Source organism: Fundulus heteroclitus, chromosome 9 (assembly GCF_011125445.2).
Source record: "Fundulus heteroclitus isolate FHET01 chromosome 9, MU-UCD_Fhet_4.1, whole genome shotgun sequence".
NCBI lineage: Eukaryota > Metazoa > Chordata > Actinopteri > Cyprinodontiformes > Fundulidae > Fundulus > Fundulus heteroclitus.
This window is the reverse complement of record NC_046369.1, coordinates 30532884-30635879: the sequence shown is the minus strand read 5'-3', so window position 1 is coordinate 30635879 and position 102996 is coordinate 30532884. Positions and strand designations below refer to the sequence as shown.

General features: G+C 40.6%; 13 protein-coding genes and 1 long non-coding RNA gene across 16 annotated transcripts in view; 8 read left to right on the top strand and 6 right to left on the bottom strand.

The window, feature by feature from the left end:
- Positions 1 to 18623: 18623 nt before the first annotated feature.
- Positions 18624 to 22966, bottom strand: cts12 (cathepsin 12). The gene is made up of 8 exons (XM_012866362.3): positions 22869 to 22966; positions 22415 to 22560; positions 22189 to 22311; positions 21607 to 21771; positions 21305 to 21526; positions 21049 to 21217; positions 19006 to 19111; positions 18624 to 18914 (listed from the first exon to the last, which is right to left on the bottom strand). The coding sequence occupies exons 1-8, from the start codon at positions 22897 to 22899 to the stop codon at positions 18815 to 18817; spliced, it is 1062 nt and encodes a 353-aa protein (XP_012721816.2). The 5' UTR covers positions 22900 to 22966; the 3' UTR covers positions 18624 to 18814.
- A 2000-nt stretch (positions 22967 to 24966) lies between these two features.
- ankrd29 (ankyrin repeat domain 29) lies at positions 24967 to 32706 on the top strand. Its single transcript, XM_036141462.1, is given in 11 exon segments — positions 24967 to 25147; positions 25150 to 25166; positions 27026 to 27136; positions 29070 to 29168; positions 29564 to 29662; positions 29834 to 29932; positions 30238 to 30336; positions 30719 to 30817; positions 31774 to 31869; positions 32015 to 32113; positions 32209 to 32706. Coding segments are annotated over 11 exon segments (948 nt in total). The 5' UTR covers positions 24967 to 25101; the 3' UTR covers positions 32293 to 32706.
- Positions 32707 to 34246: 1540 nt separating this feature from the next.
- Positions 34247 to 41726, top strand: LOC105928844 (vacuolar protein sorting-associated protein 4B). The gene is made up of 11 exons (XM_012866360.3): positions 34247 to 34464; positions 35173 to 35284; positions 35399 to 35543; positions 35799 to 35863; positions 35960 to 36079; positions 36162 to 36318; positions 36415 to 36563; positions 37871 to 37952; positions 38103 to 38322; positions 40761 to 40901; positions 40990 to 41726. The coding sequence occupies exons 1-11, from the start codon at positions 34444 to 34446 to the stop codon at positions 41089 to 41091; spliced, it is 1314 nt and encodes a 437-aa protein (XP_012721814.2). The 5' UTR covers positions 34247 to 34443; the 3' UTR covers positions 41092 to 41726.
- LOC118564195 lies at positions 38341 to 39744 on the top strand. Its single transcript, XR_004931710.1, has 2 exons — positions 38341 to 38556; positions 39131 to 39744. It is a non-coding gene; the product is annotated as an uncharacterized LOC118564195 (long non-coding RNA).
- A 12-nt stretch (positions 41727 to 41738) lies between the features above and the next one.
- On the bottom strand, positions 41739 to 46085 carry plekhb2 (pleckstrin homology domain containing, family B (evectins) member 2). 2 transcript variants are annotated; one of them, XM_021318407.2, is made up of 9 exons: positions 45896 to 46085; positions 45197 to 45246; positions 44915 to 45067; positions 44694 to 44796; positions 44151 to 44190; positions 43455 to 43538; positions 43034 to 43148; positions 42803 to 42942; positions 41739 to 42389 (listed from the first exon to the last, which is right to left on the bottom strand). In XM_021318407.2, the coding sequence occupies exons 2-8, from the start codon at positions 45231 to 45233 to the stop codon at positions 42806 to 42808; spliced, it is 669 nt and encodes a 222-aa protein (XP_021174082.2). In that variant the 5' UTR covers positions 45234 to 45246; positions 45896 to 46085; the 3' UTR covers positions 41739 to 42389; positions 42803 to 42805. The 2 variants fall into 2 exon arrangements, with proteins under 2 accessions (XP_021174082.2, XP_012721831.2); XM_012866377.3 differs by having other exon boundaries at positions 41739 to 42942; positions 45896 to 46081.
- A 2772-nt stretch (positions 46086 to 48857) lies between these two features.
- Positions 48858 to 53970, top strand: ing5a (inhibitor of growth family, member 5a). Its single transcript, XM_012866376.3, has 8 exons — positions 48858 to 48998; positions 51491 to 51562; positions 51703 to 51869; positions 52047 to 52158; positions 52239 to 52335; positions 52414 to 52549; positions 52661 to 52722; positions 52842 to 53970. Exons 1-8 carry the CDS (start codon positions 48962 to 48964, stop codon positions 52879 to 52881), a joined length of 723 nt encoding a protein of 240 aa, XP_012721830.1. The 5' UTR covers positions 48858 to 48961; the 3' UTR covers positions 52882 to 53970.
- A 246-nt stretch (positions 53971 to 54216) lies between these two features.
- On the bottom strand, positions 54217 to 55773 carry cep19 (centrosomal protein 19). Its single transcript, XM_012866382.3, has 2 exons — positions 55483 to 55773; positions 54217 to 54925 (listed from the first exon to the last, which is right to left on the bottom strand). The coding sequence occupies exons 1-2, from the start codon at positions 55610 to 55612 to the stop codon at positions 54579 to 54581; spliced, it is 477 nt and encodes a 158-aa protein (XP_012721836.1). The 5' UTR covers positions 55613 to 55773; the 3' UTR covers positions 54217 to 54578.
- A 218-nt stretch (positions 55774 to 55991) lies between these two features.
- Positions 55992 to 59839, top strand: pigx (phosphatidylinositol glycan anchor biosynthesis, class X). 2 transcript variants are annotated; one of them, XM_021318394.2, is made up of 6 exons: positions 55992 to 56162; positions 56442 to 56526; positions 58376 to 58511; positions 58614 to 58827; positions 59341 to 59441; positions 59520 to 59632. In XM_021318394.2, the coding sequence occupies exons 1-6, from the start codon at positions 56099 to 56101 to the stop codon at positions 59535 to 59537; spliced, it is 618 nt and encodes a 205-aa protein (XP_021174069.2). In that variant the 5' UTR covers positions 55992 to 56098; the 3' UTR covers positions 59538 to 59632. The 2 variants fall into 2 exon arrangements, with proteins under 2 accessions (XP_021174069.2, XP_012721829.2); XM_012866375.3 differs by having other exon boundaries at positions 55994 to 56162; positions 59538 to 59839.
- Positions 59840 to 60963: 1124 nt separating this feature from the next.
- Positions 60964 to 71139, top strand: pak2b (p21 protein (Cdc42/Rac)-activated kinase 2b). Its single transcript, XM_012866356.3, has 15 exons — positions 60964 to 61276; positions 62509 to 62847; positions 62968 to 63071; positions 63959 to 64109; positions 64645 to 64676; positions 64766 to 64879; positions 65039 to 65171; positions 65278 to 65341; positions 67421 to 67469; positions 67752 to 67864; positions 67977 to 68094; positions 68207 to 68306; positions 68400 to 68596; positions 69799 to 69936; positions 70072 to 71139. Exons 2-15 carry the CDS (start codon positions 62670 to 62672, stop codon positions 70156 to 70158), a joined length of 1578 nt encoding a protein of 525 aa, XP_012721810.1. The 5' UTR covers positions 60964 to 61276; positions 62509 to 62669; the 3' UTR covers positions 70159 to 71139.
- An 846-nt stretch (positions 71140 to 71985) lies between these two features.
- Positions 71986 to 74889, top strand: rpp21 (ribonuclease P 21 subunit). Its single transcript, XM_012866383.3, has 5 exons — positions 71986 to 72147; positions 72242 to 72342; positions 74075 to 74157; positions 74305 to 74439; positions 74542 to 74889. Exons 1-5 carry the CDS (start codon positions 72091 to 72093, stop codon positions 74637 to 74639), a joined length of 474 nt encoding a protein of 157 aa, XP_012721837.2. The 5' UTR covers positions 71986 to 72090; the 3' UTR covers positions 74640 to 74889.
- A 3-nt stretch (positions 74890 to 74892) lies between these two features.
- On the bottom strand, positions 74893 to 76092 carry aqp12 (aquaporin 12). Its single transcript, XM_012866365.3, has 3 exons — positions 75328 to 76092; positions 75137 to 75253; positions 74893 to 75061 (listed from the first exon to the last, which is right to left on the bottom strand). The coding sequence occupies exons 1-3, from the start codon at positions 75920 to 75922 to the stop codon at positions 74934 to 74936; spliced, it is 840 nt and encodes a 279-aa protein (XP_012721819.3). The 5' UTR covers positions 75923 to 76092; the 3' UTR covers positions 74893 to 74933.
- A 7072-nt stretch (positions 76093 to 83164) lies between these two features.
- On the top strand, positions 83165 to 89462 carry LOC105928848 (UDP-N-acetylglucosamine/UDP-glucose/GDP-mannose transporter). Its single transcript, XM_012866366.3, has 12 exons — positions 83165 to 83385; positions 83647 to 83680; positions 83786 to 83872; positions 84004 to 84071; positions 84149 to 84220; positions 84387 to 84455; positions 84660 to 84762; positions 85384 to 85476; positions 86129 to 86196; positions 86420 to 86498; positions 86585 to 86667; positions 88677 to 89462. The coding sequence occupies exons 1-12, from the start codon at positions 83276 to 83278 to the stop codon at positions 88780 to 88782; spliced, it is 972 nt and encodes a 323-aa protein (XP_012721820.2). The 5' UTR covers positions 83165 to 83275; the 3' UTR covers positions 88783 to 89462.
- A 3371-nt stretch (positions 89463 to 92833) lies between these two features.
- si:ch211-121a2.4 (transmembrane protein 205) lies at positions 92834 to 96598 on the bottom strand. The gene is made up of 4 exons (XM_012866379.3): positions 96465 to 96598; positions 95550 to 95669; positions 93481 to 93644; positions 92834 to 93309 (listed from the first exon to the last, which is right to left on the bottom strand). Exons 2-4 carry the CDS (start codon positions 95647 to 95649, stop codon positions 93007 to 93009), a joined length of 567 nt encoding a protein of 188 aa, XP_012721833.1. The 5' UTR covers positions 95650 to 95669; positions 96465 to 96598; the 3' UTR covers positions 92834 to 93006.
- Positions 96599 to 97580: 982 nt separating this feature from the next.
- dhcr24 (24-dehydrocholesterol reductase) overlaps positions 97581 to 102996 on the bottom strand; it is a 19773-nt gene continuing 14357 nt past the window's right edge. The window contains exons 6-9 of the mRNA XM_036141460.1: positions 102712 to 102855; positions 98561 to 98758; positions 98283 to 98461; positions 97581 to 98189 (exon numbers count right to left, since the gene is read on the bottom strand). Of these exons, the coding sequence (XP_035997353.1) occupies positions 98036 to 98189; positions 98283 to 98461; positions 98561 to 98758; positions 102712 to 102855 (675 nt within the window). The 3' untranslated portion in view covers positions 97581 to 98035. The remainder of the gene's footprint in view (positions 98190 to 98282; positions 98462 to 98560; positions 98759 to 102711; positions 102856 to 102996) is intronic.

Here is a 102996-nt window from a genome sequence, read left to right as displayed (position 1 = left end):
TCTGCTTTGAGCCATATCTCACAACAAATCCGTCCGCAATCATAACTGCAAACTGCTTGTCCTAAGACAGCTGAAGAATACAGAATGAGGCACAGTGTGCGCTGATGTTCCTAATTCTGGGCTTTTTCGAATGCACGGCCCAAATCTTTGAAAATCTCAAACAGAGGTAGTTGAGCTGAACTCTGATTTCTGAGCTCTCGACCTGCTTGTTGACCTTCAAGCGCCAGGACGTCTCTTTTGACAAAAGCACAGAAAAAGGACTCCTGGTTAATAAAAAAAGACATCGGTTGTCTATCAGTTCAGATCGCTGAGACTTACAGCCACAAACATCACTGTGTCTATTGGTATTTAATGTGACGGACCAGCACAACGTGAAGTGGAAGAAACATGATTGATCCAGACATCTGGATCAGAATCATAATCTTTGCAGGATTGTGGGGGGAGCCTGTGCCTATTCCCTGCAGTCACTGGGCAAAAAACATTGCCAGTCCACACAAGGCAACACAGAGACACACAGGACATTTCAAAATGTTCTCCTCTACCTCACAACATAATCAGGAACCCTTGCAAACATTGACACCACAGCAAATTAGAGGGACCAACCTAGAGTCTCAGTCCTACACTGAAGTTTGTGGTTGCAACGTGACAAGCCGTGAAAAAGGAGTGTGAATGATTTGGCAAGGTGGTAAATATATAGCTGTAACTAATGAGTGTTTGTCTTTAGTTAGTTTCAGTTAGTAGTAAAGACCTACTTTATTCCCCAGAATAATGCAGAATAAAAGGGCATTCGTCTCTTGGCTGTCAATGTTACATTTAAAAACATTTTCTTCAGCTCCTGTATGAGGTAACCTGCCCGATCAGAACCGCACACCTCTGTCAGGGGAGTTCTATAGAGATGAAATGTATCTCAATGATGATTTTTTTTTTTTACTTTGTTCATACAGCCATTTCTTTATATGTATCAGTCTTACATAACAGTAGACAGCCTTGCCTCCATAATGACAGCCCGTTTGTAGCTGAAAAGGTTTACAGAACGGTCGTTGACGTTGAAAAGGTTCATTGTTCCTTTCTACTCAGAGTACCAAAGCTCCTCTGGAGGCTGAAAAAAGAGAGAGAACTCGGGAAAAGGCCTGAAAAGATTAGACACAGGCTTTGCCACGTAAATGATAAGTTGAAGACATTTCAAGCCTCTCGAGCAAAATCCCTCTCCTAAGAGGAATTTCTCCATTAACCTTTTTTTGCCCAAAGAATCTGAGACCTGGACAGTACTCAAACTGTCAGCTCTTAATTTCAGCCCCTCGCCACGGCCGTCATATCGGGTCAGATTTATGTGGAACCCCAGTTCTGCCGGGGAAAATGACTACGGTGATAGTAGAAAGACAAAAAATAAGTAAGAATATGGTATTCACAGATATAATGCAGTGAAATATTCACAAATAATTGTAGGAAACACATTATTAGGAAGAGGCTTGAGAGGATGCTGGAAGATAATAACATGCAGGAAGTCTGGAATTGTATGAATACCATTACTGGCTGTAGCAGCAGGGGCACGGTGGGCTGCGTGGACCCTCAGAGAGCTGAGGAGCTTTAAATCTGTTCAGTTCCCCCATTACCACCTGCTCACCCGCTGACCATCAGCCTCCTTCTCCTCCCCCATGTGCCTCTCTCTCACTCTAGAAGGTGCCCATCCCTCCCCCCTCGACTCCTCCGTCCATTACAGTGGACCAGGTGACCAAGGAGCTGTGACTTCTCCATCCTAGCAAGGTTGCAGGTACAGACAAGGGCTATAGTCTCCTGAGGGCCTGTGCTGCTTGGCTGGGAAATCGCCTGAGTCTGAGGCTGGGGAGTGTTCCTTCACCTTCTCTGGTGCTTTTTGACACAATCCATCCCTGCCTTCTCCAGGAGAAACTTATCATGGCTGTGGATCCCCACCTCGTGAGCTGGATTTTGAACTATTTGACTAACTGGCCCCAGTCTATAATTCTTCTTATTATTATTATAGAAGAGAGCACTCTGTATCGATTCAAACTGATCCGTTTTCCCCTTTGATATAAAAAATAAATACCACGTTTTAATCCTGACATATAATTGGTGTTTTTTGGGGTTTTTTTTGCAACTTTTTCAACTTTTAAATTTGGTTCTTGATAAAATCTACTGTGACTTCCATATTTGTTGGCTCATCTGGTAAATATCTGTAGAAAGCCTGTAAATTACATCATTTATGATTGCTGTATCATCTCACAGTCGCTGCAGTTCCTCATCATTGGGCTTTGTAAACTTTTGCTCCACCCTGGGATGGACTGGGGACCTGTCCAGGGTTTACTCCCGCCTCTCGCCCACAGACTACTGAAGATAGATGGATTCCCAAAACTGAGCCTGTTTCTGACTTCCCAAACTGGTATTGTAGGATGTAGTTTATAGAAAGCCACCTTCAGCTGCAGAAGATTCTTATGAAACAAAGCTATCATAAAAAGATTAAAACCATTTTTTTTTTTATTTAGAAAAATCCATAGTTAAGTTATGTAAAGTTCAAAGTTGTAAGTTCATCCTGTAATAAAATTCTGAAAGTGAAACAAATACATATAAAAATGAAGATGTACATGTAATGTGTAATTTGTGTTACTTGTTGTGATGTTTATCATCTGCCTATTAGTTACTCAGTCTCAGCGGCAGATTTATTTATTTATTTATTTGGGCCTTAAGGGCAGACGCACAGGGTTACTCTAATTTTAGAACAACAAGGAAAAGCTTCTGTATTTCAATTAAAGGTGTAAAGTTATGGAATAAGTTACATGAAGATTTAAAACAAAGCAATAGTTTAACACAATTCAAAAGAAAGTACAAAGAGGTAATTTTCAATAGATACACACATGGGGACAGAAAGCAATAAGGTGTGTATTGAAGATAATAACTTGGTGTAAGGGTTTAGAAAGATAAACCAGCATAAAATGGGAAAATGTATAGGGAAATATTAGTAACTGTTACTTCTAACTGCCACTTTGATTTAGATTTTTTTTCTTTAATGACAGTAGGACTCTAAAGTCTCAAGTGTTTAGGGGTAGAAGTTTATAAGTTCTCACTTCTTCCTACCCCATTTTGAGCATGATATGTTAACTGAAACAAAAAAAAAGTCTGTATTTTCTCTTCTTTCTTATGCACTTCTTGTTACTGTGCACTATTTTATTTTTATATTTGTATCATGTTCGAATAAAATTTCATTTCATTTCATTTCATTTCATTTCAATCCAGGGGAAAGCATGAGCACCAGACTAGAAAATATAACTTATCTGTCAAATGCGCCTCGAACCAGGTTTTATTACATTTAGTCATGTGTAGTCAATGCATAGTTGACCCCCCCCCCCAAACTTGTGTAAGTTTGCTATATTTCAGATTCTTTACTAACATGTAGACACTGATCTGCATCAGATATGACTTATATTTTCCATATTGTTCTTTTCAGAAAACATAAGTTAAAACATTTAAAAGTTGTTTAAAGGCAATTGTTTAAATATATTATGAAGGTTAATAATCCATCTTTAGATAGAAATTGATTTTATTAAAAAGCTAAGGCTGATCTTGTTTTCTGATAAACAGTGAGACATAATTTGTTAATAGAAACTAAGGTTGTTACATTACAACTCCTAATGAGTGCCAATGAATGTAAAAGGTACTTTTTGGTCCATAGAGAACATTTGGTGTGATTTCTGTCGTGGAAACTAAAAGTATGGAGAAATAGTGAAAATACTGCACTAACTGCAGACAGTGAACCCCTCAGGATAGCCTCCCACATAGAAAAGAGCACGGTGTGGATCAAGGCTCAGCATGCCGGCCCTCAGGGTGGCCAGATTCTGTTTAAGATGCAGGCTGACTGGTTTCTGTGACTTGAGGTTTTCTGAGATGCGGACCAAGCATCTTATAAATAAAATCAGTATGGGAGTTTTACTCTACAAACCATCTTGCGATCAATTCACATTCCCCTTTTCTAATCTTCTGCCTTATGCAGAGAAGACAATCCTGTTGGAATAAGAATTTATGTAATTTGGCTGGTTTCTGTCAACTCCAAACAGCTTATAGACACAAGTAGTCTCCAAAAACCAGGACATTTCCCTAAAATGCGTAAACAACTATGTGTGTAATAATAATGCCTACAGCACTCATTAGTATTTTTGCCGCGAAAAGTGAGGACTCACATCTTTATTACCCAGATATAGAAGAAAAAAAGCTGTTTTCATCTCTGTGTTTGTGCTGCCGTCCCTTTTTGCCCACTTGATCCTATCGGCTCAGCGAGGTGGAGATTGTGGAGCAGATCCACAGCTGTAAGTGCCTTCATTACCCCAAGGTTTATCGGTCGGCTGATCTTAATGGGGCTCTTCCCATTCAACGTCGTGGCGAGAGAGCTGTGAAAAGATTTTTAAAAATCTGAAAATATTCTTTGTAAGCACTTGAAATTGGGCTGTCGAACTATGGTTCTCTGGTTTATTCATCTCAATCAGGACTCTGATCATAGAGTCGCACACAGACACCCCTCTTTTAAGGACCTATGATGGAGGTGTTAAATTTAAAAGAAAAAAAATAATAAAGAATTGCATCTTTACAGCCTAAATGTATCAACTGACTTTAGCATTTTTCCCACTTAAAGGGACAGTGTGGGATTTTTGGAGGGATTTTGAAAAGTTAAAGGCAGTTAAAACATGCAGTAGATAACTTAGAACGTCTCATCTAGTTCAGATCCAGATTAGGTGGCCTAAGGCTTTTTTTTTTCTCAGGGGATAAGAATAAAGCCAAGTTTAAATAAATTAAAATTCCAATTTCCCCCTTTGAGTGCACCATTGTTGAATTTTACAATGTGCAAAAAAAATTAAAACCTCCGACTTCTGAGCAATAAATGAGACACCAGTAATTAAAAATTGTAATCACAGAGGAGCGCTTCAGGCCGACGACAAGGATAAAGTTTTCAATAAATGTGTCATGTTTTTTTTTTTCTCTTTCGTGACAACTCTTTAGTGTGAAAGCAAAAATGAAATATAATTAGTAGTAATAAGGGACAAAAGTTTTCAGCGAAGCGTTTGGAAAAATGTGTATTCTCTGTGAGTCCCAAGAAATGGTTACTAAGAGCAACAGCATTCCTATCACAAACATCCAATTATTTCAGAAGCTAATTTAAGATGCTCACTTTCAACAGCTTAGTGTTTTTCTTTTTTACTTTTTTACACCATCGCTCTGAGCGTTGAAACCCTAGGAAACCACTGCGCAAAAGAAGCAGAAAAGATTGGAATTTCTGCACATTCAAACAGAGATGATAAGCTATGTATGCAGTAAATAGTCTTCTTTAAAACCTTTCGAAGGACTGCAGAGTGTTGTTGGCTTCTGCATGTAAATCAGCTGATTTGTCTTCCATCTCCTCAGCGCGGCTGATCGGACCTCCCTCCTTCACGTCCTAATTTATCATTTCAGAGTCCCGTTAATGCTACTGATGAACGTTGTGCATTACTGATTGTCCTTAAGTTAACCTGAAGGCCTGATCAGCAGACGATCTGAACAGATTTGCTGCAACGCTGTCATAAACCCCAAATCCTGAGCAGCTCGCTGCTGTTGTTCACATTATGAAGCTCTCTGCAGGACCATTTAGTATGTAGTATTGACGTTAAAAGTACATTGCAGAAACTATTTATACCCCCTCCTTTTTTTAAACACATTTTGCCACATTACAACACCAAACTACAATTTATTTTGTTAGGGCTTCATGTGACAGACCAGCATGAAGCAGTACATAGTTATGAAGGGGACATTTATTGCAACTGGAAATTAGATAAAGTGGATTCGTATACCTCATTCTGCTGATACTGCTAAATAAATGTAAGTGCAACCAGTTGCCTTAAGAAGTCATCTAACAGGTAAATAGAGTTCACCTGTGTGTGCTCCAGCTGTTCTGTGAAGGCCTCAGAGGTTTGTTAGAGAACACTAGTGAACAACTGGCCTCATGGAGACCAAGGGACACTGCAGACAGGTCAGGGGTACATTTACTGAGAGGTTTAAAGAATGATTAAATCACATTCCCAAACGTTTAGCATTTCACAGAGCATTGTTCAATCCATCATCAGAAAATAGATAAAAACAATACAAGTGGCCAAAATGAGCTTCCTCCGTTAGAGATGGTGAGCAGCTTGGTCATCTGGCTGGAGCTGGAAGAGCAGCAGTTTCTCTTTATCAAAAGAAGTCTGTTGTGGTGGTTCGGTCAAATCTGATCTGGATGCCCCCTTGCTCCTCCCTATGGAGGTTTTCGGAGCACATCGCACTGGGATCCAGATCTCCCTGGAACAATTATGTATCCACTCTGGCCTGGGAACGCTTTGGATCCCCCCGAATAAGCTGGAGGATGTCGCTGGGGAGAGGGATGTCTGTGTTCCCACCTAGACCTGTTGCCCCTTCAACCAGACTGATAAGGTGTAGCACTCTCCGTTCTGCCCATTATTAGTCTGGGCCTGCTCCCATCACATCTGATCAGGAAAAGGAGAGACATTCGGCATAACTTTTTAAGCTGATTGGGCGAAACGACACCTAGTGCCCGCCTGCCAAAGGTGGATTTAGCCAATCTTCGTGCTTAACTGGGGAACTCATCTGCGGCTTCTGGTCAAGTCTTCTGTCCTGGTCTGGTCTGGATCTGCCTGCAACCCCACCTGCACCTTGCCCATTCCTGCCTCATCTGCCACTTTCATCTGTTTTTTAAAAAAAATAAACTTCTTAAAAGCTACTCTGTGTTGGCTGAATATCAGGTTCACCAAGCACATTAGTCTGGGCAACAAGCTTTTCCTGCTCCTGAAATGTGTTAAAAATGAACAGAACTTCCCCAAAAATCTTACACTTTGAGCTTTTAGTTCTGCCATGTGAAAAGATGTGTTCCCGTCTTTATTTTTTCAGACGTAAAAATGGAATCGGTAGTTTTCTCCATTGTATTGTCAATCCTCTCCATCAGAGGAGACAGCATCTATTGCTGTCTGTCTGTGCAACCGAGCCAGGGCAGTCTGGAAAATAATGAACAGAGAGCAGAAAATTGCCTCACTTCAGACTGCAAATCTATGCAACTCGATGTCAGAGATATGTGACCCTTGCATCTCTCTTACCTGCAGGTTTTGGAGAACAGTGAAACCTTTTTGGTTGAAACTCAGTGTTTTCTGCACTGTCTCCTGCACATATAACAACTTCTCTGCCACTTCCGTCACAGACATGTTTGAGAGCCATTAGTCTGGTTCAGAACACCCTGGATGGCTTCTGCATGGTCGACACTGTTGGCTCTGATGTGCACCAACATGCACAAAATCATTAAAGTGATCCAATTAAACTGATGTGCATTTTCTAACAATCTGACGCCATGTAATAGATGTCTGTCAACAAACAGTTAACAACAGTATTAATAGCCAAAGTGTAGTATGTCTGACAAAAGAGCTGATTTGTTGCTGTCAGCATGTTTGTGTACCCGGTGATATGTGAGGTAATATAATGAGCCCTGGATATAAAGATGAGTGCTTTAAATATGATCCTTGGTATCTATAATTACCCTTGCTGGTGACGATTCTCAGTCATCCGGGTCATGGTCATTCCAAAAAAGTAAAATAAATAAATAAATGAATAACTGGACTTTTTTTCTGAAATTTAAACCGAAACCGAAACTGGAGCCCAGTTTTGGTTTAATTTGCAGGCCAACAAGGACCTTAACGACTCCCCATTACTAATGGGGTGGATGTTATCTAAGCCATCTGCATGTTATCTAAGCCATAAGGAGGCCTTTGTTGGGCAGTACTATAAAGCTTGATGCTCCACACTACTCCACACATTTTGAATTGAGAAAGCTTTCTGGAGAGGAAGCCAAACGTCTTAAAATTTCGGAAAAAAAGTCCAGTTGTTTTGTGTGGTTTTTTTTTACTTTTTTGGAATATAATTACGCTTATTTATGAAGCAAGAGCGGAAGTAGTTCTTACATTGGTGTGTGGGTTGTTGTTTTTTTTTTTTTTTTACTTGATGGGCTGAAAAGTCTTTGAAGAGACGTTCGCCAGTTAGAAAAAGGAAGGGGTAAAAATGTGGCCGACAAGATACCAATGGTTAGTAAGCACCGTGAGAACAGCTAGAGTGACCATTCCCTGCTAACGACGCCACGTGCTTCAGAGCTGTGTTCAAAATCTGAGCTAGTTCAGCTGATCATTCCTGATCTAGATAGTTCTACACTGAACAGATATTCTTTGAAACACAGCCTGAGATTTATGACACTTGCTTTTGTGAATGCACAAAAGGGACCATCCTCAACGCCAATATTTATTGGCATTAGGAAAAACTTAGAATTATGTGCACTAATCACACCTGAATTATTTGACACCGATTATTGTGTGTTATCTATTCTTGTGAGCTGGATGCACTGTTACACCCCTACTATATCTACAGATTTGTTAAATAAATGCATTGTCTGTACTCGAGCTCTGACTTTTCTAGAAATGCCTCATTTTTGCAGCTACGTTACCTCGTTACTGTCGGTTCAGTACAAGCCTTGGTCATATTATCAGATTCTTCTTCCACATTGGGAGTGGTTGTGGCCCACAAGTAGAGAACATAATCTTGTTTGCATTCAGCCTGGACAGCAAGAATCCACCACAACGATGAAGCACGCGCATGAAGACCAACCAGGACACAAACCAAGCTCCTGTTTTCCAGTCTCACCGCTGTAACTCCCACTCTCCACCTAACTGTCTCTGTTAAATAGTTACCAATAAACAGATAATAATCTGTCACATCTGCAGACTCCTTCCTGCTCGATGTCTGCTCTGGCCCCGTGAGTGGTGCACTGTCTGTCTTTGATTTCCGACCATGGTTTGCTCAGCTCCCTCCATCGTCTCCTTTTTTTTTATGATTTTCAGAAAGAGAATTTGAATCATCAGGATTCAGTGGAGTTTGCTGCGTTGGAAAATCTTTCATACCATAAAAACAGAGGAAACGCTGCAAATTAGTAAATATGTGGAAAATGTTCACCTTGACTAAACATTTTTCCCTGTCACAAAATATCAAGCACTGGAAATATTTGAACCTTTTGCTGCCTGGATGAACGGCAGCTTCAAGGAGAAGGCCTTGGACATTAACTTTGGTTCCATTTAAGTTATTTAAGGCCGTCTCCAGATCCAAGGCCATGTCGGGCATCTGCAAAGTTTTGCAGAAAAATGATTGAGACGATATTGATTTTTGCTTTTTCCATGATCACAGACAGTGTGTGATGTTCAAAACACTGGCTACAGCCTCTTTTAATAACATCTTTAGAAAAATACCTAACATAATGTTGGAGGACGAACAGTTAGAATTAAAACTGCAGATACATTTAAGAAAGGGAGAATCAAAAGTGGTTGTTGAAGATTTTATAAAGAACTTTTAGAATTTATTGATAGTTTAGCCTTAGACCAATCTCAGATGCTCAAGAACAAACTTTGCCCAATGTTTGACTCGTCACCAAGCATTTTGACACTTTTGTGTTGACTTATGGGTGTTATCAGCAAATCCAGACTTGCTAAAAGCACCCAACAGTAAGGTAAAAAAAATGTTTAAATAAATACATAAATAATATGTTTAAATAAAAACCCTGTTCCTTGTCCTCCTCATTTGTTGGAATATCCATAAACCTGTTTTATTTCGGTCTAAATGTGAAGAAATAACATGCATTACATGAACAATTTAATGCATGTAATTATCTCCCCCATTGTGGGATAATAAAGGATTTCTTATTTTATATATATATATATATAGAATAAGATATACAGAATATATATAAAAAAAATCTACTTTTTTCAAACTTTTTTCTTACTTGTATTTACCATTTAATAATTATTACATCTGGTTAGCATCAAAATATTAACTAACATGTTTTCAACACTAATATATGTCCCCACAGAATAATAACATTGATGATAAGAACAGAACAAAATAAATCAAATTTCTCTCAAATGTGTGTGTAGTGTGAGGGCTGGGCTTAAATATACCATACGTGTATGTGTGTAGCTATGCATATGTATGTTTATATAGATATGTGTACACATTTATAAAGAGTATTTCCTCTCCCATGGCAATACGTTCTGCAAAACACAAATCTGGAATAATGCATGTGTAAATATCTGTCAAGTTGTTTTTCCTCTGCAAATAGATGTATTATTCTCATCTATTCTTCTATTATTCCTATGCAACTTGAATTTGTTTTATTCCCTACTATATATTTCTACATTTACTCACGTCAGCTGCATGTTTGTCTATGTGTAGCACCTTGTCACCAAAGCATGTTCCTCATACGTGTAATATACTACATGGCAATAAAGCTCATTCTGATTTTGATTCTAAATGTGCCACACACACGTCATAGTCCAAGAGTAAATGTGTTTTAGGTTTTGTTTTGAGTACCTTTAAAGTTGAATAGCCAGACTCACACAAGTGCGTTGTTATAAAAGGGAGAAGTCATTGCAGTGCCCTGTCGGGATAATTTCTTACATTGTTAGACAAAGGAAGAGCTTCAAATTTCAGTTTTAAATCCCCTGAGTATGTCATCTTAATATGATGTACTAATAAAAGGTATAGTTTATGATAATTATTTTTAAAATAATCAAATATTTTTTTATGATAATGAATTTGAATTATTATTATATTATTTTATTTTCCCTCCAGCTTTTAACGTTGGGCAAAGTTTCTTCTTCACCATCTTGGGCGTGAAGTTCAATGATCACAGACAAATAGTACCCCCATGTGGTCTAATAAATATTAGCTAAATTATTTTTAGTGTTAGGCTCCTCAGCTGTTGGTGCTATTTTAAGTATTTGCCATCTCAAATAATAGTAATCATCTTTACTTGTCAATGCAACCAACCATCACACCTGAATTTCCCCATTGAGGTACAACAAAGGAATTCTTATCTTCATACACTGCAGTGAGATTTGTCCTCCGCATTCAACCCATCCTTTTTTTAGGGAGCAGTTTTTAGGGATCTGTTCAGGGATCCAAAGCAGCAGTCTGTGGGATGTGAACCGGGAAAGTTCCAGCCTTCCAAGGATCCAAGCGCTCTGCTCTAACCACTGGGTCACCACTCCCCACCAGGTTGAGTGAATGTTAGTGGGCCAGTGGGCCAGATGTCATGCCACTAGCCGCCTCTTCCTGGTCCACCAGCAGAGCAAGAGCACGGCCATCACGTTCTGCCAGCAAGAACGAGGCAGACATAAAAACTGTAAAATGAACTTTCACAACATTACCTTACCATGGCAGTGATCGCCACATCTGCCATTACCCCGCGTGGAGCACTCTGTCAGAAGTAAAAGATGTCACACCGGCTGGAATCACACTCATGCCAATTGAAATCTCAATAGAAACACAGCAAATCAGATTTAAAAGAAAAACCTGATGGCATAATCTTTATAATCTTGTAAAAATAAGCGTTAGAAATAATTTATATGTAAAGTGTCTATTACAAAGCTCCACATGCTTTCTTCCTCTCTCTATTCTTCAGCTCACCCCACAGGCTTTCTACATAATTATGGTCTGAGGAGGACTGAGATGGGCAGGGAAGAAGGTCAGTTTGTCTACTGAGCCTTTTCTGTGTTCATCTGGCTTCATGTTTCTATTTGAATAGATCTTTATTTGTTGGTTATTTCTTTAATTGCCTGGTGTTTCAGAGACGTCATAATGCAAGGCAATCCATCAGGGTTCCCAGGAAGAGACAAAGGCCCACGGCATCACGGATCCTCCTGTCGCGATCCGCTGCTGTTGTGTTTTTTATCTTCATCTCTGTTTTCATTTTGATAATCTTCCTGTTAGCTCATGCCTGATTCAGTTCTCTTTTGCATTCATTATAGTTAGTTTGGTATTGCCTTTCTGTTCTACGTTCTTTTAGAATATCTCTGTCGCTGCTCTCTCTCTCTGTCACCCTGCTCTCCCTGCTCCATCTCTCTGATTGCGCTGCCTTCTCTGCTTCAGCTGTAACCTATTCCCTCTCATTGGGTGCTTTGGTTTGCTTGTCATTTCTCTGCCCTGCCTCTTTATATTTAGTGCGTTCCATTTGTCCTCGGTAGTCATGATTCTCGACCTCCGGGTCGGAAAATTTAACTGGAACAGCCTCTGAAGTCGGTATTACGAGTCGGAAAGTGGGTGCAACAGGGCGCGTTCCTTTTGCCTCGGAGGTCGGGACAAACGAGTCGTCAATTATGTCATCTCTGCTTTTTGTGTTCCAGTTTCCCTTGTCGGACTGTTGGAAAAAAAATGGACACTCGCAATGTTGTTAAAACAGTAACAATGACGCTGTTCTAAGCGGTATTTTCTGTATATAAACAGAGCTGAAACACCCCTTCTGATGAACACTGAGAGGTAGCAGCTGTACGACTGACTAATAAATAAAAAGTAGGAGGTTTTATTCAATGTTGCTGCGAGTAGCGGCCATGATGAATGCAGAACTCGGGTACTATCCTGTTGCACCGACTTTCCGGCTCGTATTACCGACTTTAGAGGTCATTCCAATTAAATGATCCGGCCCAGGGGGTCGAAAATTTCAACCGCCGAGGACAAATGGAAAAGGCGGGGATGGCATAATCTGCCACTCGTTAGTCCCGACCTCCGAGGCAAAAGTAACACCTCATCATTCCCACGGGTTTATTTGTTCCTTCAGTTGACTACCATCCGCTGTGGATATGTTTTTTTTTTCTCGTTATGTAAGTTTTATTTATTCATTTAACTTCTCATCATTTTTACGCTCTGCACTTGAGTCCTCCTCAAATCACAACGTGACACCTCCGTCATAATTCAGCCCCGTTTTCGGGTTGTCTCACTCTCAGTCTCGTTCAACCAAAGCACGTGTTTTAAAGTCCCAGCAGCATTTAGAGAATTTCTTGGAATGCCATCCAAATAACCTGTTGGCCTGTAGGTAGATAGCATGTAATGTTTTGGAGACTTCTCTAACAGTGAGCCTGGAAGGCAAGTCAGTGCACACAACTTCAATGTAATAAAAAAAAAAGGTTTGGTTGTTCCAGACTTTTAAGTGTAAATGAAGCTATAGCAAAGAAATACTGTATGTATATAGAGAGAGAATTGACAGGGCAGCCTGTTCATGAGTGAACAAGGCATGGTTGCATCTTATGCACTTAAACACATTTTTGAAGTCATGCCCACACTGAAGCTTGTTTTATAGTTAAAACTTTGCAAAAAAAAAAAAAATGAAAACTCACCTCTGGTCTGAGAATCAGCTGTTTAAGCTGTTTTCTGTTCAGTTGCAGAGTTTGCAGAAGCCTCCATGAACCACTGGATTACCATAAAAGCCAAATGCATACCTTTAAATTGAAATGTTTGCATAAACAGATGATTATAACACTCCGATGATTATTGTTATGGACTGTATATAAATATTGAGTTTGTGCCTCACTTCTCACAGCTTGCTCCACTGTACCTTCTTTTACGCAGACATTCGACATCTCCTGGGTGTGATAGTTTTAGTTCTTTGTCTTAGTTTTAGTCTTAGTTTGGGTTTCTATCTTAGGTTTGGTCTTTGTGGTTATTTATGTTTTGGGTCGGTTTAGTTTCTGTCCTCTTCCACTTATTTTCTGTCAGATTGTTTCCTCCTTCAGCCACTTCCCTTCAACTGATTACCTCCGCCTGTTTCTGGCTAATTAGCTCACCTTTATTCTCCTGCCTATTGTGGACCCGTGTGCCTATTGTGTGCCTATTGTGGACCCGTGTACCTGACCACTGCCTGCCTGTAAGTCACCGAGCCTGCTAACCCTTGTCTGTGTTTGAGTTGCCAGTCACTCGGATCTGGTGTGGACTAAAGTCTGTGTCCCCGGTCTGGACTGCCACTCGTGCACGGTTTCCCGTTTGGATTATTTCCCCAGCTCTGTGTCTGATCCCTGCAGCTCACCTTGCCTGTTTCCCCTCTGGACTTTTCCCGAAGACTGTTTTTTGTTTTTCACCTCAACCTTCACTTGTTCCTTTAATAAACTTCCTGATTGTTTCTCCTGTGTCTGGCTGAATATCGGGTTCAGCTTCATAATCATCACACTGGGCTGATGTGGAGGCAGGCTACAGCAACTTCAGGAGGAAAAAGAAGGTACATTAAAAACCTTTATATACATGCTGGGTCAGATCTAGCTGGTATTGTAGTTTATGAGTTCATCCACCTTGACAAAGTCTCTAAATCTGAAGTGAAGGAGCCCCAGAGCACCATCCTTCACCCCCATGTTTTATTGTAAGTGTGCTGTTCTTTTGGTGATAATCAGTGTACTGTATTTGTGCCCGACAAATATTCTAGAAATTACTTACAAATCTAGCCTTTGGTTTCCACAGATCATAACGCAACCTCCTAAAATCTTAGAGATTTCAGCTAATCATGGATGTCTTCCTTGGAGGAAAGACACTTTTGTTTTTCAACCCTCAGGATCCTTTATCACCTTCCGTCTCATCTCTTCATCGTTTAAGGGCTCAATCCATTTTTCACAATATCACTTATCTCACATTTTATCTAGCTATCGGTGCCTTACAGGATTTATGTAACGCGACTAAATGTTCTGAACTCCTCTCCTCACTGCCACCCTCCTACGGTGAGACCCTTTTGATCCTATGTCAGCTCCCTGCTAACTGTGGCTTCAGCTAAAAGTTGTGAGCATGCATGAGTCGAAAAAGATCCTACTCTAACAGCTGAACCTTACTTGGCTTTCATCAGATCCCCTTTAACTAATGGCAGGTGAGAACTTTGGAAGAATGACTGCTGAAATAAAAGGTGCATTAATAAAATGTTTTGGTCTGCTACATTTTTCTAACAGACTTATTTGACTTGAATGGTACAGGCTACGTGTAGCATAAACGGTGGAAAATGTTTCATCTTTTCAGTTTCATCTTTTCACGTCACAAACCTCAAATTTTAACAAAGCTGTGTATATTTGGGAGAGCCAGCGTGACCAATAGAAGCCATTAGATGTTTATTTGCGTCAGAAGGGAATGGGCGGGCTCGGCAGGTTCGTAGGACATTCATTAGCTCAAAATGATTATTTCCATCCCCTCGAAAGATTTGTGTTTTGTCATAAAATACATTTCGTACCACCTGTGATACTGTGAGAGAGACATTTATAGGGGGGCTGGCTAAGCCCAATAAGATTCATACAAATTTAGGTTTAAAGTCATATTTTAATCTCGCCATGTTTCTTCCAACTGGAAAGCCTGCTTTAGAGTCCTGACTCGGATCTGATACAGAACCTGTTTCGGGAGCTAAAGATTAGGGTGATGGGAAAGAGGCCATCTGAGCTCAAACACTTGAAACTCATCAAACAAACAAAAAATGAATAGTCAGAATTCCAGTGGCAGCATGCAGAAAGCTGCTCAGGAATTATAAGAACCGCTTGATTATTCGATTGTTTCATTAGGAAGGCTGAAAAGAATTTTTGACATGACATCTTTTGATGTGAATAAGGACAGATAAGTCAGAATAGAATAAAATACCTTTATTGTCTTACTGGGGAAATTCCAGCAATGGCAAAAACACTTAGAGTTGTGTAATAGTTTAAGTATTATGAACAGAAAAGGTAAGTTAAAGTTAACTTGATTAATTGATAATACAGCATATTACAAGAAATTAGTTTCTTGTTACATTGTTTGGTTTTCTTTTGAGATGTCTGTTTCATTTCCTACCAGGATCAATCTTTATCATTAAATAAAAATAATTTTAAATCTAAAAATGCCATTTGAGTGATTAATTTGGGATTTTTTTTTTAGATATAGGGTTAGATTAATATAATTTTTGGCACAAAAGGCTGTTACAAATACTGTTCAATCACATTCTCTAAGGACTTAGTCCGAAGCAGGTCCTTTATCTTCACATTAAAAGAAAATCAAATCATATATACTTTATTTTTCACCTCAGCATGCTTTGTATTTTCAGAGCAAAACCTAAATTGCCGTCTAGCAGAGGGACAGCTGTCTGGTTGCTGACAGAGGGATCACAGAACTTTTTTGAGACGCTTTTCTTCAAAAGCTTGAGTGTTGCTGTCATGCCAGCTCTTTGAAAATTTCTGAGCAGAACAGCAAATTGGAGCAAAAGAGAAAAGCAACCACACTACAAAGCGAAGCAAAGTCGCTGGCTGCTTCATTATGCGTCTTTCAGCTCGCCTCATTAGTGAGACTGTGGGAAAAATCCTTCCTCTAAGATTGTGACTTCTTTTTCTGCAAGGCAAATGCTGCAAAGGGTGAATGTTGGCGTCCTTCAGGGTGAAAATAAGTTTAGGTTCCAAGTTCACTGAGGTTTGGTCACACTTTACTGTACTTTTTTCAAGAAGCATTAGATAATGAAGCAATTAAATGAAGTATTATGAAAGCAAGGAAGACAGTGGGGTTAAAAAAAAAGAGTGGTTCATCATTAGGTGGTCAGCAGGTGGAATTATTTTACTCAGTAAAACCACTAAAAAAATAAAATAAAACAAAAGTTCATAGATGTGAAACCTTTATTTAAAGTTACAAGAATTTGCAGTTTTAAAAGGTTATTTTTCTCACACTCATGCCCCCAGTTGTAATCTTCAAACATGGTCACAATAAAATGCTTACCTTTGTCCCTCCATTTATACCATTAGTTTGCAGTGCAGTTATAGGAGAAAACAGAAAATTGCAATCATGAGACAATACAGATTTATCTGTAAATCACCAGGTGCAGACACACATGAGAACCTCTACATACACCTTTTTTTAATTTTGTTTTAAAAAAGTATGATGTTTCTATTGATGCATATTACAACAAGAACTCAAAATGTGCATGTATACATATGGTTGATCCGCAGGTCCAGTAAAAAAAAAAAAAAGAAAAACGAATGCCTCAGTAGCTTGGGAGCTAATTTGTTAAATAGCACATTTCTCGATTTCTTTATACTATGAGTAGTGTTTTTTGAGTTTTCCAAAAGGTTTTAGAGTAGAATTCTTTTGTAAAGACTGAACCTTCAAAATAAAAAACCTCTAAATGGCAACAAAATCAAGACTAAGAAGGACAGTAACAAAACAGAGGTGTGCTGGGTACCTCTATATGTCCAGCATGTTGGGTCACTCAGGTCTTCTCCTTCAACTTTGTTTAGCAAAATGCACCTTTCAACATATATAGATGTTTTTACAAAAGCACATTAAAATCAAATAGTCAAAGGTGCATGCCTAAATGAATCCATGGGTCCTAAAATAAGAACAGGGGGAAAAGAAGAAAACGTTGGAAGCTAATGTATTAACATGCTAATTAGCTTATTTTCCCTTCGCTTATTCTCTGACTTTTATTATAGGAAGAGAATTCCTTTATGGTCCCACAATGGGGAAATTCAAGCATGTCAGTGGCAAAGACCCAGACAATTACACACAATTAATAGCAATGAGAAAATAAAGTAATCTAATTTAAAGTTAGTTTTAAAGCAAGAGGATGAGCTTTATCAGAAACGCTTAAAACAAAAGTAAAAAACAAATACCAGAGTTATTTACATAATTACGATAATGATTCTTGATTTGTTCAGATAACTTGGTGCACACATTAAAACGTTGTTTTGGCTTGATCGTTTAAATACGGTTGTTTGAATTCCAAAAGGTGCAAGTCTAAATTAATCCTCAGGCTTTTGTAGACAGTGAGCAGGGTTACTAATTTGAGTTTTTCTGATTTCTTCATGCTGTATTTTTAATGTTAATAGAAAAATAATAATCAGGACAATGGCTATCAGCTTATTGTGATATACAATGTACATCAAGTCACTTGTCGTTTTGATAGTTTTTTTGTTTTTTGTTTTTACAAAGTTTGATAAGTTTTGAGAGCTTTTGTGTTTGATAAACTGAATTCATAAATACATTTGCTGACAAAATAAAAACTAAGTGAGACTATCTCATCTTATACCAGCTATAGTTATATATTCAGCACTGATGTCAGGATGTCTCTTCCCTGGAAATATATTTTACTAGAAAATGAATGTGGGGTAACTAAATGATGCAAGAACGAGAAAGGAACCCTGGAAAGTGAAATCATTTTTACCACTTATGCTACTATAACCATGCAAAGGCCAGCAGACAACTTTTCTTGGCTAATTTGGGTTGGTTAGTTATCATAATCGTTTAAGCCAGGGAGAGTTGTTTACAACTGCACATTTTCAGCCAATATGGGCCGCCCAGATGTTAAAAGCAACAATTTTAAATGTCAGGCTTGGTTTGAGGGTAGATCGTGGCCCCACAGCATTTTGCTCAGTTGTTGGTTTGTTCAATGGATTTCCCAGCACCTGCTGAGAGTAAAGATGGCATCTATTTTTAATATGTTTTCCCTTAAAGTTTGCTGTTCTCCCATGGGTGCTTTCTGTGCTATTTTAACAGCTTGCAGGGTTGTTTAGGTTTAAAGAAACTACAGATAAAAACAAGCATCTACTGGATTCAGGGCTTAATGCGCTGCACCGGGAAAATGTGTCAAAAATCAGCTTGTCCACCAAGGTTGTCTCTGCATTCATCCGACCCAGTGATTAATGATGGCTAGACATTTCCCCATTGAGGATAAGAGCCAGCTGTTAGCGGCTTTTTATTTTTTTTACCACGTGTATAAAAGGACTCCAATGAAAGACTGCGCCGCTGTCCAAGGTTAAATATTCCAATTTTATTTCAAATTTTATTTTCAATACGTTTTACAAACACAGAAATATCTGAATAGTTGAAAATCTAGCTTCGAATAATAATTTCTTCTACGTCCCTGAGAGAAGCAAACTGTCTATCTTAAGAATACAAAATTGAAACGTGCTGTTTGAGTTCAGAGCGACGTTTTTTTCTAGAGTTGCCAGAATCATAGAATCGGGTACAATGCATAACTTGCGACGCCACAAGTGTTCCTGCCGTTCCGGACCATCCGCATGTATCCCCCTTCACCCCAGCTGCTCCCCCAGCTGAAAAGAAGAGAACGCGGTAATCCGTCAAGTTGTATCATCACTGCAGTGACCCATTTCATTCTGTATATATAGAACGTGTTGAACAGACCTGTTCTTGAGGATCCAGTAGTCCTGACCATCCTCAGAGCCGTAGCCCACCAGGAGCACTGCGTGGCTCAGGTGATCGGGGTTACAGCTGGGCTCGTCGTAAATTCCTACAGAGAAATTCAAAAGGCGAGACCCTGTGAGAACTGGGGATCCCACTGAACACACCCTGACCCGGTTTGCTCTCCCGTCAGAGTTGGAGTCAACACGCGTGATTAGATTTACGTCACTAGTGTTACACAGTCATGTGTTACACACTCATCTGTTACCTTTGCGGTATTTTTACACGCTCCTAAACAAAGCAACATTCCAGTGATATAGGTGCATATTAGTAAAGTAAAGTATGGTCCAAAACTGTATTATTTCAGCAGTTCTATTCTAAAAGTAAAACGCATCCAGAATGATGCATAGTTTTATTTTGGACTCTGGGCGGACGTCAAAGTACCTGTAGAGAAAACAAGGACACATAGGAGAATATGCAAACTCCCTAGCACCAGCCTAGATTTTAACCCACAACCTTCTTGCTGCAAGGCAGCATTGCTAACAATGTAGCTTTGATTCTGGGGGTTTAATTTACAAAAGAAATGCTAAATTTACACCAATCTGTAAAAGAGAACTTCATCCCAGGTAAGGTGGTTCTGATGTTGACTTGGGCTCAGTAGTAGCTGTAGTCCGTGCCCTGATATATCTGAGTGTGGTGGTGGCTCCTAAGATTCTCACTCCAAATGTAGCCTATGCCTTTCCTCAAAACTCTTGATGCTTAACAATGATCTCATTGCTGCGGTTATCACTGCTAATCTCATTTTTCTTTCCACTTATCCTTCCATTAATATGCTTGGATATAGGACCCTGAACAGCCAGCTGTTTTATTTTTTAGCAGTGGCCTTTTGTTGCTCACCCTAGATGGAGTCAATGACTGTCTGTTGGACCGCTGTCAAGCCAGTCAGTGAAGGCAGCTTTCCCCAGGACTGTGTAGGCCATAATATAACTGTCACATTTTCCTGTGTTTCTTTGTCTATTTATACATCAACCCAGGGGCGCCTATCCCTTGTCAGTTAGTCTTTGTCCCTTCTGTCAAGTGGTCAAGCCTTTATCCTGTCTTTATGTGATTTCGGACCCTGCTTGTGTGTTTGGGCTTGCTTCTTATTCTGTTTCTTATGCGTCTGCTTGAATTGGATTTTTGTTTTCTGACCTTCGCTAGTGAAGGATGGTTGAATTTATGCCTCTGTGTTGGGCTTTGCATTTGAGTCCGCTATTCCTCTGCCTTATGACTATGACATTTCTACATAAAAAATGATTTCGCAATTTGTCTTATGTTATATTCTAATAGCCTGATAGCCTGAATTTGCACTTTGATATTCAAAATTAACAGAAATAAACACTATACCGCTCTGTGTGTGATGAATCTGTACATGTCTTCCTTTTTGAACCGAATTATTGAAATAAAATCACTTTTTGGTGGCTTCTAATCTTTTAATAAAATGCATCTTTTTTATTGTTCCCTCATAATTTCTAAACCTTGAATGTGACAGAAGATTTTAGAGAGGCAAACAAACCTAACCTTTTACTAGTAGACTGGGCTCTAAACGTGCCAATTTGCATAAATATGCACTGGTTTCCATTCAACAAGGAAATGCAGTACAATCAAACACCATCATGTTGATTTTGGACTGAACTCTAATTGTTTTTTTTTAATCAGATCAGAAAACTCACACATAGAAGCGGCGCAAAAATTACTTTTGCGGTTTGAATTAAATTTCGGTCTTAACCGACAAATGGGGAGAAATATCTGGCCCTGTATCAGCACTTTGTTTATCTGCTGCTGCTCCTGCTGCTGCTGCTGCTGCTGCTGCTGTTAGGCGAGTGCAATGCCCACGGGGATTTATTAAAGTTGGTCTGTCTGCCAACTGCTGTAGCTGGAAACTGATGCTAGGAAGATAGTTATGCTGTTTAAAATTCAAGGACGGGAAAGTTTAGCGTAAGTTGATCAAATCCGGTAACAAATTACATAAAGGCTCATTCATATTGAAAGAGAACAGATATTAACCTGAGCTGTAGAAGAGGAAGCTGGCATGATCAGCATCGACAGCCACTGTAATTGGCCCAATGGTCGCCACGGCATCAGCCAGTGCCTGCTCGTCTCCTCTGGGAATGAACCTGTAGTCTCGGATGTGAGCCACTGCAAGCCTGCTGTCGTAGAAACAAGGCTGCGTGTCCTGTTGAGACAAAGGAACGTCACGGGATACCGGAACCGTTCTCGGTTTGCCACAGCAGAGCCCGGAAGCTTAAGACGGAGCCTTTACCACGGAGGTGTACGGGTAGGTGTCTGTCGCCTGCAGGCCGTTGCTGATCACGTAGTCGTAGGCGTTGGCCATCCAGGCGCCGCTGCACCCGCTGGTGCCATACGGTTTGGAGCAGTCCACCAGGTTCTGCTCGCTCAGAGACACCAGCTGACCCGTGTTCTTGTAGAGTTGACCTTCTATCGCCCCTGTGGTGCTGAAAGCCCAGCAAGAGCCACAGTAACCCTGACAAAGCAGATAGTAGCTCTAATTGTAACTCAGTCTGGACAAGATGCGTTGACTGTACTGTACAGAAGTTGCCTCACCTGGTCTTTAACCTCGGTGACATAGCCCATGTTCCTGTAGTCAACAAACCGAGTCTCTCGTTTCTTGGCGTTGTAGCGCAGTCTTCGAGCCGAAACCTCCCTCCCTCTGGCAGCGAACCGGGCATTGATCATGGCTCCTTGCAGATTTTGGTATTCCTGCCTTGTCTATGGGTGGAAATCACCAGAAAAAGGATGCAAGCTTGGACTCGGGGGGGGAAAAAAAGCTAAACAAGACCACTTAGGACATAGCTGGCATATTTTGAAACAAGGTTCTGTGACGTTATCAGAAATAGCTCGCCTACCTGAAGCTAACAGATATTATTTTGAAGTGAGTTTGTAGAAAAGAAAAGAAAGTAACTGGTTTCTCAGTGAACTTTACCAAACACTACCTTAAAAATAGTCAGACTATCCCTTTAAAAGCCTTTTTGAACAACATGTTCTAAGTAGAGATGGGTACATTATTAAGACTAATTGCTAAATAATAGGTTTACTCATTAGTCTGTAGCCATCTGCAAATTAGGTCATGTGAGGACAAAGACTAGAAACTTCTGAGTGCTTTTTTCTTTGTTTCTTTATCCTTACAAGGTCTCCATATTTATTCATGGCCATGGTGAAGGACCTCCTCCCCATAAGAAAGCCTTGGTTGTGGTCTTCAATATTCCTCTTGTTGTCCTCCCAGATGGCCCTCCGCTGCATGTCGTCCTGCTATCAAATCAAAGAGGAAAAAGCTCAAGAGAAACAAAAGGACACGCGTTCTTGATTGTGCTGATGTGCTGTCGGAGGGTTTCAGCTGCGTATTCGGTCTCACCAATTCATCGTAGTTAATGCCGTGGCTTCTTTTCCAGATCTGCCACTCAGTCAGGACCGCCTCATCCGATTCTGACAGCACCGTCTGCGGGCTGCACAGCAGGACGGAGAGCAGGGCTGCCCTCAGCAGAAAACTGACCTGCCCAGCTAGAACAAACAGAAAATAAGGAGTCGCAACCTCTCATTGCGTGGGGATTTTTATTTTTTTTTTGCATTATATTACAGAGGTGGTGGCAGGAGTTCATTGACCCAAAAACCTGCATCAAAACAACACTCTCAACACTCAGACTCTTCTTTCAAGCCCTGATTTTCACATATTCAAAGCACACAGATGCTAAACTCAAAGCTTGCCCCATCAGGTAAAGCCACATCCATCTTGAAACACAAAACAAGCACTGGTAGGAGTACAGTTGGTTTCTCAAATCAAATAAAACTAAGAATCCTGGGTTGCCTACCTGCACACGTTTGAGTCTGTTTCGTCCCCATGTTCCAAGAGCAACTCCAACAGCGTGCAGACTCCAGCAATCAGCCCGCTATATAAAGCTTTCTGGTAACTACATGTTCCTGCTGTACTTTTTACTCAATCCCTAAATGAACGCCTGCGCCAGCACCTGACAGTAGCATTAGTCAACAGAAAATAAGTCGCCATCCCGGCTCTCACTCGGCACTCTCCTGTAGTTATCATTTAGAAATAGCTAAAGCTGCAGTATTGGTAATCCCTCAAATGCATGTTTATAACCGAGCACAACACCCGACACAGGGAAAAAAGGGACAATGCACCTAAAATGATTAAAGTTTGCACTGATGTGACATCAAAAATCTCAATGCGAATGACTACATTTGAATAAAAGCAGAGTTAAACAGCTGATTACAGGACGCTTGATTCTGATGCGTTGGTATGTAAGGAACATCTCACTGAGATCAACAATCAACTTTTGTAGACGCAAACCTCTGGTAGAGTGACATAAGAGTCCCTGGAATAATAGGGGAAAACATCAAAGCTTCAACTGAAAAGATTGTTTTAATTCACTTTATTGATTCTGAGTTTTGATATAAAAGGTTTCAAAAGAAATAACCACAAAAGACATTTTAAATTCCATTCATTCAGATTTTTTTTTTGTTTAAAAATGTTACATATGTTTTACATTAAACCATCAACATAAATATATTTATTTAAAATGTAGAACTTAAATCTTTTACCAATACTCAAACAGGCCTCAAAACACAGCGCTTTGCTAAGGTGTTCATACTTCTAGGACTTTTTCTCGAGTTGCAGTCAGAACCTTACAGATCAGCGTAGTTTGGGGGGATTTTGTGTGACAGCAGAGCCTGACTGTGAAGAGGAAAGAAAATAACGCATGGTGGCGCACATCTGCATTCACCCAGGCAGGGAGGGCTTTAATCAGAGGCCTATGGTAACTCAGCTCAGGTGGGAGAAATGACAGGAAACAGCTGATAGTCTTGAGAGCTGTGCATGGTCAGAGCAAACATGGGGAACAAGGTGTCCTAACCGATAAGACCAAAATTTAACTTTGGGTCCTAAACAAAACCTCCATGTGTGGCAGAAAGCGAACACTGCATATCACTTTATATACACCATGCCCAGCCTGGAACTTGATGCTTTTGGCATCGTGCCGTTGGACTGCTTTTCTTTAACCTGGATACGGCAGCATTTAGTGTTGATCATGGAGCTGCATGCAGGTCAGTCCTGGAAAGGAAACTTGTTAGAGGCTAACAAAAGGACGACCCTAAACATATAGGCAGAGCTACAACGGAATGGCCTAGTCAAAGCCCAGGCCTAAATCCAACTGAAAATCTGTGGCAAAACCTGATGATTTCTGGCCACAGATGCTTTCCATCCAGTCTGACTGAGCTTGAGCCATTTTGACATAAAAAAAAAATATGGTTATAGATTTTTGTCTTCAGACGAGCAAAGATGGTAAAGATATCCCCCAAAAGACTTGCAGCTATCGTCGAAACAAGAGGTGGTTCTACAAAGTGGTGGCAGATTCCCATAATTGTCACATTTTTATTCAGAAAACACAATTTTAAAAACCACACATCATTTTTCTACCAGATCACAATTATGCAGTACTTTGCATTGGCATATCCTATAAAATATGTATGAAATATAAGGAGGTATGTCGTTATAATGTGACAAATGTCAAAAGGTTGAGGGGTCTGACGACTTCAGAAAGCGACTGTAACTTGTATTCTGTGTTGAAGTAGAATAAAATTGCAGCCATTCTAAACATTCTCACCCTAATCTTTAATCCCATTATTATAGTTGATAATTTTTCAGTGTAAGACTTCCGATTGATGTTTTAAAATTCTTCTCTAACGTTAAAGGATTTCTATTTTGAAGCAACATCCTCTCAATGGTGTATAATATTATATTACTATATAAAAGTGCCTATAGGTCCACATTAAACTTTGTCATAAATACTTGGGCAAAAGTAATTTTCAGTTACTTGAACTCAAACCTTGGTACTTGTTACATTTTATTCTATTATTTATGTCCACATAGTGAACAGCGCCCCCTGGCGGCGTTGCGGCCTCCTTGCAGGACCCACTGCAGAGGCTGAGCTCCGCTGAATCGCTCCGCTGTTATTATGATGATGTCGGCGACGGGGCGACACCCAGACATTGTGCGGCAAAACAGGCAAATTACGCGCAGCGTCGCGGCTAATGAGTGAGTGCGCATCGAGGGAGCATCATGAGTCACGACTGAGGTCGGCAGGATGTCTTTCAAGGTAAAACCAGCTTTCTCCATCCGTCTCAGTCCGGGCCTGCATCATGAGAGGACCGATCGCAGCTGCTTAGTGCTAAAGTGCAGGCTGCTGTGCTTTGAGAACTGATTGGATGAGGTGATGTGTGAAAGTATAAGGCGCAGAAAAGAAAACAGAGGTTGCGTTTGATTAGACGGATTTTAATCATACGGCGCAGTTCTGCAGTTCCATGCCTGCGCACAATGCGTCCATAATAAAGTGGCTTACGATTCATTGGCAAATGAATCTTTCTGATGGAGTATGTGTGCACACTCCTGGCTTTTCAGACCAGATTGGACAGTAAACACGCAGAAATGCACCATTGTGCAAAACATTTAAGTCATTCTGCGCCTCGTGAACTGAAAAAGGGGTAAAAAAAAAAAAAAAAAAAAAAAAAAAAAAAGCTTTCATTTTCTCTGCCAGCTCTGCTTGCGGATTGTTCTCCAATCTGAGAACAGAAAGTCTCAGAACTGGCTTCTCCGAAAGGCTTGTGCTCTGTTTTAAAAAACTGACAACAGAAATCCCCTGTTTTAAATCTTACATTGTTAAAATGTTCAGATTATTATTGTATCTATATCCACTGTATTCTAATTTTTGCTCATTATTTGGCAAGAAACCCGTCAGTTTTGTCTTTTGCTCGACCTTGATTTATACATTAGAAACATTTATGAATGAGTTAGAAAGTGTTTGCAGACTAATATATGACATATCTATAAACTGCTTAGCCATCTAAGCAGTTTATAGATAATAAGGAGCCTTATTGTAAAGCGTTACTGAAATGCGTTGTTGTTGTTTAAACAGACATAATTCACTTATGTAAAGCTAATTTACTTAAATATGCTGCTTGTTTCTGAGCTGAAAGAAAATCTGGCACATTTTAACTCTCTATTTAAATAATTAATTAATTAAGTATTTAATCTAGAGAGAAGTAACCCTGGAGCATGACTCTTCCACCTCCATGTTTCACAGTAGGTATAATGCTCCTTTTAGAGATGTCCTAGTTTTTATAAACCTGGAATTTTATAACAGGGGTGTGCACAATTTTGAGAATTACTGTTCTACAGCGTAAAACAACGCATTTACTCTGAGTTAAACACCTTGATTGAGGCTTTAAATCAGTTGCCTTAAACAATCCTTTTCAGCTCACAAATTCCGATTAAATGTTAATTTGGCTTAATATTCTGGAAATCATTATACAAATGTTATGTTTTTCTCCATCCACTTTAATTTGAAGTAAAGACAAACCAATCCATGTCAACAATTGAAAATAAAAATAACCAGACCCCAAAATTGCTTGTATCTATTGCTTACTTCAAGATTAACCTCTTGAGACCACCCACGGGATACCAAATTAGCTAAAAAGTTAACCAAAGTTAACTTACAGTAATGAACCTAGAAAAAAAAAAGAAGAAAAAAACTGTAAGATTCAATTCCTCCCCCAGTACTGGGGGCTGCTGTGCCGGCAGGGGTACTTAGCTGGAGGTTGGCCCGGCTGGAAAATTCATCTCAGGGCCTTCGCTGCACCTCAGCCCTGCTTCATACATAATTAAAGCTGTGAGGGTAAATATCTGGTGTACAGACTGTGTGTTCCTGTTCCAGTTGTACGTTGAAGAGTTAGGATGACCCAAAGTAAATGAAGTGTCCGGTTGCCTTTGGACCGCTGAGCTTTCTTCACGGGTCACCAACCTCTCAGTCACACGCAGACCCAGCACCTCGCGTTGCATCTACCCTTAGTGGTGACACGTGGACACACACACTACGGTGGCCATTGTCTACTTTCAGACTGCGTGATGCTATAATGGTGGTGTCAGTGTCAGCGGTTGTTGTGCGTGTCGCCCCTGCAGAAGGAAACACCCCTGGCTAACGCCGTGTTCTGGGCAGCGAGGAAGGGAAACCTGGCCCTGCTGCAGCTGCTGCTCAACAGCGGGAGAGTGGACGCCGACTGCCGAGACAGCGTACGGACGCTGCATGGCCCGCCTGCTAAACTGCACGCTTTACCCATAATCCACCTGTGGTAGGGGCACAGAGAGCTTTACCACTGTGGAGCATTTGTGCATCCGCGTTTTAAGTTTGCATGTTGCGTATATATATCTGCACGTCACCAGTGCCGTTCTCTTGCCGCCGAGGTTCTCTTTGTCGCTTTTAAGTTAATTTGCATCATTTTTTGGGATACTCCCTCTTTGCATCCAACTCATGATTTACTGTTTTATTTTCTTTGTTTTTCTTTTGTCTTGTCCTAGTAAGAAAAACATGAGTAAGATTTTATTTATATACTACGTTAAAGACAAAGGTTAGAAAGTACTTTACATACATTGTAAGCAGGGGGTCAATCTGTGCTGAGTGAGGAGCAAAAAGGAGGCCTTGATGAGAAGATCTTGAAAGCCTGGATGGAGTATGAGTTTAAAGGGACCTGGGTGTTTGCTTCATAAAACAAGGAGCAGGATTTTGTGTTGAATTGTGAGCTCATCTCAATAGACGTTAGAGTGTTGACTTCAGAACTGAAGCTGCTAAACAGGAACCTGGTGTGCCGTCCAAATGCAGAATTCTGGGCCAAAGGTAAACAGGTTTTCAGCTAGAACAGAGCTCTCGATCATCTTCTCTCAAAGCCATTAATCCATGAATTGCCAGAACGGATTGTGTAAAAGCTAACAAAAAGCAAAGTTTAGCAATATTTACCAATTAGTAATAACTTGACCGAGTGAAAGGTCGAACGTGATAGTCTAATTTCCCCTTCTTGGTCATCAATGAGTGTTTAGCAAATGATTTTACATGATCACAAATATAGATAACAGGCAGGAGAATGCTATCAGAAACATTAGTTTAACTGTGTTTTAGCTGGAGAATATTTAAAGATTAATACATTTCTCATCCCAGCCAAAAAAATTGTGAAACAGCTACATGGCTTCAAATAGAGATTATTGCATTAGGTAGCCAAAAGACGGTGTTGTTAGGATTAGGGCTACGGTTATGCCATCTTTAGCCAAAAGATGGTGTTGTTACACACACTCTGACCATGTACGCATTCATTGTCTTGCCTAGAGACTTGGCTCTAGCATTTCCTCTAAGTGGCTCACCAAAATAAAACTCCCCCTAAGGATGACTCACATGCAAAATTAGAGTTTAACAATTTAATCTTATATGGCAGAATAATGATAGCAAGTTACAGCCCTGAGTTCCTTGCTGGTCACTCCACAAACGTCAGCAGCAAAAAAAGCGGCAGAACCAGGGAATATCACAAATATTTTTCTCCTCCTCCCCCCAAAGGGGATTGGTCCTCCTCACTTTACATCAGTAAGAAGGATGTGTCACCACGACGGCATTATCTGTATTTAAAATATGAATACTTCTGTTTCTAAAAAAAAAAATGCACACATCTAAGCCGCACAGTACAGATGTTCCAATAATTAAACTCACTGTATCCCATGAATTTTTACTTTTATAAGCTAAAATAGTGCAAGCATTTAATGAACAAATTATTAACAGTATGTATATTAAAATATGAGCTTTTATATATTACATTAAAAGTAATATAAGTCAAGCCCAAGTAGGAGCCCTTGGGTTCCCCCACATACCAGAGAGGTGCATAATCATTCGGAACAAGATTAATAATTTGTTGAATAACAAGTAAACAAACCTTTTCTCTCTTAGAGAAATTTGGATACAACCGAGTCAGTCTTTTACATAAAAATCCCAATAAATAGCCTAAAAAATAAGCCTTCACCACATTGATGTTGGAACGTTTCCTGCCGTGCTTCGAATTTGCTGTGAAATCTTTTTTCAAATTGCAACCCCTTTTTTATTTATTTATTGCTGATGCCCGACTATACATAAACAAAATCTTCTGCAGGGCTGAGACATTGCATGTTGTTGTTTTTGTTGTTGTTGTAGTATGGAACAACAGCGCTGATGGTGGCGTCATACGGCGGCCATTACGACTGCGTCAAAGAGCTCATTATGCAAGGAGCAGACATCAATTACCAGAGAGAGGTAAATCTGCTCCAGGAAGCCACTGATGATAATGGCTGATAACTGTGGATTCTTTTTCTCACCCGTTATTGTCATCGGGAAACTGTTGCTGCTGTGCATGAAATACTCTGGCCACCCATCCAACACTATACAGTCAAAGACAAGAACATGTATGCAGGTTTTTCTTGCTTTAGTTTTTACTATAGCATGTGCGTACTAAGCGCCGATACCCGTTTTGGTGTGCTCTGTAAACAATATTAGTAAAATAAATCGTAAAGAAAAAGGACGAATATCTTCCAGGAATCAACGTGTGCATTGATCGCTAATTTCAAATATTTAAAAACATTGCAGGCTTGAGTTGAGTAATAGGGTAAAAGTCTTTCATTGTGAATAGCCGCATCTATTTTTATCCTCAGACAGGTTCTACAGCTTTGTTCTTCGCCTCGCAGCAGGGACATCACGACGTCGTCAAGATGCTGTTTGAGTTCGGGGCCTCCACTGAATTACGGACAAAGGTGCGCTCTAATGATGTCTATTGCAGATTTCACGTTACATCCCGTTTTCGGGGAAAAAAGGACGTGAGCTGACGATCCGAACAGTTCCCACTGATACATTTCAACTATAGTCATTCTCCGCTTTGAAATTATAAGCCTGAGGTTCTCTTCCACGTTTTTTTTTTCAAACAGGATGGCGGCACAGCTCTCACCGTTGCCTCCCAGTACGGCCACTCCACGGTGGTGGACATCCTGCTGAAGAATGGAGCCAATGTTCATGAGCGGCTGAATGTGAGAACCACATCTACAGGCCTCCCTGACTCTCCTCACTGTCAGTCAGTCAGTCACGCTTCATGCTCGTGTTTTTAGTCTCCTTCTCTGAGAGAAACCTGATGGTTAGTTGATCTCGGCGCAGCAGGAATCCAGTCTCTCAGGTTTCCTCAAACTGCTGAGTCAAGCATGAATCACCGTGAGCCAGATTAGTCTATGCCTGAAACAACAACCTTACTGTACCGAAATGTTTTTAATGAAGAAATTATTAGTGTTTTAACACTGAGTTTTGCCTTCAATGTTTTTATCTTTTTTTTTTTTTTTAGGATGGAGCTACACCTCTGTTCCTCGCTGCCCAGGGCGGTCACGTGACCGTGATCCGTCAGCTGCTGGGTTCCGGTGCCAAAGTTAACCAAGCCAGGGAGGTAATACCCACTCATACACAAAGCACCTCACATGCCTACATATGTAACTTGATTGCTCTTTAACCTACATTTTATGCATCATATTTGCAATTTAGTGTAGAGCTTACCGTACTTGTAGTATTGAGAGGATGTATGCTCTTTATTATAGATTTTTACTATGATTTTATTATTATACAATGTACAGTGACAAGGTTGTACATGTTTGTAAGAATAACACTGATGTTAGGTTCTGTCTTTATATCTGTTTTTTTGTGTTAATGCCTTCACGATAGTTACTAATGTCTGAAATGAATGGGGTTTTCATTCGGTATTGAAATCTAAACACAATCCTGCGATGTTGCTCATTTACCTCGTCACCATCCATCTGTCATCTCTCCCCCAGGATGGCACTGCACCCTTGTGGATGGCAGCTCAGATGGGTCACAGTGAGGTGGTGAAGGTCCTTCTTTTACGTGGAGCAGATCGAGACGCAGACCGAGTGGTACGTTAATCGTTTTAGACTGAGAAGTCCTGCAAAAGTGATCTCAGGTTTGATTGGACGGTTGTAAAAAAAATAACCCTCTGTTGCCTTAAGCAAGTCCCCTTGTAAGTGTCAGAAAAGTCATGAGGTCATTAAAAATGGGCATTTTATGTAGTTTGATCATAGATATTTCACACATTGTCTTATTTTCTATAGTCAAAGGTAAAAAAAAGAAGAAGAAGAAGAAGAAGGAAAACAGCTCAAAAAATGTATATTATCAACGAAAGCACACTGTCTTTTGTGTATGTTTACATTAATTAATAACCTAATTAGTGAATAACAAACTGAGGTCACAAAGAAGTATTATTATTATTATTATTATTATTATTATTATTATTATTATTATTATTATTATTATTAATGCTTTTCATAAGAAAAATAATACACAAAAGGAATAACTGGTCCCTTTTATTATCAATATAATCCAAACCACTCTTATTCTAACTGATCATTGGAGGTTCTTGTATTAATAGGTGAGACACCACCCCAACCTCCAAAATGTACAAACTCTGTTGCTTATCTCCATCTAAGGTGATCCCAGGCCCTAAACTGCACCTAGACAGAAGATTTAATAAATCTTTAAACCTGCGTTCCAACTGGATCAAATATGATCCAGATTTCAGTAGAACAATTTAATAGCCTTTAGTTTGGAGATTAGTCTGGAGTTTTCCTGTAAATAATATTGTATTTTTGAATAATATCAAACAAGAGAAATGAATAGCATTCACACAGAGTTCACAAAGGATAATAATAAAATTCAACATTAGAGAACCTTGGGGTCCAGTTTTATTGTGAGGACTTAATCGTTGTGAAAAAAGCTGTTTGCTGGTAAGAAACGTGTTGCAGCTAGAGAGGTTTTCAGATGCAGCTGAAAGTGGTTGAAACTGATTTGTGCATTTTGCCTCTTAACTGTCAAGGATGGATCAACGGCATTATTCAAAGCAGCGCTGAAAGGACACAACAGCGTCATCGAGGAGCTGCTTAAATTTTCTCCTACGCTTGGCCTTCTCAAGGTTAAACATCTTAAAACCATAACCAATATTATCCGGTACCCCACCCAGGGGGAGTCTTCCTGTTTCTTACTATGCCATTTACAAGCCGAAAAAAAGAAGAAGATAGAACCGAACAGAACAAGTTTTCTCCTTGTCTTGTCTCCAGAATGGCTCCACCGCCCTCCATGCTGCTGTCATGAGTGGAAATATTCGAACTGTTCTGCTGCTGCTTGGAGCCAACGCTGACCCCACTTTACCCAATCAGGTAACACGTCTAACTCTGATGGAAAACAGACACCAGAGCATATGCAGAGATAACTTCAGCTCCTAAAACATTTTTCTGTGCATTCTATTTTGCAGCATAACGAACTCCCGTCTCATCTAACTAAGAGCGATCGCATTCTGAAGGTTTTACGTCAGAAAGTTGTAAACAGGGACAGTTGATGAAAGCCCAGGCCCTCCTCCATCACGTTGGACTCTGCAACTCTGACAGTGTGATGTGAGGAGGGAGAGCAACAGCGTTAACAGTGTCAAAACTACTCCACTGCAACTTGTACTGTACACAGTTCTTGGCTATTGATAGTGGCTGAAATAAAGCTGTGAAACAAACCTGAACTGGATGCAAAATAACACGAAACGCTTTGGCCCTCTTTATGCTCTTGTTCCTCAGCACATGCATTTATTGGTTTACCTCTGATGATGGAGGATGTATGCATATTTTGCACACAATTAATTTGCTTTTTTAAATAAATGTCATAAATACAATATCTGTGTTGAATATTTGCTCTGGTAAAATCATAGGCCTTGTAATGGAGAACAATATGAAGACACAACAATAAACAACATTATCCCATAATGCATTGCGTAAACAGAATGTCTGATTGTTATGTAATTTTTTTCATTTAGTTAGCACCTATTAATAACAATTAATTGTCTTGCATGGGCGGGTCCACTTCATATCAAGTTAATGTATACTACTGGGTATCAACCAGTGTAATCCATTCATATAGTCAGGTTAGGTTACAATCAAGTTACTTATAGATCATATGATGTCAGTTGGCAAAAATGTTTTCATCTAAGAAAACCCAGTCAGTTGCGTCTGTCACTTTGCAGCAATGCAAGAAGAACAGGGGCACTGATACATGCTATGACAAGGAGAAAAAAAGAATTTACTTCAAGCTAAACCCAAAAAGCACAGGGTGCGTTTTTTTTTTGTTTTTTTTTTTTTGTTAAAACAAGAGGACATAAGATCAATCAATCCACCAAGAAAAGAGATACAGCCTCACAGAGGAGCCGTGCACTTTCTGAATCAGAATCAGAATATTTTATTTCTTTCTATAGAAAAGAAGAAAAAGAGAGCACAGACTGTCAATGCAAGCAACTGCTTCATCAACGGTTTGTCCAGGGAAAAGACAGCTAAACAAAAGACCATTGTGCCTAGAGCACTTTCTATGTGTAAAAAGAAAAAAGGAGAGTAGGCTAAAGATAGTTGATGGCAAAGTGGCTCTGTCACTGTCCAGAAAAGGACAAAGCCGTTCAATTATTTAAGATCCATAAGACCTTTTTAAACACTATGTTTTTAATTATCTGCATCCTTCTATTTACTCTTATTTTGTCAATGGTTTTGATTTTATTATGTTTTTTTATGTTCTGATTTGCAATGTTTTATCTGTGAAAGGAGCTATAAAAATTAAATGTACTTATTTACGACTTTCTAGCTCACATAGCCCCTCTGGCAGTAGAATAATCGGTGAAAAAAAAAAAGACACATCTGAACACAGAAGAGCTGAGCCAGGACTCAGGAGTACTTTCTTTTGGAAACAAAATCAGAGAGTGCTAGTTTGTAAACCAGTAGGGTGTGGTGTTTCTCATGGTGCACACAACAAAAGAATGAAAAAAAAATGGTAATAGTTCATTGCTGTAAAGAACTAACCGCATCCAGTTACGATTTTCCCAGGTTCTTTACACTGAAAAGGTGGTCTTGTTTATTGTAGACTTCTTTTAGCAATAAAATGACTCTTGAGACAGAAACTATACGTAACAAGCCAGAGGGATGCTACAGCTTCCGTACTGGACTCTCCTACATAATAATATATTAAGTGAGCCAAAGAGCCACTTGCGCCTCTGGAACTTCAGATTACAGACCCCTGATCTAGCAGAGGAAAACTGTGATCCCATCTCACCTTATTTATTTTTTTTATTATTATTGTTAAAGTAAAACTATAAAGATTTTTTTTTTGTAAAAAAAAAAAGAAAAAAGAAAAAGACTAAACCTTGTGCCTTTCGTTCAAAGCATTTCTGAATCTTTTCCCCAGTACTGACTGAGTGTGTTCAAGTCAAGGCCGCGCGCACAGGAAACGAGTCGGGAGCATAACAAGAAGGAACCGTGGACACACAGCCGGGTCACGTGAGCACCGCGGAAGCAGCAGTCGACGTTCAGATGCGGAAGAGAGACCAACCCTCGGGATGTCTAGCGATTAAAAGAGTTCTAATACAACCCTAATGTAGCTGGAGACGAGGCGAGAAAGGAGTCACAAGGGTCTAATATTATATCTCAACGCAGCCGGAGAGCTTTGAGCGACAGAAGCAGGTCTAATGGCGGGCGGAAATCTCCAGGTAAGGGACAGACTTTGGAAAACAGTGAGGTGACTCACCTGGAAACATCAGACGGCACCTCATTAGTTCAGCATTAATAAAACAATCCTTGCCCGTCGGCTTTTCTGACTTTAAGTTGGACGATTTTGTCGCAAAAAGGTTACGATTGTTTGAAGTTTGACCTAAAATGTTCTCAAGTATTTAGAATCGCTTCGATCGCTCGTGGATTTGGATAAATTGAAAGAAAAGTGTACTCCGGATTGCTAATCGGTGCGCTTGTCAGCCTGTGGTTCTAAACATTTCAGTCTCTCTGTAAAGACAAAAAGACAATAAAAACTTGTCACAACCTGCTGTGACATTTAATGCAACCCATTTCCCCGAAAAGCTGTCAAGCAACATAAATTACCTAGTTATGTGAGATATATATATATATATATATATATATATATATATATATATATATATATATATATATATATATATATTATTGAAACCAATAGGATATGTGAACTGATTTTCTGTAGGCCTTGATAAACAAAACAAATAAAACCTTCTTTTGAATTCAGTGCTGGCATCACAGCTAAAAAAAGAAAGGACATGGGTGTGTTTACCACGGAGGGAGTGACGTCAGCTCTTTTTATAACCACCCATTTCATGTTATCAGGTATCTGTACAACTTTTTTTCTTATTATTTCTTCATTGATTTTCTGTCATATCACTTCTCCTCAGAAAGCGATAGATCTGGCCAGCAAAGCGGCTGAGGAGGACAAAGCCAAAAACTACGAGGAGGCTCTGAGATGCTATCAGCACGCTATACAGTACTTCCTGCATGTTGTCAAATGTAAGCAACCTGCTGAGACCTTCACTCGCTTAGCTACACAGTTAGTTGTTCGTTTGTTTGGGGGGTTTTTTTGCCTATTACCAGGTCCTAATACTCTCAGTGTTGTTGCTGCAGATGAGGCGCAGGGCGAGCGAGCGAAGCAGAGCATCAGGGCCAAGTGTGCCGACTACCTGGACAGAGCCGAGCAGCTGAAGGTGTACCTGAAGGACAAGGAGAAGACTCCTCCGGCGAAACCTGTCAAAGAGTCTGGGGATAAGGGGTGAGAGCTGTCGGCAAATCCCAAATCAACTGGTGTCCACAGGCGTGTGTTGCTGGTGTAAAAAAAAAGGCTAAACAGTCATTTTGAGTTTTAACTTAGAAAGAAAGTTGACTAATTTGAAAAAAAATACTGTCATTTCTTCTACAATTTGTTATGTGTATCTCATGTGTTCATTCATTGTCGGTCAAAACTGTATCAGAAGTTTAGTTAGGTGGGAGTAAATCTCAGTTTTGTCTGATTTTTGTTGCATTATAGGAACGAAAGTGATGATGCGGATGGGGATGATGCGGAGAAGAAGAAATTCAAAAATCAGCTCTCAGGTGATTGCAAATTATTTAAAGATACGATTCTGCGACTGAAACCTGAGAAATGCGCTGATGAGTGGAGGGACTGACTGAACTCTTTGTCTTTTCCAGGTGCCATTGTGATGGAAAAGCCGAATGTTAAGTGGAACGATGTTGCAGGACTGGAAGGAGCCAAAGAAGCCTTAAAAGAAGCCGTGATCCTACCAATCAAATTCCCTCATCTGTTCACAGGTATTTTGAAAAAAAAAAAGAAAAAGATATATGTTAAACTTTGTAGACTGTTTCCAGATATTTACTGAATGTTTTTGTGTAGGCAAGCGCACTCCATGGCGGGGGATCCTGCTGTTTGGTCCTCCAGGAACAGGGAAGTCCTACCTGGCCAAGGCGGTGGCTACAGAAGCAAACAACTCCACCTTCTTCTCCGTCTCCTCCTCTGACCTGGTGTCCAAGTGGCTGGGGGAAAGTGAAAAGTGAGACTCTGGTTTTGACGACGATGGAAAAAAAAAATGACACCTGCGAGAGAGAGAGAGAGATAACGGTGTCGTTATTTCAACTCTGTCTTCCAGGCTGGTGAAGAACCTGTTCGCTTTGGCCCGAGAAAACAGACCGTCGATCATTTTCATCGACGAGATCGACTCCCTCTGTGGCTCCAGGAGCGAGAACGAGAGCGAGGCCGCCCGCAGAATCAAGACAGAGTTCCTCGTTCAGATGCAAGGTGACTAAGAGGACAAAGGAGTCCACTTACTCAGAGCCAAAAGTTCTTTGCTTTCGGCTGTTTTTGTTTGCTTTTTTTTCATTTTCATCCACAAATGCGTGTAAACAGATGTATACAATAGATTAACTAAACACTTATACAACACCTTTACTACTACTACGACCTCCAATATTAGTAAAAAATACTACTACAAAAACGAGTAACTAATTAAAAGAACATTTATATTGCTGTTACATATACAACTAATAGTAACAGAATAATTATTATTGTAGTTTTAATAATCTTCATCAAATAATCGTTGCAAAAAAAGGATAAATAAATACTAATACTATACTACTAATGCTACAGTGCATTGCAGAGTATTTACACCTCTTGGCATTTTTTCATGTTTTGTTGCCTCACAACCTGGAATTACGGTGAATTGTTTGAGAGTTTTCACCATTTTATTTACAGAACATGCCTACATTCTTAAAAACATTTTTTTATTGTGAAGCAAACAACAAATAGGACAAAATAGCAGAAAACGTCAGCATGCCCCCTAAAGTCTGTTCACCCCTCCTAAAGTCAGTACTTTGTAGAGCCAGCTTTTGTAGCAGGTCCAGCTACATGTGGCTTTGGATCAGACTCTATGAGCTCACCTCATCTGGCCTCTGGGATTTCTGGATGGTTTTCTCTTGTGAACAGCCATCTTTAAGTCCAGCTACAGATTCTCAATTGGATTGAGGTCTGGACTTTGACTAGGCCATTCCAACACAGTTAAATATTTCCCCTAAAAGCCTCTGGTGTTGTTTCAGCAGTCTGCTTTGGGTCATTCTCCTGCTGGAAGGTGAACCTCCGTCCCAGTCTCACACTCTCAGGCAGTGAGACAGCTTGTCGACAGATCTTCTAGTCTCTGCTGTGGAGCTCCTTCAGGGTTATCTTTGGTCTGTGTGCTGCCTCTCTGATTAATGCCCTCCTTGCTCGGTCTGTGGGTCTTGGTGGGCGGCCCTCTTTTGGCAGGTTTGATTTCATTTGAAGATGACGGGTCTGATGCTGCTCTGCCGAAGATTTTGGGTATTTTTTTTATACCCCACTCAGACTTGTAATCCTCAACAACTTTGTCCCTGACTTCTTTGGAGAGCTCCTCGGTCTTCATGGTGGAATGCCGATTTAAAAAAAAAAACAAATGGTTTGGTTCGTAGTTTGGGAAGTCAGAGAAAAAAACAATTGGCTTGGAGGTTCTAGTACCAGAGAGCATTGCTTGACGCACGCTGCTTCATGATTGGCTGCTTCTTTTTCTAAGTGTTGCAGCTCTTCTGTCCCCTCAGGTGTTGGGAATGATAACGAGGGAATCCTGGTCCTGGGAGCCACCAATATTCCTTGGACACTGGACTCAGCCATCAGAAGAAGGTCAGCACCTAAACCCATTTCCCCCCTTCACCAGTCATCTCTAGGGGTTCTTCAGAACCAGCCGTGGTCCAGATTGAGATGATGGCGATAAAAGCGTTAAGGGACAAATGCCTCGCCATGGTTTACTGAAGCTTTTGCTCTTTGTGTTAGGTTTGAAAAGCGCATCTACATTCCTCTGCCGGAGGCTCATGCCCGCTCCTTCATGTTCAAGCTGCACCTGGGCTCCACCCCCAACGAGCTGACAGACGAGGACTTCGTCACTCTGGGCAACAAGACGGAAGGCTACTCCGGAGCAGACATCAGTGTAATCGTCAGGGACGCCCTCATGCAGCCTGTCAGGAGGGTTCAGTCAGCAACTCACTTCAAAAAGGTAAAATGTCTTCCTGCTTGGGCTGTTTTTACCAGCTGGAATCTGTCTAAAATCAGAAACATGTCTGTGTTTGAAAGAGCTTTTCTTGGGTTATATCAACAAAGGTAACAAGTAAATGGAGAAGTCGTTTAAATGTAGCTTCAGGGACAGATGATGTGTGAATGTCAATGTGATGAGCTGATCGTTTGGTTAAATAATCCGTACCTAGTGATGAGCCCATCGCCGTTCTGTCAGGTACTTTGAGCATATTGGTACTCCCTATTTCCCCCCAGTAACTAAGGAATATGTGCGCTACAGCATCGAATAACGAGGATTTTCTCATGTTCAGGGGGAGCTTAAAACTTTTAAAATGTCAAATGCCATATAGTTTTATGTTATGTTCTAAAAATATCAAGTACTGAGAAAGTCATGTGCTGAAATATTTTGCATTTTATTCATTTAAATATATATGTTTAACATTTATAAATATATAAATAACAATATACAAAAACATATATTTACATATGTGTATACATATATATACATATATACATATACACATACTTATATATACATATATATTTATTTAATATGAATAACATGTAAAATATTTCAGCACCTAATTTCCTAGTAGTTGATAGTGTTAGTACATCCACTGACTGTAAAATTACCTGTGAAATGTTTTCACTCAGCCAGAAAACTGCTTGTTGTTGCACCAAATCCTATGGGATTCTGTGAGAGTAGGGAGTAGCAAGATGGCGGCCAGTGACTTCAGTTTTTCGGCAAAATCAGCACTCCAGTGTATTATATAGCTCAGTGGTTCTGTCAGGTACTTTGATGTCTTTAGGCATAAGTGGTTCAGTCGGCTGCTTCATTGAATAGATTTCAGAAAATCCCTGTAGTCTCAATTTAAACAACAGGGACACACAGTTGATTTCTAGCTGGTGAATGTAGTCTGAAGGCTGTGTCCCAAATTATTTAGCGGTTTACTAATCCCTGCTAGAAGGTGCCGGGCAACTTTACTGGCAACCCTGACAAAGATGCGGAAAGCCTTTAAAAGTTCATTTTCTCTTGCAGTAGCATAATTTTGAAAGCCTTTGAGAACATTTATTTGGTTTAGGGAGGCATTATGTTATGAAAAAATATTCTGTTAATCGTTTGTGTCTGGATCACTTCTGTGTTGATTTGGCCGCTTGTTTTGAATTATTCTCTGTTTAAAGATCCTAGTTGCCCCGTTTACACTTTCCTGGTAAAGCTTTTCTACATATTGCACATTTCCTTCATGGCAAACCTTCCTGGAGTTTATTGTTGGTGAAAAGCCCAATGTGCTGGCAGGACAAAAAGGAGTCTCCGACTAACCTGCTTCTCAGCACCTAAAGAAGCGGGCCTCTGTTTCATGCTTTAATGCAGAGTTCTAAAAACGCTGACCTGCTTTAAAAAAAATAAAGTAATGTGCGTTTATTTAAGAAATCAACTTTGGGAACCAATAACTGTGCCACTGGCAATCTTAGGTTTTACATGTGCAGTAAGAAATAATGCTGCTGCTATACAAGAATAAGTTAAAGGCTTTTAACACATCTTTACCAGGGGTACACGCTGTGTAAATACAGACAAGCACCATGTAAGGACATTTTAAAATAAGAGGAAATCCATTCAGTTTGGTTTTTCATTTTGTTCCCTCTGTCTAGGACACAGCGTGCAAGGGGTAAATTCTTACTTTAATTAGTATGTGTTTTTTTTTTCTTTAACAATAGAGCGCACAATACAACCAGATTATAATGAAAACATCACATACCTGAGCTGGGTGAGAATTTAGGAACCATCTATTCTCCAAACGCACACTTCTAATTTACATTTTAGGACACATAAATGCATAAAGCATAAATAACTAATGTAATTTTAGTAATATTATAATGCATACCTGTGGTGGTATCGAATACTACGGCCTTATGTTCCCATTCCTAGACGGTCTGTACACCCAGGTGTCCTTTCCTCCTGCTTCTATGTATTCTCTGCACTGTTCTTGCATAAGTCACCATCACTTCACTGGGATTCCCAAGGGAAGTGATGGTGACTATTGTGATATGGTGATATGGTAATACCTTGTATGGAATGTTGTAAATATATATATATATATATATATATATATATATATAAAATATATATATATATATATATATATATATATATATATATATATATATATATATATATATATATATATAATATATATTTTTTTTTATATATATATATATTTTATATATAAAAACAATGTGTGTATTCTGGAGCATGTAACAAAAGTAATTTCCCCCTGGGATCATTAAAGTATGGCTGAGTCTGAGTACATCAAGTCGTTTGCCCTCAACTGATGTCAGCTCAGCACATCTGCACAAAGATTGTTTTTTCCTACTTCTCTCCATCCAAACCCTCAAAAGTTTTATTCTAATTTACCTTTAAAGTTTCGAGGTTCCTCATTTAACAATCCCGGCGTGGTGGTGGATGACCTGCTGACGCCGTGCTCACCCGGAGATCCCGGCGCCATAGAGATGACGTGGATGGACGTTCCCGGGGATAAGCTTCTAGAGCCCGTGGTGTCCATGGTAAGAAACAAGTCAGCGGTGAATTAAAGCTGCGGACCGTCGCAGTGATCTGGATCCGTTTTTGACCCGCCTGGTGTTCTCTGTGCAGGCGGACATGCTCAGGTCTCTGAGCAGCACCAAGCCCACGGTCAACGAGCAGGACTTGGACAAGCTGAAGAAGTTTACCGAAGATTTTGGTCAAGAAGGCTAATCTACTAAAGAGGGGACTTCGGTTAACGTTCTAGCAGCCATACTTTAACGTGCCAATCCGTAGGTCAGCCAAATCTAAGAAATGGACGATTCTCGTGAGAGGTCCGAAGGAACTTTAATGTTTACCTTTCCACCTGTTCCACTGAAGCTTGACTTTCCAAATATAACTCTGCGTCTTTGCACCTTTTATAACACTACAGGCGTCACCACATGTAAGGTGGATTATTTTTGCACCGAAGAAACTTTGTTTCCAGGTTTACTTTTATGAATGATTGTTTATATTTACAGATGTCGCCCTCTTTATAAACACAAAATCACTTGTTTTATTTAATTCCAGAGGATTACTTTCAGCTTTTGGGGTTTTGTTGTTTCTGAAATCAATCAGTGTGTTCAGTGAAGCTTTTAAAGCCATTTTCTGAATTATGTTTGTGCATTTTATTTTTTTCATGGTCCTGTTATTGTAGATACTGCAGTTGGTCACGTTTTGATCAATGTGTTTAGATGGTGACTTTGGGGTCAAAATATTTTAAGGATTTCTTTCAGTTTGTCGACATGTTAAAAAATCTGAGGTCACTTCTTGCATCTTCTCCTGTTCTGTGAACAAGACTCAGGGTTAAATAAACATTATGCAAATCACAAAGGCGTCAATAACGTTGTGGATATATTTATTTGTTAAAATACATCTTAGTTAGCATCTTGATTTAATCAGTGCAACTGAGTCCAGTTATTCCACACCTTTAAACACGTTTAGAAATTACTGGAAAACTGCTGACTGGAGTGTTATGCTATTTGGAAAAAGGATTTCTTTGATATTTCTTATGCTAATGAAAAGATGTCATGGGAAAGGCCATCAGTGCAGATAATATAACTGAATAGTCCTAATTGCCATGCATAGTTTTAGGGTTTTAGGGAGGAAATAGGTCAACTGAAACTTCAGTGGAGGTCATTTGTGCATCAAGAACGAGAACAAAGGCAAAAACATAACATCTATACAAACAGATCAAAACAGGAAGTACAATTCAACAGCTGCCGATAAGTTAACAAAAAAAAAAAAAAAAGACAATGGTGCGTGGAAGTGGAAGACTGCAGAAAAGCAATGTCCCTTTAAACTTCAGGCTAATGCCAGTGTGCTTACAGAGTGTCATTTTTAGGAGTCAAAACCATGAAACCCAAAATGTCTCCAAATGACTTTAAAAATGCTCCAATCAAATTATTTATTGCTTTAACGTGTCCTGTGCCTTACACAAGGCCCCTCTCGAGCTGTCACAAGCACAAAGAAACCAGAGACACACGGCAGGTCTGCGGAAAACACAAAGAAAAGGCGAACAAAGGTTACAGTACAAAAAAAACGAGGAGGGCTGAGGTTCATGTAGCTGATATAAAGCCCATCTGTCTGGAACACTGGATCAAACTGAGGAAACCACATGCACGTAATGAATTATCTTCCTTCATGACATTTAAATAACTGCCTAAAGAGAGTAATAGTTACAGTTTTTGGTTAAAAATATGTCTATGCAAACATCACGAAAGGAGCAACACTGTCTGGGAATATTGGAAAGTGCTAAAAGTATTCACTACGTAATTCACTCTGTCACAGTCATGTCTCGTTGAAGTAGTCCAGCGGACGCTTCGTTGGAAATCGTGTGACTGCGCAGACAAGAGCCCATCCTGTAAGCCGGAAATAACACGAGGAGCGGTTAGTGAAGCGGTACAAACTAGAAGACGGAGAAGAGGGAGCCGAGTGCTAGACCGGTGGCAGCTCCGGCGAGCATGCCCAGAGCCACGTCCCCGGCGTCGTCGCGCTGCCGCTCCCGGATCACGACGTGGTTCACTCCTGGGCCAACGTATCCTCCTTCACAGCATTGACAATTTCATGTATTAATCCCGCCTTTCGCAGTCAGCAGCGTTAATGCAGTGATGCGAGGCAGTGTGCAGATAGTTACCTTGATATTGATGTGGGTAAGCAACAACGTAGGGCTGCCCGTCGCCAGAGTATATAATCTGTGTGGGATGAGCGGGTGGAGCTGTGTAGTCTCCGTATGGGCCTGGGGCATAAACCTGCCAAAAAAACAACAACAACAAAAAAACAGAACAAATATATTTTGGTTCAATGCCACAGAGAAGGGCGAGGGGTACAGTTGATCACTTCCACATTTTCCCCACTAGGTGGCAATAACAAGTTAGCGTTGAGCTAATGAGCTGTTTTTATGTAGCAATGGCTAGATTTTCCCCCAGGTTTGCTCCTTTTCATTATGAAATGGATCTGAATGAAACAAGCTGAGCCACAAATAAAGCAATAAAAAAAAATGCAGCACCAGCATGGGGATAACACTTCCTATTTCCCAGCCATGTTACACCAATTACCTGCGGTTGGGCATATTCTGAGTAAGGTGGAGGAGCAGATGCCACGACTTCCTGCACAAAGCCGATCTGAGGAGCAGCAACCACCTGCAGACATCAAACAGCCAAAGTGAAACCTACGGAGCTGACTAACAATACTGAGCTAAGACAAATGCAACAGAGGGCAGACATCCCAGAAGGGATTACAAAAGTAATCATACTCCTTACAACTTTTGCACATTCAGTCTGGACATGTATTTTCTTTGAATTTTTGAAATAGACCAATCTGACTGAGCTTGAGTTATTTTTGCAAAGAAGTAAGAGTAGAATTTCAGTGCCGTGACGTGGAGGGCTGGTAGAGATGTAGAACTTTTTGGTTTTTGACCCGTGAAATGTGCCATATAAATAAAATGTACTTAACCAATGACTGTGCTGTAGTTGCAAAAATGAGTGGTTCTAAAAAGTACCTACTTAGGTGGCTAGATAAAAATGTACACTAATTTTAACAGATTTTATGTCCAAAAAAAAAAAAGAAGAAAATGTATCCTTTTCCATTAATTTCAGAACGCCCAATTGCTTTGTGTTCATTACATACAATTTTATTAAAATACAAATGCAATCATGTTGTGAAAAAATGAGGAGGAAAACAAATTACTAACGTAAGTATTTAGTAAGAGCGTTGCACGCCAAAAGATGATGTGAAATGCACAGAACACCCACCGCATTGATTCGGGCATCCTGCAGTGCCATGGTCCAAGCTCTGCAACCAAGAGCGGAAATCACACCAATGAGAGGTTACCAAAATTCTGCACAGTCACTTTTAACAACCTAGCTGTCAAACCTGGACATACTGTTAAATTATTCATATCCCTGCCAGGTCTAGAGTAGATTTCTATTCAGCCAAAAAGTTTGTGTCTGACAGGAAATGAGAGAGAGGCATCTCTCAGGGGATATAAAACGGTGTGAAAGGAGTATCAGTTTTGAAGAGGAGGCAAGTATTCAGAAAGAATTCAGAACTTTTTCAACAACCAGTGGAACTGGCATTACAACAACCTAATTCTTCTTATAACAGCTGACCAGCTTCCTGCACACTTTAACTGGGATTTTGAAGATGTTCATCTAGTCCTGAGCTCAACATCTTTGAGGTTGGAAGGCCTCCTTATCATTGCTTCTCATCTTTACCTAAATACGCCAAGGTTATGAATAATTTGGGGCAATTAATCGCTCTGATATAATAACTCGAGAGTGTATTTGCTGCCTTACAAGGCATCATCTGCACTATCTGCACACAGGCTGATGACCCGCCCGTCTCTGCACACTATCTGGAACAGCGCGTCACGCGTCTTCCCCTCCGGTGGGTTCAGCTCTAAGGAGGCAGGACAGAAATCACAAAGGTGACACATTTAAAAAAGGTGACGAGCTCGAAGCCGTGGGCGGCGACGCTCGTCCTCCGTTTGACGGGCGGAAAAAACGCATGGCAGTACCACGGCAGGCGGCGGAGCTGCGGATGTTAATGCAGTGGACTCTCATGTGGATGTCGTCCTCCATGTCGCGCCGCTGCTGGTCGTTGTAGAACACCAGGCGTCCGTCGGCCCATAGGTCAAACCAGTTCTTTTTCCACCGACGTAGGATGGTGCCTTCGGAGTAAACACCGTAGAATCAGGCTCTTTTTTCTGTGTCATCTCTCATGCCGCCTCTATACAGACGGATATTTGGCTGTGCCACTTAACAGCTGATGTGCAAATAAAAGGTTGAAGTGTGCTTACTTTGCCTGTGGAGCCAGCCACTCTTTACCATAGCCATGTCAGAAGCACACCTAAAAAGGGGGAAATGTAAATATTAGACTGTGTGTCACAGCTCAGAGGCTGGTGACAGGGTGGGGCGTGTCTAAGGCAGACCTCGTGAGTGGTAAAACAATCACCATGTCCATAGAAATGAAGGCAATAAAAAGAAAACAAACACAAATGTCTGTCTGACAGCTAAATCTAGGCATTTAGCATGAAGCGCCTACACCGGGCATGACCCCGTTAGCGCAGAGACGCACTGCTGACTTTGTATCACATTGCTAGTAGTCAATAATTTATTCCAAGTAAAGTTCTCTAGCAACATTTCTGTTTACATTGACTCTGGGATTCATTAGCTTGATACAGTAGATATATAGAAAGCAGGAATTTAGCAGCATGGTGCTGGCGGTAACGAGAAGATGATTAAAATAATAATAATAATAATACTAATAATAATAATAATAATAATAATAATAATAATAATAATAATAATAATAATAATAAATCCACGGGAATAACGGTAAAAAACAGTCCAAATACTCTTAGCTGCTTCCTGTTAATGGCTGAACAACAGGCCTGTCAGCGCGAGGTTTAAATGTTTACAGTAAACTTAACGACAGCACGCCGGCCTAAGACGTCCGTGTATGACGTTAGAACCGTGTTTTTGGTCTAAATACTTACTTGAGTCCTTAAAGTGTTTTTGGCCAAGATAACCTTTCTCGAGGATACCGAGAACGCGGAAGTGATATGCACAAAAAAAGACACGACGTGTGGCTCGGACCAAGAAACGTCCGACCGCTGAACAAAGTGGCCGTTATCTGCCGTCGGTCTGTGGCCGGCGTTAAGCCCCGCCCACTGAGCATCTTCGCGAAGCAACGCTCTCTGCGCAGGGGGGGGAGGCGTTTGTTGTTCAATGACGTCACAGATCAGCTGACGGCGGTGGAAAATGCTAGCAAACGGCGCTGGGGTGCGTTTGGTTGTTGTTACCTTTCCTGTTCCCGCCGCTGCGCGCACGTCTTGGGCTATAGATATTATACAGGTGCTGGTCATATAATTACAATACCATAAAAAGTAGATTTTTTTTTTTTAGTAATTCTATTGAAAAGGTGAAACTTGTATATTCTATTCATTCAATACACATAGACTGATGTATTATAATTGACTATTAAGACCCCCATATTCAGTATCTCAGAAAATTTTAATATTGTGAACAAGGTCCAATATTAAGACACCTGGGCACTCTAAGACACTCTAATCAGCTAATTAATTCAAAACACCTGCAAAGGCCTTTAAATGGTCTCAGTCTATTTCTGTAGGCAACACAACCATGGAGAAGACCACTGACTTGACAGTTGTCCTCTTTAACATACATACAGATGGCATATTATTGTATAAATATGCAATTCCATACTGAAATACTTTGCTTTATAGGCTGTTTAACAAAGACAGAGATATGGTGTGGAATATTATTAAATATGTAAATAAATACGTTCTTTCGTGATTAAATACTTTGTTTTATGCTCTTAAACAAAGAGAACTGTTGTATTGCATATTAATAAATGTATAAATGAATACATTTTATATTTCAATAAAGCAACAAGTTTGATGGTCCATTTAAATGTATTTCATTTTCTCTTACAAACGTATAATCCTGATCTTTCTCTTTACACCAACAATAATTTCTTCATATTTTTGCATGCTGTGCACGCACACATGGGTACACGCAGTTTATTTAAATGCCAGGACAATTGTTCTTTAAATTTCCGAGTCATTCCAGAATCCAGTGTCTTACACTATCCTGCTTGCTACTAGGCCTCAAGTTTGAGACCCTTGAAAAAGAACAGTTTTGCACGGTTTCCTGCATGTACTGGCACGCTGTAACTCCAGAGTTTGCAAAGTGATTCAGCCTTAGTTTGTGAAATACAGAGATAACAAATTAATAAGTATGACATTATGCTCATTGGTTGGGTTTCTGCAATGTACTCACCAAGTAAAAACACATCTTCAGAGCCAATCTCAGCCCAAAATGGTGATTTGCAGCACGTGATCTACTTTCAGTAGCTATCACAGGTTATTGCAACCATAAGTTACAGAAAATATCAGCTCCTATTCCAGCCTTAGCGTAGGAGAGACCCATCTACAGACTTCGCTCCAGCATGTAATGAGGCTTCTACGTGTATAATGTCTATGTCTTGGGCGGGCACTGAAATTATTTCTTCTCTTTTAAAATGTCTTTAGGTTATTGTGATTTCAAATTATCAATAAATCAGAGAGGGTGTTAATTTTTTTCCATGAATAAAGAAAAACTACCTTTCTCAATCTATGGGCACAAAGAAATTTCGTCAATTATGTTGAAAATGTTACATTTTAATCCAGTGATTTTTCCCACATTTGCCTTTTCTACTCACAAATATGAACAAAACCACAAGTCTTTAAACTAAAGAATTGTTCAATCATTTCCAGACGGTTTTGAATTGAGATTAAATTGAATCAATGATATTTGATATTCTCTGCCCACTCAGGACAAAAAAGCCTGGTGGGTCTGAAGAAAATGATAATTTCAGATATGCCCTGGCTGAAAATTAATTCTAGTAATTGCTTAAGGTGAACCTCAGAAATTGTAACTCCATAATGTGCAATTTTAAAAAATTGCGCACAAATTATTTTCAAAGGCAGAAGGAGATGGTCAGGACCCATAAAAATATATGAAGATATATAAAATTTTAACTAATTTTAGAGGCCAGAGAAACTGATGAGTTATTGAACAATTTTTTGACCAAATAATAAATGTAGATTAATAACAGACCTCTGTTTTTTTTGTTTTTTTTTTAACTTTTATCTGTGCATTATGTCAAAATGTGTTCAATTCTGCAACCTTTGGTGCCGGTGCCGAATCAGGCTCTTTGGACCTTCCACTGGCTCTAAATAATTTTGGCTGATAAAGAACCAATTCATGTTTTAGTAATAACTAATCCAGGTTTTGGCAGTTTTTCTTCTTTTTTTTTTTTTTTCTTTTTTTTTTTTTTTTTATTAAATACTTGCCTTCAATTTCCACAACAGCACACTTAAAATACCAACAAATATCTTTTTTAGCTCTGATTGTCGTTTTTTCCCCCACAACTACCAACATAACAAATAAGAAATAGCATGCAAACTCTTTTTGAAAAAAAAAAAAAAAGTTTTTCTTTATCTTAAACGACAACAGATTTTTCATTTAGTATTTATCACAGAAAGTTTTTTTTTTTGTTTTTTTTTTGTTTTGTTTTGTTTTTTCCAAATGTGGCTGTAAATTAGTTTCCTTTCAAATGGACTGGGGGGGGGGGGGGGGGGGGGGGGACTGGCTCTTGGGATTGTAAAGGTTCCAGACACCAGGAGTTAAAAAAATGTTGAAGCCTGAGTTGCGTTATTTATTTAATTCACATTCAAGGACATTATTTATTTTTCACTCAATCTTTTAAAAATCTATTAACGAATGTTAGGTAAGGTAGGTTTATTTATATAGCACTCTTCAGTCACAAGACATTCAACGTTCTGTTTTGGGGATGAAGTTTCGAAAACATGAGACAGTAAAAAATAAAGAAAACTCGAAATGTGACTGTCTCGTTTGAAGCCCAACTCTGAAACTAGGAAGTAGCATCTCTGCGCCGCTCATTGACGGCTAACCCGGTAGTCCAAACCAAGCGCTCCCTGCCACTAACAGCTCGCGAGCTAACGAGAGTACGCAGAAGCTAAAATAGATAACCCAAAATGGCAACGGCAATTTACTTGGAGCATTATCTTGACAGTGAGTATCACAAAACGAACAGCACCGCGATTAACACTGTCATGTAGAAGTTTGTTTAAAGTTTGGTGTTTTATTTATTTATTTATCTATCGAAGGACACGCTCGAGGGACTCGCGGTAGATAGCAGCACAGGCACGTTAGCAAATAGCCCGCTTGCTAACAGAGCAGCGTCGTTCCGATGGAAATAAAAAAAGTACCTAAAACTGTCTCTTCATAGCGCTCGGTTTACTGATATAAAGAGACAGCAACGAACTGGTCGGAGGAAACGGTACACAACGGAACCACTTTACAACACGAACCACTTTGCGTTTCTATTTAATGATTTGAACGTATAAAAAGTGTTTTTATTTAGGTTTCGGTAACATGTGTAGTGTTGTCTTCTAATGGTTTAGGTTTTTTTGTACTGGTAAATATTGCACCATGCAGTATTTACCGCGTTTCCCGTAACTGTTGAGGCGCCGGGGGGGGCGGGGCGAAGTAGCGCCCAAGACTTCAGAGACTGAGGCGCGCCGTGCTAGACACAGCTCACTGATCCAGCGCCCAAAAATGTAAAATGCAAATTAAATGTTACTTTTGACACTTTTTGTTTTTCTCAGCGAGGATTCTGTGAATGTGAGTTAGAAACAAGCTCCACATATCACACCACAAGAAGAGCAATCTGAGGGCAATTTGCATTAGCTAACTTTAATGCAAGAAGGTTGAAAAATGTCAGAAACCATCACATGAACAATACACATTATGTGAATGTCTTATAGTAATATTCAAATGTTTTTAAAGATGTATAAACTCAAGGTTCACTTTAAATTGCAAAACAGACATGCTTTGTAAAGTGCCTTGAGATGACATGTTACATGAATTGGCGCTATATAAATAAATAAATTTGAATTGAATAGTATTTTTGGCAAACATAAGATACAAGCCCAGTCTCTCAAGGAACATTTCTGACTGGTTACACAGTGGTTATAGTCTTATAGATAAAAACAAATCACTTCAAACTCCGTCAAAATGTTTTGTGATAACAAATGTCACCATCTGACAAAAGAAAAGCAAATGCTTCCATCATTACATCATTTTTTGGATGTCAAAGAACGTCATCATTGCATATCAGCAGAGTTTATGTACTCCGTGTAAACATGTGATGGAAGAAACAATAATGGGTTCCTGTGAGTAAAAATCCAGGTAGAAACACTTCATTCACACGAGCTACAGTGTTTTTACCAGAACTATGGAAGGTGAGCACAGCTTATTCTTTCAATTCAATTTTATTTATATAGCGCCGATTCATGAAACATGTCATCTCAAGGCACTTTCCTTGAGATGAAGTCAAATTTAATCAGATTATACAGGTTGGTCAAAAGTTTCCTAAGGAAAACCAGGAGATTGCATCAAGTCTTGACAAGCAGCTTTCACTCCTCCTGAAAGAGCGTAGAGCCACAGGGAGAGTTGTCTGCATTGTCCATGACTTTGCAGCAATCCCTCATACTAAGCAAACTCCCCTTTAACAGGGAGGAAAACCTCCAGGAGAACCAGGCTCATTGTGAACGGTCATCTGCCTCGACTGACTGAGGATTAGAGAAGACATTACAAAATGATGGGTCTTGCAAATTGATCTAATCACATTTTAAATCCCAAACAGAGCATGCTTGGAAAATTTAGCAAGATATCATCTTAAATAACGTAAAATTTGAAAATCCTCATCTGAACACAGTGATGAATCGCAAAATATATTTCTACTGATGCACGTGTATCTGTAAGCTGAAATCTATGTGGCAAGAGATCAGCAGTAAAAATGTACTGAACTTTGGGTGTGTATATATGTATATATATAGATAGATAGATAGATATAAATAAGGTCAGTAGTGCTGCAAAGGGCTGCAAGAGTTTTAGACATTACACAGTTTGAAATAATGCTAATGTTGCAATTCCTTTGTAACATTGTTGCCAACACTGATACTGAGATGACAAAAAATACTTCCAATATATTGTGCAGTGTTAGTTGTGAACAATCATTATAGACTTGTATAAATAAGTAAATTAATTGATGATTTCTTTCTTGCAATGCAGAATAAAAATACCACAAGAAAAGGACTGTCAGTTGGTCCAAAATCATTAGAAAGTTCCTAACCAAGATATTATTTCGATGTCCTGCAAAATTTCGGTTGACCTTCATGACCCACTTACTGAGAACCACGTATTGTGGTGTGGGGTTTGTTCAGATGCTGGGAGACATTCCTGTCATCGTTACGCTGTTGATTTAAATATTTGAATAAAAATAGCCCTTTAATGTCAGCCTCACAGGTTAAACGTGTTACTTTCATCTTTCGGTTACGCTGCTTCAGCTCTCTTTCCATTGTTCAGACGGTCCCTGTCAACTTGTGTAAACTTTGATTGGATTACCAGACATTGTTAGCAAGTTAGCCTAATGGTGGTCTCAAATCAGATGTATGCACTTTTTCATTAGCAAGCATTTTATTAATTAATCCTCTGTCTAGGTATTGAAAATCTACCATGTGAGCTACAGAGGAACTTCACTTTGATGCGGGACCTGGACAACAGAACCGAAGGTGATCGTCTCCTCTTTCCGTTGCAAATTTCCTTGGGTTATTTAGAATCAGCAGCCTTGAAGTTGCATAAGAAGTGCTAGAGCCGTGGCGCCATCGGTGGAGTTTTCTCATCTCTCCCACAATCCCCTGTTCTGATGCAGAAAAGAAAGGAGAGATCGACAAACTGGCTGAGGAGTACATTGCGAATGTGAAGAACCTGGCCTCGGAGCAGAGGGTGGAACACCTACAGAAGATCCAGAACGCCTACAGCAAGTGCAAAGAGTTCAGTGACGACAAAGTCCAGCTAGCAATGCAGACCTATGAAATGGTCAGTCCTAACACCTACTGCCAGGGATTTGCTTCACTTTCAGCCAGATCTTCTTCCTTTCAATATTTAATGGTTTCTGGGTGATTTAACAGGAGACACTTTTCAGTTAAGACCAAATCTATTTGTTCTGACTAAAAGGCAAATTATTGTTTTTTTGGTTTTGTTTTTTAACCGCAGGTGGATAAACATATCCGCAGACTGGATGCAGATCTGGCTCGGTTTGAGAATGAACTGAAGGAGAAACTAGAACTGAGTGGGTACGAAAGTACAGAAGGAAGAGGGCTGAAAAGTAAGTTGGGCAACTTGGAGGCTTTTCCTGTGCGAGTCTGCGTGGCAACTTCTTTCTGACAAATAAATGCTCTTCCCCAGAGAGCGATATGCGGAGCCAGAGGGAGAAGCGTGGATCCAGGGGTCGAGGAAGGAAGGGTTCTGACGAAGACTCTCCCAAAAAGAAGAAGAAAGCCAGGTAACTCACGTGGACGCTCAGGATTGTTCAAAGATTTTCCATTTGCTTTTTAATCATTCTGTATGATGTTGTTTTTAGTCCAGACCTGAGTGACGCTCTCCTCCCCATGCAACCGTCAGACGTTTTGGACATGCCGGTGGACCCCAATGAACCTACGTACTGCCTGTGTCATCAGGTTTCATATGGAGAGATGATTGGATGTGATAATCCGGATGTAGGTTTTCAACATAATTTTATCATATATATATTTCATATATATATATATTTCTTCTCGCCAAGTTCATATGAAACCACCTTTAGCCTGACCTGATCTTATTTCTTTCAGTGTCCCATTGAGTGGTTTCACTTTGCCTGTGTCGACCTTGCCACGAAACCAAAAGGAAAATGGTAAGAGTTGGACCCAGAAGATACCAGCCTGTGTACTGAAAGCTGAACATTGATCCCAGAAACTTAAATTTGCCTCGCTCTCTGAACTTCTCTTGTTCCCCTTTCCTTTCATTTGACAGGTTCTGTCCGAGGTGCACGCAGGACAGGAAGAAAAAATGAGACTTCCTTTCAGAAACGATGAACTGTTTTGTGTCGGTGTCACTAGTCTAGTACGTATTTGTGTCGGCAATACTCCGTTAAAAAGGTGGTTCGAACAGCTTTCCGTAAAAACCTTATCCAGATTTGGTGTAATGCTACTTTTGTGACATGTTTCCTGACCAGCTCCCCTACGTTCCCTCCGCTCTTTGAATTTTTAGCAAAGCCGTCTTTGTCTCGTATCTTTAAATCAAATTATGTTACAATATTTACTGTATGTTCCGGTCTTGTCAGAATGTCCCTTCTTTCAAGTAATAAGATGTAAATACTATCATGACTAACGAGGTCGGAGATCCCAGATTGTTGCTTTAGCATACTTGAAATGTCACTTTTATAAACAACTATTTTTTTAAATCGACAGCCTGCTGAGAGTTAAATTTAAAATCACCTTTATCGTTGCGGAAACAATTGTGGTGTAAAAAGAAAAAGAAAAAAAGGATTGTGTCAGATTTAGTTTGTCGTTACTACCTCTAAAGGGTTTACACTAGAAGCGCATAAGTGATAAAAGGGGGAATTACAATCAGCTTAAACCAAACTAGCAAGGAGGTCATGTAAACTCAAGCTTCAACACAAGCCTATGACATTTTTGAATGTATCGCGGTACTAATGGTCAGTTGTTGTCTTCTGTCACCTGAATGAGATATTTAAGCACTTTGAATTCAATTTATGCCCCTGAAGAGATTTGATACTGCAGAATAGTCAAGTCTGTAGACATAGTTTCTCATTGTTAAAGTTTGCGATTGAATGTCTGTCGTTTTCCTAATTTATACCACTGTAGGGAAAACACCGGTCCTTCACATCAAACCGTGCACGGGAGAATCTATGTGTATTTTGTATAAAACGATATTTTGTAGACGCATCGTTCCAAAGAGATGTTTGCTGCGTTGGTTTTTAGTACTGGCGACTCAGATTTAATTTAATAGGACTTTAGCAGCTTCATATTTGACTGTGAATATCCCTCGTTTAAGTGTAAACCGCAATTATGAAAACCAGAGTGTGTATTTTGTAAAATTCTTGTATTTTATAGCAAATAAATTTTGATTATTAATCCTACGTTGTTTGGCTTGTGTTGTGACATGGAACGTCTGATGGGTGTTTTCTCTTATTTGGTCAGTATCATCAGTGATGTCTCAACCTGTGCTGCAACGTCTGCCACAGAGTTTCTCAGGTTATAGACAGGCAGAACTGGTCCAGAGGCACAGACGCATTTCGGTGACTGCTTGGGCCCGCTAAAGACCGCGAGAGCACCAGTTTAAAATGTAACAACAGGTCTAAAGACATTAAGGCAAAACTTCACAATTTAAAAGTTACATTAACAGTCAAATTTAATGGTCATTTTTATCATTTCTACTGCTTGTCTGAGCTGGGGTCACATTTTCCACCCCCTGTGACTAAATAGATTGGAAAACTACCTCTATTTTTTTCTCTTCCAAAAGTTATTTGTGAACTAAACATTGAATTTTGTCCTTCATTGCCAACTCTCCTAAGTCTACATTACTGGAAGTGGGACCCAAATTCCACTTAAAGCCTCATAACACCTTGGGCCTGCTATGCATCCAGCAGAAAGGTTACTTTATCTGACCTGGTGTTACCACAATGGAACTTTTGTTGTGATATAGTTTAATCATGAACTAAATTATTACAAAAGGGCAACGAGAGTTTTAAAATTCATCATCTGACTCTTCATCCCAGCTGCACTTCTCTTGGTTGGATTTGTCAAACTCCACCTCCAGGTCATAGACAAAGTCCGGGTCGTCCGTCCGCTTGCGGTTCCTCTCGAACAGCCGGTCCATTTGGCCCTTTTTGCGGGCGAGTTCCTCGTCATCCAGTTTATTCAGGTCCTCCTCTGGGTCCAGGCGGAACGAAGCAAGGATGTCCTCCAGGCTCGAACCCTGCATGTGATCTCGCAGGATGATGTGGAGTTTCTCCAGTTGGCTTTGGGGTACTTGACGCAGGTAGTCCCTGTGCCTCGGGTGGTTCTTCAGTCTTTCAGCAGCCACGCTGCAGTCTGGAAGTTGAAGAGCACATCAGGGTTTCAGTTCGCTGGATGCAAACGTGCAGCGCCTTGCAAAAGTAGTCATACCCCTGAGCTTGTACGTATTTTGTCAGAACCAATAACATTAATGTAACCTTAACCTTAATCGTAACATTTCATCGCAAGAGTGAAACGAGGCGATGGCAGCATCATGCTGTGGGATGCTTTTCTTCTGGCATGTCTCTCAAGTTGGCAACATGGGAATTACACATCAGGCGTACAAGAACGGGTACAAATGTGAGTCTCTAGAAAGAGACAATAACATAAATAATACAATAAATAATGTTATTTAGCGAACACGTTCAAGGAATATGGATACTTTTGCCAGGCACTATACTTTTTGCAACTCACCACACTTGGTTGAGGACCCAGGACCGCTTTCACATTGAAATTCATCTTAGAGTTGACGAAATCTGTACTTATTTTCATAATTGAAATCCTACAAGGATTTACTCCGTAGCTGGATTCATCGCGTTGCTGCTAAAGTGGTGCCCATGCTAACTACGTGATGGTTGAAAATATTATCTTACCAGAATATTTTGAGAAGTTTCGTACGGGTATGATTCTTTTCCGCATCTTTTTGGTGTCAGTGTGGACATACATCAGAACTATGGACGGAGGGCTGAACCGAACCCCGCAGCGTTTTGCTTCACAACTCATCTTCACCTTTACGTTGTCGGGAAAATACGCAAGTTAAATGAGTTCTCCCTCTGGAGTTTATGGTTAGAAAAAACATATTAAATCCATGATGACTCCAACATTTCTCACTAAATTGAAAACAGAAAGGACCTTACAAAGGAAGCGTTACCAAGGAGCCTGGCATTGGGCGGTGTTTTTAGTGAAGCCTGCTTTAAAATAACTGTAAAAAAAAAATACATGAACCACTGATTCACATTTGAAACCGTTCATTCGTAATGTAACTGACAATTAAATAAAAATCTAATAAGCTCTTGTTTAAGTCTGGTATTACAGCGAACTACGGGTTTCGAGGGATTAGATTTATAGTCAGGCAGAAGCAAGGCTTCCATAAAACTAGAAAGTGGTCCTTCGAAGTTCGCTTCCGTAAACAGCTTCTTCAGGAAATCTAACCTCGCAGTATGCGAAATACTTTGAAAATACACATGAAAGTTGACCTTAAAGGTTGTAATGTACTTTCAGCTGTTTTTTGTGCTGGTTTGCTTATGTAAGTGCAATTGTTTGAACCAAGAGGGTAAGTATTATAAGTAGACATCTTCGTTTCTAGCAAGGAAACTGAGCTTTTTCGAAACTTTACAGTCTCACAAGCAAAATAAGTTTAGAGTTTCTGTAAATGTAAAATACAGGCCCCTTGTGAAGTACAACTCTGAAAAGACCTTTGAACAGGAAACATTGTTCTGTAGACAGTTAAAGCTAAGAGCTCATAAATAACTACAACATTGAAATAAATACGGTGAATATTTGCTAACTCTTTCTGATGGGTTTCATCAGTGTAACGTTCACGTCTTTGCAGATGAGCAGGAACACTGCGATGAGCTCAAACGGTGGCTGGAATCCTCCACTGTGTCCCTGGAGTTCAGCAAGAAAGGCTTTCACAGGTAATGGGTTCTACACCCATCATAACATTAGGATCGCTGACAGATGAAGTGATGATCACATTATTATACAGCTTCAATAGTTAGGATATAGTAGGCAGCAAGTGAAAACTTTGTCCTTAACCTTAATGTGACAGAACCAGGAGAAATCGACAAGCATAAAGATTTGAGTGAGTTTGACAAAGCAAAATTGTAGTGTAAGATGAGTGGATCAGAAGATCTCCACAACTATCGCCTAGGTCTGGGCGATACACTGATTTAATGGATTCATTTCAGTTTACAATTTTTTTTTAAATTAAATTTGTGGAAAATTGTGATTTTATTTTGCCAATGCACTCATTGGACTTCTAAGAAGAGATTGGTTTACAACGCTGAATATATCCTTAGGAAAATATATTGTCAAAATATTGACAGCAGAAACTATTTTTAACCATAATACGAGGCACTTTAATTTTATAGTTAGTTTAAAGTTCCACAAGGGAAGTGAAGCCTATTCTTATCTCATTGTGTAATACCACTACCAGCAAACATTATATTTCCGTTGTTTACAATGGCAGTGCCTGCCATCTTGTTTTACAAGCATGTTTCACAGCCCTTTCAATTCAGGTCAACTCCTAGTTGAAATGCTTGACATAAAAGCCCGTATTAAAAATTGTTTCTTTCATTTCTTTTTGTAAACTAAAAAGGAGGGGGAAAAATCACTTAATCGACCCCACCTCTCGCCCATTGACCGCTGGAGATGGGGACCAGTACCCCTCGCGACCCCATCTGGCACAAGCGTGTCGGAAAATGGATGGATGGATGAAGATAACTTAATCGGATCTAATATAATGAAATCTGAGATTTTATTTTTAAGTAATAAAGTTGCTCAGTTTTTTCTGATAGAAAGATGCAAATTTATGGTGAGTAGCAGCTTGTTACGTTTGGCAGTCAAGAATGGAAATCAAATTCCCTTATTTCTGTGGCCTGTTTCTGCAGGATACTACTTCCTGTCAGAAAGCAAAAAAAAAAAAAAAAAAAACGAAACAGCACAACAAAAAGTGGTTGATGTTGAACTAGCTTTTAAATTCCCAAGACATCAGTCCAGTTGAGGGTGTGTTGGATGACAGGAGTCTGACCCATGGAAGCCCAACCATGTAACCACACTTAACCACTGCTGCTTACATCTCTTGGTGCCAGATACACAGCACAGCTTCAGGGGTACTGTGGTTTCTATGACTCGTCAGGGCAGAGCTGTTTTGGCAAGAAAAGTTCAATTCATAAGAATGGCTGACTCCAAAAATGAATGCAGAGTGGGCATTTTAGAAATTGGGGGTGAGAGGAGAATGCTGAAAATAACTGTTGTTCATCATGGCTAACTCTCACCGCTCTCTCCACCACACACAAGACATGCAATGGATCAATTTCTCAAACAGACTACTACACCTCAACCAGCACAGGAAGTATTTCCTCCCTTAGGCCACCACAATGGGGAACAATCAGCTGTTACTGCAATATTAATGCCTGTTTTGCACACATGATTCCTTTTTTTCCCACCGTTTGGTCATGTAAACTGTTAAAAAAAAAAAAAAAACATTTTGGCACTCTTTTACCTTTTGGACATTGTGTTCATTCAAAGTATCCTTCAATATGTTATATTGATGTTTACAGTTTGCTGTACGACCATTACAGCGTTTTAAGTGTTCTATTTTTATGTCCGCTGCTGTAGCAAACAGATGTCCCAGTCTGGGATGAATAAAGCACATCTGTTCTGTTCGGCAGGTGGTCATAATGCCATCTCTGATTTGTGTTCAAGTTATTAGTGACAACGCGCTAGTTGGAGCGTGAGGAACTAATTTTTGTTGTGTTTTAGGGAGGTGACAGCCACTGTTGAGCTCAGACCAGGTGCCCTCAGTGGTGCCAGTGTTTTGCTGCTTTACAGATGGCCAAGTGGTGTCTTTGTTGATCCTTATCAGCTGGCATCCCTGAGGGATCAAAGTAACTGGGAGGTAACACCATGATAAACATGCCACAACATATTTGCTTCAAAATATCTCATAAAGAGTGTATATTTACACATTTTTTATTGTCTTTGTCTTCATTTCTGTAAGATACTGCTAGATTCTGCCATTGACCTAGAATTGCCTGCTCACAAGACTTCAGGATTTCTTACTTATGTGTTTCCCTCCAACACTGGACCAGCTCCCAGCGTCCTACAAGTAACGATTCCAGTACACGGCCGCTACCACGAGCCCTCTTTTGCTGGAGAAACGTTCACATCTGTTCACATTGAACCTCCTGAGCTGCTGCTGCGAACTGAAAAATGTAAACAGTCAGCATTTATTTTTATATTCTTAAATATTAGAGATGCACCCGTCAGACTTTTCATGGTTGATACCAATTACTACGTTCCTTTAAGGTCCCTACCAATTCCCATTTTGGCAGATTGGATTTCTCTGCTCGATAGACAATAAAGAAATTACTAAATGATGTACATCAAAGACTGATTGTGAATTTATAGACTGAAAAGTGTGGATGTCTTTTAGTTTTATTTGATGAATACAAAGAGAATCTTTTTTCAGTGTTTGACCTAATAATAAGAGCTGAATAAGGGAAAATTGTCTGATTCTAACCTCTTGCTGATTGATTGGTGCATCTCTGTCAAATTTACAGTTGATCGTCTAATTTTAAATTAGTAATATTCTTATGAAGGATAACTTGGTTATGCTCTTGTTTTCATCCCATATAAAATCAAAACAATGGGGATGATTTATCTTGTATTGTTGTGTGATAAAATATTGTACAGGTAGTAGTAATTGTAATTTTCTTTTTTTTCAGGCACAGATCTCCATAGGTTTGAGTCTCGCTTTGTACTGGATGCTCCCTGCACTGTTAGCAACTCCAGCACATGTTCATGGGTTAAAAAAACTCTGCAGCAGGTGCCTTTTTACTAAATCTTCACATATCATTTGCTTAAGAACCCAGCTGTTCCATGCTATTCTTTTCTCATTTAAAAGAGATCTTGTTTTCTTTAGGAGCCGAGCACCATGGGGATCCTGTTACCGGTTGGTGACGGTTCAGCGACGAAGCTCATATGCGGCGGGACTCTTCTGGTCACGATGATCTGCTGTGTGACGCTGTCTAAATACATGTTGGAACGTCGAATCATTTAAGCTGCAGCAGTCAAACGAACTTTTGCTCATCAGGGTTATAATGTGAAATAGTTTTGTCTGGGACCAGGATCACTCTCTCTGTTTGCTGTAAACAAAAAAAACGAGCCATATCAGGTGGGAAGAAATTCCAGGGTTTAACATTAAATTTACTCCATGGAGCTTAATGTGACTCAATGGTTTTATTTTATTATTTTAATCTAAATTTTATATAATTTTTTGCATATTTTCTGGTGGTAGGATGCTCAGACAATGGTAAAAGATCACAATTTGTTGTTCAAGCAGCTGAAAAATTGAAAGGATGCATAGAGCTTCAAATGATTTCAAACGTTGATGAAATAAACATGCGTAATAGAAATAAGGAACTTGCATCTCTCTTTCCAGGTGACGGAGCAGACGGAGAAGGTTTTATGATTCTCTCCCTTTTATCTCCTCTTTCTTTCACCTCTACTCTTTTTTTTCTTTTCTTTCTCTTTCACTTTTTGTTCTTCCTTTACTCTCCCATTGTCATGTCCATATAATTTGAAATTCTCCTTGCAGGAATCATAATAAAGCTATTTACAAGCATAAATCAAGTGGAGCACTATGGTGAAAGCTGTTCGCTCCACTTGTAAAAGCAAAATCTGTCGAGCTCTATCTGGCATTGAGATATCAATTCCTATTGCCATATTGCTAGACAGGACACTGGGGGAAAAAAAAAGAAAACAAAAGAAATAAGGAATGTGATTGACATCCCATGCTAATTTAATTTCAACTCAGACCCCAAAGAAATATCCTCATTTTTAGTTGTATATATTTATCTCCGTCTATATATAGACAGATATAAATATCTACTGCTCAAAAATAAATAAATAAAGGGAACACTTGAAGTTACATTGTGTTAAGTGTTCCCTTTATTTTTTTGAGCAATAATAAATATATATATTGTTGCTCAAATAAATAAAGGAAATACCTGGAGTTACATTGTGTTGTTTAAGTGTTCCCTTTATATATTTTTTGAGTAATAATAAATATATATATTATTGCTCAAATAAATAAAGGAAATACCTGGAGTTACATTGTGTTGTTTAAGTGTTCCCTTTATATATTTTTTGAGCAATAATAAATATATATATTATTGCTCAAATAAATAAAAGGAAAAACCTGGAGTTACATTGTGTTTAAGTGTTCCCTTTATTTATTTTTTTGAGCAATAATAATTATATATATTATTGCTCAAATAAATAAAGGGAATACCTGGAGTTACATTGTGTTGTTTAAGTGTTCCCTTTATTTTTTTGAGTAATAATATATATTTAATGTTTGTCCCCACTAACTTTTCTCCCCACTCCATTCATTTGCAGCGCTGGCTCGGAGGGGCCAGGGCTGGGTCGGTAGTTCCGCTTCCCCCTTCGCCATACCGGAATTATCCCAGGGCCGAAGAGACCGATGAAAAGTTGCAACTGTAAATAGTTTGGGCTCGCGTTTCTTCCCGAGGTATCCGCGCGCGGGGTGGACCACGCCGACCACAAATGTTACGTCGGGAGCACTTTTAGCGGATTCGCCATCGTCGTTCCTGGCACGTCTGGGGAGTCGACTTGAAGCGGTGGAGGGGAGAAACTCCGGTGAGCTCCGCCGCTTCTGCGTCGCCTCCGCTAGCCCGCTAGTCTGGAGGAGGCAGCCGCGGGGGCCTCCTTACGTCACGTGTCGGCTTGTTGAAACTATAAATTATTGACCAAAAAAAAGTTTTAAGGTGCACTCGGGTTGTCAGTTAGCGCGAGCTAACGAGCCCGTGGCCGCGTTAGGGTTCACAGGAGCTGGGGTAGCATGTCATGCTAAGCTCAACTCTTTAGCTAGCACACTTGTTGGTCAAGCAGCGGTCCGTGCTAGCATTAGCCTGCTAACGCTCGTTTAAAGAGCATTTAGGGGCAGATAAGAGGGTGGAAACAGGTCTGGGACTGGAAAGGCCACCGAGACGGAGACGAAACGACAAACGGAGAGCTGCTGAAGGCTCTGCTTCACGGTTCAGGGCATAAAGAGGGGAGCAGCCTCCAATGTTTTCATATTCACCGGGACGTCTCTAGTGGAATCCCATAATGAAACGCGACGTAAGGCGTGCGTTTTGTTCACGGCGGTGCCGATTTAAGCGCAGAGACGTTGTTTTAAGCTTTTGGTTGAAAGCGTGGAAAGTTTGAGCAGGCAGAGAGGAAGCCAGGCTACGATGGCAGGACTCATCCCTGCAGCTTTTCTCCTCCGCAAACTGCGGCGCGTTCTGCTAAAAACCTGAAGCGATCAACGCAAAGGAACAATTATCAGGCCAGACACATGATATGGTTATCTAAATAATTCACAAGTAAAACTGGAGGTATGACATGTGAAGTGTTCAGCCCTCTTTATTTCGATAAGACCCAATAAAATCCATTGCAGCTAGTTAGTTTCAGAAGTGGAGTCAGTCAGGTGTGATTTAATGGTGCAGACGGCAACAAGCTGTGGGGATTATTATTATTATTATTATCAATATTATTATTGTGCTGCTGGGTAATTCAGTTGTAAATCTGCGGCATGTCTTGACAATTGATGTTCAGAGTGTTCAAAGACCCTTATAAAAATTAAATCCATGCATCATATTCTTCCCCTCTACACAATCGTGCACTACTTTGTTAGATTTGTGGCTGCAACTTGACAAGCACTTAGGGACCCTTTAGCAAGGCATTGTTTATATTCTCATGGCTTATGTGGAGCAGTTTATTAAATAGTTTTATAGGAGAAAGTGTCTGAACGGTTCAGACACATTCTGCAGTCTATAAAACTTTACTACTGTTATTTTATACTGGTAACACCTTTAATTTCTGCCCAGGTGCCTGTCGGTGCTTTGTCTCACCTCTATGTGAACACTAACGCCCCCGCTGATGTGAGTCTTTCCTCGCCGTTCCCCACCGTCTCCATCCTGAACCGCTTCGTTCGGCCGCCTGCTCAGCCACCGCGCGGCACGCCTCAACCTCCTCCTCCACCGCCGCCATGTGCGATAACGGCGACCCCGAGGACAAGCCCCCCGCTCCCCCGGTCCGGATAAGCAGCACCATCTTTGGCGCCGGCAAAGACTCGTTCTCGGCCAACCACAGCTCCAAACCGCTGCCCTCTGTGCCCGAAGAAAGGAAGCCCCGGAAAGGGATCATCTCGATTTTGGTGGACAAAGGTGACATAGGCGTTTTCGATCTTTTGAAGGCTTCATCCGGCCACTCTCAGATTAAAACAAAGCTGTTTATTCTAAAAGTCACTGCTGGATTTCACTGACACTTGGGTTTCTTCCATGTAGGTAGGAAAAAAGATAAAGACAAAGAGCGACCAGAGATCTCGCCGCCTTCTGATTTTGAACACACCATACATGTCGGGTTTGATGCTGTAACAGGAGAGTTCACTGTGAGTTCTCACCAATCGGGTTGTCTGTCTAGTAACCCGTGAACAAAACACGCCATCTAAAAACCCCTACAAATTTTGTCTTTAGGTGGGGGGATAAAATAAACCATTAGCATAGTGCTGCTTCATATTTGGGGGGTTGCTATGATTTTTCTTCCACTCAGCTTTCTATTACTATCACAGAATACAGCTTTACATGATCAGCAAGCTTCTGTCTCTCTCCATCTTTCTGTTATTTGTCCATTTTTCTGTCTCTATCATGTCTCATTATACGTAGTTTTATTTTGAAGGCAACCCCCCTCTCCTTCTTTCTACTTCTTGTTTGAATGAAAATCTCTTTAAATCTGGAGCTGCCAGAGTTAAGAATACTTTTGAGCGTAAGTTTATTCACTGTTTATTTTATTACATTTGGGATCTGTTTCTCATCCATTCATGGGGTCTATCTAGCAACAAAAAATGGGTTTTCCAAGAATAAAGCAGTCGTCTTTTTCGGTGATGGACTCAGGAAGGTGCATTTTTGTTTCCAACAGACTTGGTGATTTGTGATAAATCAAAGCAAATTGTGTTTTTTTTAGGACATCTGAAAATGACCACAGAGCCGTTTACTTGTTCAGTACGTCCTGTAATGACCTTTTAATGTTTATAAAAATGGAATTTAAACAGACATGATCATCCTCATATCTGTATTAGGCAAATGTTGTCCGTATTTTGAAGTAGTCGGGGCAAAATGTGAAATAAACAAATGTGTCCTTTTCTGTTAAAACAACAGAAAAGGACACATTTATTCCGTTGGATCCTGCGCTCCCAACGCAAGCGACACAACTTCTGTTGGGTTGGGGAAACGCTGGTCATCGTGGGCTAACGTTGTCTTTTGTTTGTGTCCTGCTTAGGGAATGCCGGAGCAATGGGCTCGGCTGCTACAGACCTCAAACATCACCAAGTCGGAGCAGAAAAAAAACCCACAGGCTGTGCTTGACGCCCTCAAGTTTTATGACTCTACGGGCAACGGTCGCCAGAAGTACCTCAGCTTCTCGTCCTCTGGTGAGAAAGATACTTCATCGTGTTTCTAAAGCGCCAGGTCAAAGCTAACATAACGTCCAAATTCAGTTTGAATCAATCTGACTCATTCCAGGGTACTCTAAATATGTTGTCACGTTCAGATCCAACCCAGTTAAAATTAAATAAAACCCAGTTGATCATAAAATATCAGTTTGAAAGGTTTTCCACCTGAGGAAGCCTGTTCATTTACTTTTCGACAATCCCTCTTGAGCAAACAGTGGAAAGGAACGACTTCCTCTTAACAGGATGAAACCTCCATCAGAACTCGGCCCGTTTTTCTCAACTAACTGGGGAAGGAGTCGCAAAAACACAGCCTTACTGAGCCAGGGGTACCTTCTATGGGACATGGAAAAATTAAAATGGTGACATTTAGCGATATAGGGAGCTTAGTTGCCTCCTTGGAGTCATGAAGTCACAAAATCCAATGTATAGATTGTTGCCCTTGTAATGAGCTCCTTGGGGGGAAAACAGCGGCTGTAATTTGTCCTTTTTATCTTTCTTTTTTTTTTTTTAACAGAAAAAGAAGCGTTCCCTGCCGGACCACAGTCTGTAAGTAATCCAAGCTTTTTACCTCGAGCCGTTTTTATTTTTGCTCTCTGTTACAAGCCTGAACAAACGTTGCTTTTCTTTCGAATAAGCCTGTGAAAAAAAGCACCGAACCGTCATCTCCAAACATCAAAGACATCGATGACGACGACGACGATGAAACCCCCCCGCCTATTGTGGCTCCAAGACCAGAACACACAAAGAGTGTAAGTTAGCACCCATAGGTCTGCGTGAAGAAGAGCCGCCATCTTTGGTGTTGTGTCTCAGTCACTCTCTCATTTACCTTTTTAAAAAAGAAACTGGTAAACGTATTAATCTTTTAAGTTTGGATTTGTTTGATTACGTGTTTGGTTGTACCTGTCCAGGTGTACACCCGTTCTGTGATTGACCCGCTTCCTGCTCCAAGTACGTGTGCAGATGGAGAGGCTGCTGCTCGCACTGCAGATAGACAGAGAAAGAAGACCAAGATGACGGATGAGGAGATCATGGACAAACTGAGTGAGTTATTACCAAACTACACGTTAGGCCGACTGTACACGCCAAACGGCTTTCCTGCGTGTAATTCCCTTCGCTTTTCTCATGACCACCGTGATCTGGCTTACAGGAACCATAGTAAGCATTGGCGATCCCAAAAAGAAGTACACAAGATATGAAAAGATCGGCCAGGGGTGAGTGCAGAGGTTTCCTACAAACTCTTATATTTGTAAATGAAGAAGCGAGATAACTCAAGAAAAAAAATATTAGGTCCATTTGAAAATAGTTGCCATTATTGTTATAAGGAACTTTTTTTTTTTCCTACGATGGCATGAAAGAATTAGTTTGCCCTACAAATTTGAACGTTTTTCAGTCGTTTTTCTGTACTACAGTGATAGTAACAATGGGTTTATTCAGATTTACCTTTGCTGCTACATTTGTAAATGTACTGGATTCAGTTTTTTCAGGGTAGAGGAAATCAAATAGAACATCAAATAGAGACAAAATTTTCACTTTTCAAATGAGTGAATCAAGACAAGATAATTGTACAGTATGGCGCCCGTGCATGAAAATGTCATCAGCGTAGCTCAAATTTACTATTTACTGCAGTAAACGCATTATTGTATGTGGCTCAGAATCTTGATGAACTGCACAGATGAAGTTCTATGGTGTGCTTTGTCGCTTAAAAACGTCTATAAACTACTTTTTGTGACAAATTAACGTCTTAAGACCTGATGATTGTAGTCTAAACGCAGGCTTTTGATGCCTGAAACTGATCAGTCTCTCTTTATACAGATATCTTTCCTTCTCCTGACAGATCTGTACTGTTGACCACTGACCAAACAAATATGTTTGAAGAGAAACTGCCTTTTTAAATGTTTAAAAGCCTTTGTTTGGACTAGAGTATTCAGGTCTTAAGGGTGTAAAATAGATAGATTTGTACACTCACCTCTTTACTGCTCCTTACTCCTCCTGGTGGTGGAGAGCCTTTCTTTGCTGCACACAGCCCTGTCCTGTCAACAAGTCCCATGGAAAGGTGAAAAATCTTAGCCTAGATCAGGACCTTTTATCCATGAAACCAAAGCGCCAGCTAACCTAGATTTAGTGACTCTGAGAGTTGTGGCAACGTCGATGGAGACGAAGATTGAGGAAATGGGGGTTCATCTCAGCATTCCACCTTAAAACCAACACTTCTTGATATCCCAATATCATGGCGCCTCAATCGTTATACAAGAGTACATTAGTCATACAGTAGTTAAGATCATTATCATCTCATCTTTAGGCACAAAGTAATTTATAAAAATAGAAAAAAAACAAAAGACTTTTCACCTGATAGATAAATATTAAATCCTTATGGCTCACTAAACATTTTCTCAGCTCCATGTTAGTTTTTCTATTGGGCCATGTCGGTTCATTGCAAGCATGGTTCACCCATAGTTCATCCTGTTCTCAGGTCGGCTTTTTGGTCACCAGTAGTCTGGGGTTTGGTCAACAAAAATGGAGATGAAATAAATCTGCACCAGCCCGGGTTCACCATTGTCCCAACAGTCATCCCGGCTCCTGCAGACCACAGCTTGAACCGTTGATGGGTCTGATGTGTGCTAACGAAGCAGAATCCTGTTTTTCAGTGCTAAGATGTCCTCCTCCATGCTTCGGCCATCGTTTTGATCAACAGTATATCATTCGTTTGAACATTTTCTCCCCCACATTTGTTGTTTGTTTTTTATTTTATAGAAATAGGCAACATTTCAATATGCAACGTTCCCTATATGTCATGAAAAAAAGTTTCCTAACTTGGAAACTTAACAGCGCATCAGATTAAATTAAATATCGCCTAATATTGGATGGTGTGATGGTGAGGTCTTTTAAACGGGGACAATTATGTGTGTTGCCTTAAGTATATTGCACAAACTGAAGGCAGGCAGCCTTACTGACTTGAAACGGTGTTGTATAGTAGAGTGGGTCCAAATTTCTCAACACTTGGAGACTGAAAGAGTCCTGAAGAAGTTGGCAGCTCTTGACTTTTAAAAGTGATTTCAGCAGCTGTTTAATCCAAGTGTGGGCTTTGATTTGTTAAAATAAATTACGCCCTGTATTTCCTGTTGTTGTTTTTTTGTTTTTGTTTTATTTTTAAGGAACTGGCAACCTAAATTAAACATTTAATTATGATTTACTCAATTTTTCATATTTTTTTTTTCTATTTTAGTGAATGAAAAGATGAGTGGATTGTTCCCCAAAATGTGTCTAAAGTTGTCCTTTCCCACTTTTTACAGGGCATCAGGAACAGTATTCACCGCTATTGATGTAGCAACTGGACAGGAGGTAATAGAATAATATAAATATGTCACCTGTAATCTTTCTGTTTTTAACGTGTGTTGCAAAAGCAAAGGGTATTTCAATTTAAATATTAAACCTTTTATTTAAATTGGCCTCGTTAACCCGCTCACAACTGTCAAATTGACAAATTACAAAAACAAATCATCTTTCATGCTTCAGAAATCTTACGGGTAGTAAGATTGAGATTTTTTTTAGTTTTTGCCAGATTTAGTGACTGGCATGAGCTTCGCATTAGGATATTAAAGCGGTGCTAATTTGTTTTGGCAGGTGGCCATTAAACAGATCAACCTACAGAAGCAACCCAAAAAGGAGCTCATCATCAATGAGATTCTGGTGATGAAGGAGCTGAAGAACCCCAATATTGTCAACTTTTTAGACAGGTTAGAATAAAACTGAACCCTAAAGGGTTTAATAGTGTTTCATATGGGGGAAAGCTTTCATTGGTTAATAGGTGTTTCTATCAACCGTAAACCCATGTGTTGTGTTTTTCAGCTTCCTGATGGGGGAGGAGCTGTTTGTGGTGATGGAGTACTTGGCTGGGGGCTCGCTGACCGACGTGGTCACGGAAACCTGCATGGATGAAGGTCAAATAGCTGCCGTCTGCAGAGAGGTGCTCTACATGTTTTACCTTAACTCCTTTCTGACAGAAATCCTACGTTCCGCTGAAGGCAGAACACCACTTTGACCCCCAACCCTTTTTTCTGCCCTCTTCTCCATTCCAGTGTTTACAAGCGTTGGATTTCCTACATGCTAACCAAGTCATTCACAGAGATATCAAAAGTGACAACGTGCTGCTCGGGATGGATGGCTCTGTAAAGCTGAGTAAGTACTGACCGTGCTGATTGCTTTGCAAACAACTTAATCGTTCAACTTGAAATAATACTATTTTTTTTTTTCTCCTTGTTTCCACGACAGCCGATTTTGGTTTTTGCGCCCAGATCACTCCCGAGCAGAGCAAACGCAGCACTATGGTAGGCACGCCTTACTGGATGGCACCTGAAGTGGTGACCAGGAAGGCCTATGGGCCTAAAGTAGACATTTGGTCACTTGGTATTATGGCCATTGAGATGATTGAAGGAGAGCCGCCCTACCTGAACGAGAACCCACTAAGAGTGAGTACAAAGCAGCGCTTTACCTCCAGGTCTGCAGGCTGCTAATTTAGTATGGAGCATTATACAGCAATACATTTCTGTGTTTTTAACTTTTATATTATAAACCACCACAAAGTGGTGGAAATAAAATGAATACTGTTTTTGAAACTTGATTTCATACAAACCTCTGGTTAATTGTGAGGCAGTAAGGGGAAAACACATGGGTTTTAATCCTTTTTATAAATATGAAAGCCACAAAAATGTGGTGTGGATTTTTTTTTCCCCCAGCCCTCAGTCAAAACTATGTGAAAACACCTTTCACTGCAATTACAGTTGGAAATGCGAAACAGCTGAAGCTCAGTCAGATTGGATGGCGGGCATCACTAACGTTCTCTATGGGATTTGGGTTGGGCTTGGCCGTTCTAACACACAAATCTATGCTCCAAACCCTGTTATTTAGCTTCAGAATGAGCTTTATCACACAAACGAGAGATTTGGCTTCATTTTCACACAAAAATAAACTTTAGAGGAGAAAAACAATAAAAAGGACAACCAATAATTAAGATTTTTTATTTTTATTTTATTTTTTATTTTCTTTTTTTAACACGTACAGGTTAGAGAAATGCAGATGCGCATGTAGGTTGTCCCACCGTAAGATTAACCGTTGGTATAATGTCAAGTCTGAAGCAGCCTCTAGAATATTTTCTTCGAGATATGGGCTGTATTTAGCTCAACTCTGACCCGTTTCCCTGTCCCACCCCAAGAAAAGCATCTTAACATGATGCTGCCACCACCATGTTTCACCATGGACCCATCAGACCAGAGCTCCCTCATCCCTGCATGGCGAAACAGCAACAGGACCTCCATCGGCGCATAAACATTTCTGCAGCTCCCCTCGAGTTACCATGGGCCTCTTGGCTGTTTGTCCGATTGCTTTCCTTGTCCCTCCTATCGGTTTAGACAGGTGACAGTGTCTTGATAGGTCAGGTGAATTTTAAAGGCAGTTAAATTACAACAGATTTTATTTAAGGGCATCAGAGTAAAAGGGGGGGGGAGTACAAATGTACACCACGATTTTCAGATGTTTGTAAAATAAATTTGAAACTGTAAAATGTTTTACTTTGCACTACTTTGTGTTTGAAAGTATGTGGTTGTAACAAAAAGGTGAAACAGTTGAAATAAGCTGAGCTCCCAAACCCAACTTCTCTCAAACTCTGTGGCAGGCATTATACCTGATCGCTACAAACGGCACACCCGAACTCCAGAATCCAGAGAAGCTGTCTCCGGTCTTCAGAGATTTCCTCAACCGCTGCCTGGAAATGGATGTGGAGAAGAGAGGCGGAGGCAAAGAGCTCCTTCAGGTAAAGACCTGTGGAACTCATGTTGATGTTTAACTTGATCATGCGGTGTTTTTTTTTTTGTTTTTTTTGTTCTTTTATTAATTAGTTTCTTACTGATGTTTTTTTTTCCCACCAATCTGTGTCCTGGCTGTCCAGCATCCGTTCCTGAAGGTGGCAAAGCCCCTCTCCAGTCTCACCCCTCTCATCCTGGCTGCCAAGGAGACCATAAAGGCCTCTCGTTAACGGGCGAACCCGGCCGCCCTGCCTTACCATGCTGTGCACAGATCTGTGCCAACCGTTTCAATTTTTGTGCCAGACAATGGGCTGAGAGTGACGCGCCAGCCTTGTAAGCCCTGACGAAACCTCACTGTGAAGACCAAAAACCAGGAGCACGACCCCCCACCGCTGTCAAAATGAACTCTTATTCTCTCTTTGACGTCAGAAGACAAGTCAGACTAAAGTGCTTAGCTACAGAGTCAGGCGTAGTTAATTTTTGTACATCAAAACTGGTGACAAGTTAGGACTAGGCTTGTATTTAACTTGGAATGAAGAAGATGCCTAGTTCTGTTTAGTTTTTTTTGGGTTTTTTTTTTAATCAGCTGCCTTAAACAAATGCAAAATGTTGCCTAATGTATTGTTGATTGTGTCTGTGTTGTCTCCAATGATTTTTACTACCTTTTTGGAATTGACATTTTCAGTTTGTCAGTATCGTAGTTATTTTGATACTTGAATTTCATGTTCGTCCCCCGCCTGCTTGGTTTCTATCATCTCCTGCAGTGGAGATCGTGTTTTCCGGCAGACCCGTGTTCGTCTGGTCATTTCACCGTTTTATAGGAAACATTTCAGTGCATTGTTCATCATCATGTCCTTTAGCGGTCTCCACTGCCTGATCTACTGTACCAGTTCCTTCCCCTGTATCTGTAGTGTCCTGATGCCAGAGGCACCACCTCACAGGCAATTAAAATGTTAGATCAACAGGGTTTCGACTTTCTCTGTTGCTATTAAAGTGAGTATTGTATGTGGAACTCTGTCCTTCGTGTTCTTCCAGAATAAACTAGTGCACTTTGCTCCGTACAAAGAATGCGTGTTAGCTAGTGAACCAGTGACCATATCGTGCTAATTAGATGCATAAAGCTACAGAGCCATTCGTTCACTTTATTTTTCTAGTCTACACAACTAACAACTCTGTCAACACACAAATAAACATACCTGGTTTTACTATTATGGATTGGTTGTGAGATTATTTGTGCTGAATGGGGGTAAAAATATTAAATTCTAATGTTTAGATTCACTAGTAACAACAATCTGGTCATAGACAGTAGAACCGGCTCTATAAACGGGTAGAGTGGGCAAAAGTTGTTCTCGAGAGTGAAAAATGATGTTTGGTAAAAAGGGTTGTCATGTCCCAAGTAAATAGTTGATCCTATCTGATTTAATTTGTACAAAACTATGTAATCAGACCATATTGTGGCATTATGTCCACATTCTGGAGATCTTGGAGAGTAAAAAATATATATATATCAAGCAGAAGACACACATTTCCAAATGTAATTTTCTCACCACAATTCTCCGGAAGCCAACATTCACAGCAGGTGTGTGTGAGTTCTAGCTGCACACTACAGAGAGATTTTACTCTTCCACTTTTTGTAATCGTCTAATCAATAAATGAGGAGAAATAATCTTTTACCTACTTTAAACTCTTCGGAAATGTCAACCTTAATGCAACATTTCTGCTTTATTTAACGTAATAGTCCGACATCTGCAAGGTTTTAAGCGACTGTTTTCCCAGTATTTTTACGTCTTATTAAAAGACCCTTTAGTTCACACCTCTTTGCTCCGTTTACCAGCCTCCTTCGGCAATCTTCGCTTCGTGTTCGGACATCTCCGTTTCTCACTTCCATGTCAACAAAATCAGTGCACCCGATGCCAAACTAACTGTGAAGGGTTTAAATGGAAGAAATTAAATAAATAATGAAATAAACATTTCATAAATAATTGAATTAATAAAGGTAGCGTCAAAAATGTCGCGAGACGTGCCTTTATGTCAGTCAGGAAATCTGTGCTTTTATTCTGAAGAGTCCACTCGGACATCCGTCGCAGGAACGTGGATCTCGACACGCTGACGCCAGTAAACTTCTCCCCGCATCTAATGCCGCTCTGAGTCCTCCACGCACAATGGCACACCATCTGAAGGACAAAGAGGCCTACCAAAGACTGAACTACCTGTACCAGGTCGGGTAAAGTTTTACTCGTAATGCAGCTAGCAGCCCCTGCTCTTCTCCTGGGGTAGAGACGACGGTGTCTGTGTTTTTGTGTGTGTCCACAGGCGGCCCACTGTGTCATTGCTCAGAATCCAGACAACGTGGAGCTGGCTCGGTTCTACTGCTTCACACAGAAAACAATAGCAAGGCGGCTGGTTCTCAGACAGTAGGTTGACACAAACAAGGGGGTCTGTGGTGGAGATTTGTTATTATTTTGGTTTTATTTTGAAGGCAGCTTGCGAGAAGCGTACCGCGTCACTTCCGTGTAAATCAGCAACTTTTTGATCATGTTTCTATTCTTGTGTGATACCCAAACGTTATCTACTTTCGAAAGCAAAAACTGCTTTGTGGCGGTAGTAAACAGTGTTTAATCAGCTGTAAACAATGACATCAATATCATGCCAGGCTGGTTAAAGCATTTTGAGTCACATTCAATTTTGAGATGATCAATAACAACGTGCATTAATGTATCAGATCAGGTGACTTTAAAACAGGTTGATACATTTTCTTTCATTATTTATTTTTATATAAATATATATGTATATATAAAATCTTATATGCGGCAGCTCCAACAAATATTGTTGAACAAATATTACATTGCCTTTCTAAATTGATCAACTCCCAAGACTATAGAAAGACCTACGTGTATAATATGCATCAGAGAGCAGGTAGAACACCACAGTACATATTAAATCATTCATTTGCAGAATTGTGGGACAGTTGCAAAATAATACTGAGGAAAAATTACTTTTTTCCAGAAACTCCTTATATATTAATAGCATCTGTGCTCCTGAATAACTAATAACCACGTGTGTTAAAACCCTTAAAATTTAGTCAAAACTGGCCCCAGGACAAGGTGTTTATGAACAGAATATTTCCCTAAAGGTGCGTTCACAACGGACGAGAAACAAGGCGAATGATTTACATGTTATCCTAATGTTAAGGTGTGTTCAGGAGCGAATAACCGGTCCGCGATGAAAACAATTCTGTTCATTCAACTGGGTGAATAGAACGAAGCAACAAATAGAGCAGTGGACGGGCAAGTAGAGCGAAACGAAATTTTACTCGAGTTCCACAGTCTGAACTTTCCTGTCTGTTCACGTTGCGTTAAGGCTTCTCCTCGTCCATTTATTTAAGAGCGAAAATGGCATTTTTTTTATGATACAAATTCAGACAGTACAATTAGGTTATTTCTATTGAGCAATGATGAATATCCTGACCAATGAGGCATGTAGTTCATATCCCGGAGGATAATCCGTCCCCTAATTGATGACGCGGTGAAGTGAGCTGGGTGGAAATTCGCTACGTTGTTGGCGCAAATTGTTTGCGAGGTGGAAGGTCAAGAGACCAGTGGCAGGCAAACAAGGTAAAAAAATAGCCTTGTTCGCGTTCGGGGATGGAAACGGATGGTGGAAGAACGCTACCCATACGGTTGTTTTTTTTTTGTTTTGTTTAAAAAAACAAGCATATGGGATGTTTCATGTCACAATGGTCCTTATCGTTCTGTCTTGCACAACAAATATCCTGATAAAAAAAAATAATAATATGGCCTCGCCTAAGCAGGTGCTTGGAATATTTTCATCCAGACAGCCAAATGTTACCTTCTTGTTGGAGAAAAGTCTCCAGTCTTTCTGGCCTCTCATTAAAAGGACTTTAAAAGATGTTAGAAGTTCTGAAACCTCAATTTTTAAACCATGGTGTACCTATACGGACCAACGGCCTTATTGGTCAAAGATCTAACAGTCTTGTCCTTTTTTAATTTATTAAATTCACTTAAAACAGAACCAGGAGCACCTAAAATTGGAATGGACTTGCTAAACTTGATAAACAGGGAGGAGAACATCCAGAGGGAACCTTTAACCTTGACTTTCATTCACTTTGACTGATTTTTCTTGCAGAGACCCCTCAGTGAAGAGAACTTTATGCAAGAGGTGCTGCTCGTTGCTCATACCCGGTGTCACCGCCACGACAAGACAGCGCAGTAAGTCGCATCGGCGCTTCAATGGCGTGCTGGTTTTTCTGCCTGAACCAGTAATTCAACACAGTCGGCGTTTGGTTATTCTTGGTAATACATGCCTCCTTTTTTTTTTTTTTTTTTTTTTTTTTTTTTTTCACTTCGTCTGATAAGGAAAACACAAAAAGACTCGCTTCACCGTGGTGAGGTGTCTGAGCTGCGGCCAGACCAAGACTCTACTGAATGACCCGGATCATCGCCTGTGGACGGACCGACCCGAGGCGCAGCTGGAGCAGCACAAACAACCCGGTGAGGAGGCTAAACCTTTCCTCCCTCACAAAGGCGCCCTGCAAGGTCCGCACGCTTGTGTTATCTTAATGAACTCATCCGTCTGCTGTCTTTCCTTTACAGATCCAGCCTCGTCAGCGAAAAATCAGCCTAAGGAGGCGAAGGCTCACGGGTCACGGCCTTCTAAACCACGCGATGCTGGGAGCTCTGCCGCAACATAACAGAAGATCTCATTTATTTGTAGAAAACATGTTTTTGATAAATCCAATGGATGAGGATGTTTTTTTTTTTTTTTTATATATTCATTTAATTTATTTGACTGAATACATGTTGCAGATTCTTCAATTGTTTGCAAAATTAAGAATGTAGACACCAAAATGAAGCAATGGCTTTTTTTATTATTATTCCAAATATTACACACATGCTCCTATTACTTATGAGTTAAAGTAAACCAGATATTACTAGAAACCACTTCTTGCACTAGTCTTCTTCTTTTTTTTTTTTTTTATCCGTCGCTACTTCTTCTTCTTTTCGGACTTGTCTCCTTTGGGCACTCTGAAGCGCGTCTTCTGGCAATACAGAAGGTTCTTGGCAAAGAGCCGGGGAATGTGGCCCATGTACAGGAGGAGGGCCAACGTCATGCCTGGGAAGCAACAGGTAAAGGACGGTCAGCGGCACACACGTGCAGTTCGCCGTTGTGTAGTGTAGTGTGACGTACCCGTGAGCGAGCTCAGCCAGTAGACCGCTGCGTACTCTTTGAAGGTAAACCCGGGACAGTGGAAGGTGAGTCCGTATGCCAAAGATGGATTCATGAAAGCGGAGGTGTAATTCCTGGCTGGTTTGACACACAAAAGTTTAGAACCAAACTATATTTTTTATTTAAACGTAAAAGAGTTGTGAGAGACTCACCGATGTGGGAGAAGAAGGTGAGGAGAACTGCGATCAGGGGCACCCGGATCAGAGCGGACCTGCGCCGCAGATTTAACCGGATGAGATGGAAGCCGAGGGCGCAGGCGCACTCCGTGGAAAAGCCCTGAACCACGGGCACCAGCAGGGACGTGCTGCATTCCCTCGACATCAGGTTTTTGATCATGTGCATGTCCGTCAGCTCCAGGCTCCAGTAGTACCTGGCCGCGAGCAGGGCCAGGTGAGCGCCGGCGAACTGGGCTGCGACGGCGAGCGCCGTGGGCAGAGCTCCGGCCTCCAGCTGCAGGAACCTCTCCACGGCCAGGCTGGGATTCCCCGACGTCCCGGGACAGAGCACGCCGTGCGTCAGCAGCAGCACAAACAGCATGGTGACCGTCACGTCCTGGCCCAGGCCCCCGGCCCACTGGCCCACCTCCACGATGGTCTGCACCTCCAGCCAACACGCCACCAGCATGAACGAGGCGGCCAACTCGGAAAGGAAGCCGAACCGAGGCCACTTCTGGGGGAGCGCTCGAACCAAGCCGGCAGAAGTGGCCACAGACAGGAAGTATCCGATCGATGCATTGAGCCCGGACATGTCTGAGCTCAGGCGTCCTCCTCTCTGTTGAAAAGGAGGAATGAAGGGCTGATCCAGCACCTGGGTTTCTGTTTGAAAACGTGGCACATGCACAGACCCCTTGTCTTATCAGAGACACGTCAGGTTTTTATCCCAAAACCACCTGCCAAAACACACACAGGCCTTCAGGTCAGGTCAGGGAGCTGGCTGTCTTTCAGTGACTGTTTGATGTTGGCCGAATGGCTCCTTCACCAGCAGCCCTGCTGGTGTGGATACTAAATGGAGGACTGTATAATGGATTTCCAGATAGGAGTTCTTAAACAGATATGTCACTTTTCATGAGTATTTTGTTTTTATGCTCTATTAAACTGGCAGTACTATGTCTTTTAGAGGAGAACATCCTGTTTCTCCACATTTGTGTCACTTTCTCATGCTGGTTCATTTTGATTTAAGGATTTTGCACATTTGTTGGCTATTTCATGCATTCATAAAAATATAAGAAGTAAAGGGACCGATGACAGTCCTAGCAGCCCAGCAACACACATTTCCATGTGGAAGCTTTAAAAATACCTGAACACATGTCTACATATTTGTGCTGTGCTGTCATTTTTCTGTAGCCGCAAAATCCATGGTCATTAACATTGAATGTTTCTGTGGTTCTCCTCTTTTCCTCCTCCTTGGGCTGGCAGCTTTATTTTGAACAGCCTCGTTCATATAGATTCTCTGTCCCTCTTGTACACATGTCCAAAGCATCTCTGCGTTTGCCGTTTCATCCCCACACCTCTCAGTTTAAGTTGCCATTGTCTCCTAACCAGGTCATACCAGGTCTCTCTGTAAAACTGTAAACCTTCCCTTCCATAGACAGGTGATCGCTGATGAGATCCCACCCTAAACTCGTCCGTCACCGTCTCTCTGGCCTTGTGCTTGTCCTACCTACACCACCTTCACGTAGGTCGTTCTACCACGTGTCACGTCCTCGTATCCTACAGTTCCTTCTCTTGTCACCCCATCTGCTGTATTTGGATCCACTGTGGCACAACTGAGCTCAGTTTCACCTTATGTGCACTCTTCTACATCTACTCTCTCCAAGCTAATATTGTGTCCCTAATCCTCTTTCTTGGTATGAACCCATGCGGTTTACTGATCTTTTACATGTCAGTGGCAGTTTTTGATATTATAGCTCTCTGCTCAGGGTGGCACAGTCTGGGAGTGACAACTGACGTCCCCAATGGCTTGTCTAGTCAATAATGGCGGATTATTTTATTTTTAATATTTTGGCCCAATCCCATTACACCGCTTGCAACTCGACCTTAGCCACACGGTTTACCTTTCTGAGGTAGGGTAGTTTTGTAGGGTAGGGGGAGGGCTAAGGAAAATGGGCGACTTTTCAGGGGTATAGTTGGAAACGAAGCATTAGAAGCTCTGCTTGTAAATATTTTAATGGAAAAATAGCCACTGCAATGGGTAGTTTAAAGTATTTAGAAATGCAATGCTTTTATAATTACTACTGTAATTGTTTCTAACTCTTAAAAAAAACTGAGAAGATCAAACATTCTTCCATTTGTTCATTGATCCACCCATCCTGTTTCCAACGATCATTGGGCAAGAAGCGGGGAACACCTGAGGTCATCAGTGGTTTTAGTGAATTACAATAGTTTTCTCATTAAGTGTAAAAAGTATTGCTTATGCACTATAAGAAATGTAGATAAACCATGTCAGTACTCCCCCCCCCCCTCCATAAAGATTTAAAAACAAGTACTTAACAAGGGGAAAAAAAGTCTGAGTGCCTCAGACTCCTGAATTTGGGACCACCAGGATGGGAAAGCCTGACTGCAGTCCTGACCTTTGTAGCAACAGTGCACATCAACCATGTTCATTTAAAAAAGCCTGGATGTTCACAGCTGTATCCTCCCAATTTGTACGTGGATAAAACCCACAGCTCAGCTCAAAACGATGGGGTAGTAATAAATGTGTGGAAATGGCTCGAATCCTAACCACTGAGAACTCCTGGATACATGTTATCAACAGCTGCAGGGAATGTTTCAAAAGTCACGCGTGACGGGAGAGAGCTGTGCGCCTGTGAGACAAGAGTTGAGCATGCGCAGCAGCACATTCGAGCTGCGTTCACTGATTGTGTTTACAGTGGGACATTTGGCACCAGTGTTGTAGTCAAGTCACTATGCCTCGAGTCCGAGTCCAGGTTCGAGTCACCAGTGTTCAAGTCCGAGTCAAGTCCAAGTCATTAAAAAAAAATCCGAGTCGAGTCCACTACTCATCCGAGTCAAGTCCGAGTCGAGTCACTATTGACGTGTGATGTATGACATGAAGCAGTAACATTCCATTGCACTATTAACTCTTTCGCTGTAGTTACCCTGGTTTTACTCGGTAAAACTACCGCTTTTTCCAAGTCTAAGACGTCGCCTAACCATGGTTTTTAAACATTGTTGTTATGGAACGTGCAACAGCGACTCGAGGTACGCTGATAGGCCGCATATGAAGGATGTTAAAGCCGCAAGCGGCGTCGATCGGCCCTCGCAGCCAAGCGCACTCCGGCCTATTGGCCACCGCCGCGGCTCCGGCCGGCGGGCGGGGTTCGCGCACCGCCGCCCGCCCGCCACCGCAGATGCTGTTACGCATTTTCCTCGCCCGTCCACCGGGCGATTCCCACAAACGCGTTCGGCAGCGTTCCCCATGACTCACAACAAATCTGGTGTGTATCGGTCGATGCAGCGAGGAGATACAGCCGTTGGATAATGATAATTCATTTGGCCACCGGACCGGACTAAATTGTTCGGCGGGCCAGAAAATTTATACCGATTCCTGGACGGTGACTACAAACAGAAAAAAAAAAACGACCGATGACGCTATGAACGCCGAGCAGGAGAAAAACAACGACTTACCTTCCTATCAACTTGGCCAGTTTTCCAGTCTTTCCGAGCCCTCGACACTCAATCCATCGTTTGAGCTGAACGTTGGTATGTTGTTCCACAGTTCTACCAGTAAAATGGGCGCCTGGACATTCTCTTGTGAAAGTTTAACAGCTGTAAAGTCGGTCATATCGTGTGTGAGCCAAGCTTAGCTGTGGCTCACACTGTTTGCCCTTCCTTAGCGGCAAGGGGCGTTGCTCATGAGATGGTGACGTCACGTGCGCGGTACGACATTTAGATATTAAAATCATACACCAAATAATATTCTAATGACATATTAAAATTATAGCCTAATGATATAAAAAAAAGCCGAGTCTTTTTCTCAATTTCCGAGTCAGAATGATCTGAATGTAGGAGTCCGAGTCCAAGTTCGAGTCATCAGTGCTCAAATCCAGGGGCGCAAAGATTGGGCCCCAGCTTTTGCGCAGTCACGAGTCTCTAAATTTAGCTAATGACTCGGACTCGAGTTCGAGTCTCGGACTCGAGTACTACAACACTGTTTGGCACAAGTTGAACAAATTTAAATATGTAATGAATTATGTTTTTGTGTGTGAATACATACAACTACACACAACCTCATAGTCTAGTTCTTAATTACACATGTGTGTGTGTAATTAAGTAATTATTTTGTTGTACAAGTAAAAAAAAAAAATGCAGTACAACTTCTCACATCATCATTTACAGGCTCGCCTCCAAAATACAAGCTCGGGTGATTTGAAACATTTCTACCTTCATATTATCAACCCAGACGTAAGGAATTCCAGCTAACAAACTATAAGGGGCTCGTGGCCACGGACATAATACGTAGACGCCTCATTGGGCGCAGACGTCACCGCCATATTGAACATGGCAGAGAGTAGTGAACGTCTATGTTCCTTGTATATATGTTGCAGAACTATTTCAGTCTTGGAGTAATAGTAATTTTTATTCTCTACGAGAATAAAGTCAGGAGAATGAAGCCAAAGGGATACGAAAATAAACACATATTACAAAAATAAAAATATTACGAATATAAAGTATATTCTGAGATTAAAGTCCCTCTGATACTGTGTAAGTGTCTGAGTCTAACTGCAGATTCGCCACATTCAACATGGCGGACACTCTGACATCCGCAGCATAGGCAGAACCCGCCCAGCGAGGTGTCTACGTATAAAATGTCTATGGGCCAACACCTTTTAGAGGAAAGTGTGATGCTCAACATATAAATGTAAAGTTTTTCTGAATGATCCCCTTTATCTCATGATGAAGCTATTCTAAATTCATATTTGGTATATTAAATGTGTCTTTCAGAAGCACCACACCCTGATTTATTTTGCATAAAATTATATTTTTGGGGGGAGGATGCATAAGATCAAGGGGACATGATACAAAATAATTTTTTTGTAGGTTTGACATTATGCAGCTGTTTGCAGGTGACTCTCAACTGAAACGCTTGTTAACATTTACGAAAAAACCCTAATGTGACCAAGGAGCAGTGGGTTTGTTGAAGAAGGTGTGCGATGGTGTCTTCAACTCAAACTCCACAGCGACAAGCAAACTGCAGGGGGTCTTGGTATCTCTATCGGGTTATAATCTTCTGAAGCACTTTGGTCAAGTTTTTTTGTTTTTAAATGGGCTATACAAATAAAATTGACATTGCACCGGCTTAACGTTTATGAGAGGAGTGCAGGGAGTAAACAACTGATCTCGGAGCAGAAGAAAAAAAAACATGAAGCTCAAACTAAAGTTTCCCAGAGAGAACATAGATACCAACACTTCTGGAATAATATTATTTGCATAGATTAATCTGAAATTGTGTTCCCTTTGTTTGTCGTTCATTTTCGGAAGGCTGTAGTCCCGAATTTGACTCGCATCATCCATGTCGGAGTAAAAGGCAGTCCGAAATCAGCACAGCAGTTCGAAGCCCCTTCTCCTCCCCCCCACAATAGTGTTCTTACTGTTGACCCCATGAAAGATGGAACAGGAGCTATAGGACCTATATTTAGGTGTATTCGGATGGAGCCGTAGTGTAAAGTGCTTTGTGGTCCTCAGTGCTTTATAATGTGCCATACATGTAGAGGCTTTTTACCATTTAATAAACAGGGGCAGGACAGTGAGGAAACCCAGGAGGAAAGATATCAGAATATTATACCCAAATTAATTGCACGCCCTGTAAGGAAATACCTTTGACTTCACATCATCTTTGGTTGAAGTCCTACAAGGTGCTGTGCATATCTGTATCATGGATGATACAGATATGTATGTTTTTCTTAACTCTTTTTTTTTTGTATATAACATTTTATGTTCCAGAAACAGCTAAAAATCCTTAACTTCCTCAGATATTTTTTATTCTTCCTTACAGACAACCTTTACAAAACCAAGAGCTCCAAGCTTCTCCTTCGGAGTCCGCCATTCGCAATACACGGTCCATCTTATAGTGAACATGGATGGAAGCTGACTGTAAACTGACCCCAATAAATACTCAATAAGCAACGTGCAAGATGACTGAGATCATTTTACTGCCTCAACTTTAGCTTTAGAACAAATTGTCAATAATGCAATCAATTTAGTTTGCAGTTACATGGATTAGCAATAAATGTTAATGCATGCTCGCATCTGAAAAGGGCTAAGAATTTACCTGTTTAAACACAATTTCAGTTAAATCACACATTAAACAGTCCTGTATTTTGTTTCAATCGCTATAAGTAAGAGGAACTGCTTATTGCTAATTTTCAGGTTTTTACCGTCCAATACCATCCATCCATTTTCTAACATGTCTTTCCATTGTGGGGTCGCAAGGGGTGCTGGCGGCGGGGTACACCCTGGACAGGTCACCATCCAATACCTTGTTCAATAAATTGCAATTAAAGATTTAATTGATCCTCCTTTGAACTTCAGAGGAGGAGAATATGGATTTCACATACTTACTATGATTGTACCGACCTTGCATGGTTTCAGAAGGTGGACGGATGGAAGGACGGACAAACAGGGAGACAAATTTGTTCACATAAAAAAAAAATCTTTTTTTTTTTTGGCAATTACATGGGGATTTTTTCTTAGCTGGGGATTTGCTTAACAGCATGTCAGAAACACTGGGGAGTGAAAAAAAAAGTTTATCAGGCCAGAAAATTACATTAAATAAATAACAGAAAAAAACGATAAAAGCCTGAAATCACAAGTTAGTAAAAATATGTTGATGTGAAATGCTGTGGACAGATTAAATGACTTCTGTTAAACGTTCTTCAGTCTGGAATCATAGAGAAGGTGAATAGTTGATGATTCGATAGTGGATGTTGTCAATCATCATAACCTTTGCTCTGGATCTGCATGTTGCTGCTGGCAATTTTTACACATATTTCCAATCTTTTCAGACACGTCTTGTCAGCGCCAGGGAAAATGCTTTTTGTCTCGTCAATGTAAGGGTTGTAAACATTTATTCTTATCATTTGGTCACACTATTTAAAAGTGCAGATCACTAAAACAATAAAGCAGCAAGGTGGGCATTATCTACACACTCGGCAGCAACATAACTATTTGTTAATGAGAGTATTTCAAAATAATGTTAGTTGGGATACAATAAAAAGACATGGATTGCACTATTCCTACACAAGACAATACGAAGCACTTTACAGGAAATCGGATGAGATACGTTGAAAATCACAAAACCTTTAAGCTCTGCGTAAAAAGAGATTTTACTTCAAGTCTAGTTCTTAATGTGGATAAAACAATGCAGAATAAAACAAAAACAAATAAACAATACCCCACAAAGGGGTTAAATATACTGAAACCAGAATTAAAGGGATCACAGAATAAAAATGTGTTTAGTAACTAGAAGGATATCTTTTAGTTACTAAACATTGGATACACATTTGATTCTTTACAGCTACTTCTTGAATTTTTTACTCTAAAATCAAACTGTCTTGGCAAGAACTGTTTAAGTGGAGAAAATATGAATTTACAAGATCCCAAAGTCATTATGGAGCTTGATTATTCGTTGATATACTACACTTTCATTTGGCAGATAAGTTTTTTTGTTTTACACTTGATAAAATAGGTATTTGGTTCATTATATATATATATATATATATATATATATATATATATATATATATATATATATATATATATATATATATATATATATATATATACACAGAGAGAGAGAGAGAGAGAGAGAGAGAGAGAGAGAGAGAGAGAGAGAGAGATTTTTTTTTTTAAAGAAGCGAAACTATTAAGACTCAAGGAGGGCCAACACATAGACATTATATACATATACGTAAATAATGTTTATGCTCGTGGCCGTGTGGGCAGCGCAGACTCGCAGCGGAAGTTGTAAAACGTCGACGTGCCCGCGTCGTGCGTGCGCGCACGCGCCGCGTGTGTCTGCGAGGGAGAGGGCGAGCCCCTGGAGTGATGATGGCAGCAGGGGGAGCGCAGAGGCTCATAGCGGAATGAGAAGTTGCCGGTGATGGCGGATAAACCCTCCACGCTGTTCGTGAAGCTGTTTGCCGCCGGGTTTTACGGTCTCAGCTCGTTCCTCATCGTCGTGGTGAACAAGAGCGTCCTCACCAACTACAGGTAACGGCTCCTCTCGCGCCAGCGCGGCTGCCAAGCTAGCAGTAGCGGCTGGGAAGTTGTGGCTCTGGCGGCTGTGGCTCCAGCGGAGGCAGCCTCGCGCGGAGCTCCGGAGCTCCGCTGGCCGCCAGCGACGCTCTTCACCGACACAGACAGAGGCTCGACTTTCTTTCGCGCCGTATTCAGAAGTCGTTTCTAGCTCTTTGTTTTGTACGTGTCGGCTAACATTCAGGTGAATTGCTTTTGTTTCACATGCTCTCCCAGGTTCCCCTCATCAATATGCGTGGGCATAGGACAAGTAAGTTTAGCGTTTTCACGCTTTTATTTATTTATTTATTTACAATGGGCATTAAACGAGGCAGCTGGAGCTGGGCTGATTTCCTCCGGCGTGTCTCTGGTGCAGATGCTGGCCACGGTGATCGTGCTGTCGGTGGGCAAGGCTGCGAGGGTGATCACCTTCCCAGATCTGGATGAGAGTATACCTCACAAGGTAAGACTTGCACACAGACGAGTTCTTTCTTCTGAGAAAGTTTTCTGGCTATAGATTTATCTTGTCTTGGATATGACACCCCTCCCCACCCCATTAACATCACGCCTGATGTGAAATCCTTGTCGTTCCAGACATTTCCTCTACCTCTCCTGTATGTGGGAAATCAAATCACTGGTCTTTTTGGTACCAAGCGGCTCAAGTAAGTACTCCTCTAGGCACCGACAAGACGGAGGAAGGTCGCTCAGGGGCTCATTCTCTTGCACTTTGTGTCCCCAGTTTGCCGATGTTTACAGTCCTCAGGAGATTCTCCATCCTGTTCACCATGCTGGCTGAGGGATTTCTGCTTAAGTAAGACTGGTCGCCACAAGACAGCCCACTTTCTCTTCTTATCGCTCGCTGGTTCATGTGTCCAGTGTGACGCCAAGCGCCCTTTTCTTTGCACGGGCGATGCTGGTTTATTGTTCGCGAGCTCAAAGCAGCCGGATTGAGTTTCGTTATGTTTGACCCGTGGCAGGAAGAAGTTCTCCAGGCCGGTCCAGCTGACAGTGTTTACAATGATCCTTGGGGCGTTCATAGCCGCAAGGTAAGCTCTACTGTTTCCAGGTGTCCTGGCCCGTGAATTGCCTTCGCTACAAAGCGGGCCTTTTGTCTTGATATACGACCTTTGGGGTCACTGCCCCACATCTACAGCAAACTGAAGTACAGCATGCCAAAAGTTGAAACTCCAAAGGACAAAACAGGATCATCTTTCATTCATATTCCCCTTTCGCCTATCTTGTGTTCAAAGTGCCGACCTGTCCTTTGACCTGCAAGGCTACGTCTTCATTCTGATGAACGATGTTCTGACCGCAGCCAACGGAGCCTACGTAAAGCAGAAGCTGGACGCAAAGGTATGTGGCAGAACCACCGGGATGAATGGTGGCCATTGTTGGGACGGGATCCCCGATCGGCTTCCAGTTCCTGTTAGCAGCAGAGAATCAGAGCTTTCCTTTAAGGGTTTCAGGGTGCAGTAGTTTCTTTAAAAAAAAACAAAAAAAATAAGTTACTTTACTCCTAACTGGGTTGAGCTAACAGCACTGGAATGTGTGTTTGTCGAGAGACCCCCTTTCAGAGTGCACTGATGTTCTTTTTCTTGCGTCTAATCAGAAAATGTTGGGTAAATGATCCTTTCCTCAAAGCGGGAACACGTTTTAGCTTGTTTTTTTTTGTTTTTTTATTTGGCTTTTCGTGTCGCAAGAGGAGCCTTCTCATGACTCTCGCGTTACGCCAGGATCCAGCTTTTGGCACCGTGAAGCCTAGAGTGTGCCGTCTCGCTTATCTAGAGCGAGGCTGGCGCCGTCTTGGTAGAACGAGGGCAGCCAGAGCCGGACAAACGTGTAGTAGCGGTCCGGCGTCTTGGCAGCGCATGACGTCAGTACTGAGAAGAAAAAAAAAAAAAATGGTGAATAAGGCTCCCTGTTCTGACCCGACTCATTTTCTTCCCCTACTGCTCCTGTTTCTTTTTTTTACAGGAGTTGGGGAAATATGGATTATTATACTATAATGCGTTATTTATGATCCTGCCCACACTCCTGTTGGCTGAAGCGACTGGAGACATGCAAAAGGTAAGTGCTGTGACTCTTCTGCTTGTTTTTCTTTTCTTTTTTTGGGGGGAGGGGGAGTGGTCATTCTAAATAAAACTTTGGGTTTATCCCTGGCGATTCCTCATTTTGCTCTGGACACAGTTCCCGTTAATCAAAGACACAAAGATTGTGCCTATCCGTTCGTTTTTCTTAATCTGCGGTAAATGTGAGCTGTCCCTTGTGGTGTTTCTGGCTACGTCTTGGCAGAGGCCTCCTGGGCTGTCCAGCTGGGCCCCAGCAGCCCGAGGAGCACAAAGATGCCATTATGCACCTATACTAGCGGCGCTCTGCTAGCTGTGCCTGCAGCAGCTCTGCCCCGGATGACCACAGCACAGATACAGTTAACCACCTTGTTTAATCGGCTGGAACGGCAGCGCTGGATGTGCTAGTTTTAAAGAGAAAGTTGTCGGGACATTTTTAAAACCTTCAATGCTCAGTTAACTGAAGCAGTTTTTCCTTTTAACTTTCACCCAAACCTGACATCGACACACCCAAATCTAGTGACTCAATGATTCCTAATAGCAGTGAGTTATCTAGATAAACTCCCCCTGTTTATTTAATCCTGTTTTTTTTTCCCCTCGTTTTTTTTTTTTTTTTTTCCGCTCTGTTGCTAACGCTTTGTTTCTGGTCCTAGGCTACAGAGTTCGACGGCTGGTCTGATATGTTTTTCCTCTCCCAGTTTGTCCTCTCGTGTGTCATGGGGTAAGACGTTTGTACGCGTGCATGTGCACACCACGGCATCTGGATCGCACTGCGGTTTTATGATGATTAAAATCTAGATGCCGTTCCTGCTTGACCTGATGTCATTCAGAGCGGCTCAGTCACGAAGATGTTGCTTCAGTGCTGCGGAAATCTCTGCTTGTGTTGGAACAAGCGTTGACTTATGTGTTGAAGGGACATTTTTTTTTTTCTCCTGCCATTACAGGTTTATTCTGATGTATTCTACTGTGCTATGCACACAGTACAACTCTGCTTTAACGACTACTATTGTAGGCTGCATTAAGGTGAGCTGCACTGTTTCGCTAAAGTTACAGATAAATTGTGATCTGACACCAAACGCATTGATTTTTTTAAATTTTTTACTTTGCAGAATGTCCTGGTGACGTACATCGGGATGGTGTTTGGTGGAGACTACATTTTCTCTTGGACTAACTTCATAGGTTTGAACATCAGGTACGACGAATCAGGGTTCTATTTTTAGTTGTTTTCAGTGATGGAATGAGGATCCTGAGCCTAAATGAGGTGAAAGTGAAAGACTTAACACTCACACCTAAATCTAATTAAGTCTGATAGAGAAAATGAAAGCTGAATTTTATTACCCTGCATTTCTATGTATTATTGCTTTGAAATAAGCTTGTTGGCATGTTGGGACTGTAATGATTGTTTTATTACTCAAATCTTTGAATGGGTAGCCAAGACTTTTTTGACAGATATTGGGAATACTTGTGGATTAGGGTGTCTAGTAAGAGCATTTAAAGCCCTTGGAACATTTTCATATTTTTGCTATGTTATAGACCAACACAAAAGTATGCTTCTGTGATGTGGAAAGAAAACCATTTGTGACTACAAAAATCTTTACAGATAAAAGTGGCAGAATTTTAGCGTACATTTGCATTCAGCCCCTCTGAGTCAACATTTTGCGGAGCCACATTTGGCTGCAGCTACAGGTGCAAGTCTTTTGGGGAAGGTTTCAGCTCTGCACATCTAGATATTGACATGTTTGCCAATTCTTCTTTGCAATGGGAGCCAGGAGGAGGAGTAGCAACCATCTGTCAGTCTGATTTATTAATTAGTCCCAGGCTAATTAATAAATATTCTTTTGAACATTTAACCCTCAGTTTCCCTCATCCAAATTGCAAAGCAATAAATCTTCTTCTGTTTGTGTTTTGTATCGTCCACCAGGCCCTTACTCTCAGTTTTTGGATCAGTTGTCAGACTTCTTATCTGATTTGGTGATAAACACTGACAATGTTATTGTAGTGGGGGATTTCAACATTCATGTTGACACAGAATGTGATGAACTTAGCGTAGCCTTTAAAAATATCCTAGATTAAATTAGTTTTGCTCAAAATGTGCATAAACCGACACACTCTTGGCTCCATACTTTAGACCTTGTGCTGACATATGGCATTGATTGTGAAGAATTAACAGTATTTCCTCACAAGCCTGTCCTATCTGATCATAATATTTGATTTTAATCTAACTGGGTTCTCCACCCCCAAAAGAGGGTTCCATTATAGTAGATCTTTATTGGACAGTGCTACATCAAACTTTAAAGAGTCTGTCCCCCTCTTAATATCGTCAGTATTGCAGAAATACCCTGCAGATTGCAGCAATGTTGTTTCTTCCCATTCACAAATAGATGCCTTTGTTAACGGTGTGACTTTGTCATTGCGTACTGCATTAGACAATGTAGCTCCCTTGAAAAAGAAGGTGATTATTCACAGGAAGCTGGCTCCCTGGTTTAAATTAGAGCTGCCTTCTTTGAAGCACAGTGTTAGGAAATTGGTTATCCTGGTTCACACGGCAGGATAATCTGCCCGCTTTTTGTGCAGATATTCTTCTGACATGCCTCGACTATCGGGATGGCTCTTAGATAACCTTAAGAGATATTCCTGCTGTGTGTGGTGTGTTAAGAGTGATCTGGTCTGCTTGGGACTCCTCCAACCTCAAGTCGGGGATATTCAACATGTTTGAGTGTCTTGGCCCGATATCCTAGCATGTATGATGTTTCCGGAGGACAAACGAGCCAATCAAAAAACGTAGAGCCCCTCTCCGCGCTGTCTCCACTCCTTTAACCAACACCTGTTTAATGTAATTTCTCTGTTAAAATCAGTCCACAAACTATTGCCATTGTCACCATCTTCAAATTAGTCTTTCTGTTGTGTATCTTTTTCCTTTCAGTTCATTATTATGCACTACTTTGTGTTGGTCTATTGCATAAAAAAAAAAATCGGAATTTGCAATTGTGACAAATGTGGAAAAGTTCACGGGCTATGAATAGTTTTGCATAGCAAACTCATTTCTATCTCCCCTTGCTTCACTCTACATGCTTCCAGACTTTTTAATAATGATGTTAAAACCTACGGTGAATATTGTCCTGAAATACTAGCTTTATATTTTTGGTAAACAAAGTTCACATAAATCACTAAACGTCAGTGTGTTTTGCTGTGTGTTTGCAGTATTGCTGGCAGCTTGGTGTATTCGTACATCACCCTCACAGAGGAGCAGTCCAGCAAACCGAGCGACAGCACCAAGCTGGAGATCAAGGGGAAGGTTGTTGTGTGACAGACACTGGATGTGATCCTTTGAAGCCAGCGAATGGGAAAACTCTATTTTTAGTACTACTTTTATTTATGGGGTGCTCAAGCAGCAGATTAATGGAAGCGTTGGGAAGGATGCTCCGTTAACTTTCTGTTGTGCGTCTTAACGGGAAAGAAGCTGCACCACCCTCCTGCCCCTCATGCTGCTGCCATGGTAACAAAATCCTCCAGAGGGAATGTTGCAGGATTTTTAGATGTTTTCTTGTGTCTTATAGTATTGTACGTGGAGTATTAAGAACAAGGGAACAATAATATGTAAATTCAGTTATTTTTCTGGTTTTTGGATAGAAACCGTGTATTTCAGGGTCGGAACATCTCCGAGTTCAGCCTTGGGATGATCGTTGTCGTCAGCTGTCGTACAGATGAGTGGTACTGATGCATCACTGGGATAGAAGTCATTGGTTATTTAAAAGGCGCCGTTTTGTAAAGCCTTTTGCGTTTTTAAGGCATGTAACCTTTGAGAACGGTGAAATGCACTGGCAATGGCGATCCCTGTCTTTAGCCATTAACTTGTTGCAGTTTTAGGGGAGATGCTGCTGTTAACCTCTTACTGACTAATGGCAGTGATTCGGGGAGAGCATTATTTAGAACTTCCTCCCTCAGTATTTTTGGTTTTTGAGAATTTCTTTGTGGACTCTAAAAAAACCCTGCGACTGGTTCTGTCAATGATGAATCTGCAAACGGAACCGCGTGGAGTTTTGTTTGTGATGTTTTTTTTTTACTTTTTTCCTCGCACCTTTAACAGGTAGCTCTCACTAAGCAGAACAAATTTTCACCTGCTGTTACAGTTGCTTGGTGAGATTTATCGTACGATACTGAAATTCATGTTTCTGGAGTTTTTAAGTATTACATGGGGATCTGTTTTATATTTATTCTTTTTTTGTTACTCCTTTTCTCTCTGCAAGTTATGATTTGTTGATAAAGAATTTGTAGAAAAATGTATTTTTACATTGAAAAAGAACCTTAGCATTTTTTTTTTTTTTGTCTTTCAATAAAAAATATTTGAACCCCATTGGTAATGAATGGAAACTTATTTTGTCCTAAAGTACATTACAGTTAATGTCTATTTTTGTCTTTACGTTGAAGCTCTTTAATTGCTTGCTAAATGTAATGATGTAGGTGAAATCCAGCAACGGTGCACAACATGGGGAGGATGTGCTACATTCCTAAAAAAAAATGTTAAGTTGCAAGTTCAGCTCAAAGTTAAACATTTAATGCGTCCAATTGTCATGAACATTGAGGGATTTGATTGTATGGTCCTTTTTAAAAGCCACCAAAGACGTGCTTAATCCCAACTCTACATGGCCATAATATTTGAATAGCATAAAGGTGAAATCAGACCTTTTTTATGACATTCAGTGCTGTTATCAAGCTGATTTTGGGGAAGGAGTAGTGAGACATCTCACTCTTCCCCAGGGTGTTATTAAAACATGTAATCAAAAGTTTAATATGAACCTAGACCATCCCAATACCCAGTGGTCAGGCGAGATGACCACTAAGAAAAGGAAAACATTTTGCTCTCACATTCTGACAAGTCTTACATTTGCAATGCAGCTATGTGTAGTAAACAATTTAGGTGGTTAAAATGCTGAGTGACGCAACATCTAGGACATCTAGCCAACACCAACCACAAGTTTGTGGTTTTTCTCTTGGAGTTTTCATCCTCATTTATCTTCAATTCCACATAAATTTCTAAAAAATTACAGATAAAACATATGGACACATTACTATTACAACAGATTATAAAATGGGAACTTTATTTTGGAAAGTTTGAATGAAAAACTCCATTTAAATTTGATAATCCCCCAGTATGACCAGGGCCCCGTTTCAGAAAGAATAGCCGATCAGGGTAGACCGATCAACCCTGAGTTAAGCACGAGCGTGAAAAAAGCCCTCATCAATGGATCGCAGATAACGCGATTCCTCATGGCAACGGTAGCAAATAAAATCAACTAAAGCATTAAGCATTAAAAAGCTGCTTTTTAATGCTTTAAACGAAGAGCTGCACAATGAAATTGTTCAGAAACGAGAGCGCCCCCTTGTGTTAGAAAAGCGATGTGCGGTCTGAGAATATTACGATAAATCATTGACAGTGGCAAAAAACGTTAACGTTAGAAAATAAATTAATCCAGAAAAGATAAAACATTTAATCATGTCTGATCAGCCTCTCCCTACAGATTTCTGAGGCGTGTTTGTGCTCCAGCAGACAGGCTCCTCCAGAAAAGGACACACCCTTTCCGACACGTCCTTGTACATCTCAGTGTAGAAGTAGGAAAACCTCAGAGTTAACCTAGACAACTGCTCGGCAGCAGGGTTGCTTCACAGAGTGATTTGTTGTCATAATTTGACTCGGTAAAGGTTCTGCGCTTTCCTAAATGGAAAAGCCAGGGTATGCAGGAATCTACCCCACAACTGACTCTGAATATCCACAAACCCAGCTTTCCGAAACGGGGCCCAGATGTAGACTGAAAACACGTAAGAACATTTTGTAACAAGAAAAACACAGTTAACCCCATGACCATTTAAAATGTACGAAACAGATATAAATAGGTAAGTTACTGTAAAATTCTTTGTATATTTACATGTGTACATAATGTAAACTATACAAGTTTACATAAAGAGAAACCATTTAAAAACAGCTACTACATATCATTGCATTGCTTTTGCCAGTAATGTGCGTATAAAAAATAAAATACAAAAACACCTTCACCAGTCCAAACGTCAAGTGATTCTGCTTGTGGTACCTTTCCCCAGTTTACATACAGTAGATGTGCATCCAAGATGATGAGAGTATATATATATATATATATATATATATATATATATATATATATATATATATATATATATATATATATATATATATATATATATATATAGATAGATATTCGGTACAAAGATGAAACTACATTTTTTGGTATCTGCTTTCACTGATTTCTCCCTTAACCAGATAAAATGTAACACAAATACACTGACGTACAGTAATCCGTTAAATATATCATACAAAACCAATATCCTTCACCTGCATGTACAGAAGACGGTTTTCATTAGAAAAATATTATAGTTTGCGTACATTTATACACTTCAGATGTCATGTAAAGGGAAGAGGATAAACACAATTCACCACAGCAACCAAAGACAATAGCACCTAGCAGGACATTAGGAGAATGTCAAAAGACGGATTCCTTGATTTGTTTATCAGGGTGCAAGGCTACCATGTACAGTACATCTGTCAGCTTTACTGCTCATAAACAGACAGAAAGTCTAAACAAGATGTTCAGATGCATGTTTTAGTCTAACCTGAGCTGAACAGAAATCAAATCATGCCCAAAATAAAAGAACAATCCTCCATGTAACTTCTGCATCAGTGCAAGAATTACTGTCTTCTGCTAAGAACGCTGACCTGAGGACAGCCCCAGCAGCCGACAGCCCACAGATATAAAGGTCCGGTCAAAGCTGTCGGAGGACACGCCACCAACCTGCTGCCTGCTTACGTTTAAAACAGCGCCCGTCTATTCTGGACACCTGTCGGGTGTGTTTGTGCCCGTCTCTCTCATACCACAACTAGCCAGGGCAGCTCAGGATAGAACATCCTTCAACTCTTACAAGGTGAAAGGTGGGAAAGCAAGCCAGACAAACCTGCAAGACTAAAACACACCGACAAAGCTCCACCCTAAACAGGGAGAGCAGGAGGGAGCTGTGCAGGAGCACTTCCTTCAGTAAAAGGTACCAGTGTTCTTCAAAAACGGTGCAATCCACATTAAACCAACCGCTCCTACACTGTAAAGTTTAAGCTCAACGTTTTACAAAACACATTCGATCCATTTCAGTTAATGCTTGGATGTCATATCAAACACGTAAAGGTAAATCAAGAGGAAACTTCAAGGCAGCCACAGCTGACAGCCAAACTAGGTGAAAGGTGAAGCCCAGCCAGTCACCGATTCATCTCCGTAAAACCCTCGGGCAAGGCAGAGAGGCGTGGCTGTCGCTGAAATAGGGCTGGTTTCCTTCATTACTTTAAAAAAAAAAAAAAAAAAACCCTGAGGAGAAGAGGCCTCACCTGACGTTTCACCTCATTTCTAAAACGAACAGAGATTAAATATACCCACTGCTGCCAAAGAACAAAGATGTAATTGTGCAGTTGTGCTGCAGCAGAAGACGGGGAGTCTGCTGCGTCCGTGGCTCAGCGTTACAGCTTGACCAGGTTCTCAGCCACGTAGGAGAGGCTGTAAAAGTTGCAGCCAATGCAGCAGAGGTTGCACAGGGACGACAGCAGGCGGTACAGCCACAGGCGTCTGCTCAGCTGCTTGTACTTCACGTCCGACTCGCACAGCTTGGCGTAAGCCTCGCGGTTGGACGACAGGCCGATGTCCTGGCCCAGGCCGCACGCCTGCTCGATCAGATGCATGTCCGCCATGATCTCCGACGTCATCTGGCCGAACCACTGAGCGTTGACCGCCGCGACCGTCACCGACACGAAGAAGATGAAGATCTGGAAACAAAAAAATTATTTATGAGGGAGAGTGACAATTATTCGCCGCGCTCTACAAATCTGCCCCGTAGTGGCGAGACTGAAGTAAACTTTATTTATAATCGCACCTTTCACAGGACGCAACCCCAAAAAATGTCTTTGCAAGACGGAGTAGAAAACCAGCCAACGTACCTGAAAGGATTCCCTGTCATCCATCATGTCTCTGGGGTGGTAAACGGCATATATTGTGAGGTTAAAGAAGGCACAGGCTGAGCCCAGGTGGAGGTAGAAGGGAACCAGGCGACTCTGGATGAAGCCGTACGTGTGTCTGTTCAGGTTGTGGTCCATTATAAAGCCTGGGCAGAAATCACAGCAACACGTTACAACCACAGAGGACACCATGATGTCTGTCTCAGAAAAAAGTTTAAATGTTAATCGCACCTGGGCAGTAAATAGTCAATAATAAAAGATAAATCTCAACATGAACTGTTTTAGTAGTTTGCGGCATTGAAGGCGCTCAGAAGGTGTTAGATCCCATAAATGAAAGCAGGATGTTAAGCCATGTTTGTAGTCATGTGCGTTCAGGAAGCCGCTCTTTTTTCTTCTACATTCTTCCATTTGCTATGTTCTGGTTGACATACAACCCAAGTGCTGGACAACAATTTAAAATGCTAAGATTATTCTTATTAACTTTGTGTAGCCTAAGTCAATCAGGACCACAACCTTAATTAACTAAGAACATGGCACAAAGAAAAAGAAATGCCATTTCAGTTTTATTTCCAAAGGTTACAAAAACTAAAATAAGAACAAAACTACTACAAGGTGTTCTAGTAGTTTTATTAAAAGTTTGATTCTCTTACTTTTACCATGTTTTTAATAAAAGGCTGTTTAAGACCCACTTATTATCTGGGATCAATTCTGTAAGAAGGACTTGAAAGAATTACATTTCTTTCAAACATTATTTCCCCATAAATTACCCAAAAATAAGCTGCATCAGGACACAATACAAACACAATTCTCAAATACCTATTTTTTTAAAGCATTCGGAAACATCACAGTAATAAATAGGAAAATGACGCTGTGGTACTAAATTTGTTAACCCATGTTATTTACGCACATTTTAAATGTGCTGGAAGCTGTTTTTACCAGAGCCCCTCAGCTAAGGGTTGACCTACCCATTGTCGGTATGTATCCATAATGAAAATTTGGTCAGAGTTCAGATGGAACACAAAGACACAAATCAAAGACATCCATGGAGAAACAAGAATGATTCATAGAGAATACCCTGAAAAATGCACAACCTAAATAAACAAAATACAAAAATACATTTAAAAGTTAAACTGTACCTCAGAAGAGAAAGACTTATAAGAAGGGGAAAAATACTGTGCAGTTATTAATAGATAATAAGGCATATTCAGATAAAAATAAATTGTTCAAGATGAATGCATCAAAAATCACTTCCTGACAAGCTACGTTTGCGAATGTAAAAGTATGTAAAAATAAAATACAATAAAAAAAACAATGTAAAAAGGAGAAACTGTGCAAAAAGACATCAGCATGTGAGAAATGTCAAGAACCTGTGAAACCAGTAGCACGTTTGGAAACGCGTGACAGACTATTAAGTGGGCTGGTGGTTTATTGGATTCTTAGCAGGGGATGAGTGCTTTTACAGCTTTCATCTTAGTTAGTAAATGAACGATTGTTTACAGCGTATACAGACGGTAAAACATGCCATTCGCTGACAGAACCACCCACTCAGAGCAGGAAGCCAAAACTGTACAAACGTGTGTACATTTTTTTGCACTCGAGATGAAAATCTCTACCCAGAACTCCTCAAGCAGCAAAGCATTAGCCTCACCTGGTTCAAATCCTGTAAAACAAATCTATTCGCCACCTTTTCACATCCGCTTATTAATCCTTTAAATAATAAAAATAAAAAAAACTGTCAACAGACGAAAAGAGAAAACTAAAATGTCAGATGGTGAGCATTAATTTTAGCTTTTCTTACGCGCGTGTGCCATTTACAATGCATTTAAAATGTGCAATAAATGCTTGTTTATTTGTTTTTTTTGTTCAAAACGCTTGTTTATTGGAGTATCTCGTTTTAGATTAATAAAAAAAAAAAACCTTGTTAGATTAAGTCGACTATATATTCACACTGCTTTTTAAAAAGTCAATTAACATGGACCTTGAGGTCACATCTGTTAACTCCGTGTGTGTGTGTGTGTGTGTGTGTGTGTGTGTGTGTTTGTGGTACCTACTAGAAATAAAAGTGACCCAAATCTGCATCCCCCAGTAGGTGGAGAGCAGCAGCAGCTGCAGCAGCTTCATGGTGTAGGTGGGCTCCTGGTCGGTCGGCATGCTGTCCTCTCCTCTCTGCTCTGTTTTCAGTCACAGACAAACAACACCGTCCAGATCAACAGGTAAAGCCTTCTGCTCTGCCCCCCCCCCCCCCCCCCCCCTTTGCCCCTTTTTGTCAGGAGGCTACTTGACACTGCATTCCAAAGACTTATAAATACCCTCCATACCATTTAAAAATGTCTCAAAAGGTTGCCGATGGCTTTGCTAATGAGAAAAAGTGACTACTAACCCAACACTCTACATCTTTAGATAAGCAGAAACACATTTGAGGAATTTGCAGCTTATCTAGTTTCCTTGAGTTAGCGTTGTTGATATTTAGCGTATCAGTACACACTTCCGCGCTGTTGTCAAGGTAACAGGCTAGCAGGGTTGACGTCACCCTACTGCGCGTGCGACTCTCCAAGCTAGCCCAGAAGGGGGAGAGAGAAAAAAATGCAGCTGCGCGACAATTTTAAAAGTCATGATAAGACGAAGTATGCGTGTCCAAAGTCAACAGCGGGACTGAAAACAGCGTTTATAAATCCCGCGAAGAGCAAAGAAAGTAGGAACCTCTTAAACGAGGAGTGGAGTAGTAAGACGACTTCTAAGTCACCTCTCCAGCGGCGAAGCATTTAGTGAAGAAGCTAGCTGTCTGTGCTGCAGAGTAATAAACTTCGCTAAACAGCTGCCAACAGCTAGTGAGATTACCCACGAAACACACAGAAACCTGCGAGTTTAGCATAAAACAAAGTTAAAAGCAAAGTTATTTTACTTTTACATTTCCACCGAGAAAAATAACTGATACATTTCCGAATTAAAAGTAAAGCTCAGTTTACCTGAGTTGTAAAAAGGTATGTGGGGAGCCCGTCGCAGTGACTTGGATCAGTAACTGACAGCCTTAGCAGCTCCTAGCTCACTCTCTCAGTCCACAGGCGGCTCTGAACGCTCCCCCTCTTCTTCTCAGGCTCGGCCGTGGTTTTCGATCCAACCATGTTGTATTACCGCCCCCTGTCGCCTCATCCGGTCACCGCCGCATTTCAGTGGTCGAAATGAGTTGAACACCAGTTTTCCAGTTTTTCCCAGTGGCTCTGGACTTTGACTGGGCCAGGCGCATCTTCTTCCATCTAAACCTTTCCATTGTAGCCCCCCTGCCTGTATGTCGAGGGTTGTTGTCCTGCTGGAAGGCGAGCCTCAAGTCTAACAGGTTTTCTTTTAGGATCGCCCTGCATTTAGCGCCATTCCTCTTCCCATCAGCTGAACATTTTCAGTCAAAGATCGAAATTAAAGCATCCCAACACAGAGATGCCTCCACCGCTACTTTTCCGTGTGGGGATGACGCGTTCTTTGGGATGACATTTCTAACAAAACCACAACCACACACACGCTCTCTCTCTTCTGAAATGTTTTGCTTTACATTTCATCAAACAAGGTTTGAACAAAACTTCAAAAGTTATTAAAAACAAAAATCCCAACTTTTTTTGTGGTTCCTAAATAGAAAGGTTTCAAAAATCCCAAATTAGATTAGAATAACAAATTAATAAAAGAAAAAAAGAAATCAGGCCAAGTTTGATCAGCCCATATTTGATCATTTTCATAGCGATCTTGTTAAAACAACACTGAATATAATGCTTTCATACTTAAATCCCAAATAGTGCTTTGAAGAATCTCTGCTCTGTGTGGAATGTTCTCAGTCCAAGCGTTTTAGATTTCACTTGTTACCACATGGAAATGTTTCTGCTTGAGCCGAGACGTGACCTCTAAGATATATTATGAAATCATTAGTTAGTATAGACTTATTTACGGTTTAATTCATGGAAACAATGAATTTGCAGCAAAATACAAAGAAAAAAACACCACATATGATCATTATGTCACCAATGGATGGGAATTAACTTCATGATAAAATATATGTTTTTATTAGCTTGATCCCAACATTAAAACAGCAGGAGTTGTTTTATTTAATAGTCCCCTCCCTTTTAATTAATTACAAAAGTATTTTCACAAAACATTACCAGGGATGGTTAGAAATTCAACATGAAAAGGGAAAATATTGCCAAACGTGAACTTCTAAGATAAAAATAAAGACATTTAATAAGAGCTGGGAGGCCAGTGAGAATGAAAATAGGCTCTGTACAGAAAAAAAGGATGTTAATGACATATCCCTGACATAAAATTCATCAAAAATAGTCATGCCTTTCCTTCATGATACACAAGAAGTTCATAAGCAGTCTCTCATAATAGGTAGTTTATCATAAAAAACAATAATGAGGGCAGGTGTATCCTCATCTCTAAGGGTTTTTCTTCTGGTAGGAACATTCAAACACTAGCAGCTGGTCTCTGTGGTGCACGGCACCGCGGTGTAAGTGGGACACAGGGTCTCTGATCGGAACGCAGACACCGCGTTGGCTCAGTGACGGGCAGATTTACAGATCTTGTCATAAACCTCAGGGAACGCTTCCTTACAGCCCAACTCAGTCCTTAGTTTGTGGTACAGCTGCCCATCAAACATCTCCCAAAACTCCTCCCGATCCATGTACACGTCTGCGTACAGCATCTGGAACCTGCGCAGGGAGCATTCAAAGGCAACGGGTGAGTGCCACACGTCAAGCGTTGCCCGCGGCCCGTCAGTTCGGACTTTCTCGTGGGAGGCTTACCCGTGGACGTCTCTGACGAACTTCTCCAGCTGACGCGTCGACGCCCTGGCTTCAAAGTGTTTGACCTTCGGCTCGCCGTACGCGCCGACGTCCACGTACAGCTCCTCCTGCTGGCCCTTGGGGTGAACCATCCCTCTGCCTGCTGGCAACAGGAACGGGCACAGCCACAGGGGGTAGACCTGCCAAACAGCACCAGGTATTCTATGAGACTCGAGCGAGACACGGTTCATCTTAAGCCGAGTGCAACGTGGGCCGTTGGGTCGACATCCGAGTCTCACATTGATTTCTTGGTGAAAGCGCGAGATGGCGGCCTGCAGATGCTTCATGGGTACCAGCATGTCCTGGACCACGTGGTGCTGTTCATAGAGGCGCCTAATGGTTTCTCCCTGGGTGAGCTTCAGCAGGGAGATCTTAGGAGGAACCATCCATCCAAAAAGCCAGCGGAACACAGGATTGTTGCCAAATGGGATGATGTCCTGGAAAAAAAACGGCACAGATGGAAGCAGTTCTCCTCACAACGTGCTAAACTGACAGGGCATTTCCTTTTAGATGCTGCTTTGATCAACAAGCGACTGGCACAATCTGGATATTTGATCTCTCTTCTTCTGGGTAGAAATGTTGGAGTTCAATTCAGTTTTCTGGCAGGGATCCAGCGTTTAAACATAGACCTCACACTTTAGGGTGGTTTCAGTATGGCTCAGCAGGGAAATTAAACGTTTTAGATGTTACGATTCCAAAGTCACTCCAAAGCCGGTATTGAAAGGGATGACGCAGGTTTACATGAACTTTTGAGTCAGGTCAGTCCCTTTTATATTAATATTGCCATTTCAGATTAAAGGATTAGTCAAATCGAGTCAGGTTTAAGCCTGAATAAGTGAAGGAGAGAGTCAAAATCAGTGTCCATCAGAACATTTTCTCAGTAAAGTCTTGGTTTTACATGATCATAAGTAACCTTGGAAATAGGTTTTTGCTTTCACTCATGTTTATATGTTTCTTTTGATCTGCACCGAATCAAAGGTCCATCTACATCCCCGGGCTGAAGCACACTGGGAAGGTCTCCGTTTTTTTAATTTTTTTATTAAATTTTTTTATTATTATTATTTTTATTATTATTATGTTGTAAGCGCAGTTTTTTTATTTATGGATATGCCTGGTAAGTTATACTATGAACCATTACATAAACAATCTATTTAAATTTGTGGAAAGTGATCTTTTTTCCCTTTCTCTAATATTATTATATTGACATGGGGATCCTGCTTGAGTTTGTTTATCTGTCTGCAGCTGAAATATTGTAAATGTGACATCCAGCTCAGCAGCGTTTGGCTAAACAAAAACGAGGAGTTTGACGTTTCTTAAACGCATGGATATTTATCACGCAACACTTCATATATGAAGAAGTTAATTGAATAATATCTATGTTTATAAAGTCCTCCTGTGTACAGGATGGGTTGTTGTGCATAGTTCAAAGGTATAAACATATTCTTCAGTAAAATAAAATGCAAGGTGAGCGCTATTAACAGATTTGTTCTCTGTTGTGAAAAAACTGATTTGTAAACCACTTTTTATCATGTCTCTATTTTCTTTAAAGTGAGGTATAACCTCTGAAAGTGGTGATTCCTTGTTCTCTTCAACCCTACACCGCCTCCTACAGTTCCTCTAGACTTCCACCAGGGGGCAGTGCTAAAACAACAACTTCTGTTTCAGGCCACCAAATTCAACACCCAGATGATTTCCATGATCACAAGCTGCTCTATTTCTGTCTGCTTTTCCACTGAAACGTGAACAGAGACAAAAGGCCTTAAAAACAAAAGCAAACAAAATGATAAGAAAAAAAAATGGTGGCAGCCTAATGCTCAGAGGACACTATCTCAGGCATCTGTTAAACCAGCCACTATGCATAATTAATGAGTCCATTTACTGTTACTGAAAACACCACTGTCAGGCTATTCTCACTAATAGCTAATGGTGTGTGTGTGTGTGTGTGTGTGTCTCTGTGTGTGTGTCTCACTCAGGTGGAGCATTAGAAAATAAACGGAAACGAGCAGGCATGTTGTTAAAATAATCTAAGCTCCAGGAAACATGGCTTCCGTGGGACTGAGTGGAGCCGTTGACCGTTTTTTTGATAAGTAAGAGTTAATCATTGACTGGGACCTAAAAGATCAGATTTCTGTTTGAACATTTATGATAACCAAATAAATAAATAACTCTCTCGTCTTCATTCATTTATAGCGACGCATGGACTTCATTTATAAGTAAAGGTAAGACAGTAATAACATTTATTTTGTTTTGTTTTTTAAGGAAGTATGTGTTTTGTGAGCTACAGTTTGTATGTGTAAGGATGCAGAAGTGAAACATAACCTGTAAACTGCTGTCAATCTATGCATCTATTTGCAAATCTGATTCTGATGACGTCAGTGCCTCACCAGCTATGAACCTCACCGCACGTCACTGGAGATGATCGTCTTATAAATAACACCAGCCTCAAATACGTAACAGGGGGTTTATGCAAATACTATTTTATGAACCTATAAACTGACATCGGTCAGTTATTTATATCCAAGCTGATAATTATTTACATAGTAAACGTAGGTTGGGCGCAGTGTGTCAACTGTGATCTTCTTGTGTGAAACATGTAAAAAGAGCAAAATATATAAAGTATTTCCAATTTCCTTATCATCTTAGATATAAGTAAGGTGTTGTAAAAAGCAAAAACGTGTGTGTGTGTGTGTGTCGGCACCACCTCAGTTCAGCTGTTACATACACACAAAGGCAGCCACTCCCCTCACTTTAAACCCTACCATCGCACCTCCTTTAATAAAAGGTTCATGAACTAAACATAAAAACTAAAAGAGTGAGACATTTTTTGCACCCTAACCTTGAAGCTTCCAGTTCAGGTAGATGCAGCTGGGTGCGTTTTGTCCCTTTTAACCGCACAGCTGAAACGACAGCATGTGTCTTCATTGTGTGAGAGGATTTTGTCAGCAGACAAGATTTAAAAAACAAAGACATGAATTTATTACATAGGTATACCAACCGTATGGTGGTTTAAACTATTAGTGATGATGAGGAGCTAATGGACTGCCTATTAAACATACTTTTGGACTCCTTCTGGTTTCTGATGATGTAAAAAAAAAAAAAAAAAGCCAGTGTGTGAATAAGAGCAGCTTTAGAAACTCCTTAAATGGCTGTAGACGAGCTGATTGCAAATACTTCACGTCACCTTTCATTTAATTCAAAAATACATTATTATCCCCAAGGGAAATTAAATAACATAGTCACTAGGCTAATTGGTGAATGACATCATGATCCATAAATAGCTTCGTTTTAGACAAAACATGCAAAGTGTGAGCTTAGTCGGGCATGTTTGGGTGGTGAACGTGGAACAGTAATCAATGTATTTTAACCTGGCTAAACTGAATTTGGAACTTGTTCATGTGAACGCTAAACTGGAGCAACACTATCTCTGGATTTATACTCAATGACACAGAGATATGTCTTACCTTTTCACAGTAACTAAGTTAAAAAATCCTGAAATGTCCCTTTTTCCATCTCTGTAGCGATGGAAAAAAGGTGATGTAGTCTTTTTTTTCTTTTTTTTCTTTTGGAACATGATATGATTTAACAATGTTTACATTTAATACTTCATAAACATGCATCATGTTTCAAAAAGGAGTAGGATGAAGCATAAGCTTATTAAGCCCTACCCCTCAGTTACATGTGTCATGGAGGTAAAGGACAAATATTTACAGTAAAACAAACAGTATACCAACTTTTTATATATTACTCTTTTTTTTGTATTCATCAAAAATACTTTTCTTATATTCTTTTTTGAATTGCTGGATGCTTTTACATTGTTTAATGTTTTCAGGCAAGCTGTTCCGGAGCTTCACTCCGCTAATTGATAAACTAAAACTTATTTTTGTTGTTCGAACATACTTAGTTTTAAAATTTAATTTTCCTCTTAAATTACATCTTCCATCTCTATCAGAAAACACTTGTTGTAATTACAAATTACTAATTACAAATCAGCTGATTATAAGGAAAATACTGAATGAGCAGTTTTTTTTAATCTGTATTAGTTTTTTTGATTGTATGACCACATTTTAAGCTGGCGATGCCATCATTTATGTGACAGAGGAAAAGAGAGCATTGAATGTTTTTTTTTTTTTTTAAACAGGTGGGTGACCCACTGCAGGTGCCAGGCCCAAACCCAGTTGGAAAGCTTTAGGATGTAATGAAGACATTTCACAGCGAATAAGTACAAGATTCTGGCAGAAAGGTTAGCCAACTCCGAGTCGAACTGTTCTGCTGCAAAGTCTCATCCATTATTGATTTGATGGGACCGAGCTAAAGATAGGCCTACAGTACTAATGTTAACAGCTGGATGTTAAAAATGCAAAAGAACGGGGACGTGGGTGAGCGCGTCTACCTGAAGCTCCCAGAAGATACTGCGTGTGTGTCGGTGATAGTACTGCCTCAGAGGGATGAACTCCACTCCGCCGCGGTCTGCGTTCAGGTAGCTCTCCACGTGTTTAAAGAACCAGGGTTTGAAGTGCAGGCCGATTCTGTTAATCTGGAGGTCCAGGAGGAAGATCCAACATCAGCTCCGATCAGAGACGGGACGGAGGGGATTTGCAGGCACGCTTGCCAACACCTTACCTTGTCTGGCTCTGCATGGTCTGTCATGGTTCCTGTCATGATGACGGCGGAGTCC

Coding starts and splice junctions, on each gene's coding strand:
- cep19 (XM_012866382.3), bottom strand. CDS start 55,612: ATGAGTTGTGAAGCAAAACGCTGCGGGGTTCGGTTCAGCCCTCCGTCC. Junction 54,926..55,482: donor AAACTTCTCAAAATATTCTG/GTAAGATAATAT, acceptor TTCAACTTCCAG/ACTGCAGCGTGGCTGCTGAA.
- LOC105928844 (XM_012866360.3), top strand. CDS start 34,444: ATGGCGGGCGGAAATCTCCAG. Junction 36,564..37,870: donor GTTCCTCGTTCAGATGCAAG/GTGACTAAGAGG, acceptor CTGTCCCCTCAG/GTGTTGGGAATGATAACGAG. Junction 40,902..40,989: donor TAGAGCCCGTGGTGTCCATG/GTAAGAAACAAG, acceptor TTCTCTGTGCAG/GCGGACATGCTCAGGTCTCT.
- plekhb2 (XM_021318407.2), bottom strand. CDS start 45,233: ATGGCTATGGTAAAGAGTGGCTGGCTCCACAGGCAAA. Junction 43,149..43,454: donor CAGAATATGCCCAACCGCAG/GTAATTGGTGTA, acceptor TTTTTTTGGCAG/GTTTATGCCCCAGGCCCATA. Junction 42,943..43,033: donor TTACCCACATCAATATCAAG/GTAACTATCTGC, acceptor AATGCTGTGAAG/GAGGATACGTTGGCCCAGGA.
- ing5a (XM_012866376.3), top strand. CDS start 48,962: ATGGCAACGGCAATTTACTTGGAGCATTATCTTGACA. Junction 51,563..51,702: donor CCTGGACAACAGAACCGAAG/GTGATCGTCTCC, acceptor GTTCTGATGCAG/AAAAGAAAGGAGAGATCGAC. Junction 52,159..52,238: donor AGAAGGAAGAGGGCTGAAAA/GTAAGTTGGGCA, acceptor GCTCTTCCCCAG/AGAGCGATATGCGGAGCCAG.
- LOC105928848 (XM_012866366.3), top strand. CDS start 83,276: ATGGCGGATAAACCCTCCACGCTGTTCGTGAAGCTGTTTGCCGCCGGG. Junction 83,386..83,646: donor AGCGTCCTCACCAACTACAG/GTAACGGCTCCT, acceptor ATGCTCTCCCAG/GTTCCCCTCATCAATATGCG. Junction 83,873..84,003: donor ATGAGAGTATACCTCACAAG/GTAAGACTTGCA, acceptor TTGTCGTTCCAG/ACATTTCCTCTACCTCTCCT.
- aqp12 (XM_012866365.3), bottom strand. CDS start 75,922: ATGTCCGGGCTCAATGCATCGATCGGATACTTCCTGTCTGTGGCCACT. Junction 75,254..75,327: donor CACCTTCTTCTCCCACATCG/GTGAGTCTCTCA, acceptor GTGTCAAACCAG/CCAGGAATTACACCTCCGCT. Junction 75,062..75,136: donor CTGGCTGAGCTCGCTCACGG/GTACGTCACACT, acceptor GTTGCTTCCCAG/GCATGACGTTGGCCCTCCTC.
- pak2b (XM_012866356.3), top strand. CDS start 62,670: ATGTGCGATAACGGCGACCCCGAGGACAAGCCCCCCGCTCCCCCGGTC. Junction 68,597..69,798: donor TGAACGAGAACCCACTAAGA/GTGAGTACAAAG, acceptor ACTCTGTGGCAG/GCATTATACCTGATCGCTAC. Junction 69,937..70,071: donor GAGGCAAAGAGCTCCTTCAG/GTAAAGACCTGT, acceptor CTGGCTGTCCAG/CATCCGTTCCTGAAGGTGGC.
- cts12 (XM_012866362.3), bottom strand. CDS start 22,899: ATGGGGACGAAACAGACTCAAACGTGTGCAG. Junction 22,561..22,868: donor ACAGACTCAAACGTGTGCAG/GTAGGCAACCCA, acceptor TGTTTGTTCTAG/CTGGGCAGGTCAGTTTTCTG. Junction 21,772..22,188: donor TGAATAAATATGGAGACCTT/GTAAGGATAAAG, acceptor TTCCACCCATAG/ACAAGGCAGGAATACCAAAA.
- rpp21 (XM_012866383.3), top strand. CDS start 72,091: ATGGCACACCATCTGAAGGACAAAGAGGCCTACCAAAGACTGAACTAC. Junction 72,343..74,074: donor AGGCGGCTGGTTCTCAGACA/GTAGGTTGACAC, acceptor TTTTTCTTGCAG/AGACCCCTCAGTGAAGAGAA. Junction 74,440..74,541: donor GGAGCAGCACAAACAACCCG/GTGAGGAGGCTA, acceptor TTTCCTTTACAG/ATCCAGCCTCGTCAGCGAAA.
- si:ch211-121a2.4 (XM_012866379.3), bottom strand. CDS start 95,649: ATGCCGACCGACCAGGAGCCCACCTACACCATGAAGCTGCTGCAGCTG. Junction 93,645..95,549: donor TTGGGTCACTTTTATTTCTA/GTAGGTACCACA, acceptor ATTTCTGCCCAG/GCTTTATAATGGACCACAAC. Junction 93,310..93,480: donor ATGACAGGGAATCCTTTCAG/GTACGTTGGCTG, acceptor TTTTGTTTCCAG/ATCTTCATCTTCTTCGTGTC.
- pigx (XM_012866375.3), top strand. CDS start 56,099: ATGTACTTTCAGCTGTTTTTTGTGCTGGTTTGCTTATGTAAGTGCAAT. Junction 56,527..58,375: donor AGCAAGAAAGGCTTTCACAG/GTAATGGGTTCT, acceptor GTTGTGTTTTAG/GGAGGTGACAGCCACTGTTG. Junction 58,512..58,613: donor GGGATCAAAGTAACTGGGAG/GTAACACCATGA, acceptor CATTTCTGTAAG/ATACTGCTAGATTCTGCCAT.